Source organism: Lepidochelys olivacea, assembly GCF_965140295.1.
Source record: "Lepidochelys olivacea isolate rLepOli2 genome assembly, chromosome: 6".
NCBI classification, from domain to species: domain Eukaryota; kingdom Metazoa; phylum Chordata; order Testudines; family Cheloniidae; genus Lepidochelys; species Lepidochelys olivacea.
In genome coordinates, this window is record NC_140416.1 from 8,393,500 (window position 1) to 8,531,462 (window position 137,963).

The window sequence follows — 137,963 nt, forward strand, 5'->3', positions numbered from 1 at the left end:
CTGGGCAGGCCTTTGTGCATCTGGCAACTGCTGGTTTGTGTAAATAGTGCCCTCACACTGGGCTGAGCAGAGCGGGGCCATCCCTGCCATGCCATGCCCTATTGCCCTAGCTGACCCCTCGCTCTGGGAACTGACCCCCCCTCCCCCTGCACCATGCTCCATTGCTCTCATGGGGCCCCACAAAAGCTTATTCCGGCCCTGGAAGCCCCTGGCCACAGCCTCCTCCACAAGCTGCAGGTCGGGTCACACAGCCCCAACAGCAGTCCCCAGCCCCACCTCAAGCCAGTCCAAGATGCATGGGCTGTAAGTTTGTCAGAGGTGCATGGCCCTGGCCCTGGCCCCTGCCACAAGCTGGTTGGGGCTTCGCAGCCCCGGCTCCGACCCCGCCACATGCCGCAAGTGAGTTGGGGATGCAGGGCCCCAGCTCCAGCCCCACTGCAAGGGGGGGGCGTGTCTCAGGGCTGGAGCAGGAGGTTGGTCCGCAGGGGGATTCAGGGTGCTGACTCTGGGGGGGAGTTTGGGTGTGGAAGGGAGTGCGGGCTGGCGCTTACCTTAGTGGTGACATCTCCCACTGGGTCCTAGGGGGAGGCACGGCCAGGCGACTCTGCATGCTGCCTTATCCGCAGGCGCTGCCCTTGCAACTTCCACTGGCTGTGGTTCCCAACCAATAGGAGCTGCAAAGCAGGTGCTCATGGCAGGAGCAGCATGCAGAGCCCTCCTGGCCATCCCTGCACCTAGGAGCCGGAGGGAGATGTCACCACTTCCAGGGAGCTGCTCAGAGCCAGGTGGGGAGCCTGCCAGCCCTGCGCTAACCAGACACCTGGCAACTTCACAATATCGGGACAAATGGCGTCCCGATCATACATGGGTCGGGATGTGGGACAAAAAGTTAAATATTGGGACAGTCCCGATTTTATCAGGACATCTGGTCACCCTACCTGCAGAAAACATGCTCCCAAACTGGTTTCTGTCTGCTCCATGGTGCAGTTGATCCAGCTTCTATCCGATCAGTCAAGAGGACCAGACTGAAGTGTTGCTCCAGCTTTTCACAAATCATCTCAGTTGGCTCTTTCTAAGACTCTTTTCTCCCCCCCCTTAAATGCTGTGCAGGCAGGTGTGGCTGTGGCCATTGGATACCACCATTTCTCATGTTGTTCTGCTACTTTGATGAAGCGTACACTGTTTTGTACAAAGGATTTTTATTTTACATTTGGAAAACAACTGTTAGTGGTTGCTGTGTTGCTGAGAACTGCAGTGAGTCCTGGCTGCGCATTGTCCTCTGTTCCTGTAAGATGTCTGACTATCACATTCCAGATTTCTGATCGTTCCCAGGCATATGCATTAATTCATTAGCATATGCAGCACACCCTTCCTTTACAAAAAAAACCAAAAAAACACCAAACAAACTAAACGATACAGCGGTGAGACATGATGCCCCTGCTGCTCAGCAGCTGTCACAGGGGTTGGCAACCTTTCAGAAGTGGTGTGCCGAGTCTTCATTTATTCACTCTAATTTAAGGTTCTGCGTGCCAGTCATACATCTTAACATTTTTTTAGAAGGTCTCTTTCTATAAGTCTATAATATATAACTAAACGATTGTTGTATGTAAAGTAAATAAGGTTTTTAAAATGTTTAAGAAGCTTCATTTAAATGAAATTAAAAGGCAGAGCCCCCCGGACAGGTGGCCAGGACCCTGGCAGTGTGAGTGCCACTGAACATCAGCTCGTGTGCCGCCTTTGCTGCGCGGGCCATAGGTTGCCTCCCCTGAGCTTTCAGTTCGCCTCTGGTTTTTTGACCATTTTGCTACAAAGTGTTCTCATCTCCGCTGAGCCCAGTCTGATGTGCAGATGGTTTTACTCGCAAATCCTGTGCAACATGTGGCAGTAGCTCATCTGGGACATTTATCATGAGAGACACTTACGGTTCCATCTCAGCAAAATTCCCTTTTCTGTTATGATCTTGGAGCAACCTGCCAAATCACCTCAGCCTTATCTCTCTAAGAACCATTATTCCAAATCTGAACAGCTTTTCCAGGGTATATTTCCTTCCGGTGCACTGCGGTTTTGTCATAGTGGGACTTTTTTATGCCTTTATGTCTTCCCTTTCCTTCTGCACCCATTTATGCATTTGTTCCTGAGCTGCACCCTATTTGATCTTCAGCTGATGAAGTTTAGTTCATATCCCTTATCCCTGGCAAGCTGCAGAACTTTCACCAGCCTCAGTGTGGTCCTGCTCTGTAGTGCCCCAGAGGAGACTCTCATCTATGCACACCATGACACCTTCAATGCCATCCAATCAGTGTTGCATGGTTCTGTGGAATACTTCAGGTGCAGAGCAAAAAGGTAGGGGTCTGAAGCAGCATCCGCCAAAAGGAAAGTTAAAAGTACACAGCCGTGAGCTCTTAGAGGTTCAGGGAATTTGCCAAAATGGTGAAAATTTGGCACCCACCATCCCTCCCAAGATTTCTTTTCTGATCATGCTCCCTTATTATGTTAGCATTTAATTAACTGGGATTGAGACACAAGCACAAAGATCCAGATTTCTTTTGGACTATCACCAGTGAGTGCCCCCCCTCTTTAGGTTCCTCAACTCTTTAGTTCCATGGCTAGGAGACGTTGCAGTGCTCACTGGAGTCTGCCTCTCAGGGCCACAAGTACCTTCCTGGCTGTGTGAATAACAGGGTTTGCACCCTTCTTCAAAGTGACTTTGTGCATGACTGGCAGTTTTCCCAAGCCTTTGAACACAGCTGTATGCTTCTTTTCTAAGGTTCTGATGCCCTGCAACAAGTTGTGTTCTATATTAAACTGTTTGCATGTTGGTCCTAATTTTTGACTTGCTTCCCAGCCCAATACAGGCGTTCCTGTAACAATAACAAAGCTGTCCTTAGTCTTCTCTTTCTTATGTGTCAGACTGAGCCGGCATCTGCCCACCACAGGAATAGGGAGCCCATTGCAAGCTGTCAAGACATTTGCCTGTTTCTCCTGCAGGGACTTAGATTGCAATGTTTGCCACAATTGTGCTGGGGGTACATTGGTATCAGCACCTGTATCTACTTTATATGTGATTTGTTAGCCATAAGTGATAACCAGTTCTTGTCTACTGGCAGCCATTGCTGTATGGCATCAACATATGTTGGCTTCTCCCTGGAGCTCTCACCATATTCCTGCATTGCATCCACAGCTTTCTGTTGTCTGCAGTGGTTAAAAAAAAGGTTGTACTTGAAACATACTCTGCACATTGTCCAAATGCTGGGCATTGTCTGTATGCATACTTAGGTCCACACTTCCCACACGTTTGTTTGGCATGGCCGTTCCAGAGAATTTTTTTCCCACCCTCCCTTATATAGACTGTTGTCAGTGTATTGCTTTTTTGTGGGTTTCCTTCTTGCCTTACTGAGCAGCGAGCTGTGTTTCTGTGATCCTCTTTGCTTAAATTCTGCACTTGCAGTTTTGCCTGGCCCACTGATTTGCAGATCTTTATGGCTTGTTCCAAAGCTAAGTCACTGTGTTGCAGTAGATGCTCCTATAGAATCATAGAGCCATAGGGTTAGAAGGGACCACCAGGGTCATCTCATCCAGTGGTGCATGTATCCCTGGGGGTATGTAATGGTCTTCCAGGGGGTATCATAGAATCATAGAATATCAGGGTTGGAAGGGACCCCGAAGGTCATCTAGTCCAACCCCCTGCTCGAAGAAGGACCAATTCCCAGTTAAATCATCCCAGCCAGGGCTTTGTCAAGCCTGACCTTAAAAACCTCTAAGGAAGGAGATTCTACCACCTCCCTAGGTAACGCATTCCAGTGTTTCACCACCCTCTTAGTGAAAAAGTTTTTCCTAATATCCAATCTAAACCTCCCCCACTGCAACTTGAGACCATTACTCCTCGTTCTGTCATCTGCTACCATTGAGAACAGTCTAGAGCCATCCTCTTTGGAACCCTCTTTCAGGTAGTTGAAAGCAGCTATCAAATCCCCCCTCATTCTTCTCTTCTGCAGGCTAAACAATCCCAGCTCCCTCAGCCTCTCCTCATAACTCATGTGTTCCAGTCCCCTAATCATTTTTCAGAGTAGCAGCCGTGTTAGTCTGTATTCGCAAAAAGAAAAGGAGGACTTGTGGCACCTTAGAGACTAACCAATTTATTAGAGCATAAGCTTTCGTGAGCTACAGCTCACTTCCTCAGATGCATATCGTGGAAACTGCAGCAGGCTTTATATATACACAGAGAATATGAAACAATACCTATTCCCACCCCACTGTCCTGCTGGTAATAGCTTATCTAAAGTGATTTCCAGCACAAATCCAGGTTTTCTCACCCTCCACCCCCCCACACAAATTCACTCTCCTGCTGGTGATAGCCCATCCAAAGTGACAACTCTTTACACAATGTGCATGACAATCAAGCTGGGCTATTTCCTGCATAAATCCAGGTTCTCACATCCCCCCCACCCCCATACACACACAAACTCACTCTCCTGCTGGTAATAGCTCATCCAAACTGACCACTCTTCAAGTTAAAATCCAAGTTAAACCAGAACATCTGGGGGGGGGGGGGTAGGAAAAAACAAGAGGAAACAGGCTACCTTGCATAATGACTTAGCCACTCCAAGTCTCTATTTAAGCCTAAATTAATAGTATCCAATTTGCAAATGAATTCCAATTCAGCAGTTTCTCGCTGGAGTCTGGATTTGAAGTTTTTTTGTTTTAAGATAGCGACCTTCATGTCTGTGATCGCGTGACCAGAGAGATTGAAGTGTTCTCCGACTGGTTTATGAATGTTACAATTCTTGACATCTGATTTGTGTCCATTTATTCTTTTACGTAGAGACTGTCCAGTTTGACCAATGTACATGGCAGAGGGGCATTGCTGGCACATGATGGCATATATCACATTGGTGGATGTGCAGGTGAACGAGCCTCTGATAGTGTGGCTGATGTTATTAGGCCCTGTGATGGTGTCCCCTGAATAGATATGTGGGCACAGTTGGCAACGGGCTTTGTTGCAAGGATAAGTTCCTGGGTTAGTGGTTCTGTTGTGTGGTATGTGGTTGTTGGTGAGTATTTGCTTCAGGTTGCGGGGCTGTCTGTAGGCAAGGACTGGCCTGTCTCCCAAGATTTGTGAGAGTGTTGGGTCATCCTTTAGGATAGGTTGTAGATCCTTAATAATGCGTTGGAGGGGTTTTAGTTGGGGGCTGAAGGTGACGGCTAGTGGCGTTCTGTTATTTTCTTTGTTAGGCCTGTCCTGTAGTAGGTAACTTCTGGGAACTCTTCTGGCTCTATCAATCTGTTTCTTTACTTCTGCAGGTGGGTATTGTAGTTGTAAGAAAGCTTGACAGAGATCTTGTAGGTGTTTGTCTCTGTCTGAGGGGTTGGAGCAAATGCGGTTGTATCGCAGAGCTTGGCTGTAGACGATGGATCGTGTGGTGTGGTCAGGGTGAAAGCTGGAGGCATGCAGGTAGGAATAGCGGTCAGTAGGTTTCCGGTATAGGGTGGTGTTTATGTGACCATTGTTTATTAGCACTGTAGTGTCCAGGAAGTGGATCTCTTGTGTGGACTGGACCAGGCTGAGGTTGGTGGTGGGATGGAAATTGTTGAAATCATGGTGGAATTCCTCAAGGGCTTCTTTTCCATGGGTCCAGATGATGAAGATGTCATCAATATAGCGCAAGTAGAGTAGGGGCTTTAGGGGACGAGAGCTGAGGAAGCGTTGTTCTAAATCAGCCATAAAAATGTTGGCATACTGTGGGGCCATGCGGGTACCCATAGCAGTGCCGCTGATCTGAAGGTATACATTGTCCCCAAATGTGAAGTAGTTATGGGTAAGGACAAAGTCACAAAGTTCAGCCACCAGGTTAGCCGTGACATTATCGGGGATAGTGTTCTTGACGGCTTGTAGTCCATCTTTGTGTGGAATGTTGGTGTAGAGGGCTTCTACATCCATAGTGGCCAGGATGGTGTTATCAGGAAGATCACCGATGGATTGTAGTTTCCTCAGGAAGTCAGTGGTGTCTCGAAGGTAGCTGGGAGTGCTGGTAGCGTAGGGCCTGAGGAGGGAGTCTACATAGCCAGACAATCCTGCTGTCAGGGTGCCAATGCCTGAGATGATGGGGCGCCCAGGATTTCCAGGTTTATGGATCTTGGGTAGTAGATAGAATATCCCAGGTCGGGGTTCCAGGGGTGTGTCTGTGCGGATTTGATCTTGTGCTTTTTCAAAGCCCGTTGCCAACTGTGCCCACATATCTATTCAGGGGACACCATCACAGGGCCTAATAACATCAGCCACACTATCAGAGGCTCGTTCACCTGCACATCCACCAATGTGATATATGCCATCATGTGCCAGCAATGCCCCTCTGCCATGTACATTGGTCAAACTGGACAGTCTCTACGTAAAAGAATAAATGGACACAAATCAGATGTCAAGAATTGTAACATTCATAAACCAGTCGGAGAACACTTCAATCTCTCTGGTCACGCGATCACAGACATGAAGGTCGCTATCTTAAAACAAAAAAACTTCAAATCCAGACTCCAGCGAGAAACTGCTGAATTGGAATTCATTTGCAAATTGGATACTATTAATTTAGGCTTAAATAGAGACTTGGAGTGGCTAAGTCATTATGCAAGGTAGCCTGTTTCCTCTTGTTTTTTCCTACCCCCCCCCCCCAGATGTTCTGGTTTAACTTGGATTTTAACTTGAAGAGTGGTCAGTTTGGATGAGCTATTACCAGCAGGAGAGTGAGTTTGTGTGTGTATGGGGGTGGGGGGGATGTGAGAACCTGGATTTATGCAGGAAATAGCCCAGCTTGATTGTCATGCACATTGTGTAAAGAGTTGTCACTTTGGATGGGCTATCACCAGCAGGAGAGTGAATTTGTGTGGGGGGGTGGAGGGTGAGAAAACCTGGATTTGTGCTGGAAATCACTTTAGATAAGCTATTACCAGCAGGACAGTGGGGTGGGAATAGGTATTGTTTCATATTCTCTGTGTATATATAAAGCCTGCTGCAGTTTCCACGATATGCATCTGAGGAAGTGAGCTGTAGCTCACGAAAGCTTATGCTCTAATAAATTGGTTAGTCTCTAAGGTGCCACAAGTCCTCCTTTTCTTTTTGCTAATCATTTTTGTTGCCCTTCGCTGGACTCTCTCCAATTTATCCACATCCTTCTTGTAGTGTGGGGCCCAAAACTGGACACAGTACTCCAGATGAGGCCTCACCAATGTCGAATAGAGGGGAACGATCATGTCCCTCGATCTGCTCGCTATGCCCCTACTTATACATCCCAAAATGCCATTGGCCTTCTTGGCAACAAGGGCACACTGCTGACTCATATCCAGCTTCTCGTCCACTGTCACCCCTAGGTCCTTTTCCGCAGAACTGCTGCCTAGCCATTCGATCCCTAGTCTGTAGCGGTTCATTGGATTCTTCCATCCTAAGTGCAGGACCCTGCACTTATCCTTATTGAACCTCATCAGATTTCTTTTGGCCCAATCCTCCAATTTGTCTAGGTCCTTCTGTATCCTATCCCTCCCCTCCAGCGTATCTACCACTCCTCCCAGTTTAGTATCATCCGCAAATTTGCTGAGAGTGCAATCCACACCATCCTCCAGATCATTTATGAAGATATTGAACAAAACCGGCCCCAGGACCGACCCTTGGGGCACTCCACTTGATACCGGCTGCCAACTAGACACGGAGCCATTGATCACTACCCGTTGAGCCCGACAATCTAGCCAGCTTTCTACCCACCTTATAGTGCATTCATCCAGCCCATACTTTCTTAACTTGCTGACAAGAATACTGTGAGAGACCGTGTCAAAAGCTTTGCTAAAGTCAAGAAACAATACATCCACTGCTTTCCCTTCATCCACAGAACCAGTAATCTCATCATAAAAGGCGATTAGATTAGTCAGTCATGAGCTTCCCTTGGTGAATCCATGCTGGCTGTTCCTGATCACCTTCCTCTCATGCAAGTGCTTCAGGATTGATTCTTTGAGGACCTGCTCCATGATTTTTCCAGGGACTGAGGTGAGGCTGACTGGCCTGTAGTTCCCAGGATCCTTCTTCTTCCCTTTTTTAAAGATTGGCACTACATTAGCCTTTTTCCAGTCATCCGGGACTTCCCCGGTTCGCCACGAGTTTTCAAAGATAATGGCCAATGGCTCTGCAATCACAGCCGCCAATTCCTTCAGCACTCTTGGATGCAACTCGTCCGGCCCCATGGACTTGTGCACGTCCAGCTTTTCTAAATAGTCCCTAACCACCTCTATCTCCACAGAGGGCTGGCCATCTCTTCCCCATTTTGTGATGCCCAGCGCAGCAGTCTGGGAGCTGACCTTATTAGTGAAAACAGAGGCAAAAAAAGCATTGAGTACATTAGCTTTTTCCACATCCTCTGTCACTAGGTTGCCTCCCTCATTCAGTAAGGGGCCCACACTTTCCTTGGCTTTCTTCTTGTTGCCAACATACCTGAAGAAACTCTTCTTGTTACTCTTAACATCTCTTGCTAGCTGCAGCTCCAGGTGCGATTTGGCCCTCCTGATATCATTCCTACATGCCCGAGAAATATTTTTATACTCTTCCCTGGTCATATGTCCAACCTTACACTTCTTGTAAGCTTCTTTTTTATGTTTAAGATCCGCTAGGATTTCACTATTAAACCAAGCTGGTCGCCTGCCATATTTACTATTCTTTCGACTCATCGGGATGGTTTGTCCCTGTAACCTCAACAGGAATTCCTTGAAATACAGCCAGCTCTCCTGGACTCCTTTCCCCTTCAAGTTAGTCCCCCAGGGGATCCTGGCCATCCGTTCCCTGAGGGAGTCGAAGTCTGCTTTCCTGAAGTCCAGGGTCCGTATCCTGCTGCTTACCTTTCTTCCCTGCGTCAGGATCCTGAACTCAACCAACTCATGGTCCCTGCCTCCCAGATTCCCATCCACTTTTGCTTCCCCCACTAATTCTTCCCGGTTTGTGAGCAGCAGGTCAAGAAAAGTGCCCCTCCTAGTTGGCTCCTCTAGCACTTGCGCCAGGAAATTATCCCCTACGCTTTCCAAAAACTTCCTGGATTGTCTATGCACTGCTGTATTGCTCTCCCAGCAGATATCAGGAAAATTAAAGTCACCCATGAGAATCAGGGCATGCGATCTAGTAGCTTCCGTGAGTTGCCGGAAGAAAGCCTCATCTACCTCATCCCCCTGGTCCGGTGGTCTATAGCAGACTCCCACCACTACATCACTCTTGTTGCTCACACTTCTAAACTTAATCCAGAGACACTCAGGTTTTTCTACAGTTTCGTACCGGAGCTCTGAGCAGTCATACTGATCCCTTACATACAGTGCTACTCCCCCACCTTTTCTGCCCTGCCTGTCCTTCCTGAACAGTTTATAACCATCCATGACAGTACTCCAGTCATGTGAGTTATCCCACCAAGTCTCTGTTATTCCAATCACGTCATAGTTCCTTGACATCACCAGGACCTCCAGTTCTCCCTGCTTGTTTCCAAGGCTTTGTGCATTTGTATATAATCAAGTACATCAAGTCATCTAGATATTTGCCTAGATTTACAACAGGCTACATAAAAAGCACTAGCAAAGTCAGTACAAACTAAAATTGCATACAGACAACGACTTGTTTATAGGGCTCTATGTACTATAGTCTGAAATGCAGGTATAATATATTCCAATTGATTTATTTTATAATTATATGGTTAAAAATTAGAAAGTAAATTTTTGAGTAATAGTGTGGCTATGACACTTTTGTATTTTTATGTCTGATTTTGTAAGCAAGAGGTGAAACTTTGGGTATGGAAGACAAATGAGACTCCTGAAAGGGGTACAGTAGTCTGAAAAGGTTGAGCCACTAATCTAGTCGAACCCCCTGCCAAGATGCAGGATTTATTGTGTCTGTTTGCATTACTGGAGCCTGACACCTACCTACCTCTAATCAAGGAATCTCTTACAGGCCCAAAGTTGCAAGACTGGCTTTTATGTTTCAAGTCTGTGATGTCATCCTCAATGCCTTTGCGTTCCTTGTATGTGGAAAAGGAATCTTTCACAAGTTTCATTCTCTTGAGGAATGCAACGAGTCTCAGATTGTGTTAAGACCTTATTAAAATCTTCATTGTCCTCAGGGAGAGCTGGAAGCTGTTAAAAAGATCTAGCCCTGGTCTACACTATGGGGTTAGGTCGAATTTAGCCACGTTAGGTCAATTTTATAATGAATGCATCTACACAAGTAACCCCATTCCGTCGACCTAAAGGGCTCTTAAAATCCACTTCTGTACTCCTCCCCGACGAGGGGAGTCGTGCTAAAATCGACCTTGCTGGGTCAAATTTGGGGTAGTGTGGACGCAAATCAACGTTATTGGCCTCCGGGAGCTATCCCAGAGAGCTCCAATGTGACCACTCTGGACAGAACTTTTAACTCTGATGCACTAGCCAGGTACAAGCCCCAGGAAATTTTGAATTTTATTTCCTGGTTGGTCAGCGTGGCAAGCTCAGCAGCACAGGTGACCATGCAGTCCCCACAGAATCGCAAACAGGCTCCAGCATGGAGCAAACAGAAGACACTGGATCTGATTGCTGTATGAGGAGAAAAATCTGTGAAGGCAGAACTCTGATCAAAAAGAAGAAATGCTAACATATATATATGCCAGAATCGCACAGGGCATGGTGGAGGGAGGCTACAACAGGGACACACAGCAGTGCCGCATGAAAGTCAAGGAGCTCAGGCAAGCCTACCAAAAGACAAAGGAGGCAAATGATCACTCCAGGTCAGACCCCCATACATGCCGCTTCTATGATCAGCTGCATGGCATTCTAGGGGGGGACCCTACCACTATCCCACCACTGTCCATGGACACCTGCAAGGAGGGAGTCTCATGCAACAGGGAGGAGGATTTTGTGGATGAGGAAGAGGAGGAGGAGGACAATGCGCAGCAGGCAAGTGATGAATCCGTTCTCCCCGGCAGCCAGGACCTTTTCATCACCCTGGAGCCAATACCCTCCCAAGGCGGGATTCCTGACCCTGAAGGCGGAGAAGGCACCTCTGGTGAGTGCACATTTGTAACTACAGTACAGAGTTTAAAAGCAATGGTGTTTAATGTTTGATTTGCCCTGAAGATTTGGGATGCATTTGCGGCCAGTACAGCAACTGGAAAAGTCTGTTAACATGTCTGGGGATGGAGCGGGAATCCTCCAGGGACATCTCCATGCAGCTCTCCTGGAGGTACTCTGAAAGCCTTTGCTGAAGGTTTCTGGGGAGGGCTGCCTTATTTCGTCCTCCACAGTAGGACACTTTACCACGCCAAGCTAGTAGGAAGTAGCAGCACAAAGCATGGCAGCGAATGGTCCTGGGTTTTGGTCACATTCAAGCAACATTTGGTCTATATCTTTCTGTGTCATTCATAGAATATCAGGGTTGGAAGGGAACTCAGGAGGTCATCTAGTCCAACCTCCTGCTCAAAGCAGTACCAATCCCCAACTAAATCATCCCAGCCAGGGCTTTGTCAAGCCTGATCTTAAAAACTTCAAAGGATGGAGATTCAACCACCTCCCTAGGTAACCCATTCCTGTGCTTCACCACCCTCCTAGTGAAAAAGTTTTTCCTAATATCCAACCTAAACCTCCCCCACTGCAACTTGAGACCATTACTCCTCGTTCTGTCATCTGCTACCACTGAGAACAGTCTAGATTCATGGTCACTTGGTTGAAAAAGGGGAATTTTTCTGAGGGAACAGTAAAAGGACCCCATTCATGCTGAGCTGTTTGTGCTTGGCTAAAAGGGATCATCCCCGAGAATAGCCACGCGGCATGGGGAGGGGTGAAGGGATCATCCCAAATAGCCATGCGGAGGGGTGGTGGAAGGTGTGTGCTGCATATCCACCTGAAAACCGCAGCCCCTCCTTTTAAATGGCAAACCCAACCGGCATTGTTTGCTATGGGAAAGGAGGGTGCTGCAATTTGAAAACATTCGCACATGTTATGAAGGTGTTAGAAGCTAAATCCGCGTACCCTTTGGCTTACCATGGCTTCCTGGAAACCGAATTCTGTTGCCCAGCCATGTGTGATGTGTCACCATATTGGCATGAACTCAATATAAAAGGCAAAATGCAACCTTGTACCTAAAGAACATGTGCTGTCTTCTGTGAATTGCTTGATTCACTGTGAAAGAGTCTCCCTTTTGTTCTCAGATATGTATCATCTTAAATTTTACTCTCCCTTTTTATCCGTCTGCAGGTGCAAATGTTTCCATGCTCCCCCTATCATCTCTGTCCCTGAGGTTATCGCAGATTAGAAGGTGAAAAAAAAGCACTCGCACTGACATGTTTTCCAAGCTCATGCAGTCCTGCCACACTGATAGGGCACAGCTGAATGCATGGAGGCATTCAGTGGCAGAGGCCAGGAAAGCATTCAGTGAGCGCGATGAGAAGAGGCAGGATGCAATGCTGAGGCTAATAGTGGAGCAAACGGACATGCTCAGGTGTCTGGTGGAGTTGCAGGAAAGCCAACAAGAGCACAGACTGCCACTGCATCCACTGTGCAACCGCCTGCCCTCCTCCCCAAGTTCCATATCTTCCTCATCCAGATGCCCAAGAACTGCGGGGGGGTGGGGGAGAAGAGGCTCCAGGCACCCAGCCACTCCACTCCAGAGGATGGTCCAAGCAACAGAAGGCTGTCATTCAAACAGTTTTGATTTGTACTGTGGCTACAATAAGCAATGTGCCCTTGTCCTGCCCTCCTCCCCCACCCCACCCTACTCGGGCTACCTTATCAGTTATCTCCCTTTTTTTTAATTAATAAAGAAAGAATGTATGGTTTCAAAACAATAGTGACTTTATTTCCTTTGCCAGCTGTGATCGTAGGAGGGAGGGTGGTTGGCTTAGAGGGAATTAAAATCAACAAAGGGGGTGGGTTTGCAGCAAGGAGAAATACACACAACTGTCACACCGTAGCCTGGCCAGTCATGAAACTGGTTTTCAAAGCTTCTCTGATGTGCAGTGCACCTAGCTGTGCTCTTCTAATCGCCCTGGTGTGTGGCTGCTCAAAATTGGCAGCCAGGTGATTTGCCTCAATCTCCCACCCTGCCATAAATGTCTCCCCCTTACTCTCACAGATATTATGGAGCACACAGCAAGCAGCAATAACAATGGAAATATTGGTTGCGCTGAGGTCTAACCTAGTCAGCAAACAGCAACAGCGAGCTTTTAAACGTCCAAAGGCACATTCTACCACCATTCTGCACTTGCTCTGCCTATAGTTGAACTGCTCCTTACTACGTCCAGGCTTCATGAGCCATGGCATTAAGGGGTAGTCTGCGTCCCCAAGGATAACTATAGGCATTTCAACATCCCCAATAGTAATTTTCTGGTCTGGGAAGTAAGTCCCTTTTTCCAGCTGCTCAAACAGGCGGGAGTTCCTAAAGATGCGAGTGTCATGCACCTTCCCTGGCCATCCCACGCTGATGTTGGTGAAACGTCCCTTGTGATCCACCAGTGCTTGCAGCACCATTGAGAAGTACCCCTTGCAGTTTATATACTGGTTGGCAAGGTGGTCCGGTGTCAAGATAGGGATATGGGTTCCGTCCATCACTCCACCACAGTTAGGGAAACCCATAGCAGCAAAGCCATCCACTGTGACCTGCACATTTCCCAGAATCACTACCCTTGATAGCAGAACATCAGTGACTGCATTGGCTACTTGGATCACAGCAGTCCCCACAGTAGCTTTGCCCTGTTCCCTGGGCAGTGAGTTATATTCTCTCATGGTGCCCAGGCTCCAGGAATATTTAATGCTGGGGGCCCTGCTCCACCAATATTTGGATCTGGGACTCTCCCCCAGCCCTGCCTTGAGCGGACCCCAGCTCTCCTGCCACCCCCAGCCCCAGAGCACCCTGAGCCCCTCCCCGCCCCAGAGCGTCCCTGCCTGAATGAAAGCGGCAGCGCAGGGCTCCCCCTTGTCTGCCTGCACTGCCAGGCGCTGCTGCTGTCAAGGTTCCTTCCCCACTCTGAACTCTAGGGTACAGATGTGGGGACCTGCATGAAAACCTCCTAAGCTTACTTTTACTAGCTTAGGTTAAAACTTCCACAAGGTACAAACTATTTTACCCTTTGCCCTTAGACTTCCACTGCCACCACCAAATGTCTAACCAGTATTATTAGGAAAGAGTCTGTTTGGAAAAGTCTTTCCCCCCAAAATCCTCCCAAATCTGACACCCCCTTTCTTGGGGAAGGTTTGATAAAAATCCTCACCAATTTGCATAGGTGACCACAGACCCAAACCCTTGGATCTTAAGAACAATGAAAAAGCATTCAGTTTCTTAAAAGAAGAATTTTAATAGAAGAAAAAGTAAAAGAATCACCCTCTGTAAAATCAGGATGGTAAATACCTTACAGGGTAATCAGATTCAAAACATAGAGAATCCCTCTAGGCAAAACCTTAAGTTACAAAAAGACACAAAGATAGGAATATACATTCCATTCGGCACAGCTTATTTTCTCAGCCATTTAAAGAAAACAGAATCTAATGCATATTTAGCTACATTACTTACTAAGTTCTAAGACTCCATTCCTGTTCTGTCTCCGGCAAAAGCATCACACAGACAGACCCAGACCCTTTGTTTCTCCCCCCTCCAGCTTTGAAAGTATCTTGTCTCCTCATTGGTCATTTTGGTCAGGTGCCAGCGAGGTTACCTTTAGCTTCTTAACCCTTTACAGGTAAAAGGGTTTTTCCTCTGGGCAGGAGGGATTTTAAAGGTGTTTACCCTTCCCTTTATATTTATGACAGTGCCTATGGCAACAGCACAATAGATGCCTCTGGGGCAGCTGGCTGCTGCACCTCAGGAGGGGGAGGGGGCAGGGGCACAGGCACACACATGCTTGCCAGCCCTCCCCTCCCCGCCCCAGCACCCACCAGGAGGAGATGCAGAGGGGGCTTCTGGGACACATGATCTTCTGGAGTATACCTCACTCACCTGAGCAGCTGTTGGGGCTTCGGTGAGTGTTTGACCCCGTGATCCACAGCCACCACTCCTGCCCCACGCTGGGCAAGGGGCAGCCCTATCCCGCACCCCCAGTGAGGTTATGGTGATGGGCAATAGGGGAGGAAGGAAGCCACATGTGATGGCAGTCCCCTTCCCCCCAGCACCCACTCACCCACTGCAGGGGAGACGGGGTGGGGGGCTTCCTGGACCTGAGCAGCTGGGATTTGGGTGAATTTTGTGACACCCTGCCCTCCCCCCCAGCCACCACTCCTGCCCCATGCTGGGCAAGGGGCAGCCCCATCCTCACCCCCAGTGAGACTACAGTGAGGGGCAGCAGGGGAAAGGAGGGGTCCCTCACCCAGAGCTCGCTGCTGCCAGCAGGGAGGTGAAGGGTGGGGGGGCTCTCTGACCCTAGCCCTGGGGCACCCTGTCTGCACCCCAAGCTCCTCATCCCCAGCTCTCCTCCACCCCAGAGCCTGCACCCCCAGCACTCCAGCCCCATCCCTGAGCCCCCTCCTGCACTGTGAACCACTCATCCCCAGCCCCACCCCAGAGCCCTCACCTGAGGGGGAAAACATGCAACTTAAATTTGGCTGTCAGTTTGGGGTATGATCGTGTTTAGCACAATACTTGATTATTTTACAACCTTCAAAGTATATAATAGGTTGTATACAGGTGTTACAAAGTGGGAACGTTCTTAATTTTTTCTCTGAATACTGTGTGGGTGCCTCAGTTTCCCCTACGCATTTCTTAAGGATCTAGGTAGTGGGATAAGTGTGTGTGATTGTTGTAGAGCCCTAGAGGGCCAGTGTGATGCTGTCTGCATAGAGAATGGCCAACACCCTGTTTCCTGGCAACTGATGGCCTGGGCTCCTCCCCTGCAAGGTGCCAACTGAAGGTGTTGGAAAACAAAGAGATCAGGTGGCCTCCTCGTCCTGAAAAGAGACAAAGGCCAGAGGAGAGGCTGAAGGGAGTGTCAGTTTGGAGCTGACTGGGGATACTAAACTGCTCAAGATAGTTAAGACCAAAGCAGACTGTGAAGAACTTCAAAAAGTTCTCACAAAACTAAGTGACTGGGCAACAAAATGGCAAATGAAATGTAATGTAGATAAATGTAAAGTAACGCACATTGGAAAAAATAACCCCAACTATACATATAATATGATGGGAGCTAATTTAGCTACAATTAATCAGGAAAAAGATCTTGGTGTCATCGTGGATAGTTCTCTGAAGACATCCACACAGTGTGCAGCAGCAGTCAAAAAAGCGAACGGGATGTTAGGAATCATTAAAAAAGGGATAGAGAATAAGACGGAGAATATCTTACTGCCCTTATATAAATCCATGGTACGCCCACATCCTGAATACTGCTTACAGACGTGGTCTCCTTGTCTCAAAAAAGGTATACTGGCATTAGAAAAGGTTCAGAAAAGGGCAACTAAAATTATTAGGGTTTGGATCAGGTCCCATATGAGGAGAGATTAAAGAGGCTAGGACTTTTCAGCTTGGAAAAGAGGAGACTAAGGGGGATATGACAGAGGTATATAAAATCATGAGTGGTGTGGAGAAAGTGAATAAGGAAAAGGTATTTACTTGTTCCCATAATATAAGAACTAGGGGCTACCAAATGAAATTAATGGGCAGCAGGCTTAACACAAATAAAAGGAAGTTCTTCACACAGCGCACAGTCAACCTGTGGAACTCCTTGCCTGAAGAGGTTGTGAAGGCCAGGACTATAACAGGGTTTAAAAGACAACTGGATAAATTCATTAACTCAGTTAAGTCCATTAATGTTAAGGTTAAGTCCATTAATGGCTATTAGCCAGGATTGGTAAGAAATGGTGTCCCTAGCCTCCGATTGTCAGAGGGTGGAGATGGATGGCAGGAGAGAGATCACTTGATCGTTATCTGTTAAGTTCACTCACTCTGGGGCACTTGGCATTGGTCACTGTCGGTAGACAGGATACTGGGCTGGATGGACCTTTGGTCTGACCCAGTATGGCCGTTCTTATGAAACAGGGAGAGGCCCAGAACTTGGGTCTGGGCTCCCCACCCCCCAAGATGGACCTGACTGAGGGGTCCTGTTTTCTGTACCTACAAGCTCTGTTTTAGACTGTGTTCCTTCTGTTTTACCAGCTGGCTGAGAGTCACGTCTGACTGTGGAGTTGGAGTGCAGGGCTCTCTAGCTTCCCCAGGAGCCCCACCCAGGCAGACTTGCTGCGGGAAGCACACGGTGTGGCAGATAGCATCACACTGACCCTCTAGGGCTCTACAACAATCACAAACCCTTATCCTACCACCTAGATCCTTAAGAAATGCATAGGGGAAACTGAGGCACCCACACAGTATTCAGAGAAAACATTAAGAACATTCCCACTTCGTCACAACAGGTACAATAAAATATAATATATTGTGTGCTGTGTGCTTGATTGGTTGTTTGAAAAGGGCGGGAACTGGGTGTGCTTTGTTCCAGGTGAGCCTTAAGTGGGCCTGACTGCATACAAAGCCAGCCAGTTGCGAACCAGCTGAGCAGCGAACAGCAGAGCAGCTACCAAAAGGAGTTTGCCTGGGAGTTTGCCTAGGGAGAGCCCACTGAGGCTTATATCTTGCCAGATTCTCTGAGTAATTACTACAACTCCTGAGGAAGCTCGTAGAAAGAAGGTAATATGGAGGGGGGCGTTCAGCTGTTGTGACCTGCACTGGATGTGCTGTGTTTGTCTTTCTTCCACAGGACAGATGTGACTTTATCTGTACAAAGTGCAAGCTGGTCTCCATACTGGAAGAGAAGGTTCAAGGTCTGGGGCAACAGGTATCAACCCTGCGTTACATAAGAGTGAAACTGAAGATTTCCTGGACGGATGTCAGGATAGGCTTCTACAGGCACAAGGTTCTGAAGATTCAGAGCAGGCTGCGCAGCGGGGACAGGAGGATGGTGAAGAAATTTGGCATCATGTGACATCCAGAAGAAAAAAGGGGAACATCCATGTACCAGCAGGGCAGATACAGGTAAGAAACCGTTTTCATGTTCTCTCCACAGGTACTAAGGCGGAGAGTGGACCAGATGATACATCTGAAGGAAGGGAACAGAAGGAGACTCCGCTGACTGGAAGGCATGGGATGCACTGTCCTAGGGTTGGGGGTTCCACGACCACCGCTCCCAAGAAAAGGAGGCGGGTGGTGGGGGTCGGGGACTCTCTCCTCAGGGGGACTGAGTCATCGATCTGCCGCCCCGACCGGGAAAACCAAGAAGTCTGCTGCTTGCCAGGAGCTAAGATTCGCGATGTGACGGAGAGACTGCCGAGACTCATCAAGCCCTCGAATCGCTACCCCTTCCTGCTTCTCCACGTGGGCACCAATGATACTGCGAAGAATGACCTTGAGCGATCACTGCGGACTACGTGGCTCTGGGAAGAAGGATAAAGGAGTTTGAGGCGCAAGTGGTGTTCTTGTTCATCCTCCCCATGGAAGGAAAAGACCGGGGTAGAGACCATTGAATCGTGGAAGTCAACGAATGGCTACTCAGGTGGTGTCGGAGAGAAGGCTTTGGATCCTTTGACCATGAGATGGTGTTCCAAGAAGAAGTGCTAGGCAGAGACGGCTCCTCCTAACGAAGAGAGGGAAGAGCATCTTCGCAAGCAGGCTGGCTAACCTAGTGAGGAGGGCTTTAAACTAGGTTGACCAGGGAAAGGAGACGAAAGCCCTGAGGTAAGTGGGGAAGTAGGATACCGGGAGGAGGAACAAGCAGGAGCGCGTGAGAGGGGAGGGCTCCTGCCTCATACTGAGAAAGAGGGGAGATCAACAGGTTACCTCAAGTGCCTATATACAAATGCACAAAGCCTGGGAAACAAGCAGGGAGAACTGGAAGTCCTGGCACACTCAAGGAATTATGATGTGATTGGAATAACAGAGACTTGGTGGGATAACTCACATGACTGAAGTACTGTCATGGATGGATATAAGCTGTTCAGAAAGGACAGGAAGGGCAGAAAAGGTGGGGGAGTTGCACTGTATGTAAGAGAGCAGTATGACTGCTCAGAGCTCAAGTATGAAACTGCAGAAAAACTTGAGAGTCTCTGGATTAAGTTTAGAAGTGTGAGCAACAAGAGTGATGTCGTGGTGGGAGTCTGCTATAGACCACCAGACCAGGGGGATGAGGTGGACAAGGCTTTCTTCCGGCAACTAACAGAAGTTACTAGATCACAGGCCCTGGTTCTCTTAGGAGACTTCAAACACCCTGATATCTGCTGGGAGAGCAATACAGCTGTGCACAGGCAATCCAGGAAGTTTTAGGAAAATTTCCTGGTGCAAGTGCTGGAGGAACCAACTAGGGGCAAAGCTCTACTTGACCTGCTGCTCACAAACTGGGAAGAATTAGTAGGGGAAGCAAAAGTGGATGGGAACCTGGGAGGCAATGACCATGAAATGGTCGAGTTCAGGATCCTAACACAAGGAGGAAAGGAGAGCAACAGAATACAAACCCTTCAGAAAAGCAGACTTTGACTCCCTCAGGGAACTGATGGGCAAGATCCCCTGGGAGAATAACATGAGGGGGAAAGGAGTCCAGGAGAGCTGGCTGTATTTTAAAGAATCCTTATTAAGGTTACAGGGACAAACCATCCCGATGTGTAGAAAGAATAGTAAATATGGCAGGCGACCAGCTTGGCTTAACAGTGAAATCCTTGCTGATCTTAAACACAAAAGAAGCTTATAAGAAGTGGAAGATTGGACAAATGACCAGGGATGAGTATAAAAATATTGCTCGGGCAAGCAGGAGTGAAATCAGGAAGGCCAAATCACACCTGGAGTTTCAGCTAGCAAGAGATGTCAAGAGTAACAAGAAGGGTTTCTTCAGGTATGTTAGCAACAAGAAGAAAATCAAGGAAAGCGTTGGCCCCTTACTGAATGAGGGAGGCAACCTCGTGACAGGATGTGGAAAAAGCTAATGTACTCAATGCTTTGTTTTGCCTCTGTCTTCACGAACAAGGTCAGCTCCCAGACTACTGCACTGGGCAGCAGAGCATGGGGAGGAGGTGACCAGCCCTCTGTGGAGAAAGAAGTGGTTCGGGACTATTTAGAAAAGCTGGATGAGCACAAGTCCATGGGGCTGGATGCGTTGCATCCGAGAGTGCTGAAGGAGTTGGCGGATGTGATTGCAGAGCCATTGGCCATTATCTTTGAAAACTCATGGCGATCGGGGGAGGTCCCAGATGACTGGAAAAAGGCTAATGTAGTGCCAATCTTTAAAAAAGGGAGGGAGGAGGATCCTGGGAACTACAGGCCAGTCAGCCTCACCTCAGTCCCTGGAAAAATCATGGAGCAGGTCCTCAAGGAATCAATTCTGAAGCACTTAGAGGAGAGGAAAGTGAACAGGAACAGTCAGCATGGATTCACAAGGGCAAGTCATGCCTGACTAATCTAATTGCCTTCTATGACGAGATAACTGGTTCTGTGGATGAAGGGAAAGCAGTGGATGTGTTATTCCTTGACTTTAGCAAAGCTTTTGACACGGTCTCCCACAGTATTCTTGCCAGCAAGTTAAAGAAGTATGGGCTGGATGAATGGACTATAAGGTGGGTAGAAAGCTGTCTAGATTGTCGAACTCAACGGGTAGTGATCATGGCTCCATGTCTAGTTGGTAGCCGGTATCAAGTGGAGTGCCCCAAGGGTCAGTTCTGGGGCCGGTTTTGTTCAATATCTTCATAAATGCTCTGGAGGATGGTGTAGATTGCACCCTCAGCAAGTTTGCAGATGACACTAAACTGGGAGGAGAGGTAGATACGTTGGAGGGTAGGGATAGGATAAGGAGGGACCTAGACAAATTGGAGGATTGGGCCAAAAGAAATCTGATGAGGTTCAACAAGGACAAGTGCAGAGTCCTGCACTTAGGACGGAAGAATCCAATGCACCGCTACAGACTAGGGACCGAATGGCTAGGCAGCAGTTCTGCAGAAAAGGACCTAGGGGTTACAGTGGACAAGAAGCTGGATATAAGTCAACAGTGTGCCCTTGTTGCTAAGAAGGCCAATGGCATTTTGGGATGTATAAGTAGAGGCATTGCCTGCAGATTGAGGGAAGTGATCGTTCCCCTCTATTCGACATTGGTGAGGCCTCATCTGGAGTACTGTGTCCAGTTTTGGGCCCCACACTACAAGAAGGATGTGGAAAAATTGGAAAGAGTCCAGCGGAGGGCAACAAAAATGATTAGGGACTGGAACACATGACTTATGAGGAGAGGCTGAGGGAACTGGGATTATTTAGTCTGCAGAAGAGAAGAATGAGGGGGGATTTGATAGCTGCTTTCAACTACCTGAAAGGGGGTTCCAAAGAGGATGGCTCTAGACTGTTCTCAGTGGTAGCAGATGACAGAACAAGGAGTAATGGTCTCAAGTTGCAGTGGGGGCGATTTAGGTTGGATATTAGGAAAAACTTTTTCACCTCAAGTGTGGTGAAACACTGAAATGCGTTACCTCGGGAGGTGGTGGAATCTCCTTCCCTAGGAGTTTTTAAGGTCAGGCTTGACAAAGCCCTAGCTGGGATGATTTAGTTTATGTTGGTCCTGCTTTGAGCAGGGGGTTGGACTAGATGACCTCCTGCGGTCCCTTCCAAACCTGTTATTCTATGATTCTATAGATTAGGCCCTATGATAGTGTCCCCTAAATAGATATGTGGACACAGTTGGCAATGGGCTTTGTTGCAAGGATAGGTTCCTGGATTAGTGTTTTTGTTGTGTGGTGTGTGGTTGCTGGTGGGTATTTGCTTCAGGTTGGGGGGCTGTCTGTAAGCGAGGACTGGCCTGTCTCCCAAGATCTGTGAGAGTGATGGGTCGTCCTTCATGATAGGTTGTAGATCCTTGATGATGCATTGGAGAGGTTTTAGCTGGGGACTGAAGGTGACGGCTAGTGGAGTTCTATTATTTTCTTTACTGGGCCTGTCCTATAGTAGGTGACTTCTGGGTACTCTTCTGGCTCTCTCAATCTGTTTCTTCACTTCAGCAGGTGGGTACTGTAGTTGTAAGAACGCCTGATAGAGATCTTGTAGGGGTTTGTCTCTGTCTGAGGGGTTGGAGCAAATGCGGTTGTATCGTAGAGCTTGGCTGTAGACAATGGATCGTGTGGTGTGGTCTGGATGAAAGCTGGAGGTATGTAGGTAGGCATAGCAGTCAGTAGGTTTCCAGTATAGGGTGGTGTTTATGTGACCATCGCTTATTAGCACCGTAGTGTCCAGGAAGTGGATCTCCTGTGTGGACTGGTCCAGGCTGAGCTTGATGGTGGTATGGAAATTGTTGAAATCATGGTGGAATTCCTCGAGGGCTTCTTTTCCATGGGTCCAGATGATGATGATGTCATCAATGTAGTGCAATTAGAGTAGGGGCATTAGGGGACAAGAGCTGAGGAAGCGTTGTAACTGTTGTGCTTCAAGATGTGCTGTTCACATCCATTCCAATCGGGTGTGCACGACGCGTTCACAGTCATCGGAATCTTTTCCCTTAGCTGCTCCCGTCAGGTCAGCTAGGGAGCCCCTTGGAGTGGCGCCTTCCTGGCACTCAATATATGACCCTGCCCCTCCCCAGTTCCTTCTTCCCAGCAACTCTGACAGAAGGGAAGGAGGGTGGGTATTGGAATGAACATAAACAACATCTTTAAGCCCTGGTCTACACAAGGAGTTGAGGTCGAATTTAGCAGCGTTAAATCGATTTAACCCTGCACCCGTCCACACGACGAAGCCCTTTTTTCAACTTAAAGGGTTCTTAAAATCGATTTTCCTTACTCCCCCCTGTGCTGAAATCGGCCTTGCTGGGTCGAATTTGGGGTACTGTGGATGCAATTAGACAGTATTGGCCTCCGTGAGCTATCCCAGAGTGCTCCATTGTGACTGCTCTGGACAACACTCTCAACTCAGATGCACTGGCCAGGTAGACAGGAAAAGGCCCCCAAACTTTTGAATTTCAATTTCCTGTTTGGCCAGCATGGCAAGCTGCCGGTGAGTGCAGAGCTCATCAGCAGCGGTGACCATGATGGAGTCCCAGAATTGCAAAAGAGCTCCAGCATGGACCGAACGGGAGGTACAGGATCTGATCACTGTATGGGGAGAGGAATCCGTGGTATCAGAATTCCATTCCAGTTTTCGAAATGCCAAAACATTTGTCAAAATCTCCCAGGGCGTGAAGGACAGAGGCCATAACAGGGACCCGAAGCAGTGCCACATGAAACTTAAGGAGCTGAGGCAAGCCTACCAGAAAACCAGAGAGGCGAACGGCTGCTCTGGGTCAGAGCCCCAAACATGTCACTTCTATGATGAGCTGCATGCCATTTTAGGGGGTTCAACCACCACTACCCCAGCCGTGTTGTTTGACTTCTTCAGTGGAGATGGAGGCAACACGGAAGCAAGTTTTGGGGATGAGGAAGATGATGAGGTTGTAGATAGCTCACAGCAAGCAAGCAGAGAAACCAGTTTTCCCAACAGCCAGGAACTGTTTCTCACCCTGGACCTGGAGCCAGTACCCCCCGAATTCACCCAAGGCTGCCTCCCAGACCCGCCATGTGGAGAAGGGACCTCTGGTGAGTGTACCTTTTAAAATACTATACATGATTTAAAAGCAAGCACGTTTAATGATTAATTTGCCCTCGCATTTGCGGCTCTCCTGGATGTACTCCCAAAACCTTTGCAAAAGGTTTCTGGGGAGGGCAGCCTTATTCTGTCCACCATGGTAGGACACTTTACCACTCCAGGCCAGTAGCACATACTCTGGAATCATTGTAGAACAAAGTATGTTTGCTGGCATTCAAACAACATCCGTTCTTTATCTCTCTGTGTTATCCTCAGGAGAGTGATATCAGTCATGGTCACCTGGTTGAAATAGGGTGCTTTTCTTAAGGGGACATTCAGAGGTGCCTGTTCCTGCTGGGCTGTTTGCCTGTGGCTGAACAGAAATGTTCCCCACTGTTAGCTACGGGGAGGGTGGAGGGGCTAGCCACGTGCTGGGGGGAAGCAAAATGCGACCTTGGAACAAAAGCAAATGTGCTATTTATGTAATGTTAACAGCAAGGTTTACCATGAAAGAGTGTACCCACTGTTCTAGAAAATGTCTTTTTAAATACCACTGTCTCCACCAGCTGCATGTGTTTCCAGGATCACAGGATCTTCTCCTTCCCAGAGGCTAGCGAAGATCTGAAGGCGAAAAAAACCACACTGAGCTCATGCTGTCCTCCCACACTGACAGAGCACAGACGAATGCGTGGAGGCAGACAATATCAGAGTGCAGGAAAGCACAAAATGTCCGGGAGGAGAGGTGGCGGGCTGAAGAGAGTAAGTGGCAGGCTGAAGCGAGGGCTGAAGCTGAAAAGTGGCGGCAGCATGATGAAAGGAGGCAGGACTCAATGCTGAGGCTGCTGGAGGATCAAAGTAATATGCTCCAGCGTATGGTTGAGCTGTAGGAAAGGCAGCAGGAGCACAGACCGCTGCTACAGCCCCTGTGTAACCAACCGCCCTCCTCCCCAAGTTCCATAGCCTCCTCACCCAGACACCCAAGAACGCGGTGGGGGGGCCTCCGGCCACCTAGCCACTCCACCCCAGAGGACTGCCCAAGCAACAGAAGGCTGGCATTCAATAAGTTTTAAACCTTTAAAGTGCTGTGTGGCCTTCTCCTTCCCTCCTCCACCACCCCTCCTGGGCTACCTTGCTAGTTATCCCCCTATTTGTGTGATGAATTAATAAAGAATGCATGAATGTGAAGCAACAATGACTTTATTGCCTCTGCAAGTGGTGATCGAAGGGAGGAGGGGAGGGGAGGGTGGTTAGCTTACAGGGAAGTAGAGTGAACCAAGGGGCAGGGGGTTTCATCAAGGAGAAACAAACAGAACTTTCACAGCGTAGCCTGGCCAGTCATGAAACTGGTTTTCAAAGCTTCTCTCATGCGCACCACGCTCTCCTGTGCTCTTCTAACCGCCCTGGTGTCTGGCTGTGCATAACCAGCAGCCAGGCAATTTGCCTCAACCTCCCATCCCACCATAAACGTCTCCCCCTTACTCTCACAGATATTACTGCTTGCTGTGTGCTCCACAATAACAGTGGGAATATTGTTTTCGCTGAGGTCTAACCGAGTCAGTAAACTGCGCCAGCGTGCTTTTAAACATCCAAATGCACATTCTACCACCATTCTGCACTTGCTCAGCCTGTAGTTGAACAGCTCCTGACTACTGTCCAGGCTGCCTGTGTATGGCTTCATAAGCCGTGGCATTAAGGGGTAGGCTGGGTCCCCAAGGAGAACTATAGGCATTTCAACATCCCCAACGGTTATTTTCTGGTCTGGGAAGAAAGTCCCTTCCTACAGCTTTTGAAACAGACCAGAGTTCCTGAAGATGCGAGGGTCATATACCTTTCCTGGCCATCCCACGTTGATGTTGGTGAAACGTCCCTTGTGATCCACCAGTGCTTGCAGCGCTATTGAAAAGTACCCCAGGCAGTTTATGTACTCGCCGGCTTGATGCTCCGGTGCCAAGATAGGGATATAGGTTCCATCTATGGCCACACCACAGTTAGGAAATCCCATTGCAGCAAAGCCATCCACTACGACCTGCACATTTCCCAGGGTCACTACCCTTGATATCAGCAGATCTTTGATTGCGTTGGCTACTTGCATCACAGCAGCCCCCACAGTAGATTTGCCCACTCCAAATTGATTCCTGACTGACCAGTAGCTGTCTGGCGTTGCAAGCTTCCACAGGGTTATTGCCACTCGCTTCTCAACTCTGAGGACTGCTCTCATCTTGATATTATTGCACTTCAGGGCAGGGGAAAGCAAGTCACAAAGTTCCATGAAAGTGCCCTTATGCATGCAAAAGTTTCGCAGCCCCTGGGAATCGTGCAACACCTGCAACACTATGCGATCCCACCAGTCTGTGCTTGTTTCCCGAGCCCGGAATCGGTATTCCACCACATGAACCTGCCCCATTAGCACCATGATGCCCACATTGCCAGGGCCCGTGCTTTGAGAGAAGTCTGTGTCCATGTCCTCATCACTCTCGTCACCACGCTGCCGTCGCCTACTCACCCGGTTTCACTTTGCCAGGTTCTGGCGCTGCATATACTGCTGGATAATGCGCGTGGTGTTTAATGTGCTCCTAATTGCCAAAGTGAGCTGAGCGGACTCCATGCTTGCCTTAGTATGGTGTCCTCACAGAAAAAAGGCACGGAACGATTGGCTGCCATTGCCCTGACGGAGGGAGGGTCAACTGACGACATGGCTTACAGGGTTGGCTTACAGGGAATTAAAATCAAGAAAGGGAGTGGCTTTGCGAGGAACTGAATGGCCCCCTCAAGGTTAGAACTCAAAACTGGATTTAGCAGGCCATTGGTTTCACAGAGGGAGGGAGGAGAAAATGAATACAAAACAAATCTGGTCTATTTCTTGTTTTGAGCTACTTCATCTATCTTTATACATCTTGCTGGCAGCAGACTGTGCAGTACGACCGCTAGCCATCATCGTCTCCTGGGTGCTCAGCAGAAGACGGTGCAGTATGACTACTGCCCATCGTCTTCTGCTGGCTACTGATTAAAAGACTGTGCACTGCCAGTAGGACTCAATCACGATGAGACAAAACTTAAAAGGGAAATGACCTTTTAAGTCACTCCCATGTTTGCCCAGGCGCCCTTGACCTCATTGAGGTCGGTTAAAAGAGCACCCAGGACTATGTCGATGATGGCTACCAGTCATACTGCACTGTCTGGTGCCAAAAGGCAATAAACTGCTGCTGTGTAGCAATGCAGTACCGCGTCTGCCAGCACCCAGGAGACATACGGTGACGGTTAGCTGAGTGGGCTCCATGCTTGCCGTGGTATGGCGTCTGAACAGGTAACTCAAGAAAAAAAGACGCAAAACAATGGTCTGCCCTTGCTTTCATGGAAGGAGGGAGGGAAGGGGGGCCTGACGATATGTACCCAGAACCACCCACGACAATGTTTTAGCCCCATCAGGCACTGGGATTTCTACCCAGAATTCAAATGGGCAGTGGAGACTGCGGGAACTGTGAGATAGCTACCCACAGTGCAATGCTCTGGAAGTCGATGGTTACCTCGGTACTGTGGAACACTCCACCGACTACATGCACTTAGAGCATTTGTGTGGGGACACACACAATTGACTGTATAAAAACGCTTTCTACAAAACTGACTTCTATAAATTCAACTTAATTTCATAGTGTAGACATACCCAAAGAACAAACAGCTACAAGAAGGTGAGTAACCATTTTTCTTCGAGTGCTTGTTCACGTCAATTCCAATCAGGTGACTCCCAAGCTCTCCCCTGGAGGTGGGGTCGGAGTTAAGGAACCACTGATTGGAGAACTTCCCTGCCAAAAGCTGCGTCCTCTCTGGCATGCTATGTGATGGCATGGTGAGTAGTAAATGTGTGTATGGATGACCAGGTCACTGCTCTGCAGATCTCCTGGATGAGCACTTGGTCCAGGAAAGCAGAGGATGAGGCTTGAGCCCTCACCGAGTAGGCCATAATAGGCAGAGATGGAACCTTGGGGAGGTCGTAGCAAGTACGAATGCAGTCTGTGATCCACGACAAAATGTGCTGTGAGGAGCCCTGAAGCCCTTTCATCTGGTCTGCCACCACTATGAACAGTTGGGTCAATTTCCTAAAAGGTTTAGTGCGTGCAATGTAGAACGCTAGCGCTCTCCAGCCATCTAGCAGAGCCTTTATTCACAACACCTCCTTCCCTGAATCCAAGCATTGGAGCTCCATTGGGTTTAACCATGAAGCTTCCAAGCCATCAGATGAAGGGATTGGAGGTCTGGGTGAAAGAGGCGACCATGGTCCTCTGTGATCAGATCTGGGTAAAGTGGTGTCCACTGACATCTCCAGAAGCATGGAGTACCAATGTTCTTGTGCCCACTCTGGGGCCAGCATGATCACGTCGGCTCTGTCTTGGCAGATCTTGAGCAGCACCTTGTGGATGAGTGGGACCAGTGGGAAGGCATACACGAGGTGGTCCCTCCAAGGTAGCCGGAACACATCCGAGATGGAGCCCGGACTGTGTTTCTGGAAGGAGCAGAATGCTAGACACTTCCTGTTGCTCCTGGTGGTGAATAGGTCCACCTGGGGAAAGCCCCACCTTTGGAGTACGGAATGTAAGATGTCCTGATGGACTGACTACTCGTGGTTGAGAAACGACCTTCTGAGATGGTCTGCAATCTCATTCTGCAGGCCTGGAAGATAGGATGTCTCCAGGTGAATAGAGTGGGCTATACAGAGATCCCAAAGCTGGAGAGCTTCCTGACAGAGAGGGGAGGAGCTGGCTCTGCCCTGTTTATATAAAACATGGCAGTGGTATTTGTCAGTCAACACGGCCATGCAGTGACCTTGAAGTCTGTCCTTGAAGGTCTCCAGGCTAGTCTCACCACTCTGAGTTCTTTTATATTGATGTGGAGTGGGATCTCGGACTGCATCTGTAGATCTCCTAGGTGGGCCTCCCAACCCATGTCTGATGCATCCATGACCAAGGTCATGGACAGCTGAGGAGTGCTGAATGAGACTCCTTCACAAACCATGCAAGGGTCCAGCCATGAGTGTAGGGTGTCCAGGACTCATCGCGACACTGTTACTACTGAGTCCAAACTGTGTCAGCCTGGATGATAAACTGAGGCAAGCCAAGCCTGGTGTGGCCTGAGTCTCAGACTGGCATGTCTAACCACATAGGTGCATGCTGCCATGTGTCCGAGGAGACTTGGGCATACCCTTGTAGTCGTGGTGGGGTATTGCTTGAGAGTCTGAATGATTTCTGTTAGTGCTTGGAATCTGGACCCTGGTAGTATCACTCTTGCATGAACCAAGTCTAGCACCGCCCCAATGAATTCTATTCTTTGGATCAGTGATAGGGTCCATTCTTGTCCATTTTGAGGAGGAGACCCAGTCTCTGGAAAGTATTTGTGCATGGAGCTGCAGCTAGCAAGAGATGTCAAGAGTAACAAGAAGGGTTACTTCAGGTATGTTGGCAACAAGAAGAAAGCCAAGGAAAGTGTGGGCCCCTTACTGAATAAGGGAGGCAACCTAGTGACAGAGGATGTGGAAAAAGCTAATGTACTCTATGCTTTTTTTGCCTCTGTTTTCACTAACAAGGTCAGCTCCCAGACTGCTGCGCTGGGCATCACAAAATGGGGAAGAGATGGCCAGCCCTCTGTGGAGATAGAGGTGGTTAGGGACTATTTAGAAAAGCTGGACGTGCACAAGTCCATGGGGCCGGACGAGTTGCATCCAAGAGTGCTGAAGGAATTGGCGGCTGTGATTGCAGAGCCATTGGCCATTATCTTTGAAAACTCGTGGTGAACCGGGAAGTCCCGGATGACTGGAAAAAGGCTAATGTAGTGCCAATCTTTAAAAAAGGGAAGAAGGAGGATCCTGGGAACTACAGGCCAGTCAGCCTCACCTCAGTCCCTGGAAAAATCATGGAGCAGGTCCTCAAAGAATCAATCCTGATGCACTTGCATGAGAGGAAAGTGATCAGGAACAGCCAGCATGGATTCACCAAGGGAAGGTCATACCTGACTAATCTAATCGCCTTCTATGATAAGATTACTGGTTCTGTGGATGAAGAGAAAGCAGTGGATGTATTGTTTCTTGACTTTAGCAAAGCTTTTGACACCGTCTCCCACAGTATTCTTGTCAGCAAGTTAAGGAAGTATGGGCTGGATGAATGCACTATAAGGTGGGTAGAAAGCTGGCTAGATTGTCGGGCTCAAGGGTAGTGATCAATGGCTCCGTGTCTAGTTGGCAGCCGGTATCAAGTGGAGTGCCCCAAGGGTCGGTCCTGGGGCCGGTTTTGTTCAATATCTTCATAAATGATCTGGAGGATGGTGTGGATTGCACTCTCAGCAAATTTGCGGATGATACTAAACTGGGAGGAGTGGTAGATACGCTGGAGGGGAGGGATAGGATACAGAAGGACCTAGACAAATTGGAGGATTGGGCCAAAAGAAATCTGATGAGGTTCAATAAGGATAAGTGCAGGGTCCTGCACTTAGGATGGAAGAATCCAATGCACCGCTACAGACTAGGGACCGAATGGCTAGGCAGCAGTTCTGCGGAAAAGGACCTAGGGGTGACAGTGGACGAGAAGCTGGATATGAGTCAGCAGTGTGCCCTTGTTGCCAAGAAGGCCAATGGCATTTTGGGATGTATAAGTAGGGGCATAGCGAGCAGATCGAGGGACGTGATCGTTCCCCTCTATTCGACATTGGTGAGGCCTCATCTGGAGTACTGTGTCCAGTTTTGGGCCCCACACTACAAGAAGGATGTGGATAAATTGGAAAGAGTCCAGCGAAGGGCAACAAAAATGATTAGGGGTCTAGAACACATGAGTTATGAGGAGAGGCTGAGGGAGCTGGGATTGTTTAGCCTGCAGAAGAGAAGAATGAGGGGGGATTTGATAGCTGCTTTCAACTACCTGAAAGGGGGTTCCAAAGAGGATGGCTCTAGACTGTTCTCAATGGTAGCAGATGATAGAACGAGGAGTAATGGTCTCAAGTTGCAGTGGGGGAGGTTTAGATTGGATATTAGGAAAAACTTTTTCACTAAGAGGGTGGTGAAACACTGGAATGCATTACCTAGGGAGGTGGTAGAATCTCCTTCCTTAGAGGTTTTTAAGGTCAGGCTTGACAAAGCCCTGGCTGGGATGATTTAACTGGGAATTGGTCCTTCTTCGAGCAGAGGGTTGGACTAGATGACCTTCAGGGGTCCCTTCCAACCCTGATATTCTATGATTCTATGATTCTAACCGGACTTGGGACTCCACCTGCTCCCTTGAGCGTCCCCGCAGCAGCCAGTCGTCAAGGTAGGCATACACCTGTACCTGCCTCTTGCACAGAAAGGCCACGATATGCACTTGGTGAACGCTCAGGGGACAGTCGATAAACTGAAGGGGAGCACCGTGAACTGGTAGTGCTTGTGATCAACCACAAATCTCAGGAAACTTCTGTAGGCCGGACAAATGGCTATGCGGAAGTATACATCTTTCATGTCCAGGGCAGCATACCAGTCCCCTAGACCCAGGAAAGGAAAGAACGAGCTCAGGGAGATCATGTGGAACTTCAACTTTACCATAAACTGGTTGAGTCCTCGCAGATCTAAGATGGGTCTGAGACTCCCCTTTGCCTTGGGGATGAGGAAGTAACGGGAGTAGACCCCTTCCCCCTTCGTTCCTGAGGAACCTCCTCCACTGCCCCTAACGGGAGAAGTGATTGCACCTCCTGTACAAGGAGTTGCTTGTGAGAAGGGTCCCTGAAGAGGGATGGGGAAGGGGGCTGAAAGGGAAGGGAGGAGCAGAATTGGAGAGAATATCCCACCTCTACAATGCGAAGGACCCAACAGTCTAATGTTATAAAGGGACCACACACAGTAGAAGTGGGATAAATGGTTCAGAAAACAGGGGGAAGAATCCAGTACAGAGTCTGGCATGCCGTCCTTGGGTGTCCCTTCAAAACCCTTGTTTGGATCCCGACTGTGGCTTAGTCTGGCCCTAGCCCGACGACTGGTTAGATGGCTTATGCCAATTAGCAGTGGACATGTTATTCCTTGACTTTAGCAAAGATTTTGATATGGTCTCCCACAGTATTCTTGCCAGCAAGTTAAAGAAGTATGGGCTGGATGAATGGACTATAAGGTGGATAGAAAGCTGGCTAGATTGTCAAACTCAATGGGTAGTGATCAATGGCTCCATGTCTAGTTGGCAGCTGGTATCAAGCGGAGCGCCCCAAGGGTCAGTCCTGGGGCCGGTTTTGTTCAATATCTTCATTAATGATCTGGAGGATGGCGTGGATTGCACCCTCAGCAAGTTTGCAGATGACACTAAACTGGGAGGAGTGGTAAAATATGCTGGAGGGTAGGGGTAGAATACAGAGGGACCTAGACAAATTAGAGGATTGGGCCAAAAGAAAACAAGCACAAGTATAGAGTCCTGCACTTAGGACAGAAGAATCCCATGCACCGCTACAGACTAGGGACCGAATGGCTCGGCAGTTCTGCAGAAAAGGACCTAGGGGTTACAGTGGACAAGAAGCTGGATATGAGTCAACAGTGTGCCCTTGTTGCCAAGAAGGCCAATAGCATTTTGGGATGTATAAGTAGGGGCATTGCCAGCAGATCGAGGGACGTGATCGTTCACTTCTGTTCGACATTGGTGAGGCCTCATCTGGAGTACTGTGTCCAGTTTTGGGTCCCACACTACAAGAAGGATGTGGAAAAATTGGAAAACTTCCAGCGGAGGGCAACAAAAATGATTCGGGGGCTGGAACACATGACTTATGAGGAGAGGCTGAGGGAACTGGGATTATTTAGTCTGAAGAAGAGAAGGAGAGGGGGAGTTGATAGCTGCTTTTAACTATCTGAAAGGGGGTTCCAAAGAGGATGGATCTAGACTGTTCTCAGTGGTACCAGATGACAGAACAAGGAGTAATGGTCTCAAGTTGCAATGGGGGAGGTTTAGGTTGAATATGAGAAAAAGCTTTTTCACTAGGAGGGTGGTGAAGCACCGGAATGGGTTACCTAGAGAGGTGGTAGAATCTCCTTCCGAACCCAGGGTTGTGAGTTCAATCCTTGAGGGGCCATTTAGGGATGTGGGGCAAAAATTGGGGATTGGTCCTGCTTTGAGCAGAGGGTTGGACTAGATGGCCTCCTGAGGACCCTTACACGCCTAATATTCTACGATTCCAGGCTATTGTTCCTGGCCCTACAGCGCTAAGGGCCCTGCCTTGAGCGGGGTGGAGGCTTGAAAGGTTTTCTCGGGGTAGCAGGTATGTGCATCCCCAGAGACTTCATTGTTGCCCTTGAATCTTTGAAGCTATGGAGCCTCGAGTCTGTCTGGTCTGAAAAAGGCCTTGCAGTCTCAAAGAGAAGGGCCTGCCAGGTCTGTTGGACCTCTGGGGGAAGACCTGAAACCAGGAGGTTCTCCTCATGACCACCTCTGAGGAGATGGTTCATGCCGCTAAGTAAGCCATGTCAAGGGGGGCCTGAAGGGATGTCCTGGCAACCACCTTCCCCTCCTCAACCAGAGCTAAGAACTCCCTCTTGATTCTGCAGGAAGCATCTCTTTGTATTTGGACATAGTGTCCCAAGAGTTAAAGTTATGCTTGCTGGTTGACTATCTTCAGCTGTAGGGCCCCAGCAGCATACACTTCCCTGCCAAAGAGGTCCATATGTTTGGCCTCCTTAGCCTTAAGAGCCAGCGCCTGTTGCCCCTGGCGTTCCTTCTCATTTATCGCCTAGACCACCAGGGAGCAAGGGTGTGGGTAGGAGAATAAGAACTCATATCCCTTGGAGACAAGTTGGATTATGCAATAGGCAGACGAAGCACGTGCTTAGGGCACCAGCAAAGCAGGGGGCACCAAAAAAAATAAATATTTTTTTTATTTGATATTTAAAAAAAAAAAAAAGCAGCATCGAAGGAGTCATTAGGGGAAAAATCAGAACTTTGTTAGACTTCCTTACACTCCACTACACACTCTTCCCCCATTTTTCCTGTACTCTTTTTATTACTTATCCCTACCTAAACCAGGGGGGGGCGTCCTACTAACGTAGATCAAAATAATGCAAGGAAATCAGATCCTGTCATGTATTGCAATAAATGTATGTTTTATTAATATATTCTTCAGAGTTATACGTACTTGGTTAGTTTTTTTCTTTATATATAAAGAAAATATATATAAAAAAACACACACAAATAGTGTACATTGTGTAATTTTTTTTTTTTTTTTAGTTCAGATAACTGAGATAAGGGGTAGGATGAAACGTAACCAAGTGGAGCACAGAAATGTAAAACCAGTGGAAGAAAAGAAACAAAAAACTAGTGAAATTTTCCAAAATCTTCCAAAGCTGACATTTTTCCTAAGCAAATCCATCAGAAGCAACATCTTCTCTCAGTAGCGCAGGCATCGTTCCAAAACCTGTAGGTGTTTGAGACTGACCCTTCTATTGGTGAAACAAACACCATTCTAGAATATGTGGATGTGTCAGAGACTAACTGATCATCCTACTCCTGGTGGTAAAACAGACATTGTTCTAGAAGGTGTGGGTGTGTCAAATACTGAATCTGCTCATGCTATAAATAATAGGAGAAATGATCCTGGTATGTGGGTTGCTTTCAGAACCAATGTAGCTTACTGGATAGATCGTGGACCAAATGACTCAACACCACACTGGGCCATTTGAGAAATAACGTCAGACTTTTACCAATGGCAAAAAAAACAAGATATTGTCCACAAAAAATATTTTTTGGCATGAAAACAAATGGTAAGAAATACACTCGAGAATGGCTACTGTATTCACCATCAACAGGGTCTGTGTACTGTTTTGTTTGGAAACTTTTTGCATATAAATCTTCCACATCCCAGTTTGCTGCAGATGGATTTAGTGACTGGCGGAATACTGTTTTAATTGAACAACATGAAAATAGCACTACTCACAGAGATTCCATGTTGACATATTTCAATCAAAGACAGGGCTTTAGATTGACACAAAAATTGGAAGAACAAATTAAAGGGGAGCATGAATACTGGCAACATGGTCTTACAGCATGTTATAGCTGTTATTCAAACATGAGCTGAATGTGGTCTGCCTTTCCGGGGATCAAATGACACATTTGGATCATTGCAGAACGGACATTTCTTGGGATTGTTGGTGCTTGTGGCTCAGTCTGACCCCTTTTTAGCATGCCATATCTCAAAATATGGGAATGCTGGCAAAGGTAACCCATCATACTTATCTAAGACAATATGTGATGAACTCATTGGTCTAAGGAGTGACAAGTTCGTTCAGCTATTGTGTATGAAATAAGTACTGCTGGGTACTTCAGTTTATCTGTCGACTCTACACCTGATCTTTCACATATTGATCAATTGAGTATTGTACTAAGATATGCGTCTCCCACAGATGGAAAACCAGTTGAACGATTTATAACGTTTCTCAATTTGAAAAGCCACACTGGTGAAGAAATGGCAAAGTACTGCATTATCTGTGCCAAGTTTGCAAAATAGATTTCTCAAAGTGCAGAGGTCAGTCTTACTGCCAACATGTCAGGGCGTTATCAAGGAATGCAGAAGCAGCTTTTAGAACAGAACAAATGTGCCATATTCATACCATGTGCTGCACACACTCTCAGTGTTGTTGGCCGCAGTGCTGTTGATTGTTGTCTGGTGGCAGTGAGTTTTTTCTCAACAGTCCATTTACTTTATACATTTTTCTCTGCCTCAACACACTGATGGGCAGTTCATAGAATCATAGAATACCAGGGCTGGAAGGGACCTCAGGAGGTCATCTAGTCCAACCCCCTGCTCAAAGTAGGGCCAAGCCCAAATTTTTGCCCCAGATCCCAAATGGCCCCCTCAAGGATTGAGCTCACAACCCTGAGTTTAGCAGGCCAGTGCTCAAACCACTGAGCTATCCCGCCCCCCAGTTCTTAAAACATATTTGGGCAATGATCGTGTGTTGAAATCTCTTTCTAATACTCGCTGGGAGGCACAAGTGCAATTCTGGAGTCGTACTCAAAGATTGTGAATGTATTAGAAAGTAGAGCTGAAGACCAATCACAAAAGGGAGAAACTAGAAGAGAGGCAGAAAACATTGCAAACAAGATGCAAGAACTAGAGTTTGTATTCATGTTGACCATGTGGAAAGAAATTTTACAACACTTTTACCACACAAGTCGAGCTCTCCAAGAAAAGGAATTGGATTTGAAAACATGTGCAGACCTCCGTCAATCATTAGCAGACCACTTACACACTTTGAGGAATGATTTCGAAAGATTTGAAGACATCTCAAAAGATATCTTGCCTGATACTAACTACAAAGAAGCCCAGTCCTGCAAGCAAATCAGGAAAAAACAAGCAAATGAGAGCAGTGCAACAGAAACAGCTTTGAAACCTAGAGAGAAATTTCACATATCTACTTTACCACACTATAATTGATACACTTGAAGCTCATATGAAAAGGAGACGTGAAGTGTACAAAGTAGTATCAAGTAGATTTTCTTTTCTAAACAATATGGACTTATCTGACAACCAATATTCACAAAGTTCCCAAAAGCTAGTTGACTCATACCCTGTTGACTTGAACATGACTCTCTGTGGAGAAGTACAGCAGTTCCATGGTTATATGGTTATATATATGGTTGGTTGAGTTCAGGATCCTGATGCAGGGAAGAAAGGTAAGCAGCAGGATACGGACCCTGGACTTCAGGAAAGCAGACTTCGACTCCCTCAGGGAACGGATGGCCAGGATCCCCTGGGGGACTAACTTGAAGGGGAAAGGAGTCCAGGAGAGCTGGCTGTATTTCAAGGAATCCCTGTTGAGGTTACAGGGACAAACCATCCCGATGAGTCGAAAGAATAGTAAATATGGCAGGCGACCAGCTTGGCTTAATGGTGAAATCCTAGCGGATCTTAAACATAAAAAAGACGCTTACAAGAAGTGGAAGGTGGACTTATGACCAGGGAAGAGTATAAAAATATTGCTCGGGCATGTAGGAATGATATCAGGAGGGCCAAATCGCACCTGGAGCTGCAGCTAGCAAGAGATGTCAAGAGTAACAAGAAGGGTTTCTTCAGGTATGTTGGCAACAAGAAGAAAACCAAGGAATGTGTGGGCCCCTTACTGAATGAGGGAGGCAACCTAGTGACAGAGGATGTGGAAAAAGCTAATGTACTCTATGCTTTTTTTGCCTCTGTTTTCACTAATAAGGTCAGCTCCCAGACTGCTGCGCTGGGCATCACAAAATGGGGAAGAGATGGTCAGCCCTCTGTGGAGATAGAGGTGGTTTGGGACTATTTAGAAAAGCTGGACATGCACAAGTCCATGGGGCCGGACGAGTTGCATCCGAGAGTGCTGAAGGAATTGGCAGCTGTGATTGCAGAGCCATTAGCCATTATCTTTGAAAACTCGTGGCGAACCGGGGAAGTCCCGGATGACTGGAAAAAGGCTAATGTAGTGCCAATCTTTAAAAAAGGGAAGAAGGAGGATCCTGGGAACTACAGGCCAGTCAGCCTCACCTCAGTCCCTGGAAAAATCATGGAGCAGGTCCTCAAACAATCAATCCTGAAGCACTTACATGAGAGGAAAGTGATCAGGAACAGCCAGCATGGATTCACCAAGGGAAGGTCATGCCTGACTAATCTAATCGCCTTTTATGATGAGATTACTGGTTCTGTGGATGAAGGGAAAGCAGTGGATGTATTGTTTCTTGACTTTAGCAAAGCTTTTGACACGGTCTCCCACAGTATTCTTGTCAGCAAGTTAAGGAAGTATGGGCTGGATGAATGCACTATAAGGTGGGTAGAAAGCTGGCTAGATTGTCGGGCTCAACGGGTAGTGATCAATGGCTCCGTGTCTAGTTGGCAGCCGGTATCAAGTGGAGTGCCCCAAGTGACAAATCATCATAGAAGGCGATTAGATTAGTCAGGCATGACCTTCCCTTGGTGAATCCATGCTGACTGTTCCTGATCACTTTCCTCTCATGTAAGTGCTTCAGGATTGATTCCTTGAGGACCTGCTCCATGGTTTTTCCGGGGACTGAGGTGAGGCTGACTGGCCTGTAGTTCCCAGGATCCTCCTTCTTCCCTTTTTTAAAGATTGGCACTACATTAGCCTTTTTCCAGTCATCCGGGACTTCCCCGGTTCGCCACGAGTTTTCAAAGATAATGGCCAATGGCTCTGCAATCACAGCGTCCAATTCCTTTAGCACTCTCGGATGCAACGCGTCCGGCCCCATAGACTTGTGCATGTCCAGCTTTTCTAAATAGTCCCTAACCACTTCTTTCTCCACAGAGGGCTGGTCACCTCCTCCCCATGCTGTGATGCCCAGCGCAGCAGTCTGGGAGCTGACCTTGTTCGTGAAGACAGAGGCAAAAAAAGCATTGAGTACATTAGCTTTTCCCACATCCTCTCTCACGAGGTTGCCTCCCTCATTCAGTAAGGGGCCAACACTTTCCTTGCCCTTCCTGTTGCTAACATACCTGAAGAAACCCTTCTTGTTATTCTTAACATCTCTTGCTAGCTGCAACTCCAGGTGTGATTTGGCCTTCCTGATTTCATTCCTACGTGCCCGAGCAATAATAATATACTCTTCCCTGGTCAGTTGTCCTATCTTCCACTTCTTGTAAGCTTCTTTTTTATGTTTAAGATCCGCAAGGATTTCACCGTTAAGCTAAGCTGGTCGCCTGCCATATTTACTATTCTTTCGACACATCAGGATGGTTTGTCCCTGTAACCTCAACAGGGATTCCTTGAAATACAGCCAGCTCTCCTGAACTCCTTTCCCTTTCATGTTAGTCCCCCAGGGGATCCTACCCATCCGTTCCCTGAGTGAGTCGAAGTCTGCTTTCCTGAAGTCCAGGGTCCATATTCTGCTGCTTACCTTTCTTTCCTGTGTCAGGATCCTGAATTCAACCAACTCATGATCACTGCCTCCCAGATTCCCATCCACTTTTGCTTCCCCCACTAATTCTTCCCGGTTTGTGAGCAGCAGGTCAAGAAAAGCTCCCCCCAGTCGGTTCCTCTAGCACTTGCACCAGGAAATTGTCCCCTACATTATCCAAAAACTTCCTGGATTGTCTATGCACTGCTGTAGTGCTCTCCCAGCAGATATCAGGAAGATTAAAGTCACCCATGAGAACCAGGCCGTGCGATCTAGTAGCTTTTGCGAGTTGCCGGTAGAAAGCCTCATCCACCTCATCCCCCTGGTCCGGTGGTCTATAGCAGACTCCCACCACTACATCACTCTTGTTGCTCACACTTCTAAACTTAATCCAGAGACTCTCAGGTTTTTCTGCAGTTTCATACCAGAGCTCTGAGCAGTCATACTGCTCCCTTACATACAGTGCTACTCCCCCACCTTTTCTGCCCTGCCTGTCCTTCCTGAACAGTTTATAACCATCCATGACAGTACTCCAGTCATGTGAGTTATCCCACCAAGTCTCTGTTATTCCAATCACGTCATAATTCCTTGACATCACCAGGACCTCCAGTTCTCCCTGCTTGTTTCCCAGGCTTTGTGCATTTGTATATAGGCACTTGAGATAACCTGCTGATCACCCCTCCCTCTCAGTATGAGGTAGGAGCCCTCCCCTCACAGACGTTCCTGCCTGTGCTTCCTCCCGGTATCCCGCTTTCCCACTTACCTCAGGGCTTTGGTCTCCTTCCCCCGGTGAACCTAGTTATCCAGAATTTTGCAATCAGAAAAATCTAGAAAGAAGCTATTTTAATTTCAGCATACATGTAAGTTTTGTGTCATTTCAAAAAATAAAATTTTATTTTACTGTATATATATTAGAGTTTTTATTTTGAATTACATATGGGGGGGCACCACAATCTTTTCAGTTCTTAGGGCCTCTAAAAGTCTTAATCTGGCCCTGTTTGGAGGGGACAAAGTACTTTCTCTCCACACCCCTGGCAGTGGGCAGAATGGAGGCTGGAGTCTGCCACAGGGTCGTCTTCTTATTCTGGATCGTTTTAATTATTGGCAGTGCCACTCTGGAAGGACCCTCTGGAGCGAGGATGTTCATCATTGGGTCCTCTGATTCAGTTACCTCCTCTGCCTGTAGACCCATATTAAGGCCAATGCAGCAGAGTAGGTCCTGGTGAGCCCTGTGGCCAATGGGCAGAGGATCTGAGGCTTACACTCCTGCCATTGCTCATCAGGCGAGGATGATGGAGGTGGCAAGCAGGAGAACAGGCAGATAGAGGGCCATGAAGCCCTAGCTGTTCCTGGGCTGTGCTAGGCTCCCATGTTGTTCCAGGCCGGTCGGGAGTGTCCTGGGATACCCGTGGCACTGGAGCTGCATCCCCTGACTGTTCTGCAGTTTGAGGGGGCAGTCTGGCAAAGGTCACTTCTGTCACCCGGGGGGCAGGTCTAGCCATTTGTGAGTGGGAGGAGTGACATCCCGAGGACACAGACCTGGAAGCTCTCAAAGGGCCATTTGGACATCTCTCCAGCGCTTCCCTGACCTATGCCTACTGTGCCTTGAATGCAACAATTCAGCCTTGGAGTCCGAGGAACCAGAGGGTGCCGACCAAGGTGGTGCCGACAACCCGTGTGCCTGCGGTCGGTGCCACGAAGAAGAAGTTGGGGGATCGTGTCGCGACGACCGAGTCAAGGATTGGTGACAGCTGTCCCTTGATTGAGACCGGTGCCGCATATATGGTGCCAGGGAGTGGTGGTTGTGCTCCGGTGCTGATCCTCTGAGGGTGTCCTAGGTCGGTGCCGACCCCTCAGTGCTGGAGATGTAAGTCCCCTCTCCCCCAGTGCTGTGAAAACATGTACTGTGGGCAGTGCTAGGGAGTGGTTTTGTGGGGATGCAGACTGGGAACAGTACCAGGAACCAGCGGTCCAGTGTCAAGGAGCACCGCATCATCGCGGGCTTGCCTCTACATGGTACCAGTCTAGGCGGTGCCAGAGGCTTCTCTCAGACAGTCGAGGGCTGAAGCGCTGTAATTTCAAAAAGGGCCTTAGAGCCTCAGAAGTGTCCGGGGTGGAGGGTGGCTCCAGCACCTCCACCAGGCACTGCCCCATAAGTTGACCAGACAGCAAGTGTGAAAAATTGGGACAGCGGGTGAGGGTTTATAGAAGCCTATATAAGAAAAGACCCAAAAATCTGGACTGTCCCTATAAAATCAGGACATCTGGTCACCCTACTGCCTGGCCAGAGAGTCACTAAGTGCCAGACTCAATGGTGCCTGGGGCACCAGAGTCAAAGGCACAGGCTCATGCTGCTTGGTGTCCAAGTCTTTCCTTTGGAGCCACACAGCATCCCCGAAGATCTCACAGCCCTCTGAAGAAAGCGCCCCCTATCTGTTTTCTTATGCCACTTGTTTGGCAGCGGGTACGTGGAGCAGTGCCAGGGCACTGCTCCTTAGAATCACAGAATATCAGGGTTGGAAGGGGCCTCAGAAGATCATCTAGTCCAACCCCCTGCTCAAAGCAGGACCAATCCCCAACCAAATTATCCCAGCTAGTGCTTTGTCAAGCCTGACCTTAAAAACCTCTAAGGAAGGAGATTCCACCACCTCCCTAGGTCACCCATTCCAGTGCTTTTTCACTAGGAGGGTGGAGAAATTTTTCCTAATATCTAATATCCTTGCTGCAGTGCCGGGGATTTTCAGTGCCAAGGGTCTCTCCCACTGGGGTCCTTCTTCAGCACCGAGTCGCGGACCAATGCTTGGGTACTCTGCATTGACAAACTCAGGCCCGGGGCTAGGTGGTCCTATGCCATGGGATGGAGTACAGCTTCCATCAATAGTTGTTTAAACTGAAGTCCCACTCCTTCTTGGTTCTAGGCTTGAAAGCCTTGCAAATCTTACTGCGCTCCGACTAATGCGCCTCCCCAAAGCACCTAAAAGGCACAAGTCGTGGGGGACAGTACTGGGGATAGGCTTCTGGCAAACATTGCAAGACTTAAACCCTGGGGCTTGCGGCATGCCCCACATCCCAAGACAGCGTGAAGGGATAAAAATGATCCTGGTCACCAATCACTACTACTAACTAAACTAAAACTAAGAAGAACTAGACAGGAGGCTAAGGGAGCACGTGCAAGCAAGTGAACGCAGTTCAACGGCTGCCACGGATGGTAAGAAGGAACTGAAGGGGCTGGGGGGGGGGGGTTGGTCGGCAGGGTCATATATTGAGCGCCATGAAGACGCCACTCCAGGCGTCTCCTTAGCCAAACTAATGTAATGGTGTCCAGTTTTCAAATTAATTCCAATTCAGCAGTCTCTCGTTGGAGTCCGTTTTTGAAGTTTTTTTGTTGAAGTATTGCCACTTTTAGGTCTGTAATTGAGTGACCAGAGAGATTGAAGTGTTCTCCGACTGGTTTATGAATGTTATAATTCTTGACGTCTGACTTGTGTCCATTTATTCTTTTACATAAAGACTGTCCAGTTTGGCCAATGTACATGGCAGAGGGGCATTGCTGGCACATGATGGCATATATCACATTGGTAGATGTGCAGGTGAATGAGCCTCTGATAGCGTGGCTGATGTGATTAGGCCCAATGACAGTGTCCCTGAATAGATATGTGGACACAGTTGGCAACGGGCTTTGTTGCAAGGATAGGTTCCTGGGTTAGTGGTTCTGTTGTGTGGTTGCTGGTGAGTATTTGCTTCAGGTTGGGGGGCTGTCTGTAAGCGAGGACTGGTCTGTCTCCCAAGATCTGTGAGAGTGATGGGTCGTCCTTCAGGATAGGTTGTAGATCCTTGATAATGCGTTGGAGAGGTTTTAGTTGGGGGCTGGAGGTGATGGCTAGTGGCGTTCTGTTATTTTCTTTGTTGGGCCTGTCCTGTAGTAGGTGACTTCTGGGTACTCTTCTGGCTCTGTCAGTCTGTTTCTTCACTTCAGCAGGTGGGTATTGTAGTTGTAAGAACGCTTGATAGAGATCTTGTAGGGGTTGGTCTCTGTCTGAGGGGTTGGAGCAAATGCAGTTGTATCTTAGAGCTTGGCTGTAGATGATGGATCGTGTGGTGTGGTCTAGATGAAAGCTGGAGGCATGTAAGTAAGTATAGCGGTCAGTAGGTTTCTGGTATAGGGTGGTGTTCATGTGACCATCGCTTATTAGCACTACTGTGTCCAGGAAGTGGATCTCTTGTGTGGACTGGTCCAGGCTGAGGTTGATGGTGGGATGGAAATTGTTGAAATCATGGTGGAATTCCTCAAGGGCTTCTTTTCCATGGGTCCAGATGATGATGATGTCATCAGTGTAGCACAAGTAGAGTAGGGGCATTAGGGGAAGAGAGCTGAGGAAACGTTGTTTTAAGTTAGCCATAAAAATGTTGGCATACTGTGGGGCCATGCGGGTACCCATAATAGTGCTGCTGATTTGAAGGTATACATTGTCCCCAAATGTGAAATAGTTGTGGGTGAGGACAAAGTCAAAGTTAAGGTCAGGCTTGACAAAGCCCTGGCTGGGATGATTTAGTTGGGGATTGGTCCTGCTTTGAGCAGGGGGTTGGACTAGATGACCTCCTGAGGTCCCTTCCAACCCTGATATTCTATGAAAAAGTTCAGCCACCGGGTTTGCCATGACATTAATCGGGGATACTGTTCCTGACGGCTTGTAGTCCATCTTTGTGTGGAATGTTGGTGTAGAGGGCTTCTACATCCATAGTGGCCAGGATGTTCTTTTCAGGAAGATCACCGATGGATTGTAGTTTCCTCAGGAAGTCAGTGGTGTCTCGAAGCTAGCTGGGAGTGATGGTAGTGTAGGGCCTGAGGAGGGAGTCTACATAGCCAGACAATCCTGCTGTCAGGGTGCCAATGCCTGAGATGATAGGGCGTCCAGGATTTCCAGGTTTATGGATCTTGGGTAGCAGATAGAATACCCCTAGTTGGAGTTCTAGGGGTGTGTCTGTGCAGATTTGTTCTAGTGCGTTTTCAGGGAGTTTCTTGAGCAGATGCTGTAGTTTCTTTTGGTAACCCTCAGTGGGATCAGAGGGTAATGGCTTGTAGAAGGTGGTGTTGGAGAGCTGCCTAGCAGCCTCTTGTTCATATTCTGACCTATTCATGACGACTACAGCACCTCCTTTGTCAGCCTTTTTGATTATGATGCCAGAGTTGTTTCTGAGGCAGTGGATGGCACTGTGTTCTGCACAGCTGAGTTTATGGGGCAAGTGATGCTGCTTTTCCACAATTTCAGCCTGTGCACATCGGCGGAAGCACTCTACGTAGAAGTCCACTCTGTTGTTTTGACCTTCAGGAGGAGTCCACCCAGAATCCTTCTTTTTGTAATGTTGGTAGAAAGGTCTCTGTGGGTTAATATGCTGTTCAGAGGTGTGTTGGAAATGTTCCTTGAGTTGGAGGCATCAAAAATACGATTCTAGGTCACCACAGAACTGTATCATGCTGAATTGGAATTAATTTGCAAACTGGACACCATTACATTAGGCTTGAATAAAGACTGGGAGTGGATGTGTCATTACACAAAGTAAAACTATTTCTCCATGTTTATTTTCCCCTGCTACTGTTCCTCACACGTTCTTGTCAACTGCTGGAAATGGCCCACCTTGATTATCACTACAAAAGGTTTTTTGTTCCCTCTCTCCTGCTGGTAATAGCTCATCTTACCTGATCACTCTCGTTACAGTGTGTATGGTAACACCCATTGTTTCATGTTCTTTGTATATTTAAAATCTCCCCACTGTATTTTCTACTGCATGCATCCGATGAAGTGAGCTGTAGCTCACGAAAGCTTATGCTCAAATAAATTTGTTAGTCTCTAAGGTGCTGCAACTACTCCTTTTCTTTAGACAAGTTAGATGCCTTCAAGTCACCAGGGCCTGATGAAATGCATCCTAGAATATTCAAGGAGCTGACTGAGAAGATATCGGAGTCATTAGCGATTATATTTGAAAAGTCATGGAAGACTGGAAAAGGGCAAATATAGTGCCCATCTATAAAAAGGGAAATAAAGACAAACCCAGGGAATTACAGACCAGTCAGCTTTACTTCTGTACCTGGTAAGTTAATGGACCAAATAATTAAGGACTCCATTTACAAACATCTAGAATAAGGTGATAAGTAATGATCAGCATGGATTTGTCAAGAACAAATCATGTCAAACCAACCTGATAGCTTTCTCTGACAGGGTAACAAGCCTTTTGGATGGGATGGGGTGGAGAAAAAGCAGTAGACTTGGTGTATCTTGACTTTAGTAACGCTTTTTATACGGTCTCATGACTTTCTCATAAACTAGGGAAATGCACCCTAGATGGAGCTACGACAAGGTAGGTGCATAACTGGGTTGGAAACCCATTTCCAGAGAGAATTTATCAGTGGTTCACAGTATGCTGGAAGGGCATAACAAGTACGGTCCCTCAGAGATCAGTTCTGGGTCTGGTTCTTCTGGGTCTGTTCAATATCTTCATCAATGACTTAGATCAATGGTTCTCAACCCAGGGTCCAGGCCTCCATATGGGCCACGAGGAGGTTTCAGGGGGTCCACCAAGCACAGCCAGCATTAGACTCGCTGGGGCACATGTCAGAAAGCTGAAGCCCCACCACCTGGGGCTGAAGCCAAAGCCTGAGCAGCTTAGCTTCATGGGGGCCTCTGGGCATGGGGTCCCAGGGAATTGCCCTGCTTGCTACCCTGACACCGGCCCTGGCTTTTATATATAGAAAACAGGGTGAGCCGTGGAGCTTTAAATAGCATGTGAGGGGGGACTCAAAGAAAAAGGTTGAGAACCCCTGGTTTAGATCATGGCCTCACAGCGAGGACACTTACAAAGTCTGCGGACGGTACCAAGCTGGGAGGGGTTGCCAGTGCTGGGGAGGATAGGATGAAAATTCAAAATGATCTGGGCAAACTGGAGAAATGGTCTGAGGTAAATAGGATGAAATTCAGTAAGGACAATGCAAAGGACTCCACTTGGGAAGGAACAAATCAGTCGCACACATACAAAATGGGAAATGACTGCCGAGGAAGGAGCACTGCGGAAAGGGATCTGGGGGTCAGTGGATCACAAGCCAAATATGAGTCAACAATAACGCTGTTGCAAAAAAAAGCGAACATCATTCTGGGATGTATTAGCAGGAGTATTGTAAGCAAGATACGACAAGTAATTATTCCACTCTACTCCACTCTGATTAGGCCTCAACTGAGTGTATGGTGTCCAGTTCTGGGCACCACATTTCAGGAAAGATGTGGACAAATTGGAGAAAGTCCAGAGAAGAGTAACAAAAATGATTAAAGGTCTAGAAAACATGACCTATGAAGGAAGATTGAAAAAATTGAGTTTGTTTAGTCTGGAAAAAAGAGAAGACTTAGAGGGGACATGATCACCTTGTAACCTTTTATGTATTTGAAAATGGTTGAGGGGAAAAAATTATTGTTCTTAACCTCTGAGGATAGGACAAGAAGAAATGGGGCTTAAATTGCAGCAAGGGAGTTTAGGTTGGATATTTCTGTCAGGGTAGTTAAGCACTGGAATAAGACTGCCTATGGAGGTTTTGGAAAAGACTTACCTTTTCCGTAACTGGTGTTCTTCGAGATGTGTTGCTCATGTCTATTCCACAATAGGTGTGCGTGCTCGCCACGTGCACAGGTGTCAGAAGTTTTTCCCCGTAGCAATGCCCTTAGGGGAGCACCCCTAGCAAACTGTGGAGTGGCGCTTCTATGGCGTGGTATAAGGGGCCCTGTGCACTCCCCCCACCCTCAGTTCCTTCTTGCCAGACAACTCGAACAGAGGGGAAGGAGGGCGGGATGTGGAATAGACCATGAGCAACACATCTCGAAGAACACCAGTTATGAAAAAGGTAACTGTCTTTTCTTCGAGTGATTGCTCATGTGTATTCCAGAATAAGTGATTCTAAGCTATATCCATTGGAGGTGGGTAGGAGCTCACAATCTCTCGGTGGGGAGCACAGCCCTGCCAAACCCAGCGTCTTCTCTGGTCTGGGAGACAATCACGTAATGCAAAGCGAACGTGTGAACCAAAGACCATGTGGCAGCCCTTTAAATGTCCTGAATGGGGACATGGGCTGAAAAGGCAGCCGACAAGGCCTGCGCCCTAGTCCAGTGTGTCCTCATAATTGGCGGTGGACGGATTCCCGCCAGGTCATAACAGGTACAGATGCACAAGGTGATCCAGTTGGAGAGCCACTGAGTGGAGATCGGCCGATCCCTCGTGCTTGCAGCTGAGGCGATGAATAGCTGCAAAGACTTCCTGAATGGCTTAGTCCATTCCAGGTAAAAAGCCAGAGCCCGTCTCACATCCAATGTGTGGAGACGGTGCTCCTCGCTGGAGGCATGGGGCTTGGGGCAGAGGACCAGCAGGAAGATGTCCTGACCCATGTGGTAGGTGGAGACTTTGGGAGGAATGAGGGGTGTGAGCGGAGCTGGGCCTTACCCTTATGGAACACCATGTATGGGAGCTCAGACCCCTGAGTTCTGAGACCCGTCTAGCCGACATGATTGCCACCAGGAAGGCCACCTTCCATGAGAGGTGTGACCAGGAGCACATAGCTAGCGGCTTGAATGGGGGCCCCCCCCCCCGTCAGCCAGGCCAGCACCAAGTTCAGGTCCCACTGCAGTATAGGGGGCCTTGCGTACGGGAAGAGACAATCCAACCCCTTCAGGAATCAGCCAGTCATGGCATGGGAGAATACCGTGTGCCCCTGCACCAGCAGGTGGAAGGCCAATATGGCCACCAGGTGCACCTTAATGGACAAGGGCTCTAAGGTGAAGGAGGTAGTCCAAAATGAGCTGGATTGGGGCAGCCACGGGGGAAACATCCCATTCATCCGCCCATTGGGAAAACCGAAACCACGTAGCCAAGTAGGCTCGGAGCGTGGAGGGTCGCCTGCTTTCCAAGAGGATGCGCTGAACCCCTTCTGAGCACATCCATTCCTCCCGGCCTAACCGTTGAGCAGCCACGCCATGAGGTGAAGCACTGCTAGGTTGGGGTGGAGGAGGTGGCCCTGGTCCTGAGAGAGCAGGTCCGGGTTGGACAGCAACAGCCACGGCAAGGCGAGTGCCAGGCTCATGAGGGTCCCGTGCTAATGCTGCCTGGGCCACGCAGGGGCAATCAGGAGGACCTGGGCCCTGTCCGTCTTTATTTTCTCCAGGACCTTGCCTATCAGCAGGAATTGGGGGGAAGGCATAGAGGAACTGGCCTGACCAGGACAGGAGGAAGGCATCGAGATGGCGCCCTGTCCCAGCCTCCACCCCACCCCCTGGAGCAGAACCGGGGACAGTGACGGTTCTGATGAGTCACGAACAGGTCCACCTGGGGAATTCCCTACTCTTGGAAAAGTCTATGTACCACCTCTGGGTGAAGAGGCCACTTGTCTCTGAGAGGAGAAGTCCCTGCTCAAGCGATCCACCTGCAAGTTCTATGCGCCTAGTAGGTGGTAGGCCTGTAGGCAAGTATGAGGACTATACAGAAGTGACACAGCCTGAGGGCTTCCTGGCAGAGGGCCAGGCCCACCTTGCCTGTTGATGTAAAATATTGAGGCCATGTTGTCAGTGAGAACCCTGACCACACAGCCCTTCAGGTGCGAGCGGAAGGCCATGCATGCCAGCCAGACAGCCCTGAGCTCCTTTACGTTTATGTGGAGGGCCAGGTCCTGCACAGACAACAGACCTTGGGTGGGCTCCCCCCCCACCACGTCCAATACATCAGATACCAGCTCCATCAACGGGGGCCTGCCTCTGAACGGGACCCCATGGAGCAAGTTCTCTAGGGAGGACCACCATTTTAGGGAGGTGGTCAGTGGTTCAGGCACAATGAGGACTTTGTCCATCCTGTCTCTGGCCTGGGAGAACACCAAGGCCAACCATAGCTGGAGGGGCCTCATCTGAGCCTGACGTGGCAGACCACATACGTGCACACCAACATGTGACCCAATAGCTGGAGACACGCTCTGGCTGTTGTCACCAGAAACCTTGTGAGCACGTCTATGAGCCCTTTCAGGGTCTCAAACCTGTCTGGTGGGAGGGAGGCTCTGGCCAACGTGGTGTCCAGGATTGCCCCAATAAACTCTATGTGTTGCACTGGGACTAATGTGGAATTGGTGTAATTTACCAACAGGCCCAGAGTGGTGCACTTGGACAGGAGGAGCTCCACGTGATCCTGCACCAGCAACCAGAAGCTGCCCTTGACCAGCCAGTTGTCCAGATAGGGGAAGATCTGGACCCCACGGCGCCTGAGGTAGGCTGCCACCACCAACATACACTTTGTAAATACCTTGGGGCACTGGACAGGCCAAACAGGAGGACCATAAATTGGTAGTGCTCCTGCCCAACCCGGCCCAGACGCACTAGCTAAAACTAAAACTACTAACTGCAGGGAGTACACACAATGAACAAGAGTTCTGCGGAGAAATCATCTGTGCCCCTCGAGTATGTGAACATGGAAGTAAGTGTCCTGCAGATCGAGGGTGGTGTACCAATCCCCGGGATCCAGGGAGAGGACGATGGAGGCCAGGGAGACCATGCAGAACTTGAGCTTGACCATGTACGGATTCAGGCCTCACAGGTCCAGAATGGACCTGAGCCGCCCCACAGTCTTTGGGATAAGGAAATAGTGGGAGTAGTACTCCTTGCGTTCAAACTCCACTGGCACCGTTTCCACTGCTCTTAGTCCAAGGAGCTGCCTCATCTCCTGCTTGAGCAGAGCCTCGTGAGAGGGGTCCCAAAGGAGGGTGGTTGGGCGGGGTGGAGGTAAACTGTAGGGTGTAACCCTAGGAGATGGTGTTGAGGATCCATCGGTCCGAGGTCAGCCGCAAACCATTCCAGGAGGAAAGCACACAACCAGTTGGAGAAGGGAAGCTTTACTGATGGTGGATCCCTGATGAGAATTGGTAGGTCACCCCCAGGCATCCAGTCAAAATCGCCGTTTCCCTGCCTGTTTGCCCTTGGAGGACCCAGGCTGGGGGGCAGGCCGAGACTGCCTCTGCAGGTGCTTCTTATAGTCCTGTGACTTTTTATAAGGGGGCTCATATTTAGAGTGGGTGGCCTGGGCAGGAGCCTGCTGCAACTTAAACTTAGGTTTAGCCGGAGCCAGAACATAGAGGCCTAGAGTCTGAAGAGTGGTGCAGGAGTCCTTCAGGCAATGAAGTTTTATATTGTTCCGCAAACAGAGTCTTGCTGTCAAACGGGAGGTCCTGCAAGGAGGTCTGCGCCTCACTGGACAGCCCAGAGATCAGCAGCCACAACGCCCTTCTCATGGACACTGCGGAGGCCATAGACCATGCGGCCTTGTTCACAGCATCCGACACGGCCTGCAGGGTAGCCCTGGCAGCTGCTGTACCCTCCTCCACCAGCGCTTTGAACTCCTTCCTGTCATGCTCCTGGAGGGAGGCCTCAAACTTGGGCAGAGTGCCCCACAGATTGAACTCATACGGGCCCAGGAGAGCCTGATGGTTTGCCACCCATAACTGGAAGCTCGAGGATGAATACATTTTCCTGCCAAATGAATCCAGCCTCCTTGAATCCTTATTTTTCAGAGTAGGAGCTGGTTGGCCCTGCCATTCCCTGTGGTTGACCACCTCGACCACCAGGGAGTTAGGAGCAGGGTGTTTGTATATGTATTCATGCCCTCTGGTGGGCACAAAATACGTGCGTTCCACTCTCTTAGAGATGGGGGCCCAATGAGGCAGGGGTTTGCCACAGGGCATTTGAAATTTTTGCCGCCCCTTCATGGAGAGACAAGGCCACCCTGCCCGGTACTGAGGCAGACAGGACGTTAAAAAGGGAGCCCAAGGGCTCCTCCACCTCCTCTGCCTGAAGGAGGAGGTTTGATGCCACCCTTTTCAATAGCTCTTGGTGGGCTTTACAGTCCTCCTGCAGAACGGAGGAAGGAGAGGCCGTAATCGCCTCATCGGGGGGGCGAGGAGGCAGGCATGGTACTTTGAGTGTCCACCGGCACTGGGGGATCCATCACCTGCTCGGTCTCTGGGCACAGCACCAAGGATGTACGTCCCACCGGCTCCTCCCTTGGAGGTTGGGAGAGGGAGGCCGACGGCTGTTCCAAGGCTCCGGCTACCAAGTGACCCCCACCAGGGGCTGCATCAGGGGCCACAGCGCCCACTGGCACCATTGGGCCAGCCACGGGGCTTGGTGCCACTGCACCTGCTGGGGCACCAGCTGAGCAGGCAGTTCGGCCTGGCTGGCCTCACCCACCGATGGACAGTTATGAAGGGAGGCCAGGCTCATGTACGACCTGGACCGGGAGGATCGGCAGTGCCGGGAGCGATGCCGATCCCAAGACTGTGACGCTGACATGGAGGAATGGGGTCTGATCAGGCTCAACTGGACCCTGACCGAACCAGTCAGCTTCAGGTGTGGGAGTACAGCATGGGTGTGGGCCAGCTGTACTGTCTGGTGATCAAGCCCTTCCTCTGTCTCCTCTGCTGGAAGCTGAAGGGGTTGATGCTGCTAGAGCTGGAGCTGCGGCTGGTCCTGTTCGCGTACGCCGACGACATGCTCCTCGTGGTCCAGGACCCGGGTGACTTGGTGTGGGTGGAGGCTTGCCAGACCATCTACTTGCCAGCCTCCTCTGCCCGGGTCAGCTGGGTCAAGAGCTCTGGCCTGGTGGTCAGGAACAGGTGGCAGGTGAACTCCCTCCCACCCACGCTTCAGGCCATCCGGTGGAGCGTGGGTCCGCTGCTCTCTCTCAGCGTTTACCTTTCTGCCACGCATCCATCTCCGCCAGAGAACTGGCAAGGTTTAGAGGGGAGGGTGACAGAGCGGCTCCGGAGATGGACAGGACTACTCCAGTGCCTCTCCCTCAGAGGTTGGGTACTGGTGCTGAACCAGCTAGTCCTGTCCATGCTCTGGCACTGGCTCAACACTCTGGTCCTGGTCCCGGCCCCGGGTTTCCTGGCCAAACTTCGGATGTCGATTCTGGAGTTATTCTGGCCAGAACTGCACTGGGTCTCTGCAGGGGTCCTCCACCTGCCCCTGGAGGAGGGAAGGCAGGGCTTGAAGTGCCTACGCACTCAGGTCCAGGTCTTCCACCTCCAGGCCCTGCAGAGGCTCCTTTATGGTGCAGGTAGTCCGGTGTGGAGCACACTGGCGCACGCCTTCCTGCACCACTTCCTAGGGCTCCGATACGACTGGCAGCTCCTTCATCTCCATCCAAGAGGTCTTCCGCAAGACTACTCCAGGCTGCCGGTCTTCTACCAGGACCTCCTCCGGCCCTGGAAACTGCTCTCGGTGACCAGGTCCATGGCAGCCACCAAGGGGGCGGATCTCCTCTTGGAGCCCCTGCTACACAATCCCCAACTCCGTGTGCAGGTGGTGGAGACCCCCGCGGTGCACCAGAGGTTGGTCCCGGTGAAAGTCACCAGAGTCGGAGACCTCTTGGACTGTGACCGAGAAAACTGGCTGGATCCCCTGACACTCGCTCGGCGCATGGGGCTCTCCAGGCCTCGTACTCCTTGGCGCGTACTTCAGGAGGTGAGGGCCGCTTTACTGCCTACTGCTCGGGCCTACCTCAACTGGGTCCTGCGAGAGGGCACACCCCGCTCACCCTCCATCTCAGGCCCTCCGGACCTTTTCATTGGGTCCCTGCCCCGCGGACCTACCCAGCCATCCCACCCCTTTACCACAAGCCAGCTGCATAACTTGCAGCCGGTTCGATTCCAGACCGCACCAAGGAAACATCTGTACACGCTCATGCTCCACACTTTTCACGTCCTCACCCTCTTGTCCTGCCCAGACACGAAGCGGCGGGACCTCCTGCCACCTCTGAAGGGTGAGGAGCCCTGGTGGGCCAGCCTATATTCCATCCTGGTCTCGAGGCCCACCAGGGCCATCAGCTGGTGGCTCCTTCACCGAGCCGTACGCATGGGCATATACTTGGCCCAGTTCACCCCCGTCCCAGACACCTGCCCCTTCTATGGCGTGAGGGAGACCCTGGTGCACATTTACCTGGACTGCGCCAGGTTGCAGCCCCCACTCCAGCTCCTCTTGAACATCATATTATATTTTTGATTGCACTTTTCCCCCTCACCTTCTCATCTATGCACTCCCTATCCGTGGCCCCATGAAGTCACGGGACCTCCTTGTCAACCTCCTCCTAGCCCTGGCCAAAATGGCCATTTACAAAACCAGGGAGAGGAGGTTGGCCGATGCGGTCTCTCGTGACTGTGGGGCCTATTTCTGATCCTCCGTCTGCTCACACATCCAGGCAGAGTTCCTCTGCCTGGGGTCCGCTGGCTCCCTTGACATCTGCGAGAAAGAGTGGGTGCTGTCCGAGGTTCTCTGCTCGGTATCCCAGTCAGGTTCCCCTCATTCAGCTCTCTGACCTCACTCTTGTCCCTGTTTTATCTTTAGTTGTCCCCCATACTTGCTTGGTATCCTGGTCCTGTGGATACTCCCCTTAGGCTGAGGGGGAGAGTGTCTTTCTGGATCCCAATAGGATCAGTCTCCTGTAGCCATCTGGCCTGACCCTGCCACTAGCTTCAAAAAGATCTCACAAAACTAAGTGATTGGGCAACAAAATGGCAAATAAAATTTAATGTGGATAAATGTAAAGCAATGCACATTGGAAAAAATAACCCCAACTATACATACAATATGATGTGGGCTACAACTAATCAGGAAAGAGATCTTGGAGTCATTGTGGATAGTTCTCTGAAGACATCCACGCAGTGTGCAGTGGCAGTCAAAAAAAAGCAAACAGGATGTTAGGAATAATTTAGAAAGGGATAGAGAATCTCTTATTGCCCTTATATAAATCCATGGTACGCCCACATCTTGAATACTGCATACAGATGTGGTCTCCTCATCTCAAAAAAGATACACGGGTGTTAGACAAGGTTCAGAGAAGGGCAACTAAAACGATTAGGGGGTTGGAATGGGTCCCATGAGGAGAGATTAAAGAGGCTAGGACTTTTCAGCTCGTAAAAAAGGAGATTAAGGGGGGGATATGACAGAGGCATATAAAATCATGAGTGGTGTGGAGAAAGTGAATAAGGAAAAGTTATTTACTTGTTCCCATAATATAAGAACTAGAGGCCACCCAATGAAATTAATGGACAGCAGGCTTAACACAAATAAAAGGAAGTTCTTCACACAGTGCACAGTCAACCTGTCGAACTCCTTGCCTGAGGAGGTTGTGAAGGCTAGGACTATAACAGGGTTTAAAAGAGAACTAGATAAATTCATGGAGGTTAAGTCCATTAATGGCTATTAGCCAGGATGGGTAAGGAATGGTGTCCCTAGCCTCCGATTGTCAGAGGGTGGAGATGGATGGCAGGAGAGAGATCACTTGATCATTACCTGTTAGGTTCACTCACTCTGGGGCACCTGGCATTGGGCCACTGTCGGCAGACACGATACTGGGCTGGACCAACCTTTGGTCTGACCCAGTATGGCCATTCTTATGAGGGTAGGGGGAGCACACAGTGCCCCTTATACCGCACCATAGAGGTCCACTCAAAGGGTCACTCGGGTGCTCCCCTATGGGTACTGTTAGGGGAAAACTTCTGACACCAGTGCACGTGGCGAGCACGCACACCTATTGTGGAATACACATGAGCAATCACTCGAAGAAGAAACTCCATCACTGGAGATTTTTAAGAACAGGTTGAACAAAAAACCTGTCAGGGACGGTCGAGACAATAGTTAGTCCTGCCAAAAGTGCAGGGGACTGGACTAAATGGCCTCGAGGTCCCTTCCAGTCTTATGATTCTAACATCTAGACTTAAAAATTGAAGACGTTTCAGCATTGTCAAAATGCCTCCATTTAATATTTTCAAAGCAAACAAAAAGTTTTCCGATTTAAAATGACTTTAAAAAATTAAGCAGAGTAAAAATTTCAAAAGCCATGGTCAATCATTTCAGAAAAATCAAACAATGTTTTGGTTGATACAAAACCAAGTATTTTGGGGGGGGGGGGGTATTTTGTTTTTTAAAGACTGTCCTAATATGGGATGGGAGGGGGAACTTTTTCACACCCAGCCTTATTACAAACGAACTGGAAAGTAGTTCATTATCCTTACTTGTGATGAAGACAACTTTCTTTCCACATACAGACAAAAAATATATAGTGATGCAGAAAATGCAGATGTGTTAAACAACCATTTACTGTCTCCATCTGTTAATAGACATTTAAAAGGACCACTAAGATTCCCATTGTTCCCCACCCCCAATATTTTAGCCCCCTCCAATTATCAATTGTCTACACTTTAACTTCTAGTTTGTAGTGATTGCCATCCACATCACTTTCCTCCCAGATCCCAATTTGTTATGTAGAAATTAAAATTCTAATTGTGATCTTCAGTTCTCAATGTGGATGGGCTTTTAACCAGGGTTGTTCTCTGGCTATTGTGACTTTTTGGGCATCTAGTAAATTCTTAACTCCCAATTTTGATTCACATTTTTCTATCTGAATTTTTGTTCACAAAGCCAATAGTCTTCTGCTTTGGGAAGCTGGCTCTTTGGCAGCACCAAGTACATTAGCGGTTGGAACTGTCTGCAGTCCACCGATAGTGAATGTAATCAGGTCACAATCACGCCTGTAGGCCAGTGGTCTCCAAAGTGGGGTTTGCGCACCTCAGGGGGTGAGCAAGACCATGCCTGGGGGTGCACAGCAGGAGCGGTGCCGCCGAAGGAGCGCCACTGCCATGGCAGCTCCGTCTTCGGCAGCCCACCAGCGGCCGCTCGGCTCTCCCTGCTCCGTCTTCGGCAGTTTTTTTTTTTTTTTTTTTTGCACGCTTCGCTAGAGCTGGCCCTGGGGTGGGCGATCAAAAAAGTTTGGAGACCACTGCTGTAGGTAACCACCATCTTTCAGGCCAGTGAGCGAGGCCTGTGTTTGAGCGTGGAGTCTGGACGTGTGCCACCACCTTTTGTGCTCCCTAACATGCAGTCAGACAAGGAGGAACCGTAACTGCTCAGGCCAAACCTCGAGTTCTGCAGTGGTACCTTCCATACTCAGCATGTCACTGCTCTCCAAGGTATTCCAATGCAGCTGCAAAGATAGACCTTGCTTTTAGCTCCCCAACCCTATTGGTGCAATAACAGCTTAACCACTGAAGCAGCTCTAAGTTAAATATTTTACCATGCAAGTTGATAATGGAGCCAGCTAAGAGAGACTGCAGGTCTGGCTCCCTGTCAGCTCACATCAGAGTAGAGGCCAGCACAGTTGCTACAGGGCAGCAAGGTCAGGAGCCCCTGAACTGGATTTAAAATAGTGTTTTCCATAATGCTGGTTTTCCAACAGAGGCCGTCGCAGAAGCCTATTGCATGTTAACAGCACTGTGACTGCAAATGACATTTTTGTAATATATTTGTTTAAACAACCCACTGGGGGCAGTTGCCTACTATTCAGAGACTCGGGGGATTAAGAGCAACTGAGTTGTGCTGTTCAGAACTCCAGTTACTATATTGTTCCTGTGCATGGAAGCGTTCGCCCCATCTAGGGGCAACCTGTGGAAATTGGAGAGCAGAAGGGTTGTGGATGGAGGAAGAGGCATGGTGAGCCAAGAATTGGGACTGGCCTTATTGGGATCCAGGAAGCGGGCGGGCGAATTACAAGGGCCAGCTCACGGTCAAGACTGCTGGCACCAAAGGCCTCAGATCACGGGCACTGCTGCTATTGGCGAGGGGAGCCACCCCAGCCAACTAGATTACAGGGTTTAGGGTGAAACAAGGAGCAGTGTAAGGGGGATGTAGTGGAATGGTCGGCTGCTATGGGAATCTGGGATAAAAAACAACCCATACTACTGGGCTGGGCTGACAAGTGCTTCTTCTGTAGCCAAGAGGGAGTGTTCTTATGAAGTGTCTCACTATGAGCCAGTGGTGCTCAATGTAGTGGCCTACAACCCCAGTAATGGCCACAAGCCAACCTATGCTGGGCTCATATACCCTAGAAAGCAACATGAATTCACCCTCTACAGTAGCAGATACAAGCAAAGGGTAGGCCCAGTGCTTAGGGCACTACCCTAGGACTTAGAGACCCCAGTTCAATTCCCTTATCTGCCACATTCTCCTCATGTGATCTTAGGCAAGTCCCTTAGTCCATTCCTCAGTTCTCTCACCTGTACAATGGGATAAACAGTATTGCCCTACCTCGCAGAGGTGCATGAGGATAAAATACTGTAGCATCTGAGCTTCTCAGTCAAATGTAATTAGGAGTCAGAATACTGGATAAACCCCTTCCATAGTCCTACCAGAGGACCAGCTCCACACTGGTTTGCCTTACTCTGGCACATGGCTCCAGCCTGTTCTGAAGGAGCAACTCCACTTTCCCCAGATTCACACTTTAAAAACTTTATTTATATAAAAAATCATTTTGTTTTAAAAGCATTACAAGAGAGCGCGCAGGAATCAGACGAAGAACAGGTTCCCGGCACCCCAGAACAAGGGGTACAGAAGAGAGCAAAATAGTTAGTTATTGGTTCCCCACTGCAGACGCTAAAGCAGTCTGTGGGGGAAAGGAGGAGTTTTTGGTTCATCTGGAATTAAAAAAGGAATTAGTGTTTTACATACATAAGAGTTAGACCCCAGAAAGACAGCTTGGATTTGTACTTCAGTCTCTTCCAAGGGAAAGAGGCTGGAAGCAACAGAGGTGGGGTTAGAGAGGCACAGAGATCTCCCAGCCCAGACCCTTCCCCCTTGTGTAGTGCATGCACAGTGGGGGGGGGGGGGGGGGGCAAAATGAGAATCCCATTTGAGCATGCAAGACTAGAGCAATCCAGGTCCAGTTTGTGGCCTTAAGGGGAGGCTTCCAGTTGCACTGTATGCAGAAGAGGGGCTAGGAATGTCTTCCATGGGGAGGCAAAGACACCCCCTTCATCAGAGCACCCATGGTTTCCTCTTCCACCTGGCTGAATGGTGTGAGAAGGCCAAGACCACTTGGTGTTCCCACCTAAGTCCATGAAGCTTCCCAGTCACAGGTTGACAATGCTCTCCCTTCCCCACCTCACTCCAATGAGGATTTAGGTAGGACAGAGAAGCCCTTATTTATCCCCACAACCCAAACATTCCAGGAATCCAGCTACCCCTTGTGTCAAGGGGAGGTATCAACACAGTAAGACTAGAGCCCCAAGTGGGGAGGAGAGCAGAAGCTAGTCTATGCCAGAGATCCCCAACCCCTTGAATCCAAAACACACTCCTCCTCTACCAGGCAAGAGAGCCTACGAGTTGGAAGAAACTGTTTCACAGTGGCAAAGAAAGGCACATGTCGAGAGACCGACAGACACTGCTGCATTCACCCAAGGTGTATGGGATGGGGATAGTAGTTACAAGTCAGTTTTTGCTTCCTATCACCATCCCTCCCAATCCATCACCCCCTCCTCCCGGTATACCCTAAGCCATGGCACTCTCAGACTTAAGACAGTTAACGAAACAGTGCACCTCTTAAAAAACTTGACATCTGAGAGCCAGCCCTGCCCTTGCTACATACCAGGATCTTCTCCCTCACATCCCTCGCCACTTTCTTCCAAGCTGGCTCCTCTCTCAAATACCTGCCCCGAACAACCCATCCGGATGAACGCTCACCCAGGCCCCACTAGAGAGTGGGAAGTGAAGTGTTCCAATCCCCACCCTTGCACGTCCATTTACACACCTCTCCTCCCCCATATAAGAGGCGATAGGCCAACTAAACAGAACTCAGCTCAGGACAGACTTTCCCCCAAACAATTATCTGGCATCCAAATGCAATCAATCATGAGACAGGAGTATTGTGATTTCCCCCTCCCCACAATTGCCAGTCCCTACCCCTCCCATCACCACTGCCTGGAATGTTCCCGTATTCCCAGCATCCTTTGTTGCAAAGTGATCACACACAAAAATATATTCTATAGGCTAAGAGGAGGCAGTGGGCTTTAACCCCTGCCTCCACGAGCAGAGCTGATGTCTCTTAAAGGAAAAGCAGACCCAGTACAACAGGGCTCCACTGAGATCCACCTTGCGCCGAGAGTGCAGCAGGAGATTGTGGCGTCAGGGGAAGAGTTCCTTGAAGAGCCTGCCTTAGTCGCTCCAGTGAGATCCATCGGAAGTATTTGGTCTGCAGGAGTTGCTCTTGGAAGGAAAGATAAAAGGCGTCCAAGGATCGAGGGGCAGCCGTCTACAGAAGGGAGTGGAGGGCCCCATCCGGATGTCCCCCACCCCCAGGCAGAATCATTTGGCTGGGTAGTTGGCACAAAGAGTCCAGCAAAAGTAAGGTAAAAATCAGTCCATTCCACCACAAAGAGTTGTATATAACATACTATAAGCCCAAACTGAGCGGAGGCAGGGAGGAGACTAGATCTTCTGCTGTGGAGAGAGAGAAATGAGAACTGGTTAGCACCAGGGGGGAGGAGTTGTCATCAAGCAGGAGCACAATGCACACCAAGCAAAACAAATCAAGGTAGATTATGGTCACAGATCAGCAAGTGATTGGGATCTGGAATAGAGTATGATTTGACTGGCCAAGCACCACCAGATTGCCCAAGAAGGTTATCCTCCAGCTTCCTGGTGTACATGAGCAGGAGACTCAAAAGTCTGGGACATACCATAGGGGGATAAGCCAACAAGTCGTCATCCTCCTCATGCAGGGATTCCTGCCCTTCATCCTCCTGCAGACACATATTGTTAGTGGGGTGTGGGGAAGGACGCAAGACAAAGGAAAGGGAAAAGAGAGGCTGAGCTTGATGGGTTGAGAGGGAAGACGGGGACTGTCCAGGCAGCAGATAGGGCAGAGCAGAAAAGCAGAGTCACCTGACGAAGCCTGGATCCTCTCCTTGGCTCCTTCCAACACAGAGGCCAACAAGTATCCTTCTTCCAGTTTGCCTGTCCTGGTGACCTAGGTCCAGAGCCCTTCCCTCCCCACCTGCCCCAGGTTTCTGGGATTCAGTAGAGCAGAAGTAGCAGGGGACTAAAGAGACTCGAGAGGGGTAGCAGGTCTTACCATCAGTGGTGCTCCCTTCAGTGGCTCCACATCGCCCAGGTCTCCAGACCGGTCTAGGGTTCTGTTGTGGTCTCTCTCGTCCAGCGTGGAGTAGTTGTTGTCTGGATTAGAAGGACACATGGCAAGTGAGACAGACCCCTCCAACCAGCAACTGGGAGCTTAGGCCGCAAGAAGCTGGTAGTGCCAGTCAAGAGTTATTTACAGTGACTTTCCTGACCCTTTACATATTCCCTCCCTCTCCAGTGTTGGCTCTGATCTAAGCAGCAGGACATGTTCTAGGCAGATCCCCACATACTCTAGTCTGCGTGTCTGTGCCGTAAGCCAGCTGCCCATTTCTTACCTGGTCCCATGTTGCTCATCTGGATCTCCTCTCGGGAGGATTTCTTATCTAGAGAAAGAGGATGGGAGTTTCAGACTCCAGACCTCAAGGGTACTCACCCAGCCAGGCAAACTCTCAGACAGCAGATAAGCTGGTTCATTGTTTGGGCTCACTCAGGTAAGCAAGAATTACCTAAACCTGCAGTGAAGTCAGATGGCTCACAAACTCAATGCAAGATGCTGTACGGCCTTTATAAACACCAGCTACATTCTCAGTCTAACCCATGGACTGTTAAGTTTGGAGCATAGACACTGTCAGAGGTGCTGAGCAAACAGCTCCTAGTGAAACCACCAAGAGTGAGGTGTAGAGGCAGCTCTTAGAACATGGAGCCCACTAACTGCACTGGACAACAGTCTGGGTTTTGCAGAAAGAGCAACTGAAGCAATCTGAACGTAGGGGGTCAGTAGGTATGACTGGACTTGTGAGGGCTGCATGGCTGTCTACAGGGAGTGGCGTGACATACCTGCTTTTTGGTTCCTGTCAATGAGGGGCAAGGTGCTGTCATCAAACGAGTTACCTCCCTGGCTCCGAGAGGCATTGTTTAGATTCACCTGAAACAGGAGGGGGGCCTGTAACATCCATGACCCACACATCCCAGTTTCTAGATCACACAGAAATAGGTCCCTTAGCCTGCCACACCAAGATACCCAGGCCTCTACAGCTGGAGCTCAGCAATGGCAGAATCCAGACTGATCCAAGCGTGCTGCCCTCTAGTGTCTGAAGAGAGGTCAAGCCCATTCCAGGGAAGGCTAGGAACCGCTGACACGAGAGGTTCAATATGCAGTGGAAGACACGATTTGGCCTGGTGAATAAGCTTCTTTGCATTTTGACTCTTCTGCAAGGAGTTGTGAGAATAGTGGTCTATCAAGGGGGAAGTTTAGTGACAGGGATTCAAGCCAGAATTCTAAGATCTGTTCCTAGATCTAAGATCTGTTCCTAGAGAAGTAGCCAGATTGTCTGGAGTTCTCAGCACCCAACAGTATCTATTCAAAACAAGCTGAGAATTCTGCACTGAGAATGGGAGCTGCTGGCTTCCGAGTATCTGGCCCCACGTGACTTGCCCAAGGTCACACAGGGGGAGCTGGGAACTGAACCCAGACGTCCAGAGTCCCAGGCCAGCACCTTAGCCACAGGATGGCCTTCCTCCCCAGGATTTCATATAAACACAGCTGGGATTTTAGCCCACCATGAGGCAGCAGGGCTACTGGCCAGCTTGTGTCAGAAGGCTGGCCATTGCTCTTCAGCAACAGGGAAGGAGTCTAAACATGAAGCATTATTAGAAACATGCTAGAAGGTCCAGTGGAGTTCCCCTCCCCAAATACAAACCTTTTCTCTCCTCTGAAAGCCAATGACCCCACACCAACAACCTCCCAGTCACCTCAGGTACCTGGAAGTCAGATTTCTTCCATCCTTCCTTCTCCAGTGGCTTCCGCAGTTCCTTATACCCCCAGATTGTCTGCAAGACTAGGGCAGCAGCTCGGACTTCCCTCTCTGATCTGTTCCTGGAAAGAGCAAGACATGAATGTGAAGATGCAGTACGGGGTAATATCCAGCCCCCTCTGAGTCATGCATGGAAAGACAGAGGGTGGGGAAAAAGGGGGCAGGAAGTCTCAGGCAAGATTCCAGCATACCCTTCCCCTGGGACACACCTACCCAGATTTGTTGATCAGCACCAGCTTCTCGATGCCCTGAGTCTCACGCAATTTTTTTGCAGCCTCCAGGTTGTCCACAATGACCTCATTGATAGTGTTGAGGATCGACACCACTGTGTCCTCAGACAGGTTCTTGGCTGGGGTCTGCTGCCCACCTGGCAGGTTCTTCACTAGGTTGGGGATGGCATGTTTACCTGGAGCAGGTGGGAGAATTAACAACTGGATCAGAAGGCATGAGGAACACTAAGCAGCCAGATGAATTGGGGGAAGCCATGCAGGAGGGAAGATGAGTCAAGAGGATCATCATGGATGGACAGAAGTGTTTGGCCATGCTTAGTTCTGATGCCTTTCCCCCTCCCTCCACAAAGCCTACTGGAGGCATTCTGGAAGATAGCACAGCACCCATGTTAGACATGATTGGGGTCAGACGAATGGAACAGAAGTCAGCAGTTCCCAGAGGAATGAGGGGCATCACAGTACCCTTGAGGTGGCAAGGGCAGCAAGCAAGAACCACGACAGCTCCTGGCTGATGCAGAGAAAAGACATGCCCTCTTGGTTGAGTGGAGTGTAACGGGGCGGGGGAAGCAGCTACAGAGCAGACATTGCCTCCACAGCTCTTACCTATCAGTTCTTTGTTGCGGGAATCCACTGCCAGGTTACGCAAGGCTCCAGATGCTGCTTTCACCACCCGCTCACTGTCATGGGTCAGGAGGTCGGCGACAGCAGAAAGCCCCTTCTCCTGGCGCAGCGCTGAACGGATGTACCGGCCATACTGCAGGAGGATGAGAGCAGGGTGCCATGGGGTTACAAGGGAAGGCAGGTAATGGGTCCTCACTGACAGCATTGTGCCTTCCCCCCACTTCCATCTCTAGGGCTGGCACCCAGCCCCATACATGAATTGGGGGGGTGGGGTGGTTCAGTGGAAGCAAGGAGGGTCCTGCCCAGGACGACTACAGGAATCATCCCACTCCAGCAGGCTGGTATTGAACAGCTAACACTACATGCTACCAAGGTGGGCAATGCCCCCTAACAGCCTAATCAATGCAATACTACAGCAGAACAGAAGTGGGAAGGTTTCCCTGACCCCAGCTAGTGAACAGTTTCTGGCAGGTCTGTGCACCTCAGGCAGTCCATGGTAGTATTTGAACTAGGAAGCTGTGGTCGTTCAGGGAATGAATGAGGTACTCAAATAATGGCTGAATCACCACAGTAGAGAGACTTGGGTAACCTTGTCTGGAAACTAGCAGTACATGAGTCCCTTAGATTAAACAGCACAGGAGAGACCAGGTTCTGCTTTGATGGACTTAAATAGTGCAAATTAACCACGTGTTCAGCCACAACACAGGAACCAGAGCTGTGCTGCAAGTACCACTAAGACAGAAGGTTAAGTGGTCATACATCAGAGCATGAGCCATGGACTTACTGCCCAGGGTCAGGAAGAAACTGCATATGGGACCAGTCATTAACAGTTGTCCATTAAAGTCTCACACCTTCATCTGACAGCTGGCCTGACCACATCAGAGACAGGATACACTGCTGGAGAGACCATTGCCTGACATTTGCAGGAGCATGGGTAGAGGTCTCAACCAACTCAGGAGTCCATTGTGCTAGAAGTGGCAAGGGACAGTTCCCATCCCAGAGAGTTTGAACCAAAAATACAATTCACTATGCAGTTATGGGCAACTCAACCATTGACTAAAGAAGTTGCATTTAATGCAGGGTCAGTCTGAAAAAGGAAAGCAGAGGCTCCCCAAGAAGCTAGGCCCCATAATAAGCATGTTATTCAGACAGCTTGCACAGCACATGCAAGACGCCGCTTCAAAGGCACAGATGACAACTAGTTTAGCTGGACTTCGGCATCTGACTCACAGCTGTGGGACTCAAGACACTAAGCACCCCTTTGTGGGACACAGAAGTAGTTGTGGATGCTCCACTTTAGGTGCAAGTCTGTGCGTCCCTACGCTGCAGATCGGAGATTTTAGGTAGCAGTGCGCGGTTGGGGCATGCGCACACAGCAGCTGTCTCAGTGTCACTGGCGCCTCTTGTAGCACGCGCACAACCCGAGCCCCTCCGTTCCTTCACCACCGCGGAGTCAGATAGCAAAAACTCCAAAGCAGAGGGGAGGAGGGCGGGTAGTGGAGCACCCACAAGGGGACACATCTTGAAGAACCATCGTTACTGCACAAGGTGAGTGACTACTTTGAGTAGTGTCCCTGTGGGTGCTCCACTTTAGCTGTCTGTAGAATACTGCCCCCCTGTGGATGGTAGGGGCTTCGGCGCGTCCGTCTCTCTCTCACACACCATTAAAGGGACATTGTTTAGGAAGGCTATTGATGTAGCCATAGCACATTTCTAGTGGTAGATCGTCTGCTGTTTAGTAATCTCTGTTTCACTCTTTCTGAACAGTCTAGTTCTCCATTTTGAAACCATGTAGGAGCCATGCTTTGAGGTGGAACTTCTCCAGATGGGGATGGAGTGTTTGGCCCTTGTTCTGTGACAGAAGATCCGCCCATAAGGAAAGGGTGTGTGGAGCACACACTGCCAGGTGTAAAAGGTAGGGGAACCAAGTCTGTCTGAGCCAGGTGGGGACAATCAGAATGGTGTGCACTCTGTCAGTCCATATCTTGTGAATCAGTCGTGAGATTAAAGGTATCGGCAGGAACGCATACAGGAGTGATGTGTTCCACAATATAATAAAGGCACCCTTGTCAATTAATATAGAATATACATGTGATGTTGTCCGTTAGTATGCAAATTGATTTGTTCTGTATTATTGGCAGGAAGTGATGACATGCATTGTGTACTGCTCTGAGCTCTAAGAGGTTGATGTGAAGTTGAGTTTCCATCACCAACCACTTGCCCTATATGATGTGGCGGTCCAAATGAGCGCCCCAACCCATCAGGGACGCGTCTGTCGTGATAGTGAGCGATGGAGGGTCCTGTTGAAAGGGGATGCCCATACGAACATTTTCTGGTTTCATCCACCAGTGTAAAGATGTGAGGGCCTTTGGAGGCCATGTGACTCTTTTGCTTAGGCTGTTTGCACTGGGCATATACACAGCGCTCAGCCAGCCCTGAAGACAGCGCTTGTGGAATCTTCTGTACTTTACGATGAAGTTCATGCCCGCCATATGTCCCAGGAGCTGAAGGCAAGTCCTCACAGAGGTTTGTGGATTCATGGTGATAGTCGAAATGAGTGTGTTCATTGTCATGAACCTGTGGTTTGATAGTATTGCCTTGGTTTGTACAGAGTCGAGGTAGGTGCCTATGAACTCCAGGCGTTGTGTCGGGGTTAGAATTGGTTTCTTTGAATTTATCTGAAACCCTAGCTTATGGAACAGCTCTATGGTTATTTGTACCATGTGTGTCGCCTCCTCCCGGGTCATACGTTTCAATAGGCAGTCGTCCAAGTACGGGAAGATCAGCACCCCTCTGGGTTGTAAGTGTGCAGCTATTACCGAGAGAGTTTTTTTTTAAAAAACACTTGAGGGGCAGTGGAGAGGCCAAAGGGTAGGACTCAATATTGGTTGGATCCTACTGTGAACCTCAAGAATTGTCTGTGGGCCGGATGTATGGCGATATGAAAATATGCACCTTGAAGGTTGAGGGCTGAAAACCAGTTCCTCCTCCCCATCTAGTGCTGGTATGATTATGGCTAATGTAACCATTTTGAACTATGGCTGTGGACAAATTTGTTTACCTTCCGGAGATTTAAGATGGGTCTCCATCCACCACTTTTCTTTTTGGTGAGGAAGTAGTTTGAGTAGAAATCCTTCCCTTCGTATTGATTTGGAACTCGTTCCACAGCACCCAGATCCAGGAGGTGGTCCACCTCCTATTGTAGGAGGTGCTCGTGAGAGGGGGTCTTTGAAGAGGGATGGGGAAAGGGGAAGAGTGGGTGGTATGGAGAGGAAGGGGATAGCATAACCAGATCTTATGATTTCCAGTACCCACTGGTCCTTTGTTTTTGCTGCCCAAGTGTGGTAAAATGGGCATAAGCGGTGGCGAAAAATGTGCATAAGTGTCTGATAGTGCTATAATCTGGGGGAGGTCATTCAGACCCTTGACCTAGACTTCAAAATTGAGGCTTGGTTGTGGATGGTTGAGAAGACTAGGCCTGATGTTGCAGGGCTCTACGTCTTTGAGGATGTTGTTTATTCCGATTATGGTCAAAATGCCGCTGTTGTTGGGGGTGGAAAGATGTGTCTTGTTCTTTGATATGGTGTGAAACGACATCATTTGTTAGGCAGGGTGTATGTGCTTACGGTACGTAATGTGGCCTGAGAGTGCTTCATAGTATGTAAGACCTCATCTGTTTTAGACTAAAAGCTTTTCACGGTCAAAAGGAAGGTCTTCACCTTTAGCTGTAGTTCTTTCGGGATTCCCGACACCTGCAACCAGGATGCTCTGTGCATCACCACTGCTGTGGCAGTTGTTCATGCGGCTGTGTCTGCCATATCCATTGAGGCCTGTAGAGCTGTGCGGGCTATTATCTGTCCTTCGGTCATGATGGCCTTGAGCTGGGGATGTTTGTCTTCAGGAAGATCCTCTAAGAATTCCTGCAGTTTGCCATAATTAAAGAAGTCATAATTTGCCAAGAGGGCAGAATAGTTCACCACCCTGAATTGGAGTGGGGCTGAGGAGTATATTTTACAACCAAAGAGGTCTAGTCTATGTTCCTTGTTCTGTGTAGAATGGAACTGGGGTTGCTTGTTGCTTGCTGCTGTGATTGACAGCTTCCACCACTAGGGAGTTGGGCTGTGTCCCATTCTCTGGCTCGGAGATTGCACTGTGTCAAATAGGAGCAATTGCGGTGCTGAGGAGTCAGTTATGTCCCTCTGGTGTAAAAACAGCACCGGTTCTGCTGTGGCCAGTGACACGTTGGTATTGCGGTCAGCTTTCGTGGAGGTAGTTGGTGCTGTTGAAGGTCGATCTGTCAGTGCCTACAAATGAGTCAGTGCTGGTAGCAGCAGCATGGGAGTCAAAGGAGCTTTCGGCACCAGCTTCTGCACCAGGGTAGTCAGTGCTATGGAGGAGACTTGGTGCCTCTATTCCGAGCCGGTGCATCAGACTTGGCAGAGGTCCGCGAGGGGACAGTGCCGGAGGTGCCTGGGGTCTCATAGGAGCTCTCTTTGGATAAGCTCGGCACTGAGGGCAAGGACCTCACTGGGGAACTCCTCTTTAAGTAAGTGTCCTGTTTCAGGAGGTCAAATCTCACTTCCTTGACGTTTTGGAAGGCTGAGTATTGCCCTTGTCAGAAGTTTTGCTGGTCTGTGACTGAGTTGTTGGTGTCTATGATGGAAAAGTCCCTGCAGCCATCTCAGGAATCATTTTAATGCAGAGATCTTTGTCTTGCCATGCCCTCGCTTTTAGACTTGTACAGTGAATACATTTCTGGGGGATACGAGTTTCCCCCGGGCAGCAGACAGAAGATGCGTGGCTGTCAGAGACGGGTACTGCCTTGGGGCAGGAGTCGCATCTCTGAAAACCAGGTGAGCCAGGCATATTGTGTCCTATGCTTTTTCCCTGCAACTGGGTCAGGAAATGTGAAGAAAAATGTAGAAATGGCTAAACAAAAAACTATTTCTACTGCTAATCTAAGAAACTAAAACTAAAGGGAAAGAAAAAGAAAAAGAAAATTCCACCCCTCCCCCCAAATAACTGCCTAAGTCAAGTCTAATCAAACTAAGCTAGAACTATGATGTAAATGATTTTTTTCCTAAAGATTTTTGAAGAGGCAGCACTGCCATTGAGCTCCGTCTGCAGCAGAGGATGATAGAGAAGGAACGGAGGGGGTCAGTTTGCATGCACGCTACAAGAGGCGCCAATGACACCGCGAGACAGCTGCTGCGCACGCCCCGAACGAGCACTGCTACCTAAAATCTCTGATTTCCAGCGCAGGGACGCACCAACACCTAAAGCGGAGCACCCACAGGGACATACTTGAAGAAGAAATAAGAGCTCCTGATTGGTCTTCCCTGCAACATCACCCTCTGTCATTTCTCCTGTCTCTCTCCTCCTACAGCAGGATCTGCTCAGCACTCCTGCATGAGGCTTAACCTCAGAGACAACCCACCACCAGCTTGTGCAACCAATTATATTGCACACTAATACAGAGTCGATGCCCAGGGCACAGATGGCTGAAGATGTTGGGCAGATGTTGGCATTTATACTGAAGGAGTGCCCACGCATGGCTCTGGAGGGAGGGGTATGTGCTAGAATTAGAGTTAGTATCTCTCCACGAGATTACCCGTGTCTTTGACTTCGGGTTGGTCCCAGTAATGAGTCTGGGAGTGGGACATGGCTCCTACAGCAGCTTTGATGTCATGGTAATGCTGGAAATCAGTTACACCAATGCCCAGGGGACCAAGACAGACCACCCCCCTCACAGCGGAAATCTGTTGCAGAAGGGGAAGCTCCAGCAGCAGCGCCCACCCCTGGTCCCCAGCAGCCTGGGGGCAGCCCCCAGAGCCCCTCCCCCCACCCGACAAGCCCCCACATCCCCCACCCATGCCTCGTCCTGGGCAGAAGCTTTGGGGTGCCAAGGGAAACCCCAGTGCTCCCCACCCCCTGCACTGCCCACCCATGCCCTGTCCCAGGAAGAAGCCTTGGGGCAGCAGGGGAAGCCTGATCGCCCTACATACCCCCACACCATCCCTGGCAGAAGCGCAGGGGTTGCAGGGGGAAGCCCCTGCACCTGGACACCCCCTGCAGCCCTGGAGGAGCTCTCTCACCACTGCAGCCCTAGGGCCAAGACACAAGGATAGAGCTTCTTGGGGCTGCAGTCAGGGGTGGATCCTGGGTGGAACAGGGGTTGGCCCCAATAAGGGGCAGAAAGGAGGGCTCACTTGTTCTGGCCCAGGAACCCAGGAAACCTTAATCTGCCTCTGGGTGCCTGGACCCCCTATGCCAGTACTGGATGGGTGATCCCTCCTTTCTGATGTGCCCCAGCCCCACCCAGCTCCAAGGCTTCATTCTCTCCTCATTTTTAAGATCAGGTTCCCAGTCTGTCTCTCCTTGGAAGTGACTCACCGTCCAGCGACCAGCACACAGGTTCTGGATGGCTCCTGCTGAGGCCTCTAGGATGGCAGGGGTCTTGCTCTCCTTCAGCAAGGAGATATATATCCGGACTACTTCTGGTTGGAAGAGGAGCTCATACCCTAGAAAGTGAGACAGGGAGTAACAGGTAGGGCTTATCCGAGAGGTTCATTAAGTAGCAGAGTAAGCAATGGCCTATCCAGTAGGTTAGACAATTGACACAAGGTGCATTTTTGCTTCTCCCCTTCCCAAGTGACTAGAAGTATAAGAACTAGATCAAAACAATTTAGTTTTTAAAACATTGCTCCATAGCACTGGAAACCCGGATAGCACAGCACTGTGGCCAGCACTCCTGCACTAGCCCAGACAGTTACTTCAGTCAATGAAGCAGCAGAGCACTCAGACAGGTGCTAGAATAATTTTTAAAATCTAAGGTGTTACTAAGAAAGGGTAAGGTTTAGCTATTTGATGCGGCATGCCCCTTTGTGCCATTCTTCTTACACCAGGCCAGATTTAGGGGAGGTAATGGTCACAGCAGCCAACCACAGCAGTGTCCAAAAGCTTGATACAGGGAGAAGAGGGAGGACTCAAGCCTCATCGCCAGTAGATACTCTTGGCACCTACAGAACTAGTTCAAGCAACTGTAATGTTTACAGAAGCCTTTCCCGCCAACACATGAGCACAGCAGGAACACTTCAACAGTGTTCACAGCCACAACTGCACAGAACAGGTCTTCAAACCAGATCAGCTGGAAGTGCTGGGGTTGCAGTGACATACAGGTGACATTAGGCAGAGGGGTTGGTCTCCGGTCCTGCGAAGTGCTTTACTGAAAAAGACTAGTCTACATACTGATTAGGGTGCAAAGTCTCATGAGCACCTGTTCCTTTGTTTGGACTAGGGCCGGTAAAGTTTCATTTGAAATTTTCATTTTTAAAACCCATGTTTCTGCAAGAGTTTTCTAAATTTTCTCATTTTGTCAAAAATTGAGTTTTTAGGTTTATTTCTTCTCCACGCCTCATTTTCCAGTGGAGAAACAGAGAGAGAGAGAGAGACAAAAATTCACAGATGTTTGAAGAGAGCCCTTTGAATTTCAAACCCTGTACCTTTCCCAACCAGTTCTAGTTCTGAATGCCTGCAGCTCCTGGAGTTTAACACTCACTCTTTGTTTTACCAAAAGGTGTAATGTGCACAGTCTCGTCCTGGTTTCAAAAGAATCCAGGACATTTGCCAATACCACTGCTGCACTTGTTCTGCACAGCAGGAAAGTTAAAGTCAACAGTAGCTACTAGACACTTGCCATGACAATGGTATACCTGTTATTGCCCTTACCTTGGTCATGTGTAGCTCCAGTCACCCATGGTGCTTATCTGCTCTCCCCCACACACACCCCAAATCACTGTAGTATCTGAGTACCTCATAATCTTTAATGTATTTATACTCGACACCCCTTGGGAGGCAGGGTAGTGTTGTTATCCCTGTACAGATTGGGGACTGAGGCTAAGTTATTTTCCCAAGGTCACAGTATGGCATAGCAAGAAATTGACCCCAAGTCCTAGGCTAGTGCCCTGACCACTGCACCATCCTCCTCCTTATAAGCCAAGCAGGAGTGGCTCTTCCCAAAACTCCTGTGTGTCATGGATTTATTACACTAGGCAGCATTTATTTTCATGTAATTTAGTTGTCTGTATCTCCACCCCTTCTAAAACCGGTCTTTGTTTAACTGGCTTCTATTTAATGGAGTTTGAGATAGTATCACCAGGAGCTGGGGGAGGAGAAGGGTAGAGCAAATGCACTGGGGAGTATACCTTTTGCAGGGCTTGTTCTTTTGGGAAAGTCCACTGTATCGGCACCAGGCTCTTCTAGAGGCTTTTTGCCTTCAGAAGGAATGAAAGTAGTGAGTACAAGGTATTAGCATAGCTTATTCCACCACCTCCCAGCCATATCCCTTATTTCTCTCACTAATTGGAGCAAGTGTATCAGAATAAATCTTCAGGTGCTGTTGGGATAGCGTGGGCATCTCCTACAGAGAGCATTCCTTAGCCAGCGTTGTGAACATCCACCCCACATGCACTCACTGGGAAGTGGACAGAGGAGAGAACCCAAACTAACATGAGGGAAAAAGACAAGAGAGTACTCACCTCTGGTGAACCACTCGTCTATTGAAGCGGAGAGGAGGACAGGAGAGAGAGGAAACAGGAGAGGATAGGTACCAACAGGATCACAGGGTGGTTTGGCAGGAAAGCAAGAAGGGAGAGGGGAAAAAAGGAGATGGGAAAGGCCTGAAGTTAGTGGAGATCCTTCTGTCATTTCCCTGACAACACAGCACATCAACCCACCACAGGGCCCTGAACACCAAGGGCTAGAGATGCAGGCAGGGGCAGTCTCACTGTTGTTACAAGAGGTCTTGGGGAAAACAGTGATTTAGCCTTTTTGCTAGAGATTGTTAGCGCATGATGGTAAGAAGCCTCATTTTCCTCCCCACTAAGACAGGCATTACCTTTGCCTTTCTTGGCACCAAAGCAGCTGGCAGCGTGGGGCCCAGCATTGTTGACGGGGTTAAGGGGCGTCTCCTGGTAGCGCTCAGCGTGCGGGATCTCACGATGGACTTGGTATGATAGGTTCCGCAGCAGGCAGACACAATTCTCCACCAGCTGAAGGGGGGGGGGAGAGGGAGGGCGGGAGTGTCATTCACAATGAGACACAGCTGGCTTACCGGTCACCTGATACTTCACAGTCATAAGGGATAGTGTGAAGGTTCAGAGGTCACAGGGAGGAAGGGGCAACTGTTACTTGGCTTAGGGCAGTAGCTCTCCAGCACTTCCATGCTTCAGGCTACTGCTTAAGATGATAATTCCATCATTACCTCTCCTTCCCAGCCTCAGATCCCCCAGCCTGGTGCTTGATCCTCAGATCATGCTCTGCTCTGTGGGCACCAAGGCTTGGTCACCTGCTGGTGATCAACCCATGGACCAACGTTTGGATACCATTAATTCAGAGCAGCCTCTACTTCCAAGCACAGAAAGATCACCCAGGCTGCAAACCATTCTGAAAAACTCAGTCCTGTCCCGTCCCCACCTTTAAAACGTCAGGTGGGTCCAGAATCTCTTCCCCTCCTGGCCCTAGAAGGGAACTGATGCTGAAAAGGAGGAAGGAGAGTCACAGGAAGGAAAGGCAGTGACTGAAGAGAGGTCAGTACTACATCTCTTCCTACAGGCACTGTCGGAATCAAAAGCAGAGCCAGATGCCAAAACAGTCACTGGTTTGGCCCCCGCAACATGCTCCCATCTACTGGGGATGGAAAGTGTTGCTCCATTACCTTGCTGTTGCAGTCTTTCTGGCCAATCTCTGACTGGACAACGTATATCAAGGCATCCACCAACCCATCGCACTCACGCAGTTTCCGACGAGCCTCGCTGCGCTCAGAGCTCACATTTCTAGAGGGGAATAGAGATTGGAGGGTGAGACGGCCGTAGTGGCAGCACCTCGGAACATATGAAGGACTAGATTGCTCTCATGTTCCTGCTCCCCACCAAGCTGAACGACCCAAGTCTCTCCCTGACCTAGAGAAGGACTGAGCTAGACAAGCCATAAAAGGCACGCCAGGGACTGATCATGCATTGGAGAGGCAATTAATATCTTCCCATCACCAGCACTACCACTGCCATGCAGTGCCTCTAGTCATCCAGATACCAAGTCTAGAAATCTCCCCTTCCCCAAAGAGCTATGATGAAGAAAAAGCCACCAGCCTCCCGAAGGTGGGAGGGGAATTCCAGTTACAGCACAAGCTCAGCCTGAGGTGCCACAGGCTCAGATGCCACCCTCCTGTCACCTCTCCAGCATATACCTAAGGCAGCCAGCGGTGTTGGTGAGCACCGACCCCCACTCTATGTGGCGTGGCTTGGAGTCCTCGTTGGGCTCTCTTTCCCAGCCGGAGCGTGGGATGATGACCTCGTCAGTGAGGGCATGCAGCGCGTGGTCCACAATGGCCATCTTTATAGAGTCATGAGAGGAGAGATTCCACAATGTCCCTGAGACAGAGCACATGCAGCCAGTGAGACCAAGGCACTACACAGGTCCCCCTCCCCAGCAACCACTCCCAGACCACCCATTACCTGTGATGACCTCAGTGAGGTCCATGTCACGGGCCTTGCGCAGCAGCCGCACCAGGGCAGGGACACCATCACAGTTCTTGATGGCAATCTTGTTGTCCTGGTCTCGGCCAAAGGAGATATTCTTGAGGGCCCCACAAGCCCCATAGTGTACCTCCTTCTTGGGGTGGTCCAGCAGCCCCACCAGCACTGGGATGCCCTTCAGCTTTCGCACCTCCGTCTTCACCTTGTCATTGCGGTAGCACAGGTGCTGCAGGTAAGCGGCCGCGTTGGATTTAACCGCGTCCAGACGGAAGTTCAGCATGGCAATCACCTCAGGCAGCTCTGGCTGGCGCCAATTGGCTGGTAGGGTCCCTCCCTTCCGCAGGCTGTCCAGGCTTGCCAGGCTGCCCCGCTCATGCTGGGCCAGTGGGGCCCAGTAGTACTGATCAGGGACCACCTCATCCACCAGCATATCCTCATAACTCCTGCAGAGGAGAGAGGAATGGAGTTAGAAAGGGAAACAGAGCTTGAGCTCCATGAAGGGGAGTGGACTTCAGTCTCCATCCCCTAGCGCTGGGAAACAGCAGAACCAGAGAGGCTAACAGAAGTTCCATTGTGAGACTGGGACTCTGAGAACACTAGAAACCACGCGCCTCTGCACAGGTAGTATCAGCATCCCTTCATACAGGCCCCCAGGACTAGAGAGCTCTTTCCCTCTACAGAAGGGTAATTCTGTCTTTATGGTTCTTGGAGACTATTCATTGTAGAAGCCATTGGCAATTGCGGTGAAGGGGGCCAGATGTGGGTTTCTGTCTGATTGGAGCTGGACTGTGGCCAGCCAGGTCTACACCCTCTTCCCCTCAGCCCTTCAACCTAAGCCATGTAATGGTTAGCAGCTTCCTTTGCCTGGACAGATAAATGTACAATAGCAGGACCATGCCCAGGGCAATGGCAGCTACTCTTTCCTGTCTGCCCTTTGGGGCAGCATCTTACTAGGCTTAGAGCACCTGACAACAGTAAGTCAGGGCACCTGGGTGTTACATCAGCATGTCGTGATTATCCCCAGAGACCCTAAAACCACAGAAGCAGCAGCTCTACTTTCTTAAGACAGAACGGTCTGTGAAACAGTTCCACCTTCTGGCCGCTAGAGGGCAAGCTGATGCCACCAGTGTAAATCCAGATAAGTCAGAGACGGAAACAACCTATTAGGTCATCAAGCCTGCTCTCCCCACCCTAGCGAAGGATCATTCCTATTTAGTGTTCTCCAGAGCCTCTGCCAGGCTGGTTCCAAATGTTTCATGCAAAGAGGACGATTACAGAGTCATTAAGTGGGTACAGCCTCCTGTTAGGTAGCTGGATCAGATTTCAAGAATACCCAATTCCTATGGGATACAATAAAATGTCAATACTGCTGCTGCTGCATCAAGACAGTCAATTCCTCCCTTTGCCAGGAGTCGTCATGTAATGACGTTGAAGATACCAAAACACACACAGTTTAAGTGCAAAATTGCTTTTCACAAAATGCTTTGAGAAGCCAAATATGGACAGAGTTGTTTTCACATAACTAATTTTGAAGTCAAATATCAGAGGGGTTCGCCCTGGCGGAGGGGGTGGGGATGGGGGGGGAGAGAAGAAAGAAAAGGTTTCAGAGTAGCAGCCGTGATAGTCTGTATCTGCAAAAAAGAAAAGGAAGACTTGTGGCACCTTAGAGACTAACGCATTTATTTGAGCATAAGCTTTCGTGAGCTACATACAGCTCACTTCATCAGATGTAAGTGAGTTGTAGCTCACAAAAGCTTATGCTCAAATAAATGCGTTAGTCTCTAAGGTGCCACAAGTCTTCCTTTTCTTTTTTGCAGATACAGACTAACGCATTTATTTGAGCATAAGCTTTTGTGAGCTACAACTCACTTACATCTGATGAAGTGAGCTGTATGTAGCTCACGAAAGCTTATGCTCAAATAAAATTGTTAGCCTCTAACGTGCCACAAGTACTCCTTTTCTTTTTGGAGAGAGAGCGAGAGAGAGAGACACACACTTAAAAAGCAAAACAAAACAAAAAAAATTCTCCCTGAACAGAATGTGGTGCTGATCCTGGCCTAGGGGCTAATGCAATACAAACAAAATTACTGTCTTCCTACATGGAGACTAGCAAGGGAAAAGCCTATACGAATGTCAGCTTGTGGTTACAGCACTGGAGTGTGACTCTGGAGATTTCACGTCAGTTCCCAGTCCTGACACAGACACTGTCACCCTGGCCAAGTCTCTACATCTTGGCTACCCCTCTTCTGCAGAGTGGAGAAACAATACTTCTCCCTCATACTTTGACTGGTCTATTCAGGGCTGTATGCTCTTTGAGGCAGGGGCTATCTCCATTGTACATGTGGTGCCTAGCACAATGGGGCCCTAGGTAACCAGGAGCAATACTGACTAAGTCTAATGTCACTTTTTGCTGGACGCAGACAGAGTAAAAAATAGCACACATGCTGACGAGTCCGTTCTGTTAACCTTCTCAACTGCGTTAGGTTTGTTTTAGGACTGTCAATCGCAGTTAACTCACGTGATTAACTGAAAAAAAATTAATCTGGATTAATCAACTGCAATTAACAGTGCAATTAAAACTGAAATTAAAAATTTTGGCAGTTTTTCTACATTTTTATATATTGTATTCTGTGTTATAATTGAAATCAAAGTGTTTATTTATTATAACTATTTGCACTGTAAAAATAGTATTTTTCAATTCACCTCATACAAGAACTGTAGTATAATTTGTTGTGAAAGTGTGACTTACAAATGGAGATTTGTTACATAACCGCACTCAAAAAACAATGTAAAAACTTCAGAGCCTACAAGTCCACACAGTCCTACTTCTTGTTCAGCCAATCGCTAAAACAAAACAAGTTTGTTTACATTTACAGGAGATAATGCTGTCCTCTTCTTATTTACATCACCAGAAAGTGATAACAGGTATTTCTATGGCACTGTTGCCGGTGTCACAAGATATTTACATGCCAGATGTGCTAAACATTCGTATGCCCCTTCATGCTTCAGCCACCATTCTGGAGGACATGCTTCCATGCTGATGGCGCTCATTTTAAAAAAAAAAAATGAAAAAAAGCGTTAATTAAATTTGTGACTGAACTCCTTGGGGGAGAACTGTATGTCCCCTGCTGTTTTACCCACATTGTGCTATATATTTCATGTTATACAAGATTTCACAAAACACAAAGAAGGTACCAATGTGAGACTTCTAAAGATAACTACAGCACATGACCCAAAATTTAAGAATCTGACATGCCTTCCAAAATCGGAGAGGGATAAGGTGTGGAGCATGCTTTCAGAAGTCTTAAAAGAGCAACACTCCAATGCGGAAACTACAGAACCCAAACCACCAAAAAAGAAAATCAACTTTCTGCTAGTGGCATCTGACTCATATTATGAAAATGAACATGCATCAGTCCACATGCCTTTAGATAGCTATCGAGCAGAACCCATCATCAGAATGGATGCATGGCCCCTGGAATGGTGGTTGAAGCGACATATGAATCTTTAGCACATCTGGCACGTAAATATCTTGCGACACCGGCAACAACAGTGCCATAAGAACACCTATTCTCACTTTCAACAAGAAGCAGGCAGCATTATCTCCTGCAAATGTAAACAAACTTGTTTGTCTGAGCGATTGGCTGAACAAGTAGGAGGACTGAGTGGACTTGCCCGGCTCTAAAATTTTACACTGTTTTATTTTATAACACAGTTTTGTCTTGTTTTTTCCACACACAATTCTACATTTGTAAGTTCAATTTTCATGATAAAGAAAATCTAATACAAGTACTATAGTGCCACTGAAAATTTTTACAGTGCAAATACTTGTAATCAAAAATATAAAGTGAGCACTGTACATATTGTATTCTGTGTTGTAATTGAAATCAATATATTTGAAAAAGTAGAAAACACGCAAAAATATTTAAATAAATGGTATTCTATTCTGTTTAATCGCACGACAGCCCTGGTTTGTTTCAATCCCTACAATGATGAAATTAAATCTATCATCCCAGGCACAAAAATATCCTCCTACTTGCCTGCCCTTATTAGGAGAACAGAAAAGGTATTTGTCAAAAAAAAAAAAAAAAAAAAAAGATTTGCCCTTTTGTACTTTGAATTGCAGATCTAAGCAGCCTAATTTAAAAGTAAAGCCAGTCTTAAGAAAGAGGCATTGCAGTAAGAGGCTGCTTAAAAAGCCTTGCATGTGCAAAACTCATACAATGCAGTGTTCACACAGGTGTTGACCAGGCCTGGAACATGCCAGCAGAGTTATATCAGTGTAAGCACTAGTACAGATATACCTATACTGACAAGAACTTTTATGCCAATATACTTTGTCAGAGAACTAGTGTAAATTATGCCAGTAGATTATTCCAGTAGTGTAAATTATGCCAACCACTTTATGCCAGGCTGTACAAGCTGCATCTACACTAGGAGGGCTTGCTAGTATAGCTACGCCTGCAAAAACTTTTCTAGTATGGACAAGACCCCAGCTAGGTCCTGTACCTTGGATCAGCTTTGCCTACAGGAGTTTTTGACTGATCGTACAGTTGTCTCTTTGCATCGGATCAAGCGTAGGACATGCCCACTCTTACATTACAACCATGGATTATCTGAAGGGTTTCTGATTCCACTCACTGGTGAGCATGCTGGATATGTATTAGACAAAAGGAGTAACGGTCTGATCAGTGGTACAGCTTCAGGTCAGACCAGTTACTCCTGTTGGGGTGGCAATTCTGTTTGAGTCACCCTCGGAAGCCATTTTGATTGGCAAGTTCTGGGGCAATGGAGATTTTGCTGCTTCGCCACCATCAGTGGTTACCCTGCAATCCAGTGCCCCACAGCCATGTGACAGGGTGTACAGACTGACTGCCATGTCACCCTCTGCAGTCTGTGACAAAAGGCTGAAGCTCTAGCTCCACAAGACCTGATCTCAGTAACACGCCACACTGAAGACAGTTGGTTCCTATGCCATGGCTGTGGTCAAGACGGAGTACTCCTTAACTGTTACATCTAACTCCAGTTCAGCTCAGTATTAAGCATCCACACTAAGCTGGGCTGCATCAGGACACTGGCAGTTCTGAATGCCTCTTGCTACAGTGAAAGGTCAACTTGTTTCTATTGACTCAGGACAGTCCAAGTGTTTCCATGGGAAAGCGAAGGACAAAAGAATTCATCTACAGTGCTTTGATCTCATTCAGTTTCATGTCCTGAGGTTTTGTGCATGCTTAACAAGTTGCAACTAGACATGCAAGATGGACCCGTGTCCGTCATGGCTGATTATAGCCAGTAGAGACACTAGGCACACCGGGGGTGGGAGAAAGATGGATTGTTAATTACTTCCTTCAGGACGGCAATTTGCCAAGCACGCTTCAAAGTAAGTAATGTTTAGGACCTTGCTCAAAAAAACATCTTGGGGTTGTTAATCTTGCCAGGTACCATCCCCAAAACCAGGAGATTCAAGACAAAAAGGTAATTGAGATAGTGGTGATGAGCCAACTCCAACAACGCTTGGATTCCATGGATTTCTGTGATCTTTATCAGCCAGTCTGCGGATAAAAAACAGAGCCTGTTCCACAGCTGGGGAGCTGGAGGACAAGGGCATGACAGCCACACAGATTCTGCAGTTTGTGACACCAGTGATGACAGAGTACTGCTAGCTGCCAGGTGCAAGGATGCTGACGTGGCGTGACCCTTCAGTGAGTTCAGTTCTTCCCAGATGAGAGCCCATGGGGCTATGCTAGGACACTGCTTCTTCTCCCCAGATCAGGCCCCACAGAGTTCATCTAGTGCCCCTTCCTGTTTGGTGTCTGCATAAAGCCACCAGGGAGCTTGAGAGCCCTTTGCAAGTGCTGCAGCAACCCCAGAACACTTGTCTGTATCATTCCTTTCACTGAGTATGGATCTTACAGCCTTCCACTCCTCCCAGACTGACAGAGTGGGGGACCTGGATGGAAGAGGGGCTGTTGCTCAGCCTAGATAAGAAGGCATCAAGATGCCAGAGTCCAGAATGGCTGCAGAGCAGGTTACTCAGAAAAGATTTCTCATCCCTAGTCCAGACTCAGGACTCGCAAATTTGATCTCTCTATGGCGCTGAGTGGCAGGGCTTCTAGCCTTTGGAATCTGTTCCCCTTGGCAGCCCAGAGCCAGAACTAAGTGACCTTCAGGACTCAGAGAGATGCGAGTGGGGTTAGCTGGATGCTGAACCAGGCCTTTATAGTTTCATTCTCTACAATCAAAGACTAGCTCTACAGCAACATGCATGCTAGGAATTTTACTGAGCATTCAGCTTCGGGGCTCAGACCCCCTCAGACACAGCAGCACCAAGGCAGTGAGTAAACCTAGAGCTTCTCAGCTAAAAGGAGCCAAGTCCCTTGCACAAAGCCAAAGTCTTTCCACAGATTTTTTATTTTATTTTTTTTAAAACCACACATGCTGGAGCAGGTTGGAGCATCAAATACTTTGATAGCATCGAAGTGCAGGCAACAACTTCCTGTGGGGATGTTCCTATCTGGTTCCCTTCCTCACATTGGCTCCTCAGTTTATTCTGTGTAAATAGTACATTAGCAGCACTCCTAGGACAATACAGTGTCACAGAAGCAGCAATGCCAGACTTTTATAGGACCCCAGAGTGCAGTCATCCCGTCAAAGCTGCACTTGGCTAATCAGCTAGGGAAGTGACTGATTTGCACAAGGCACAGAGGATCCAATTGCTATTGTTAGATTTGATCACTTCTCCTCCCCAGTGTGTTCCTTCAAGGCGCTGTGCACCCCAAGTCAGCCACCTGCCCAGGAATCAATCCTCCTCCAGCCTGACCCCTCACACCCTAGAATCCCAGTTCAGCAGTAGCTGCAAGTTTAAGTCAACACTCTGCGGAGACGTTCATGTCTTTGCATCAATGTGCAACAACAACAGATTTGATGCTGCTGTGCAGTGGCATTAACCAAAATGCAGCCTTTGACAGCAAACTTATTTTGTCCAACCCAAGCAGACTCAGGCTATAGGGCACAGGTGGGCAAATTACAGCCCGTGAACCACATCCGGCCCACGGGACTGCTCTGCCCAGCCCCTGATCTCCTGGCCCAGGAGGCTAGCCCCCAGCCCCTCCCCCGCTGTCCCCCCTCTCCCACAGCCAGCACTCTGGGCGGCAGGGCTGCCTGCTCATACAGGGCAGCGCAGTAGTGTGTCTGGCTCCAGCCAGGCAGCGCAGCGGCCAGATATGCTGCTCTGAGCAGCATGGTAAGGGGGCCGGGGCATCGTATAAGGGGCAGTCAGGAGACGGGGTGGTTGGATGGGGTGGAGGCGGTCAGGGGGCAGTAGCCAAGCTGTTTGGGGAGGCACAGCCTTCCCTACCTGGCCCTCCATACAGTTTCGCACTCTGATGTGGCTCTCGGGCCAAAAATTTGCCCACCCCTGCTATAAAGCCAGGCTTACAGGAACAGAAACCCCTGCCAAACTGGCAGGGCACATCTTGACACAATGCAAAGGGGGGCTGAGGAAGGAGAGAGAGATCAAGGCATCTTAGGACTCACAATCGGTCCCTGTCTCCCTCATTAAACTTTGCCGAACATCAAAACCATGGGGCATGCGATCAAGAGACAGTATGTCCAGAACAAAAGCCTCCAGACAGTGCACGATAACTCTAGTACTCATTGCTGCAGGGAGGTTAAATGCCGCAGCTGCATAATTTGAGAGTCAACTAGACTCCACAGCTATGACAATTAGGCTCAGACATTCAGGAGTAATCACCACAGCCCCAACACATACACAAGCTATTAATAGTTGCCTTATGGAGGTCCACACCTTTGTTGGAATCACCCACTGCTGGGCATTGGGGGTGGGGGGGAGGAGAGAGAGAAGAGGGGAATAATACTCAGAGGAAAAGTGTTCAGCTACAGTGTGTAAAGCCTGCTGTTCCTACCTGAGTCGCCGCCTGGGGTCTGAGGGAGTCCCCGCCCGCCTGGCCGTGCCATAGTCCGGCATCATCCCATAGTCCAGGTCTTCGTAGCCAATGCTGCGCTGGTCGTCCTCCAGCCCATACGGTTCTGGGTGAAAGCGGTTCAGGTCCACGTTGCTCCCCCCTACCCGCACCTGTGGCTGGGGACCATAGATATCCTGACGGCTGGGGGCCCGGTAGCCATCCATGGTGGGACGATAACGTTCATCGATACGGGTCACACGGGACAGGCTGCCATAGCTGTGGTCGCTGCCAGGGTAGCCGTCCTCATAGGGGCGACCGTAGCCATCTGAATAGTGATAGTTGCGGGGGAGCGTGGCAGTACCAGGCTGGCTCATGTAGCTGCCAGGCCCCCCATTACCATTTTTACGGAAGTTTCTGTCCACTGTCTGGATGTAGTTATTGGAGACAGGAGAACCCTCCACAGGTAACCCATCTGGCCCAACGGGGACCTGCTGTACTGTCCGCGTGGTCACAGTCTTCACCACCTTCTTCACCTGAAGAGATGGGGAGAAGGATATGCTCTCAGATCACAAATGCAAGGGCTGTTGATGTCCCCTAATCATCCAAACCCCATGTCGTCTCAGGCCTGAACTCCCCCAGCTCTGCTTGTGCCCCTCCATCTTGACCAGTAGCCCTCATCCCCAGCTTCAGTTAACAGTGCTACAGAAACACGTAGGATAGAGAGTTTAGTGTACAGGCCATCTCACCAACCCCGGGGGAGGGCAGGCCAGATCAACACTACTGAAGACAAGACAGTCCCCTTTCTTTTACTGTCCCTCACCGTGGTCTCTGTGCGCCGGGTGGTCCCATCATCAGATGTCTCCACTGAGACAACCGACATGGCACCCTCTGGGTCCTCCTCCATGGTATACGTCTCCTCCACAATCTGGCCTGGGTCCTGCATCCTGGGGATCGTGCTGTAGAGGAGGTGGCTGCGGTCCTGGGATGAGGGAAGAGCACACCAAGTCAGCCCAGATTGTGAACAGTGCCAGATCCCACCCACAGGAGACAGCATTTCCACGACCTTAGCTCTCTATCTGTACCATCTAGGCAAGGATGCACTGAGCCATCTCCTGGCTAGAGCAGCATTTCCAAAACAGTGGGTTCCAACCCACCAGTGGGTTGGGGGAAGGATCTAGGTGGGTCACCTGTCATTGCCCCCACACCCTCACAGGCCCCAGATGCTCCCCCGACCCAATTCTCACTGTGCTAGGCTGGCACAGTAGGCAGTAGCATCTGGGGAGCAGCAGCCTGGCAGCAATGGTGGCCAGACCGGGGAGGGGGGGAAGCCAAGCAGGGTGCTCTCCTCAGCTTGATGCAGGAGGAAGACAGATTGCATGGTCCCCTTGTTGGGAGGGAGATCGGTGTCATTTGGGAGGTGGTGCATAAAGGAAATAAGAGGATCTCAGAGCCTGGAGGACTGTTCTGTGTTTCCTGTTGGATCCTGTCTTCCATTCTCATTTAAAGGAGTGATAACTGAAACTACCTGGGTGTAGCAGGAGCCCTTTATTAGAGTTTTCTACCCACACCACTCTCCCCCCCACACACACTTTAAATGGAAACCACTAGCTACAAGAGGAGACTGGCCCTATGCTGACACTGCCCCTCACGTATGTGGTTGCCTGCAGAGCCCAGTTCTCCACCACACAGGCCAAGCCTCATCCCTCCAGCTTCTACTACAGGGCATATGCCCTAGCAGTGAAATGGGAGGAGTGCCCAGGATGAAGGGATTTGTGGTAGGGCTTTCTGCCGAAAGCCAGAAAACATCTACCCAAAGGAGAGAGGCTTCCCTGGCATCACTGTTGTTTGCTGGTGGCTGCAGAGAATGCACTATGGCACAGATAAGGGTGGGGAAGCCTTGCCAGCAACACCTAAGAAGATGGGTCCCTTCCATAAGGAAGAAAAACCAGCCACTGTGCCCCTGAACTCAGGCCTTGCCCCCAACAAGAGATCCCAGCTCCTCCCAGAAGTCCTTTACCGGTGGTCCGTTGAGTTTCAGATCTGGAAATTTCTGCCTCTCCAAGTCAGCATCGCCCAGGAAACGGCCGTTCTGAAACAAGCCACATCAGCTCATTATAATGCTTCCTAGTCCATCGCCTAGAATGCATCGTCCTGTTGCCTCCAAGCAAGAAAGGCCAGGCCTCATGCCCTTGGGATTAGTGCCCCACTCCACCTTGTAAGGACAGTACTGACAGACTCACACCCTAGTCTCAGTTCCAGACTCAGCAGCATCCAATTCCAGTGCCCCAGAGGTTAGCAGCAGGTAGAGGTGGTAAAGAGCAGCCAGGGCGATTCCATGCCCTGAGATCTCAATCTCTTAGGTGAAGGGCATGGTGCTGCAGAGATTGTGCTACACAGCCAAGCAGGAGACCGATGCTATTCCCCAGTGCAGTCTAGGGAGTCCCCAGGAGGGGTTAAAAAGCAGCCATTTCTAGTGCTCCACCCTCCAGACATCCCAGTGCTCCACATGGTGGGCCAGACTCTTCAGAACTCCATGTACCTCCTACCAGAAGGGCTAAGGCCCCCTTCTGGGTACACACACCCCAACTCCATCAGAGAGAGAGAGAGAGAGAGAGACACACACAAGACATTTCACATCTTCTTTTGATGTGGAAGCCACAGGCCACCAGATGAGACATACCAGCATTTCAGGGAAATTAGAGGGAACAGCGTGGAGAGTCAAAAGCAGACCACAGAGCATAATGGCTTTTCACTGCCTATAATATTCATATACGTTCACTTCTCCTCCCACTTACAGCCCAGAGAACTGTTCTCCTCCCCCACCCCGCCACTTTGAAGAATAAAAATCCACTTGTCTAACTCCAATGTGGCCTGGGAAGTTTCTCAGTAGCACCAAGAAAAGGAGTTGTGGCACCTTAGAGACTAACCAATTTATTTGAGCATGAGCTTTCGTGAGCTACAGCTCACTTCATCGGATGCATACCGTGGAAACGGCAGTATAATGTCTACTGCCGTTTCCACGGTATGCATCCGATGAAGTGAGCTGTAGCTCACGAAAGCTCATGCTCAAATAAATTGGTTAGTCTCTAAGGTGCCACAAGTACTCCTTTTCTTTTTGCAAAGACAGACTAACACGGCTGTTACTCTGAAACCTGTCAGTAGCACCAGTATCCTCAGCTAGACAACCAAACCCTCTGTGCATTGCCAGTGCAGCTGTCCTCTGGCCCTTTAAAACAGGGCACAGAAGGTCTTGACTTCTACCCCTTAACAAAACCCCAACAGTACAGAGCGTAAAATAGCCACAAGAAGAGAAAGGAGATCAAGCCAGATAAACTGCCTGCTGCAGTGTAAGTTAAGAGCCCTGGAGACTCAGGCAGACTCTTCCCTCATCCCCTCCTGGCACTTGGCCTGTCCCATCTGACTACTCAGTGTTTAAAGGTGCTAGCCTGGGACTTCAGAGTAGGGTATTGAACCCAGGTCTCTGCCACACTACACTTGCGGGAGCCTGGGAAAGTAATTTGATCTTTTTGTCTCAGTTCCCAATCTGGAGTTATGGGGATAACAGCAGCTCTGCCTGCCACACCAAACACTAGGGGGTGAATAAGTACATTGAAGATTATGAGGTACTCAGATACTGAGCCCGTGGGGGCCACAAATACAACATGGCCTCTAGATTGGTGCAGCAGCAGATTTCTTTTTTTCCGGGGGGGGGGGGGGGAGGAGAGGAGAGAAGTGGCACTTAGCTAGAGCCCAGAGTGCCACTCAAAGCCACCTGTGAGAGTTCCTGGGCTCTGCCTGCCACGTCCCCAGGGTGGGCACTTTGTACAACAGGCGTCACGTCATCAGGTTATAGAGGGTACCAGGCAAGCACCCCAGAAGAGCAGAGACGCCAGTACCTCTGGCCTCACAACTAGTTATAGGGCTTCTGGGGCAAGGGAGCCAGAGGCCCCTGGTTTTCTGGGCAGGGCTGCATCTGTCATGGAGTCCCAATCCACAAGTCTACAGCACTATGGAGGCTGGCCCATGCAGCTGTTCCCCAGCACACTAATCCTACACTCAGATGTATGGAGGGCCCTCTGTGCATCAGTGAGAGGTCAAGCAATGCCACCTCACGCCCCCAGACCTGCAGTTCATCTGACAAGTTCTTACAGCAGTTACTCAAATCTATTAGGTGCAGAGACAGCTCCTCTGTGAGCCAGTTGGGAGGGGGCAGGGCAACTCTGATAGGAGCCAGACTGCCAAATACTCCTCCCGCGTCCACCACAGTTCATGCAGGAGCAGCCAAAGGGGCTCTGCCGAGCCCACCTCTCCCCCAAGGGGGTTTACCTGGTGCCGGCGGGTGAGGGTGCCGTTGGCCATCGTCTGGCTGGCATCCTGCGGGGAGACCCGGACGCGCTCCAGCTGCGCCGAGACGTGGCGCCGCTCCTCCTCCAGCGCCCGGGTCAGCTTCTCAAACTGTGCCTCCTGCTCCTTGACGGAGGCCAGGATGCTGGCAGTTGACTCCACTTCCGAGTCGTCCATGGTGACGAGGGCCCCACACAGGGGGTGGGGAGGAGGGAGGGTGTAGGGCACGGGGCGTGTGAGAAAACCAGCGTCAGACGGGTTGGAGGGGAAGAAAGAGGGGAAGGAGCCCCTCACTTCACGACATACAGTTGAGGGAAGGAAGGAGAGAAGAGATCAGAGGAGACAGATGAAATATCAATCCCAAGGCCAGGTTCTCTCAGCACTCAAAGAAAGAGCAAGTGTCAATTCTGCCACCCTTCCCATGGGACAATAGCAGCGGCTGGCCAGGGCAACTGTCCTGCCATACATGGTAGTAGTGTCACCTCTACTACAGGAAACCCTGATCTGTACTCTCAGCAGCTCCCGCCTTCAAGTCTAGGAATTAGACTTTTCAGTCTCCCTTCTCACAAAGGCCTCACCAGGATAGGATCTGTACAGGCAAGGCAGTTCTATACCCCCTTGCCCGAGCCAATCTTCTCTCATCTGAAAGGATCCCCTGATGGATAGGAAGGGAGCCAACCCTGACCAGGAGAGAAGCATGAGTAAGTAGCCCAGAGGGAAATCTCTAAAGCCAGTAGTGCTTAAAACACTCCCATTTTATTTGAGGGGCATCTAACACTCCCCTCTCACGACCTGGTGGAAGGAAGGGTGAGTGAGACAGTCATAGGACAGGTGGTGATAAGTCTGGCTGGAAGGGAGAGAGGAATCATAGGCTCCTTCACCAGCTCCAGGTGAGAAGAGGCCCTCTAGGGAGCTGTTTTGACTAGAGTTTTGGTGGGTATGTGCTCTGGTAAGGGGAGAGGCTTCTTGCCACCCCATTCATTGATGGAGGCAGAGTGCTGCAGTTTAGAGGATTACCTACTTGACCTGTGAGACCCAACCCAGTCCATGCTAATTCAGTCCAGAGTTTCACAAACCCCATTAGACACTGCTCCCCTAATGGGTCCCTGCCCCATGAGGAACATTCAGCTTCCACATTAACTTTATGAATCTCAACCCAGTGAGGCCTATGACAGTCAGACAACCTGTGAGGAACATCTGTGACCCTAAGTCCTAAAGGGGCAGGAGTTGCACTGCCCTCTGACCCACCTTCTGTATTTGCAGAGAATTACATTACATATAGTGAAAAAAGGAAGAAATCAAAGAGTTTAATTAAATATTTAAATAGTTTTCCATACACACCTGTAAGGAAGGAAGGTCGGATTTGATTGGCTAAGGCACAGCACAGCCAGGTCTAGATGCAAAAAATCATGGGAGAAGCAGCCCAGCCACCACCAGTGAGGAAGCAGGAGGTAAGAGAGCTGTAGAGACAGTCAGGGAAAACCAGAGTGAACGTAACGCAGGGAGGGAGGCAACAGACGGCAGGCTAGAACTGAACAGTAGTGAAGGGGATTATGGGAGGGACATGGAATTGCTCAACGTGACCTCAAGTACCATTTCCAACCCCTTCTGCAAGGGATGGGGATGGTCATGGGAGAAGAGAATGCCTCTCATCAGTAGGGGCTCCTCGGGGTCAGCTGTACACATCTTGTGCAGCATCCAACACAGCAGATCTTTACTTCCTGCTGCAAACTGGTGCTAACCAAACCTGCCCCAGTGCTGCCTACCCGATTCCAAAGGTTGCTGGTCCCCACTACTTCATACGGTCATCCAGATGCATTCCCACTAGTTTACCAGGGCAAGGTAGCCTTTCACTGGCACCCTCAGCACTCACTCTCCTGAGAAACCTACACTGATGTAGAGGGGTGGGCCCCTCCTTCACCCATCTCAGACCACGTCCCAGCATGTCTGCTAAGATATTTTAGCAACAGATACAGCCATGACAGGGCTAGTCTGGCCTCTGCACCAGCTGCTTTGGCTCACTTTCCCACTCTCCCCAGCAAGACACCAGTGTGTGGAGAGTGGGCTGTGCACCAAAGTTACAAGGAAGACATAGGCACTGTTTGAAAAACAGACACAGGGTGCAGGGACAGGAAGTCTGTGCTGTATTTCTTCCCCTCCAAAGCATGTCCTGCCCCATTCTTGCTGATGTCCCCCAGCCCACTGCACCCTGCTATTCCAACCCTGGGCTCCACCTATGCCCCTCAAACCTAATATACAGCAAACCCAGTTACTCCAACGCACGGATCTCTAAAGCAGAGGCCTTCCAGTCATTTTACTTGTAACAGTAAAACCAAACCAGGCTTGCCCCTTTTAGCAGGTCTTATTCCTTCATTGTCCAAGACCTCTTCAGACATACAATAGCCTTCTTGGCTTCAGTTCTTATCAGGCACTACAGCACAGAGAGGACTTTGAGCCCAGCAAGAGATTTTCAATTTGCTTTGGAGACAGTCTGAACTGCATTTTAACATCTGGTGGCCTCCGCCCTGTAATCTTCCTTCACCAATAAAAAAAATCCAGTTCTACTGCTGGGCACATACGAAGCATGAGCAGAAGAGACCCTGATAGGCACGCACACACCTATCCCCACCAGCACGTGCCTCTTCTCCCAACGCACAAATCAATTTGCTTTATCTTCCAGCACCATGGTTCTGGGGTGAGAAAGAAGGAAGTCTGTTCAGAGAGAAGTGATTGCAGGCTGCCTGCTAGCCCCAAATGGTTGGTGAGAGTGACTTTCTACTGCCACTCTAAGCAAGGGTGAGGGCTGGGCCCCAGGCTGCCCATGGGCTCCAGCATTTATGGGGTACTGGGGCACAGGGGAGGAGGACACAGACTTGTAGTTAGAGAGACTGTAAGCCAAAACTTTGAGACAGGGCAGCACTGCTGACTTGACAGACAGAAACCTCCTCCCCCTTCACTATCTATTAGCCAGTGAAACACAGACAACCAGCTCCTTCTCCAAGGATTGAGCATAAATCACACCCCTTGGGTCTCATCAGCAAAGGGGCTTCTGAAAGCCATTGCCAGAACCTTTGGCCTATTTTTCTCCAATGTTAGTTTTCAGAGCAGAATTTTGCCCTGTGCTCCACTCTGGAGAAAAGCCACCCCCTCCCCAAAGACTTTTTTTTTTTTATGGTGTCTGCCTCCCAATCCTAGCAGAGTCGTTATTAGACAGCTACTCTTGTCTCTTCATAGCACATTTGTGGTAACAGCTCCCAATCCTCTCCCCCTTGGTATCAGCTGCCCTGTTAGCCATGTGGAATAGGTAGTTTTCAAAGCAGAGAGAAGAGGACGAGCCTAGGACTTGGGAGCCCTGCGTTCGAGTCCCTACTCTGCCACAGACTTCCTGTACGGACCCTGGTGAGTCATTTATCTGTATTGTACAGGAGGGAATTGAGGCAGAGAGCAGCTAATAGCTCCATCCTGCCTCACAGAGATGTTGCAAGGATAAGTATTTAAAAGATTGTGAGGTGCTCATAATACTATGGTAAGAGGTACCTAAAAGATATTGCAACCTTCTGCCTAGCTGCCAGCTTAGGCCCAACTGAATGGGCATCTGTTGTCACTGGCACGGATCTGCACAAGAGAATACTTAGCAAGCCCATGCTCTTTGGGAATCTGGTTTTAACAGGTGTATTTAGCCAGTTCTTTAGTTCCTAACTTAATGCAATGAACAGAATGGTTAGGAGTATGATGTACAAGATATGGGAATGTAGCAGTAATGAGGCAGTTTCCTTCCTGTCTCCTTCACATTAGAGGCTGCGAGACACAAAGAGAAGGGGCAAGAATTCAGTTCCTTGCCCACTGTGTCCTTATTCCTGTGCTATACCCAGTCATGTTGGGCTTCTCCAAGACTCAGCCAGGCGCCCTTCTGACCAAAATTACAATCCCAGTGTTTTCCACGCAAGAGAAAAGGGACAGACTTGCCATTACATGAAGGGAAAGGGCTATGACACCCTGAAATCTATGCTCCCATCTCCCCTCAGGGGAAGGACCAGCATTGTAGAGAGATCAGTGTTCCCAGTCAGCCAGAGAGCACTTAAGATGGTGCCTTTGCTTCCCTCTACCCACGGTAGAACAAGTCTGTGTGAGCAGCACTCCAGACCAAGCAGACACCCACGTCAGTCTGGTTCACTTGTTCAGGCTCTGCCTTGAGGACCAAACTGCATCAAATACTCAAGTCCACCAGATCAGGCCTGTCAAGTATCCATGACTAATGGATACAAACAGCCCCACGCTGGCACAAGTACTCCCCAATCAGAAAAAAGGTACAATCTTCCTCCAGAGGAGTGTGTGTAACATGGAACCTTGGCAAACCAAGCGTTCGTGGTTATTACCCCTTTATCACAGTTGCACCTTGGAGTCCTGTTGTGCTAGGTGCTGTATATACGCCAAGTTGTATAAGCCCTTCAGGTCAAGAGCTATCTAAAAAAGGCAAGACAAAGGGCAGGGAGGTGAAACAGGCAAAGCAACATGTGAAAGGCTTCCCAGCAGGTCAGTGGGAGAGCTGGGGAAAAGACCCTCCTTCTTTTGATGTCTCCTTCTGTATAGGCTTCAAAGATCTAGGTTTTCATTAGCACTAAGCAGTAGCAGTTCTAGAATAGATTACATGCAGAACACCTTAATGCCAGACACCATTCACGCCACAGTATAGCAGCATCCTACCATATTCAGCACTCAGAGGTTGAAATTTTCAGACAGATGCCCTTAAACTTTGTTTGCATGCAAGGCTGAAGCAGCTCCTTCAGCCTTACATCTCTCCCACTTTTCAAACACCAAGAACACCCCACTCACCCTTCCCCACACCCACTCTCCAATACCCCTCGAGTGTATCTGAAGAGAGCAGTTTTCTGAGATGCACCCATGAATAGTAGTACCTCATTACCCTTAATTCATACAGTGAAGCAGCACCTCATGCAGTCTCTCCAATGGCTGCTAGTCTACACTGGGAATTCTCTCCCAACACTTTTTTTTTTTAAACAAACAAAAAAACACAAACCACCCACCCCACCTCCACAAGGGGCGCGACTCCCAGGGCTGGGGCACTGTCTATACTGGTGCTTTATGGCACTGAAACTTGCTGCACTCGCTCAGGGGTGTGAAAAAACACACCCCTGAGCAAGAAAGTTGCAACACTATAAATTGCCAGTGTAGACAAGCCCTCAGCTTCTGATGATAGTATGAAGACTTGGTCCTAATCTTCAAAGCAGTAGCAAAATCAAGCCTCAGCTCCATTGGACCAAATTTTGATCTATGAACCACTGACAGCTGTGCTCTTCCACAAAAATGTGGATGTGGATCACAAAGCATGGAAGAGCTATGGGGTCGAACTAACTTCCCGAGGAAACCAGGCAAACCCAGACTGAGTATTTTTAGGAAATGCAGCAACACCTTCCTCTTCCACAGCCTTGTGATCCCCTAAAAATGGCTTATGACACACTTGGACCCAAAACAAAACATTTACCTGGAAACACGTCAGCCTTAAAACACAAAACAAAAAACAACCAACCACGCACATTCTCCCCCTCCCCCCCCCCACACACACACACACTACCCCTCGCCCCCAAGGTACATCTCCACAATGGTTTATTTTGCACAGGTAGCAAGAATCTTCGGATTTATAAAAGCAAACTGAGTAAGATAAGGGCTTAGCATCTTTCAGGGCTAACATCAAGACCCCCTCTGCTCCATATATAATCCCTACTGAGAAGCTAAACACAGACTATATCTTCACTACCAATGTTGAAGTGCAGTGCTTTAATGCAGCTGCGTAGTCGCGGCACCAGCGCTAGGAGAGAGCTCTCCCAGTGTGTGGGTGTGGGGTGTGAAGCAAGCCACCCCCATGAGGGGAGCAGCTCTCAGCACTGTCTACACTGCCACTTTACAGCGCTGAAACTTTCTTGCTCAGGGGTGTGAAAAACACCCCTAAGAGATGCAAGTTTCAGCACTGTAAAGTGCCAGTGTAGACACGGCCTGAGTACTTTAGAGCAGAGTTTCTCAAATGCCGCTACCAGGGGCTTTTATTGTGGCCAAAGCCTCTCCCCTGGAGCCACAAATGCCAGAGAAGTAGGCAGCTGGGTGGAAGTTCCCCACCTTCCCGGGTTCAGTGAGTCTTGGGCTTCAGCCCTGGGGTGGTGGGCAGCAGGCTCCATCCCCCTGCTGCCTCCTATACATACCTCTGCTGCCTCCCTACCCACAGCCCCATCCAGAACTTAATTTGTCCCCCATCTTCCCAGAATTGAGTAAGTCTGCTGTGAAAACTGATACGTTTATATCACTTTTAACAACAGACTTAGTAGCTAGCAAGTCTTTTTTTTTAAAAAAAAAAAAAAAAAAGTGCAACAGGAACAACATGCAAAGCACCTTAATTGTGTTTCTATTCAGTTTTGGTCCAGTAAAGAATAGACACAAGTATACATTATTTTTATTGAGTCTGCAAAAAAACCAAAACCCTACATAAATGAGTTACAATTTGAGCATGTATGTGGGCATATTTGTTTTTCCTAGAGTTAAGTATTTTACGAAAAATTGTCAGAGCAGCCACCAGCAAGAGTTGGTGGCTGAAATTTGAGGCCACCAAAAAAAATGTGTGACAAAAAACAGTTATTCACCTTCTCGTAACTGTTGTCGTTAGAGAGGTGTTGTTCATGTCCATTCCAATCAGGTGCACATGTGTACAGTAGCCAGAAGATTTTTCCCTAGCAACAACCGTAGGGTCGGTCTGGGCACCCCCTGGAGTCGTGTCTTCATGGCATCCAGTATAGAGCCCTGCCGACCCCGCACAGTTACGAGAAGGTGAGTAAGAGTTTTCTGTTCGAGTGCTTGTCCATGTCAATTCCAACCAGATGACTCACAAGCCCAAGTTCAGGAGGTGGGGACAGAATCTTCCACTGATTGGAGCACTGCTCGTCAGAAGGCCACATGTCTCTAGCCTGCTGGGTAATGGTATAGTGCATGGTAAAGGTGTGGATGGAGGACCACCACATCGCTGCTCTGCAGATTTCCTGAGTAGGGATCTGGGCCAGGAAGGCTGTTGACGAAGCCTGCGCCCTGGTGGAGTGTGTGGTGATCGGGGGTGTGGGAACCCCTGCAAGGTTGGATCACGTTCTGCATACACGAGTGCTACAGGAGGAGATGCGTTGTGAGGACACAGGTAGGCCCTTCATTCCGTTTGCCACTGCCACGAAAAGCTGGACTGATTTTCTAAATGGCTTTGTTCTTTCGATGTAGAAAGGTAGCGCTTCGCGAACTTCTAGTGAGTGAAGCCTCTGCTCCCTGCCACTAGAATATGGATTAGGGTAGAATACCAGGAGAAAGATGTCCTGGTTGATGTGAAATTGCAAAATAACCTTCAGGAAGAAAGCAGGATGGGGCCTGAGCTGAACCTTGTCCTTACAGAACACGGTGTAAGGAGGCTCTGATGTTAGGGACCTGAGCTCAGACACTGTCCTGGCTGAGGTTATTGCTACCAGGAACGCCACCTTGTAAGAGGTAGAGCAGGAAGCATGTCACTAACGGTTCAAAGGTGGACCCCCACCTCCCATGAGTCTAGAGAGGGCCAAGTTGAGGTCCCAGGCAGGGATAGGCTGACAGACATTAGGGTATAGCCTGTCGAGTCCTTTTAAGAACTGGCTGACCATCTGGTTAGCAAACAGAGCGGCTCTCCTCACCCGGGTAAAAGGCCGAGATGACAGCTAAGTACACCCTTATTGATAATGAAAGCCCTGCTGCTTCAGATGGAGGAGGTAGTCCTGAATAAGTGGCACTGAGGCTAACGTCAGGGGCGAATGGTGCTGCACTGACCAGATTGAAAAGCTCTTCCACTTGGCAAGGTATGTGGCTCTTGTAGAGGGTTTTCTGCTGCCAAGGAGTACTTGCCTAACCTGGCCTGAACAGGAAAGCTCCATCAGGTTTAACCATGGAGCTTCCACACCATGAGGTGAAACAACTCGAGGTTTGGATGTTGAAGACAACTGTGATCTTGTGACAGAAGGTCCGGGCAGAGTGGCAGGGTGATCAGGGCTTCTACGGACATGTCTAGGAGAGAGGTGTACCAGTGCTGAGAGCACCAGCATGGCCCTATCAATATGACCTGAGCTCGTTCCCTCCAGATCTTGAGGAGTACCCTGTAAACGAACGGTATGGGTGGAAAGGCGTATAGGAGGCAACCTCCCCAATGGAGGAGGAACGCATCTGCACTGGAGCCCGGGCTGCAATTTTAGAAGCAGAACTGCTGGCACTTCCTGTTGTACTGAGTGGCAAATAGACCTATCTAGGGAAAGCCCCGCCTCTGGAAGATTGAAATCTCAACATCCAGGCAAAGGAACCACTCGTAGCTATGCCAGGGTTCCATGTTACACACTCCTCTGGAGGAAGATTGTACCTTTTTGCTGATTGGGGAGTACTTGTGCCAGCGTGAGGGTGTTTTTATCCATTAGTCATGGATACTTGATAGGCCTGATCTGGTGGACTGAGTGTTTGATGCAGTCTGGTCCTTGAGTCAGAGCCTGAACAAGTGAACCAGACTGACATGTGGGCGTCTGCATGGTCTGGAGTGCTGCTCACACAGATATGTTCCACTGTGGGTAGAGGGAAGCAAAGGCACCATCTTGTTAATTGCCCTCTGGCTGACTGGGGAACACTGATCTCTCTACAGTACTGGTTCTCCCCCTGAGGGGAGGTGGGATCATAGATTTCAGGGTGTCATAGCCCTTTCCCTCAATGTAATGGCAGGTCTGACCCTTTTCTCTTGTGTGGGCTACTATGTGGAAAACACTGGGATTGTAATTTTGGTCACAAGGGTGCCTGGCTGAGTCTTGGAGAAGCCCAACATGACTGGGTATAGCACAGGAATAAGGACACAGTGGGCTGAGGTGGTCCGCCAGCTCATTCTGTACTCCGGGGAGGTACAATGCCTGCAGGTGTACTGAATGTTCGACACAGACGTCCCACAGCATGAGAGCTTCCTGGCATAGGAGAGGAGCGTGCACCCCTCCCCCCAACCCCATTTGTTGATATAGAACATTGCCGGTCATGACCGATATACATTGTCCCACTAAGCATGCTCGGAAGGTCTGGCACGCCAGAAGCACCACTCTCAGCTCTCTGACACTGATGTGGAGAGCCAGATCTGCCTGAGGCCTCGAGTCCTGTGGTCTCCCAGATATGCACCCCAGCCCAAGTCTGATGTGTCCGTCACTAGTGACGGAGATGGCTGTGAACTGGTGAAGGAGATGCCGGAGCATACCTCCCGAGGGTCAAGCCACCACAGGAGGGAGTTGAGGACCAGGCGAGGCAGGGTCACTATCCTGTCCAGGCTGTCTCTGCCCAGGCAGTACACGGACGCAAGCCGCAACTGAAATGGTCGAAGCCCGAGCCTAGCATGCTGCACTACACAGGTACATGTAGCCATATGACCAAGATGCCTCAGGCAGTTTCTTGCTGTGGTGGTGGGAAACCATCTGAGGTCTCAAATCAGGGCCTGAAACCTTGCTTGCGGTAGGTATGCCCTGGCCTGGGTCAAGTCCAATATTGCCCCTATAAATTCCATCCTCTGGACTGGGGACAGAGTGGATTTCGATTTGTTTAGAAGACCCAGGTTGGCAAAGGTGGCTCTGATGAATCCGACTTGAGTTTCCACTTGAGTCTTGGAGCGGCCCTTGATCAGCCAGTCGTCGAGGTAAGGATACACCTGTACCCGGTGCCTGCGCAGAAATGCAGCGATGACTGCCATGCATTTGATGAAGACAAGAGGTACTGCTGACAGGCCCAACGGAAGGGCTGTAAATTGCTACCACACCACACCAGAGGTACTTCTTGTGGGGTTGGATGACCACGATATGAAAGTATGCATCCGTCAAGTTGAGGGCGACATACCAGTCTGCTGGATCCAATGAGGGAATGATGTCAGGCCAAAGAGACCATACGGAACTTCAGTTTCTTCAAACTTGTTGCGTTCTTGCGATCCACGATGGGTCTGAAGCCGCCTTTGGTATTAGGGAATACCAGAAATAGAAGCCTTTGCCCCAGTGTTCCTGAGGAACCTCCTCCACTACCCCTAAAGAGATCAAGGAGGTGCAGTTGCTCCTAAGGAGCTGCTTGTGAGAAGCATCCTTGAAGAGGGACGGGGAAAGGGGGGTGGAAGGGAGGAAGGGCACAGAATTTGATGGAGTATCCCCTCTACCATGCAGAGCACCCATCAGTCCAAGATGATACTATACCATGCACGGTAGAAAGGGGGTTTTGGGGATGAGAAGGTAAGATGGGGTGTATCCACTGTTAGGTGTGCTACACCGTCCTCAAGGAGGCCTTCAAAAGGCCAGCTTGGACCCTGAAGATGGCTAGAGTTGTCCTGAGCCCTGTCCAGAAGGTTGGCATGACCTTCCCCTGGCGTTAAGATTCCTCCTTCTGGACCTGTGTTGGCTGTTTTGTGACCAAACTGCTGCTGGGGCTGTGGGTGGAAATGTCTCCTTTGTGTTGAGCGAGTATAGAGGCCCAGGGATCTGAGGGTGGCTCTGGAATCTTTAAGACTGTTCAGACACTTGTCAGACTTTTCTGAGAAAAGAGAGAGTCTCACCCTCAAAGGGCAGGTCTTGAATAGTTTGCTGTACCTCATAGGGGAGGCCAGAAACCTGGAGACATGCGCCCCTTCTCATGGCCACACCAGTAGCCATAACCCTGGTTGCTGCATCTGCCCTGTCCAGTGCTGCCTGAAAGGAGGCTCTGGAGATCAGTCTCCCTTCTTCAACTAAAACTGAAAATTCAGTGCAGGAGTCCGAGGGGGAACAACTCCATAAATTTAGCCATCGCCAAGCAGGCATTGTAGGAGTATCTGCTGACGATGGTCTGTTGATTGGATATACGGAGTTGCAGTCCCCCTGTGCAGTAAACCTTTTGCCCAAAAAGTTCTAATTTTTTGGCGTCCCTATTCTTGGGCAAAGGGTCTTGAATGTCTCTCCTGCTGGTTAGCAGAGTCCACCTCCAGTGAAACAGGCTGGGCGTGGGCATCTGAGTCAGCAGTGTGCCCTTGTTGAGTCAGCAGTGTGCCCTTGTTGCCAAGAAGGCTAATGGCATTTTGGGATGTATAAGTAGGGGCATAGCGAGCAGATCGAGGGACGTGATCGTCCCCCTCTATTCGACATTGGTGAGGCCTCATCTGGAGTACTGTGTCCAGTTTTGGGCCCCACACTACAAGAAGGATGTGGATAAATTGGAGAGAGTCCAGTGAAGGGCAACAAAAATGATTAGGGGTCTGGAACACATGACTTATGAGGAGAGGCTGAGGGAACTGGGATTGTTTAGTCTGCAGAAGAGAAGAATGAGGGGGGATTTGATAGCTGCTTTCAACTACCTGAGAGGTGGTTCCAGAGAGGATGGTTCTAGACTATTCTCAGTGGTGGAAGAGGACAGGACAAGGAGTAATGGTCTCAAGTTGCAGTGGGGGAGGTTTAGGTTGGATATTAGGAAAAACTTTTTTCACTAGGAGGGTGGTGAAACACTGGAATGCGTTGCCTAGGGAGGTGGTGGAATCTCCTTCCTTAGAGGTTTTTAAGGTCAGGCTTGACAAAGCCCTGGCTGGGATGATTTAATTGGGGATGGGTCCTGCTTTTGAGCGTGGGGTTGGACTAGATGACCTCCTGAGGTCCCTTCCAACCCTGATATTCTATGATTCTATGATAAGAGAGATGTTCATAGCCCTTGAAGGGCACAAAGTACTAGTGCTCATTGCGCTTGGCCGTAGGTGGCAGTGAGGCTGGGGTCTGCCAAAGGGTCTTGTTCATGTCCGTTATTGTTTTTATTAGTGGTAAAGCGATATGGGTGGGGCCAGAGGGAGCCAGGATGTCCACCATAGGGTCCGCATCATCCACAACTTCCTCTGCCTTAATGCCCAGACCCTGGGCAACTTGGCGCAGCAGCTCCTGCAACACTCTAGTAGTCCCAGGTCTAGAAGGCTCCAATGTGCCTACTAGGCTCTCAACTGGTGAAGAGGAAGAGGAAACCACCAGGGTAGGTGGTTGTTCCCTATCGGACCCACCAGAGGGATCTCTTGACCCAGTGGGAAAAGCGGAAGGCTGGCCTGGTCCCGCAGGTGCAAGAGACATGCTGTGTCTGTGCTGGCATAGAGTCTGGTGCGGCATGAGCGCTGGGGTTCCTGTGGGCACCATGGCAGCTGGCACCAATGACGGAGGTGGTATCTGGTTCCGAGGGTGTGTCTTGCACCGAGGCTGCAATGGGGGCCGCTGATACCTCCAGTGCCGAAGCAGTTGGTTGTGGTGCCGCAGTCAGCACCAGTGCCAAGAACAGTGCTGCAGGTGCCGGCATTAACGCCTGAGGCACTGGTTCTGGGACGAATGTTATGGAGACCACTAACACTGCACCCGACCCTGGGCTTGATGGAAGGCTCACGGAGTACAAAAAGGCCACTGCTGTGGATTTTGCCACTGAAGGGCCCACTGGATTGGAAGAGACCGCCTACGGTGCTGCGAGGAGGATCTTCTGCTCTTCTGTACAAGTCCGACTCTGAAGACCAGGGTGGCACTGCTCCTCTTGAGATAGAGCATCAAGAAGCAGGGGACCAACTACACACTCTGGATGGGGGGAGGGATAGGTCAGTGGTTTGAGCATTGAACTCACAATCCTGGGTTTAGTAGGCCAATCTCTGAGAGGGCCATTTAGGGATCTGGGGCAAAAATTGGGGCTTGCTCCTGCTTTGAGCAGGGGGTTGGACTAGAGGACCTCCTGAGGTCCCTTCCAACCCTGATATTCTATGATTCTATGGTGGAGCTGGCCGAGGTGATGGGAATTGGCATGCTATCATTTCTGGCTTTCCCTTAGAGATGATGAGGGGGGGTCTAGATGAGACCTGCAGTGCCAGGACACTCTCCTGTCTTGTTGGAGAGAACGGTACTGTTAGCCTCAATAGGTCCCGTGCCGCCTCAGAGGTGGATGGGAGCAGTAGATGCTCCGATGGGTGTGGTGAGCAGGACGGGCCAGGACTAGACTGACTCCTGCCCAAGTGAGACAATGTGGCCCCACTTTGAGTCCTTGAGTTGTGGCCTGACTGAGGTGTCACTGGTGGATGGTCCCTCGGTTTTGCTGAAGGAGCTCGACCTCTCTCTGACCTTTCTTCTGTGACACCGATTGGGGACCAGTGCTGAAGGCTCAAATGACCCCGAAGAGGTTGCATAACAGTGCCTAGCTTCCCTGCCAGCATCTTTCTTTGGCGCCCGAGTGCTCCGCGGTGAAGACAACATGCTGGGATCCGTGGTGCCTGGGTCCGAATGAGATTGGAGAGCTGCCTCCATAACGCACTCTCCCTCTCCTTGATGGCTCTTGGTCAGAACTCCTGACAGATCTTGCAGTGGTCTTTCTGGTGACCCTCACCAACGCACCTTAAGCAGGAGGTGTAGGAATTATTTTTTGGCATGCGCTTAGCACAGATCTGGCAAGTCTTAAAGTCCGGGAATCATGGTATTCCCCAGCAACAAAATGGGGGAGGAAACCCCCCGTAACTAAAACGTCTAAGGAAGCTACTAAACTAACTATATTAACTAGTGGAAACTAATTATGCACAGCGTACAGAGTACTGCTAATCCACTTGCTGAAGCAAGAGAAGAGCAAGGGGAAATTCCAGCTACAATCACTGGCGGTAAGAAGAAACCGGGGGTGGGGGCGGTGTGTGTGTGCAGGGTTGGTAGGGTTCTATATTGGACATCATGAAGACACGACTCCAGGGGGTGCCCAGCCCAACCCTATGTTTGTTGCTAGGGGGAAAAAAATCTTCCTAGTACTGTGCACGTGCGCACACACCTGATTGGAATTGACATGAACAACCACTCGAGGAAGAACCTGGTGTTTTAGAGGAATAACTAAAGAGATATGCCTAGTCACTCAGACTCCAGTGTACATTGCTGGAAGGAGTGGGTTCCAGAACTCAGGCCTTCCACAGAATGCTACAGTGGAGAATGTAAACCCAAGAATTTACAGATTAACCTAGCAGATTGTGGCTTACACAACAAGTTAGGGAAAGGGTGAATTACAGAGATCTGTCAGATAACTAGGTGCCACAGCACACGAAAGGCTCTACATGTGAAAGCCTGCCCGCGTTCTAAAGCGGATCTGCAGTGCCCCTGCCACTTGTGCGTTCAGACCAGTTCATCCAACTCAAGATGGGCTGTTCACTGTGTTCTAGAGATGAAGCTTCTAGGTTCCCTGAGCGTAGGGGCTCCAAGCCTTGAAGCCCCAAATGCAGGGATCACTCTGACAAGGTCTGACTCAGAAGAAAATAGTCTAAAGCTGGCCAGAAAGCTGCAAGAGAACTACTGCACAACTGCTACCTGAGAACTGAGATGCAGCAATGGGGTCAGTGACCAAGAACCATAGTGGCAAGATGTCTGTCATACACAGCAGTGGGAGATGACCTCACCACCTCCCCTCCATGAACATCAACTTCCCCACTTCAGTACTGAGAGCACAGAAATAGCTCCATCCCAACTAAAGGAGACTGACACCTGGACAAGATGTTTGTCATCCAAATACCAGGACACCAGACACCCCTACAAAACCTCATGTCACAACCCCGGGGGTTTCTCCTTCCTTTGGAGAAACTCTCCTTCAAAGACCCCCAGGCAAGTTAGAAGAGCTTATTCTATGAGTGGCTTTCAATATCATAAGCAAGAATGGACACCTTACACACACAGCAATGAACTTCACAGATCAAGAAACATTTATGTTACATCTCAACAGCTGAAGCCAGGCTGGTGAGGCAGGAAACACTCATGACATCAACTTGGGACTGAGCTACTCCAAGAGCTCTTTCCAAATAACCTCCTCCAGTGGTTTGAGACATGGTGTTTATGGGTTGGGTGTTATCAAGCAATAGTTTTTAAAACAGCTGATACAAGGTCAATTACCATCCCATCTTCCCAAAAGAAAAGAGATAAACCTCAGGTCCGCAATAATGAACCCCAGAACTTCCCTTTAATAGCAGAGGCATCATGTTACCAAGACTCAAATCATATGCTATAGCACATTTTGTAAAAATTAAGCATAAATAAAACGGTATGTGTCCATAAATTGAGTACATGGTGGCACATTACTCTTGCTTACTTTGCACTGGTTCACCTCTGCTAATCCAGCAGAGCTTTTAAGTCATCAGTATGACTTGGATGTGGGGGGTAGGGGGTTGTTTCTTGTTTAACACCCCTCCCCACACACACACCCCCTTGGGACTTCTACCCATTTCCAAACAGAGGCGCTGAAGAGGTTTTTACAGGCATGAATCAACCATCACTCCCCTATGAGGGAAGTATTAACCCTAGCATACCACGGAGAAACTAGTATCAAGAGGCAAACTAACTTGTGCAAGTTAGAGAGCCTAGGAGTCCTGACCCAGTTCCAGCTGACAGAGTAATAGTAGATAGAGGGTAAAAAATTAACCTTATTTCCACACTCAGTTCACAGTAGCACATAAAGTCAGTGTGTTTTGCCCCTTCCCTCCTGAAAGATCTAGAGGCCCTCAATTCTAGTCCCCATTAATCTGGTCAAGATTGGGGGAGGGGTGCACAACAAAATGGCTGAGAAAACTCAAATTTTCACAAAAAATGTTTAACAGACGAAAATTCAGGTTAAGAAAAGTGTCAATTTCATAAGGGGAGGGGGACCAACTAGCAGCATAGCCCCAACCCAAAAGGCAGAACAGACCACAAGCACCACCAGATCAGAAGCTTTGATTCACCAAGACACACTCAAAGTCTGGAACCAGCCAAGTTGCTAGAAGAGGAATATTTTTTGGCTTGAAGTCTGACTGTTCAATCTAGAAATGACGCAGCACCCAGAGACCAAGTACCAATGAGGGAGTACACACCTCAGAACACTACCTGGCCTTTAGCTTTTCCTCTCCTAAAGGAGATTCTGGAATAGCCTGGAGGAAGAGAGAGGTAGATAGTTTCGTACTGACAGACATGCCATTACTATTACCACATTATACCATGGCTGTTTGGCGGTCTGAGTGAAGTGAGCTGGGGCTCCCAGCTCAGTTCTCAGTGGACAGATGCTGCCACCAACACCTTCTTGTTTGCACTGTCAGGAGACATGCCAGGGAGAGCCTGGGCCATGGAGATGTCAAGGATTTTGATCTTCATGGCTGCTGCTTTGACAGCCTTCAGATTCTCCAAGTGAACTTTGGTGCTTCTGAAGCTCATCTTTGCTTTGTTTCCATTCACTTGTTTCTCACTGTTGTGACCTCACATCCTCCCCTAGGAAAGTAAAAGGGACTTTCCTAGGAAAGCTGTTATGAAAAACCACAAGCATAGTTTTTAAATGTGGACTTTGCACTCCCTGATGCCCCCCAGTCAGCTGCTTCCCCACTGGGAGATCTGGATCAGGCATTTTAGACACCATGTACTCATGCAAACCCCACAGAGCCCAGCCTCCTTGGAATGAGTCACACTTCAGCAAGGAGGCTCTGGCTAGATTCAAGGTGTATCTCATGGTGAGCAGAGCACTGGCCTAGGACTGAAAGAAAAAGCTGCTCCCTAGTATGTGTCACACACACACACAGGACTGGTCTAACTAGTCACACTGATATCAAAATGGTCTGGCTACTTCCCTCTCCCCCACTCCCTGTCCCCTCCCAGAAATGAGGATTACATACCTAAATTAGGAAGGCTTCCTGTGAGAGAGTTACCTACATCCCTGCTTGCACCAACACCACAGCCTCACCTAACCTTATATGTGGAAGGCTCAGCAACTAGAAGAGGCTGATAAGGAGGTAGAGATAAGAAAGGCAGGGCACTTACAAACCAGATTTGGGGGGGGAGGGGGGCAATAGATGCAACGCCTCCTCCCCCAAGCAAGAGAGACTCAAGAATGGGACTTTACTCTCCTAAGTAGGTCTGGAGGATAAGTTTCTACACACAGGGGACTGAGCAGTCAGGAAAGGAATTGGAAGTAGAGATCACAAATGACTAGACCAGCAGAGAGCTCTGCTTCTCAGGGGAGACTGTGGAAAGTGGAATGGGAGAGTTTGAGCCAGATTGCTGCAGGTCCCTAAATCCATCTCTGTTGCAGAGGGGAAATCCCTTTCGATCAGTAGTTCTCAAACTTTTGTACTGGTGACCCCTTTCACATAGGAAGCCTCTGAGTGCAACCCCCCCCTTATAAATTAAAAGCACCTTTTATATATTTAAAACCATTATAAATGCTGGAAGCAAAGCAGGGTTTGGGATGGAGACTGACTGCTCACAACCCTTCCTCCCCCCACCATGTAATACCCTCACAACCTTCAGAGGGGTCCCGACCCCCAGTCTGAGAACCTTTGCTTTAGATACACAAGAGACCCACTGAGTAACAGTGGGGATTCCCCCACACTATTGGGGTACCCAGGAAATTCAACCTCTACATTCATTCCACATGAAGCTTTTACAAACCTCTCTTCTGCCCTCATTTCCCTATCCCTCCAGACCGAGGCAATTTAGCCACCCTGCTCAGAAACACCATTGCAACAGGAGCACAACATGAGCGCTGATCTGCCCAGGCTGTAACTCGGTTACACCGCCTCTCGACTTGCAGGGGGAAGAGAGAACCAAGTGGAGATGGCAGAAGGGAAGGAAGCTGGGCGGGCGGGTCGGCAGCAGAACAGAGGGAAAAGATTGTTCCACTGGTATGTCAGCAATCTGGCTCCAGGGCAGCTGTCCTCTCTGGCAGTCAAAGGCAGATTTGTATGCGTGTGTGTTCAAGGGCTGCCCTCCTTGGCAAGAGGCTGTGGGCTCAGCTACGCAAACGCCTGAGATGCCCCCATTCCCTGCACAGCTGGGGACCCATACAGAGTGGGAGAAAAAAATGCAGAATAAAAAAGTTATTTATTCCATTTCTGTCTAGACAGAGGTGAATTATCCCTGTGCAGGCACTTCCTGACTCCCCTCAGAGATCGGAGAGGAAACTCCTCTCCACATTCAGATTTGAGAGTAGGTATGCAGCAGCAAATTGGAGGGGGGCCCCACTGGCCATGGCAGGGCAGCCTGTCACAGGTTTCATGCTAACTGCTTCTTGTTTCTCCCTGTACCCTCCTCCCTAAGGGCTCAATGCAGCTTGGAGCAGAGTATCTTAAGAGCTCCCCACTTCGAGAGGAAAGAGTAGTACCATACCAAAAGTGGCTCTGAGCCGCCAAACCACTGCATTCTAGATGCTACAGCCACAGGAACTAGCCTCAGCTCTCCCCTTCCTGCAGTAAAGCCAGATCCAGCCCCAGCCCCTAGAGGGCATGTGGATCCCATTGCACAAGATCCACCCAGCCAGCTCCTCCTCTACTTAAACCACCGCAGAGGAATACACCTTCAAACCTGAGCCACATACCAGGACACTAATGCCAGGGTCCATGTCCCAGCAGGAGCCACACACTAGAGTGCTGGACTGATACCCCAGAGCTGCCTGCCCTCCCCACACCAGCAACCATTCACCCCAGCCTCTCTTCCAAGCATAGCAGGATCCACATAGCAGGCCATGGGCACCCATGTCAAGATTCACACTCCCAGCCCCCACCCCAGCACAGGAGTCACACATGTTGGAAACACTTTAGCAGCACAAAGGCAGCTCTCTTCTCTGTGGGAATTTGCAGCTGAGGCTGAGCTGCTCTCTGGGGACAAAGGGATTTCACAGGCACACAGGCAGACGTCTCCCCTCTCCCCCTCCCTCCCAGCTTTTCCACTTCCTGTCACAGTAGCACCAGACCTAGGGCTCAGAAACAAACAAACAGAAAGCACTGGATTCTGGGAAATGGGCCAGAGCATTCCAGAGTGGCCCATTCGCCAATCACCAGCCAGAACTCCCACTTCGCCCAGTGCAGCTCCCTGTCAAGGAAAACAGCCTTTCCCTCCCCACTGCACTGCCCCCCCACGCACACCCCTAGGGCCAGCCTGAGAGGAGGCCATTTCACAACAGGCATAGCAGGTAAAGAATCAGGGACTCTGGGGTTGGGGGCAGGGAGAAGGTTACAGATTTACAATTCAGCTCAACAGCTCCTGCCACTGTGCCTACAGGGACTCCCTATGAGACAGCAGAGAACATAAGCTAGTTAAAACCCCAGATCCCATGCTCAAACCCCTCCTCCTAGCACAGCTCTGGGTTAGAACCCTGTCCCTGAGGAGCCTTGAGGCTCTTCAGCCCTTTTCCTCCTACAGCCTTGAAAAAACATTTCCATCTCCCTACGGGTTAGGATGTCCCTTGCCTTCATTCCCTGCTCTCCCCACCCCTCAAAAGATGCTCAATGGGAAAGTCCACACAGCCTCTGTAGCACTGCTTTACAGCAAACAGAGGCCCCATAAGTTCGTACAGATAAGGCCTCTCCTATCAGCTGCAAGGGAGCAAAGTCCCTCAGGGTGAGGAGGGCTGATCCCTGGTGACAACACAACACCGTGCCAGTCAGGAGTGTGGCCTTCTCACACTGAGAGTAAGAGTGCAGCAGATGGGAAGGGCTAGCAGAGCCACAGCACCTAAGAGGGAATTTAGAGCAGACTCTTCTGCAGAGGACCCACAGCAGATGCTGCAATACTAGTAGCATATCACACTGGAAATACCAGTTAATGAGGACAGTCTAGTTTAAGGGACATCGCCGGTGGAGGGACTGCACCTGGACAGAATGTACCAAGATGTCCCCATGGCACCAACATCCCAAGACTATAGCTCTGCCAGTCACAACTGCTGCCTAGCACTGAGCCATAGGGACAATATGGGAAGTCTGAGCAAAGCAGCCAGAAGGAAAAGTGATTCAGCTGGTGGGCGGATGCCAAAGTTACATGGACTTCACTCCTGCCCCATTCACTTGCCACCATTGGTCTTCAACCCTCTGTGCTCCCCACATCCCACCTACTGGGCGCAGGCCATTTCCTCTTTGACAGCACAGCTGCAGACATAGGGGAATCCACACAGCTATGGAGGAGAATAAGGTGCTGCAGCACAAGAGAGATAATCTGACCAACTGTTGTACCCTGCATACAGAGGGCTACCCTGCATCTGGTATGATGAGGGATCAGAGAACACATGAAGGCACACAGGGAAATAGGATGAACTGGGAGTCAATTTGCAGGGGGCACTGCACAGCTTGCGATGCACTGGCAAACTGCCTTATACAGTAAAGCTTCCATAGCTCCTATCCGCCTTTAAGGTCCATATCAGACACCCAGAAGAGGGGTTTTGAATTTCTTTGATTTAGCTTAGGATCTTAAGTGAGATCCCAGAAGAACAGCAGTTGCAGGAATTGGAGCACGTTTCTGCCACCATCCTGACTGAAGGATGACTGATCCTCTCGGAAAGCCCTACAGTTTTACTTTCCATTTACAAAGTTCAGTCACAGAGGGACACCCTCCACTGCTGAACAGCTGGAAAAATAAGACATTTTCAAAATTGATTTCTACCCATTCCCTCACCCAGACATGCACCTCCTCCTCTGAGCCCCTCCCTCATCTCCTCAAATGAAACCCTACCAGTTAATTCATTGAGCTCCTGTTTCACCACTCTGAACAAACAGGCAGGTGGTTTAGAGAGGCTGAAGTCATGTTGTGTGTGGGAGTGGTGGGCAGGGAGTTGCTGAAATCAGTCTAATACAGCATTTCCAGGAAAGGGAAATCTGCACAGTGAGGTGGTAATTGCCTTCCACACAAACCATGCTGCTGTGCTTGATACAAGCAAGGATGTTCTGTGGGTTGCCAAATCTCCTCTCCCTCCCTACCCTCCCCCATTCAGGTACGCTCACAAGCTGACTCACAGCTCCAGTCACAAAGGGTATCAGAAGGAGATGGTACAAGAAACCTAGCTCAATTCAGCATGACCTCATCGGATGCCCCTTGTTCCAACTGAGCATGCGTACACACACAGAGACAGATTTAGAAATCCTGATGAAAGAAAGGACTGGGCAAGGAAAGCAATTGGAGGAGCAGGATATGAGAGCCAAAGACTGAATCACCCCTAAAGGGGAAGATTCACTTCACCAACTTGGAACAGTAGCCACCTTCCCCTGGGGGTGTGGAGCTGTAGTGGGCGCTCACAGCTCTTCACACCATGGATGTACTACCAGATATCACACCACGCTGGGGTCCTGCTGAGATCCACAACTGCTCCTATGCCCACACACCCCCTCCCATAGAGGGGAGGAAAAATAGAACTATCTTGGCAAATATATCATCTGGCACAGTATTTGAGACCAGAGCTCACAATTACATGTAACTGACTGTGAGCAAGGACGAGGACTGGAATAACAGGATGCCACACGTCAGGATTAAAGTGCATCAGCAAACTGAGATGAGGGCAGAGGGAAGGAGACCTGAACAGGACCTGTCTATCCTAGTCAAATAAGGACTGAATGGCATTATTATGAATGCTAGAGAACAAAAATACAGTGCAAACAGGGTAGAGAGCTTCCCATCCCTCCAACAGCATTGGCACTGCCCTACCTCTACCTGCCCCAGGGCACACAGCAAAGCTGGAGGACTTCCATTATCCATGGGCCGTTGCTCTAACACCTTTCTCCAGAACTGCATCTGTATATCCCCTCCCCCATCCATCCCCCACCCCCAACAGCTTTCTCTGCCCTCTGCAGAGGTAGAAGGGAAGGAAACCAATATTTCCTGATCAGACAGGAAGTGACATAGAACCTTGCGGGAAAGGAAAGGCACAAAATACAACGTCCTGCCAAGCGCTGCTCCCTGCATCCCCCAAAGTGCAGAGAGGAGACTCCCTGGAACCAATGGGAAGACAGACATTGAACTATAAACCAAGGCTGCAACACAGACAGTACCATCTCTGCCACAAGGTATCTGCACAAGGGGAGAAGGAGCGAGAGTGGTTTAATTCACCCACTACATCAGGTGCCAACAAAGAGGGTCATCTCTTCACTAAACTTACCCAACTCTCCACCCATGCCCTCAGAACAATGGGCAGCCAGACAAGGCCACCTCCCCTTACTGGAGAATGTCCCCTCTCCAAAGGGCACACTAAATAGCCACCTTGCATTGCTAGAGCAGTGCACTCACACCTGAAACAGGAGTATCCTCTCTGGCACCATGCCCCCACATGGTTTTAGTGCCACGATATGTCTCACTGGAGTTACTCACAAATGGGGAGTGTATGTCCCACTTCCACCTACTACTAGCCTCCTTAAACCTCTCACTTTATTGAAGTAAAAGCATCTGTCAGATGTGCAGCCCCTTATGTCCAACCTTCATTGGTGGATGACCCCAGTTTTGGTGTCACCTCCCACTTAACCTCACAAGCACCCGGGGGAGGCAGAGAAGGGAGGAGAAATCCCATACTAGGCATTGTAGGAAATGCTAGCGGTGAAGCACTAGGAGTTGTAACCTGGGATGCTGATCAGCTGCAAGAAGTGAATGCCTATGCTTGTTCCCGACAGCATAAATTTGGGGAGCAAGGGCACAATGAAGACCCTCCTCCTTCTACCCTCTCCCCACCTGGCTTGTAGCCACATCTCCTGTTTTGCACACAGAGGTGAGCCCTTCTCAGACTGGCCACAGAGCAGGTGTTTGTGGACCAGCAGAGTGGCCTTCCAGCCAGGCCATTTACTGGATACAGAAACAGGGTGAGGCTTCAGGGGAGGGAGAGAAGGTTTCCTGTTTGTTGTCAGTCTGATGTAATCTCCCAAGGACCACATCCAGTAACAGTACATTGGTAATTAAAGTCACAAGAGGGAGCATTCAAAGGAGGTGGGGCTTGGAGTCCAAGCCTGTTTCCACATCACAGAGGATCCCTCCAGGGAGTGGCCCCCTGATATGGGATTTTAGTTCATAAAAGGAAAGTGTCACTCGCTTCACCCTCCCCCTTACCCCGTAGACAAAAATCAACCTGTCTGACATCACATAGCTAGGTAGTAGCACCAGCTTTGCATGCAGCAACACGCTCTGAGGAATGTACTCCTCCTACAGGGCAGGGACATGCCAGAAACATGCAAACGAGATCAGTGAACTACTGATCTAGTGAAGGAAAGAGGCCTTTGCAGTTATGTATTTTCTCAGGTTGATATGACACACCCACCCGCAGAAGTTATCCATACACTGTCGTTCTGGCTGAGATAACCCACTTTTCTCTTAGAGCCCTCAGTTAAGAGAAAAGGAGTAGGGATAGCAGTGGAGGAGAGGATAGGGTGCAGAGGTTCCCCAGTTAAGGGTTCAAGATGAGACAAGAGTCTCATCAAGGAGCAACAAGATTTGTTTTGCTCCCTGCATTGATTAGAGAGACCCAAGGATTAGATGGAAAGCAGTGCGAAATGGAGGTTGGTGAAGAATCCTCCCAAGTTCTGGGGTTAGAGGCACTTTCCTGCTCCTATTCAGGATGGGAATTCAGCCTCCATGTTGTTAGTGTACTCCTGGGCCACCCACAGCTCCTCTACTATAGGCCACCTAAGCTCGGGGGGGGGGGTGTGGAGAGCCACACACCAGTTCCTGAAGCATGTGGTATCTGTTCACAATAACCCTTCTGCAGTTGCAACAGCCACAAGAAGAAGAGAAATCTGAAGGGAAGGAAGTGGGCAGAGAAGTGGTGTCCACACCATTTCTTCCCAACCCCCACTTTTATGAAATAGCTGCCTGCTGAAAGAGCATGCTAGGGAATGATATATGCCAGCAGACTTCAGTCAGACTTCCAGATTCCTACAGCCAGGATTTGCTGGTGGAGGGAAGCCAGTGAACTTTGAGCAGGGTTTGCCACAATGGGTATTACTTCTATTGGGGTAGAGCAGCCAGGGCTGGGAAAAAAGAGATGGAGATAAGTCTTGTCCAAACGTGTTTAGCCAATGGACTAACACCAACATCCCCCATTTCCCATCCCAACACGTGGACTTCCAAATTAAGTCAACTGGATACAGTTAAGCGTGAAGCCAGAAGTGGTTTTTCACCTGTCCTGGAACATTAACAGCCATTTTAAAAGAGGTGCAAAGACAGTCTCACTGCAGCTTTGGCAAATGCTGCTTGGTTTCCTAGTGCGCTACCTTCTAAGGGAAACCCCAGATATCCCTCTAATTCCCAAGTTTTGCCAGACTGCTCTAGTAGCAGGAGGAGAGGCTATTCTTTCCCTGCACTGGTATGCCCACCACACCATCTTCAAGGCTGTGCTACACCACCACTCCAGTCTTTGCAACACGAGCAGCAATAGTTTCTGCACCAAGGAGGGTCTGCCAACACAGGGCCCTCTACACCAGCCATCATGGTGGAGGATATGGTTAATAGTTGTTTTTAACAACATGAGGGGGACAGTGTTGGAGCCAGATCTGCCTACACTACTAAGACAACCGTAAGAGCAGGGAAGGGATACCTCCCATCATTCTTGCTCAGACAGATATACCCTTAGTTTGTAGGTCTACATAGAAGTGCTTATGATAGTACTGCTGTAGCACAAACACTTGCTACACCAGCGGAAGAGCCTCTTCCATCACTGTAGTAAATCCACCACCTCGAAAGGCTGTTCCTCCATCAACCTAGTGGTGTCTACACTGGGGTTCAGGTTGGCTTAGCTACGGTTTCTCAGGAGGGGTGAATTTTTACACACACACACACACACGTACGTACGTGACATAGCTAGGTCAGCCTAAGTTTTATGTTGAGACCAGGCCTAAGAGGTCAAGGACCAAGGTCACATTTGGCTTCCAGGGTTCACACCTAGAATTTCCACTGTGAGCATCAGGGTACAGACACCTGTCCATATTCCTTGCACAAGGGCAAGGGTGGGAGCACAGATGGCACCCCATTAAAAGCTCAGTGTCTCTTCCTCTCTCCTGGCACACTGCCTGATAATTAAGCAGCACAAGCAACCATTCTCTTCCTCTACAGCCACCCCCTCAGTTCCCTCCCTCTTCATTGTGTGGTTTGATACAGACCACTAAATAAGAAGTGATATCACCAATGGGGAAATTCATCTTCTCCTTTAAGAGGAACCGAAAGCTGTTGTCCAAGATTTGATGACCATGTGGTGTCAATAACCACATCTAACCCCAGGCCTTGTCCCCACCCAAGACACACAGTCACAAGGGAACACAAGAAACTTAGTAAATGCTTTGGTTAACAAGATCAACAATTCTACTCAGGACAAGTCTCCCTGGCAGCAAAATTCAATAGAAACATCAACCATCTTCACTAAACCACTACTGGCAAGTGAATCACTGTGGGAAGAGGCCAGAAAAGTCTGTTGGAGCTCTGGTTCCAATCTGGCAGTGGCTGAAAGTAGACATTGGTGGCCTGTGTGAAAGCAGGTGGGAGTCAGCCCATTTCCTAGTGAGACAGGTGTCCACACAAACTGGTCACCATTGCCCCAGTTGTTGTAGGTCTTCTAACCAAGGACTAGCTGGGCCAAGAGTTCCCCCTACATGTGAAGGGGGATTGTCCAATCTAAGCCCAGAATCGAGACACAAAGGCAGTAGCTTTTACTGCTATGCCAGGCCTGTGTCTGCCATGTGGATCCAGGAGACTTTGGTTATAAGGGGCTATAAATCCCGACCTTTTCAATAGCATTATGCTTACAGAAAACATTCTTGTCCTCCAAGCCATAGTTGAGTACCTCAGAGAGTCAAGCCCTATGAAAGGCACAGAGCAGTTTCACAGGACAACTGAGGCTACCCATTTTAGCCAACGGGTTTGAGTTTTATCATCTCATTAGCTAACATACCTGTACATTTAGAAACCCAAACTGTTGGCTGATTCCATCTATCACTGTTAGCAATTGAGGCTGTTAAAGAAATTATATGGGAAAGGATGTCATTTTCTTCCAGGATAAAGGCTCACTGAAGCCATCAAGCTTCACATCTACTGATGCAGCCACAAATGGTACTTGTTGTCCAAGGATCTTAAACTGCTATACTAACATTGAGTTAAACCTCACAACCCCCACAAAGTAGGGAGCTACTCCTCTTTTCCAGATTGTGCCTCAATTTCCCTTAGGGTAGACTGCACAAAGCCAGAAATAAAACTTGAATCTCATGACTGAGCCCTGTCCTCTAGATCAAGCTTCCTGAGCTCCACAGCAACTGCACAAGAGCATCCAGGCCTAGCATCAGAGCCAGAAGGGAGGCTGCTAGTCATATCATAGAAAACCTGCATGAATCAAGCAAAGTTGTCCAGCACACACCAAGCCAGTTGTTTTCCTCTTCCTACCCTTCCAGAAAGGCTCCTTGTAAGATTTCCGCAAGAATGCGCCACACAAGGAAAGGTCAGTCATCTGCATGCACAGGGTCCCAACCAAGTTCAATCAGACATTGACGACGACAAGCTTCAAAACTGCTTTTAAGCATGTGAGCAAAAGTATTTGTGACAGTCTCCTCTACTTTGCTATCTGCTTAGAACCAGCTCTGTATGCAGGGCATACAGCATGCTGGCTTCCCCACTCTTCCCTAAAGCACTCCTGTTATTCCAGTCCAGCTCCTATCTCACCCACCAACAGTTCTTTCAATGCACCTCAGTTCTGCCTTGCATTACCCTTTGCTATTCCAGACTTGTGCCTCTGAGCAGAAAGCTGGTTACACCAGGTTTTGTGGTTTGGCTATGTACACAACCATGTGCATTGGGGAGCAGGGGGTGAAATGAACAGGATGAGCCCCAAGTTCATCTTTGTGCCCAGTCTGAATTTGAAAGTGGACCTGAAAACTAGAGTCTGCATCCGTTCTAATCCCCAGCTCCACCATAAACAGGAAAGCAGCAATTTCTTTGGGGAGCTGAAGGAAAGGACAATACAGAAAATGTATATTCCTATAGTTAGAAGGGATTGGAATTCAAGACTCACAGAACCTGTTCCCAGTTCTGCCACCACCTCACCATGTGACCTTGGTGAAATCACTGTACTTCAAGTTTCTCCATCAGTAAATTTGGGACAATCATGTTTTCTTGCCACTGAGGAGGGGCTGAGACTAAGTTTAGTGTCTCTAAAATGCTTTGAGTGCCTCAGATGGAAGACACTAGGGAAAGGCTAAGTATTATTACAGCCATATCTAGTCCTGTTCCAAGTGATGAATTGGAAGCACAGAAAGGATCCAAGAATCCCGCTTCCGGTTGGGCTCAGTGAGGTGCCCAGTGATGCTCTATCCTATCAACAGCCAAAAACTACAAGCAAAGCAAGAGAGGGGGATGGAAGAAGCGTTCAAGGCCTCTATCCTACTATTAAGGAACCCATGGAATTCAAGGTATTCAGACATTATCGAGCCTGAATGCTGAATCCTGGCTCCTCAAGGGACCGACAGACTCCTTTCTGGAGGGGAAGGATGGTCCTGTGGGTAGAGCATAAGCCTGAGATTTTGAAGACCAGGATTCAAGTCCCTGCTCTGCCATAGACTTAGGAAGCTGAGGCACAGAGAGACTCTGTAAAACAGGGAGAACAGCACTGCCATACCTCACTGGGGGGTTGGGAGTGAGGAAAAAAAAAATACATTGAAAATTGTAAGAGGTTCAGATATATGGTGATGTGGGCCATATAAATACCTAAAACAGAATCCCTTCAAGACTACTTCCCCCCCACACACCAAAAAAAAAAAAAAAAAAAAATATGACAGCCCCAATTCTATAAGAGGGCTTTGTACGATAAATGGCAACAGTCCCTCAGAACAAGAGGCACAGAAGGGGCAGGGTGGGGAGGGAAGAGATATACTGCTATTTGACGAGAGCTGCCAATGAAAGCAGGAAAAAAACAACTAGGAGTCCGGTGGCACCTTAAAGACTGTTTGTTAGTTTAACAGTTTAACTGTCTTTAAGGTGCCACCGGACTCGTTATTTTTGTGGATACAGACTAACACAGCTACCCCTCTGATACAAGGGAAAAAAATAGCCAGCTGCACCCAGCACGCTTGGGAGTGGGCTGCTGTGGGATTTTTCCTTTACTGGAGACATTTCAATGTCGCTGGTTAGACTGAGCCAGAGAAAAAGGTTTTTTTTTATTATTAAATTATAATAAATAAATTGCCACATTACCAGGAGTCTGTGGGGTTGTGGGGTTTTTTTTTGGGGGGGGGGGGGGCGCATGCTAGATGGGCTCCACCTAGCAGTTTTGACCCTCCCTAGAGGCACAGTCCCTTCCCTGCAAGAACAAAGGAGGAGGCAAATTAGATAACAGGAGAGTCTAGGAAGAGGTAACAGTTTGAGATCTGCCCTGGCCAGCTTTAGTCTAGTCTGCATAGGGTTCCTCACACACACCTAATCCCAATTCCCAACTCTTTCTCCCCTTCCACAGGCCAAAATCTTAGGGAGACATCACAGCATATAACCTTGGGCCCGGATACCCCCCAGCCCCCAGGAAAGGCCTCCGCACCCAAAATACTCCCTGCTTCTAACACACATAAGCAACTTCCCTTACTTTAACAAAGGGAACTATGTTGCAGGGGGAAAGAGCAGGATACCATTTGCAATGCTAGCCGCCCCTTACTCCAACATTAAATGCCTGTCCAAAGAGAGATGCATTCTCTCTCCTGCTCAGAATTAGGAGATTGGCACAGAAAGATTACTTTTTTTCTTTTTCTTTCTTTTTTTTGGGGGGGAGGGGGTTGGGACGAGAGGTCAAGGTTACATGCTTCACTCAAATCTCAGACACCCCAGAAACCAGCCAACATAACTCCTAGCATGAGAGGAGAAGGATGAGGGGGTTAGACAATGCTGTAAGGCAATAAGTGAGCCCAAGGCCACACTCCAGGCCCTACAGATAGGCCACAAGACTGAACATAGGAACAGGGTATTGCAATCAGTTTTGGGGGTGGGAAGTACCAGCAAAGAGTCGCACCACTCACAGCCACCCAGCAGAGACATCAAGTCATTCTGAATCTACTTTCAGAAGTGCCCGTGTTCTTTTGCCAGCTGTCAGAGCACTTCGTCTGGGCTCCCTGGCTGTGAAAGGCTACTACAGCCAAAACCATGAGTTGTTCACAGCAGCTACCCTCTTACACCAACCCTTTATAATCCAGATAGGGAAGGAGTGGGGAGAGAAGAATTATGAGGGGTACTAAATAGAACATGAGTCACCACTGAAACCCACAGACCATTTCCAAACCTGTCCTCTAGCCACTCTCTAAATAGAACACCCTCTTTTCTTGCTCTGATGCACCCAAGACCAAAACCTCAGGTGAGGGGAGAAGAGATACAGGTGCTTAGATGCAGGGCATGGGTCTTAACAAGTTTCCAGAAACTAGACTGCTTGCTGCTTTTTTCCCCCACCTGGAATATTCCCCCAGGATCTCTGGCCACAAGAGCCTTAAATATAACAAGACATCACAATCTGTGCACAGCAAAGTGAGAGAAAGAGAAGAGAAAGTATGTTTTTAAAAATATGCTTAGGAGACAAATTAAACTTCCTATAATAATTTTTAACAGTAGCACAGACTGTTTCTCCGCCCCAGTTTGTTGCAATTAGTGTCATATCGAATTCCAGGCTTTTGTTTTGTTTTGAATGGAGGAGTTAAGCTTACAGATGACGACTCTCGGGACTAGAAACTAGCCCAACGTCCTAGTTCCCAGTGAGCTGGCTACATAAGCACTTTCTTAGTAGTATCTAGAAACCCCAATCCTCACTCAACACGCTTCCAAGAGACTAAACATAGGAGTCTAAGGAAAGTTACAGGGAAACAACTTTTTTTTTTTTTTTAAAAAAAAAAGTACATTAGACTACAAAAAAGTCTATTAGACTAGGAGTTCCTAAAGTACTGCTTCAAAATAAGTTTGCCTAAAGCTTTTTTTTAATTTTGCTTTCTTCCAGTAAGTTTTAACATAAGCAAAGTCTCGGGCGTAGAATGTGAACCGGGTTTAGATTTCCACACTTAATAGAGGCTTTAAGACGAAGTCATTCCTCACCCGCCTCAACTTGTTGATTAGAATTTATAATCTGTGAAAAATATCCCCTTTTTCCAAATCTTTTAACCCACTCCCCCCCCCCATATTCAGCATTAAAAAGAGGTTCTAGCTCAACGTGGATTCTTTTTAGAAGACTAAAAGGTGAAAGGTCCCCACCCAACTGCACCTGGGGGAAAAAATGGGATCCACCCAAGCAGAAAGTGTGGATCTGAGACATAGAGAATAGACCGCAACACTCCCAACCAGAATACAGCTTAATACAAATACTTTATCAACTGCAAAACCTCCCTACAACTCAGTTTCCCAAAGTTTTAAAATTAATATCTTAAAGGGAGCAAATAAAACCAAAAACCCACTTTCCAACCCCAATCACATTCTTCCCCCAGCCTGCACAGAAGACACCACAAAAAACAACAGCTTCCCAGCAACTCAGCCCAGGAGAAGTTGTTAGTTTGTAGTACAAAAGGAACAAAAAACCAAAGTGAACAACAAGCGTTAAAACAAGAGATGAGATGAATTTACAAAAAAAACAAGAAACAAAAAAACCACACGATTCTTACCCTGGCTTTCTCCCTTCTCAGGAGCTGCAGTGGCGAGATCTATAAGTTTGCTTCTCCTCCTTGTGGGATTTTTTTTTAAGTACCGGGGGAAGAAATAAAAGCAAAAATAAATAAAAGTTGTCAGTGCGGCTGTTCCTCTGCCCTATAACTTCCCTTCTAATCTCTCAGGATGACAATGTCAGTCTCCAGCAAAAATTTCCCTACGTGAGACTCTTTTTTACGGTCTCTTTGCAAACACACACGCCCAAAACTCTAACGTGGACTTTTCCAACAAATCTCTAAAGGAAATGTAAGAGGCAAAACATGTGGCAAAACCCTGCCAAAATGTGGTGTTGGTTTAAAAAAAAAAAAAAAAAGCAAAGCAGCCAACGTAGTGATTTTTTTCCTCCACCTCTTTCTCCTCTGGGATCTGCTGCTATTTCTTCCTTTCTGGCTTTTTTTTCCCCCTCGCCTCCTCTTTCAGATCCAACACCTAAAATGGAAGTTGCACCCGACCCAGCCAAAGACAAGCTGGCGGGGTTGATGGTAATAAACTAAGCTTTCCAACCAAGCCCAACGCCCAACCCCTCTTTCCCTAAGTGATGTCAGCTTCTGCGAAGCTCCAATGGGAAGCAGACATCAATGCGGGAACCGGCAGTATCCAATAGAAAACTTTATTGTAGAATATTAAAAAAAGAAAGAACGAAAAAAAAGAAAAAAGGGGGAAAAACCAACAAAAGGAAGAGGGCAGAAAATAACTTTTTTGGGGGGGAAGGGAACAAAATAAATAAAAATATATTACAAATATCAATTGCAAGAAAGAAGATTAAAACAGGCTTGGCAGAATGATAAATGTATTGATGTGATATGCAATTCACAGTCCAATTTCTTTTGATCGGTATGTTTCTTTCTCCCACTCACCTCCTCTGCCTGTTTGCAAATGAGAATAAAAATCTTCATTTTTATTTGTCTCCTGTGCTTTTTATTTATATGTTTTCCATCTTTGCAAGAATCACGTGAAAAGGAGGAAAGACGATGGTACAAAAGATGTGTGGGGAAATGTTTGGATCTAGGGAGAATTTGGGATTTGAAATTCAACCTTGATTCTGCTGTTTTTGTTTTAATTATATGAGCCCAGATTGGGGGATTTGCAATCAGCTCTTGTTTTCTTTCAGTCAGTGGCTTTTGCTAGCAATTAAGCAACTGATTTAAAAGTCTAGAGTGGGTAAGGAATTTACTTTCCTCCTTCTCAAATCACTGAAGAAAATAGCTCTTTTGCTTTGTATTACTAATTTAATCCAATTTACAGTTTGTAAATTCCAAACCACCAATCAGGAGAGAGACAAAAGCTTCAACAAGTTTTCCTTCATCAGGGCCCTAAAGGTTGTTTACTCTGATTACATTTGCAAAAGAGTGTTAACCTGGAAGATATCTAATGCTATCTAATGCACCAGGAAAGTTAGGTGCCTAAATACTTTTGAGAAAGATCAGGCCATATATCTGAATCAATGGGCAGATCGTACACATTTGTCATTTTAAAGCAAATTCTTTTATTCTGTTTTTTAAACCAAGGGAGTTCTCCACATTCCCTTCTGAGCACTGCTTTCTGCCAGAAATCCCCCATCAGTGCCAACTGGGATTCCAGAAGCAAGGACTTCCTTGTAGCAGTACCATATCAACACCCAGGGACCTGATACTCCTCTCATTTTACCTCATCTTCACTGCAGTAGTTGTATACAATTGGTATTAGTGAGAGGAGACTCAGGTCCCAGCAATGTGAGTTTCCTCATAGCAGTGACCTGTCCGTACCAGCTACCACTCCTACCATGTGATCTTTTTCCTGTTAGCCGGGCTAAGGAACACCAATCTCATGGACTGCCTTTACACTGAGGATTTCCTGAAATTCTCCCACCAAGGCTAGCAACAGTGGGTGCAGAACAATGAATGGAAGTGAAAAAAGAGGGTCAGGTTTCAGGAGTAACTTTTAGTTTGGTGTAAACACAACGCGAAGTACTTGTAGCACCTTAGAGACTAAAAATTTATTTGGTATGACACCAGGGGCTCAGGCATGCAAGCTGGGCCAATCTGCTACCAGACAAACATAGGCCTTTTAGCACCTAACCCTGGCCACTGTGCATGCTCAATAAAGATCTCTTTCCTACAAGCTCTGGCTGCCTGCTGCAACATATATCAGTGGTTCTCAACCAGGAGTCCGGGGGCCCCTGGGGGGCCGTAAGCAGGTTTCAGGGGGGTGCCAAGTGGGGCCAGCATTAGATTTGCTGGGGCCCAGGGCAGAAAGATGAAACCCCACTACATGAGGCTGAAGCCAAGGGCCCTGAGCCCCGCCACTCAGAGCTGAACCTGAAGCCTGAGCAACTTAGCTTTGTGGGTTCCTCAGTGGCATGGGGCCCGGGCAGTTGCCCTGCTTGCTACCCCCTAATGCCAGCCTTGGGTTTTATATGCAGAAAAACAGGTGTTGTGGCAGAGGTGGGCCATGGAGTTTTTATAATATGTTGGGGGGGCCTCAGAGAGAAAAAGGTTGAGAACCTGACTTATATTGCTTATGTAATATCAAAGCACCAGTGTAGACTGGCCATCTGCTACATTTTCATCACTGTTCTGTCTAACGTTGCTCAGAGCAGGTCTAGAAGACACAGTGGTAAAATCACTGGTGGTTGACCTACACAGGCACGCCCACCCTGCCTAGTAGAGGTCCCCAGTACTAGGCACAATGGTGGAAGGATTTCAGAAAATCCCCACTATGACAAGACCATGTACACTGAAGAACTGTAAGCAAAGAAAATGATAAACAATTGAATATCAATTTCTGGGGAGGCATCTAATGGGATGCTGCAGGGATCTCTGTTATGCCCTGTGCGAATTATATCTTTCATGAAGATCTGGAAGGGGTCAGATGTAAATAGTATGCCAATTAAATCAACAGATGACACAAAGGGGTCTAATCCTGCTCCCATTGGCTTCAAGGGAAGTAGGACTAGGCACTAACTGGAGAATGTTTAAAACAGCACTGAGTGTAGAGAAATACTACAAAGGGATCTAGAGAGACAAGAGACATTGGCAGGAAAAAACAACAGGTTGGTTTGGAAAACTACAGCTAATCCATCTGAAGACACCTATTTCCAAAAAGACAATTACTCACCTTCTTGTAACTGTTGTTCTTCGAGATGTGGTGTTCACCTCCATTCCAATCTGGTGTGCGAGCGCCGCGTGCACGGTCGTCGGAAACTTTTTCCCTCAGCAGCCCCCGTTGGTTCGGCTAGGGAGCCCTCTGGAGTGGCACCCTCGTGGTGTTCAATACATGACCCTGCCAACCCGACCCCCCTTCAGTTCCTTCTTGCTGGCTACTCCAACAGAGGGGAAGGAGGGTGGGTAATGCAATGGACATGAACAACACATCTAGAAGAACAACAGTTACAAGAAGGTGAGTAACCGTCTTTTCTTCTTCGAGTGCATGTTCACATCAATTCCAATCAGGTGACTCCCAGGCTCTCCCACAGGGGTGGGGTCGGAGTTAAGGAATCACTGATTGGAGAACCGCTCTGCCGAAAGCTGTGTCCTCTCTAGCATGTTGGGTGATGGCATAGTCCGTGGTAAACGTGTGCACTGAGGACCAGGTTGCCACTCTGCAGATCTCCTGGATGGGCACCTAGGCCAGGAAAGCGGAGGACGAGGCTTGAGCTTGTGTCGAGTGGGCTGTAATAGCGGGGGCTGGGACCTTGGCCAGGTCATAGCAGGTATGGATGCTGTCTGTGATCCAGGAAGAAATGCGTTGTGAGGAGACCGGAAGCCCCTTCATCAGGTCTGCCACAGCTACAAACAGTTGGTTCAACTTCCTGAAAGGCTTCTTGCGCTCACTGTAGAATGCAGGCGTGCTCCGAAGCCCAAGGCAGGGTGAGGGGAGAAACAATCCCACCCACCAAGTCTATACTAACTACAGATAACAATAAACTGACTACTAAAACAAAAACTGGGTAGGACTAGGTAATAGGCTAAGGGAACACTTGCAAGCAAGCAAAACGCAGTTCCAACACCGCCACGGACGGTAAAAAGGAACTAAAGAGGGGTTGGGTCGGCAGGGTCATATATTGAGCGCCATGAGGGCTCCGCTCCAGGGGGCTCCCTAGCTAACCCAACATGGCTGCTAAAGGAAAAAGTTTCCAATGACCTTGCACGTGGCGCGCACACACCTGATTGGAATAGACATGAACAAGCACTTGAAGAAGTCTAATACTCCATGAAGGGGAGAAACTGAGGAAGCATTACGGCTTCCAGAGACTTAGGAGCAATAGCTATCACTGAAGGTAGACATGAGCTGGAAGCAAAAGAAGCTGTAGTGATTTGGGGCTGAGTACATTACCTCACAAGACAGGAAGGTGACAGCCTTATCTGTGGATGTGGGTGTAACCACATCTGGAATATTGGAGTTGATTCTTGGGTCCACAGCACAAAGGGGTTGTAATACCAGATTAAAAAACTGCCTAGGAATTCCCCAAGCCTAGGGGGGAATCCCAAGCCTACATAGGTCAATCTTACACCCTGCCTGACTGGCCTCAGAATCTAGACATAAAGGTGACATAAAGCTACTTTGACCCCCACCCTCTGGTTCCAAGTCTGCCAGATTCCAAGAATCAGGGGTGAATGTATTCTGTTCTGGGCACCATGTTACTAGAAAGATATTGACAAGCTGGAGGAGCTGAGGAATGAAGAGGAGACTGATTTATGGGGAAAGATTAAAAGAGATGAATATGTATAGCTTGGTTAAGCAAGGAGCAAGTGATAACAATAACAGCTTGCAAACATTTGAAGAGAAAAGGAGGACTTGTGGCACCTTAGAGACTAACCAATTTATTAGAGCATAAGCTTTCGTGAGCTACAGCTCACTTCCTCAGATGCTCTAATAAATTGGTTAGTCTCTAAGGTGCCACAAGTCCTCCTTTTCTTTTTGCGAATACAGACTAACACGGCTGCTACTCTGAAACCTGTCATTTGAAGAGAGTAATTCCCAATGAGGGTAAGAAAGAGAGTGGTACACAGGGGGATAGCAATGGGGAATGGGATGACATTAAAAAGGGAAGCATTTAGGATAATTATCTGGAAAAACTTCCCTACAGTGAGATTTTGAAATCAACACTCCAATCTGCTGCAGATTCACAAACTTCCATGAGGATCTGGGCCTTTGAGCCTGTGAATTCCTCCCCATCCCACTATGGAGGAGAACTAAGAACACCCTTCTCCTCCTCCTTTTCTTCCAGCACCAAATCAAAGGGCTACCAAGAGGGGAGTGCAGCAGGCCATTGTTAGCTCTGCAGCAGCAAGGAGCTGGGCATCACTGCCCTTCACATCAAGCTGCAAGCTACAGGTGGAAATAGAACCAAGACTCCTGGACCTGGTGCCGACTCAGCCCTCAGAGCTCTCGCTCATTCTGGAATGAAGATTGGGTGCATTGCGGATGCCACCCCCATCCCCTCTGACAGTACTCGCAGAAAGGGTGTTCGCTGGGGTTGTGGTCTGTAAACACTGGCTGGCTTTTGTTTCATCATTACTCCTCTCACAGAAAAAAAGCCAAGAGGGAGAGTGCAGGGAACAACACATCAGGGATTGGTTTAGTGCAGCCCTCCCATGCAGTGCTGTCCACCCGGTCCATTTTTCTTGGCAGGAGGCTTCTTCACCTCACTTCCAATTTCTTATGTGGGGGATAACAAATGCTCCTCCGTCCCCGCACCTCAATTTGTGGGTCCCATTCAGAAGGGAGGGATATTTCTCCCCGTGCTCCCCCAGTTTACTCTACATCCCTTGGTGGTGGGGGAGGATAGGTGCTCCTGGCCACTCACACCTCTGCCCCCATGTCTTTCCTTAGAAGAGGGAGGTGTGCCCTCATTTCTCCCCACCTCCAGTGTATTAGGACCGCTGCACAGGAGCGGTTCCTCCTCTAATTGGCCCCAGCAACCTGTGATGATGTAAGATTCTATCTGGGTGGAGTTTCTGCCTGAACAAGATAGAGCAGGGGTTCTCAACCCTTTTCCTTCTGAGGCCACCCCAACGTTCTACACAAACGCCATGGCCCACCTGTGCCACAACTGTTTTTCTGCATATCCAGTAGATTAAAAGCCAGGGGCAACATTGGGGGTAGCAAAGCAGAGCAATTGCCCAAGGCCCCAACCCACAAGGTGCCTGCAAAGCTAAGTTGCTTGGGCTTCAGCCCTGCATGGCAGGGCTTGGGCTTTGGCTTTCTGCCCTGAGTTCCAGCAAGTCTAACGCCAGCATTGCTCTCTGGTTTATTTTGGAGGACCCCCTAAATCCTGCTTGTGGCCCCCCAGGGGGCTTTGGGCCCCTGGTTGAGAATCTCTGAGGTAGAGAAACGAGAGGGTCAGTCAGGGGTCCGTAACATGCAAAATTAACATAAAAGTAAGCTCCTGTTATGGCGGGCATCACCAGATGGCACTGTTACCCAGAACCTTACAAGTTCATTTTCTTTGTGTGGGAGCAGTGTACAGTCTGAAGAAATGCTGTAATTTTGTTCATTTTGTGATGCTCTTTTCTTTTCAGGTGAACTGTTGCAAACACAGTGTTTCCTCTCTGCCTTATAACTAGAGTCAATCCTGGGAGCAGAGTGGCTGCCTAAGATATGGGCATTGGTGTTTCTGCTAAGATCTCTGAAAGAGGAGTTTGCCTACATGCCATTTGTGGCTACATCTGATTCACGACTTGTTATATAGCGTAAATAAACAAGCTACACTAAGATACATATCCAGACTCTGCATTACTGATTTCTCCTTCACAGGAAGCCAACCTTCAGGACCCTGACATCTACATCACTGAAGTTTAAAAAAACCAGGCCATTTACTCACCCTGATGGTCATTTTTAAGAAAAGTGACATCAGTGTTGAGACCTACCCTTTGAGCACTTAACACACTTTGGAGGTGCTATATAAATAAATACAGGAATATATAACTAATTAGAATAATTTGCAATCCTACTATTTTAAAAGTCTTTGGGCCAGCTCCTCAGTGTGTCTAAATCAACTTAATTTAAGTTAGATCCACATTGGTTTGCACCAGCTGCGATTCTGGCCCTTTGGTGTTTGTTTGTTGTTGTTGACACATGTAATTCAAACACCAAACAAACAGTTGGGAGAACATATTTCCTTCTGACAGTTTTGGCATACCTCTACCCCATCCATTTCTACCAAGCTGAGGAAGCTTGCACTCCAATTCTCTTCCAAGGAGTCCTCCAGCAAAAATAGGGAAGAGAAGTCTTGGTGTTTTAAGAATTTCTAAGGTAAAGAAAAAGCAGATCCCTCTTTTTTTTTTTTAAATGCCTTCTTTATAGAACATTAGCAAAAGATGGCACAATCTTAATTTATTTATCCTTTAAAGCAACAGTGGACAGAATGAAACCCTACAAAATGTACTATAGAGAACAATCCTATACTGGCTGTGAGATGGAGCCTGATCTAAAAGTAATTTACTTCAGTAGGAATAAATTCAATGATGGCCTTTAATCAGGCCCATGGATTGGACAGGACCTACTAGGTTTTTCCATTTCTACCTTCTATAATTTCATAGTGTTCTGTCACTGCCCAAATGGGATTCTGAGCAGTTCAAGCTTACTTTCAAGAGTCAGATAGATCATAGCACTGTAACCCTTTCTGTCCCCGGTTCTTACAGCCGTAGATCATGCCTCCATTTAAAGCATATTAAGAGCATAAGAATGGCCACACTGGGTCAGACAAAGGGTCTATCTAGCCTACTATCCTGTCTTCCGACAGTGGCCCATACCAGATGCTTCAGAGAGAATGAACAGAACGGGACAATTTCAATTGATCTATCCCCATCTGGTCTCAGTTTCCAGTAGTCAAAGATTTAGGGACACCCAGAGCATGGGCTCGCATTCCTAATCATCTTTGTTAATAGCTGTTGGTGGGGATCTGTCCTCCATTAACTTATCTAATTCTTTTTTGAATCCAGTTATACTTTTGGCCTTCACAACATCCCCTGGTAACGAGTTCCACAGGTTGACTGTGTGTTGTGTGAAGTACTTCCTTATGACTGTTTTAAACTTGCTGCCTGCTATTGGGTAACCAAGGGGTGGGCAAACTTTTTGGCTCGAGGGCCATATCTGGGTGGGGAAATTGCATGCAAGGCCATGAATGTAGAGCTGGGGGAGGGGGTTGGGGTGTGGGAAGGAGTGCAGGTGTGGGAGCGGGTGTGGTGAGCGAGAAGGGGCTCAGGGCAAGGGGTTGGGACAGAGGAGGGGTGCAGGGTGTACGAGGGTGCTCAGGGAAAGGGGTTGGGGTGCAGGAGGGGGTGTGGAGTGTGGGAGGGGATGCAGGAGGGGTGCGGGGTGTGGCAGGGGTTTGGGGTGCAGGTAGGGGGCTCAGGGCAGGGGGTTGGGGTGCGGGGTGCAGGAGGGGTTCGGGGTGCAGGTGGCTCCTGGAGCAGCTCCTGGGTGGCAGCGGCGCACAGTGGGGCTAAAACAGGCTCCCTGCCTGCCCTGGCCCCGCGCCGCTCCCGGAAGCGGCCGGCACCACATCCCTGCAGCCCCTGAGGGAGAGGGGGCAGAGGGCTCCGCCTGCTGCCCTCTCCTGTGGGTACCTCCCTCGAAGCTCCCACTGGCCATGGTTCCCTGTGCCCAGCCAATGGGAGCTGCGGGGGGTGGTGCCTCCAGGCAAGGGCAGCGTGCGGGGGCCGCAGGGACATGGTGCCGGCTGCTTCCAGGAACGGCGCGGGGCCCATGGCGCCACAGGGGGTGGCAATCCCGCAGGCCGGATCCAAAGTCCTGATGGGCCAGATCCGGCCCGTGGGCTATAGTTTGCCCAGCCCTGGGATAGCCCCTAGTTCTTATGTTACGTGAAGGGGAAACTAACACTTCCCTATCCACTTTTTCCATACCTTTCATAACTATACAGCCCTCTAACATATCCCCCCTTAGTTTTCTCTTTTCTAGGCTGAACAGTCCCAGTCTTTTAATCTGTTTTCACGGGGAAGCTGTTCCATATCCCTAACCATTTTCATTGCCTTTCTCTATACCATTTTCAATTCTAATATGTCTTTATTTTTGGGATGAGGTGACCAAAACTGCATGCAGTATTCAAGGTGTGGGTGTACCATGAATTTATATAGTGGCATTATGATATTTTCTGTCTTATTATCTAGTGGTTCCTAATATTCTGTTAGCTTTTTTGGCTGTCACAACACATTGAGCATATGTTTTCAGAGAACTATCAGCATGGCAGACAAATACCATCCCACTGCAGTCTGGAAATGTTGGAAGAAATGTAGTTAGTATCATGGGGAGATTTTACAACTTTTTGTAGTAATACTATTTAATAACAATTTATAAAAATTTACATTTACATAGCATTATTCATCACCACTGAAATGCAGCCACCTCTGGAAGGGAGCAAGGCAACTGTTTATAGAACAGAGCAATACTGTATAACAGTTTAGGATAGGAAGTGAAGAAGAATACTGTATCCCCTCAAGAGGGCAGGGGGGATTTAGGAAGATGAAAGTACTAATAAATAATAAATAAATAATAATAATAACTTTGCACTTCTGTAGCACCTTTCAAGGTGATGTACGGTATGTAATATTATTTTCATTTTGCAGATAGAGAAACTGTTGCACAGAGAGGTTAAAAGACCTGTCCAGCAGCATCACAAAAGTCAGTGCTAGACTAAGGAATAGAATCCAGGTTACCTGACTTCCAGTCCTCTGTGCTAAACTCTAGACCAACATTGCCACTCTGAGCTGGAATTTTGCTAGGACACCAAAGTCAACACCACTACCTTGTCAAGTACCAGAGGGGTAGCCGTGTTCTGTATCCACAAAAACAAAAACCACTACCTTGATGTCTTACCTGAAAGACCACACTTCCTGCAGCTCAGCAGCCCCAATCCCTTTACTGAGGCATAGGGGCCAATACCAACTCAGTCTCAGAGGGAAGAGTGCCACCTACAGAACTACCAGTGCCACCTCCTGCTGTACCTCGGTTTAGTTCGTACACAGACTTGTCTGTACTAACCCTCTGAAATCTGACAATCAGCTTGCAGTAGCCATTTATATGGGGCCTCAAGTTTCTATTAAACTTTCACACACCTTTAGCTCAAATGCCTAACTGACTGCAGGACTGACAGAAATCTCTTCCCCTTTCTGTTCCACTCTACTATAATGCATCCCCTTTTTCATTCAACTCTTCTCCCCCTTTTCAGGTCCTCCTACCCATGGGTCTGATTCCCATCCCCCTCCTTCTCCCCAACCCTCAATCTTCCCTTTGCAACAGAGGAAGGGAGGCTGCAAAATAAAAAACTGAAATATTCCAAGAATGGAGAGGCTGAGGAACCCCCTCCTTCTGCGATCTCCTTCCTTCTCCAGCAGCAGGATGGGGGCGTCTAGTGAGAAAGAACAAAGAGACCGTTGCTGGAAAAATCAAGGTTCTAAGAGAGAGCAAAGACAACGGTTTAAACAATAACAAAAGAACAGGAAGTGTCTTGTCTCCAGACAAGCCATTGTCTTTCAGGCTGCATAATAATGTTAATAACCCCTCTAGGCCTGCAAGCTAGCACAATAGAAGAGGCAGAGGGGAGCTGTAGTTCACACCTTGACTATTGCTTCTGTTGTTCAGCAGGCATTATCCCCAGGGCTTTGGGGTAAGGAGAATTAGAACTGCATATTGTTGGAAATATCAAAGACCCCTTCAACCAAAGGGTCCACCATTTGTTTTGCACCCAGGATTTTCAGTGGAGGTTGTTGTCACCTAGAAGGGGACATGTGAAACTGACATGTTAAGAGGCTGCTCTAAGTCATTTTCCAGCAGGGGACAAAGATCATAATGAAACTGATTCCAAAGAGGCCCACTCTGCCAGCCTTCCCAGAAGGGATTCCAGGGAGGATTTTTGACTTGGGAATAGAGTGACCACCTTTTCAAAATTCAAAAACGGGACACATACAGGAGCCTCGCCCCACTCTGTGGCCCCACACCCTCACCAGGCCGGAAGTGAGAGCTGGGCAGTGGTAAGAGCAACCCAGGGAGACCAGTCCACTGTGGAGAGCCCTGGACCCTTCACCTGCCCTGGGCGGGGTGCCCAAGAGCAGCCCCTGGCCCTGCCCCCCATGGCATGCCATCCATGGCAGGTGGAGGGTCTGGGGCTCCCCATGTGTCCCGGGCTCCCTAAGTGCCCGACTCCGGCTTCTGGCCTGGCCAAGGGCAAGGCCTTGGGAGAAAGAAGAGGAGCAGGGGGTGAGGCCTGGTGGTGAGGGGAGCTAAGGCCCACCTCAGAGCTCCTCACCCCCTACTGGGAAGAGGCTGGCACCGCCCCTGAGCCTTGGGCAGATGTGGAGTGGCGCCACAGAGAATCCAGGACAAATGCCATCCCAGAGTCATTCAGCCCAGGACCAGGACTTGAAATGTACATTTTGGGACTGTCCTGCCCAATTAGGGATGAGTGGTCACCCTACTTTAGAGCCCTGACCACTTCACAAACAGAGTCACATGAGATGTACTCCTACTCTCTCTTTGAGCCTGTTTCTCCACAGCAGCTGATGGACTTCCTGTTTTAGTAACCATCATAAGATATGTAGAACATTTCATGCGATACAGTTATCTTCATGATGCCATGTCCAACACAATATCTGGACAATATAACTCAAAACCTCTGCTAAGAATACACTCATTGCCTTTCATCTTTACACGGCCACAGAATATCTAAGCAGAGGAAAAGGAATGTTTATGAACTGTGCCACATAGGAGGTGCATTTCCCAAGATGTGGCCCTGTAGGCTATGAGGAGCTAATGCAATGAGAACAGTCTGCTAACTCTAGGTTCCACTCTTTAACCCTGGCCTTCGGGTTCACTGGCCTACAGGACCATGAAGATGAGCAATAGCATGAATGAGAGGAAATGCAGAGCATGGTATCTGCTTTGGTAATTATGTCCTCTACATTTTTGGCTCTGAGAGACTTCAACCTCCATATGTGGACAACAGCACATCTTTGTCATCACATGAGTCTACAGAGCCTCTGGCCTCCAAAACATTTGTGCCAAGTGGCTACAGGGAGCACACAGAAAGATGCATGTATGCTTTTAATCTCTATTTTGATTGAGAATTAAACCCTCCCGATGATTGTGATGATCTGTCTGATTATGATCTGATCACTACATTATGCAGACAAAAATCAGAGAACTCCAGCTGCTTGGAGGTGGAGGACAAATTGTAAGGGTGTGCCCTAGCAAATAGATGGTGTCAGATCAATTCCATTGGGCTTTTAGCCATCCCTTTCCTGACTAACCATATTATTCATTACTATTATTACGACTTCTAGTACTACTGCTTGAGTGGCAACAGTGTGCAGCTCTGTGCTATATAAAACAAAGCAGAAAAATGAGCCATGCCTCACCCTGGGACCACTCCCAAGATGGGTGAATGCAGCGATATAACTGGTTTGCTGTCTATCACCATTGACAAAATAGTTTCTTAGCGTGGCACTGGGCTAGGTGGCATAGAGTATCTAGCAGCCCTCAGCAGTTACACTGGAACAGAACTTCTTAAAGCTAGACACATGAAAAAGGAGTGGTGAGAAAAGATTTCATAGAGTGGTGAGAAAAGATTCAGGGGAATCTTAATTACAGCCATTGTATAATAATAATAAAAACAATAATAATAAATTATTATTATTGCAGTAATGCCTCATTGTGCTAGACCCTGCACAGACAAATAACAAAGAAAAGAACCCCTCTTCCAAAGAGTTCTCATTTTACCTGTCAGACAGAATGCAATAGATCTGGGGTTCTCAAACTGGTGGCTGGGACCCCTCAGGGGGTCGCGAGGTTATTACCTGGGGGGTTGTGAGCTGTCAACCTCCACCCCAAACCCTGCTTTGCCTCTATCATTTATAATGGTGTTAAATATATAAAAAAGTGTTTTTAATTTATTGGGGGGGGTCGCACTCAGAGGCTTGCTATATGAAAGGGGTCACCAGTACAAAAGTTTGAGAATCACTGCAATAGATGGACAAACCAGACAAATGGAGGTGTGGAAAGTTGAGTTAATAATATTTCCCTACAGCAGCCCCTGCTGGAAATACATGAATATGTTCTGCACAGGTGTTTACTCATAGGGACAATTCTATTACATGTGGTTCAGTCTTAAAGCAAGGAAGGCAAATCAATTGTCCTCCCAGCAAGGGAAACATAACTAGGGTTCATACTTTTCCAGTGAGTGATATCACCGCACCTGCCAATCAGTCACCTGGTCTCAGGGGGCTGCCATGTGATATCAGGGCTTTGCAACCATTTACCTTAACATACAACTAACTTGTTCAATTTCTCTTTTGACTTTTCCTTCCAGCTCAGCTGTACCATTTCAACAATTATTTCCACGGTCACTGCCCCCATGATTCCAAGTTCCTTACTAAACATTAATTGGCAAGGCAGGACTGGGATTTCCTTTCAGCGTCTCTTCTGTCCCCCATTATATAAGTACCCCCTCTGCCTGCCAATTGGTCTGGAGACTCACCTTAGTTTGTGGATAAGCCTAATGGACTATGAATAGCTAGGAAGAAGACTGGAGCGCCAATGAAGGATCAGTCACCGCAAGCTCAATCATATTATCTGTCGAGAGTCATGAAGAGGCCAACAACCTTTATTTGACCTCCTCAAAAGGATAGTGAGGAGTTGTTTAGTGGAATTGTTCTAAGTTACCAGAGCCCTGGGAAATCTTCCCAGACTGCATCCAGTGACACAATCCAGAATTTTATATGGAGAGTTTTATAGAAAGGAAGTGGGTGGTTTCATAAGGAGTGTATTCTGTGGTTAGAGCAGGGGACTGTGAGTAAGGAGACTTGGGCTGGGATTTTTAAAAATAGTAACCTGCAGATAGTTTCCTAAATCCACATTTAGTCACCTAAATAAGTAGCCTGTTTTTCAGAAGTGCTGAGTACCCAACAGCTCCCAGTGAAGTCCAGTGTTAGAAGTAATGCCTAGGATTACTATAACTGAAAGAGATTACGGGGTGAAAATATTGTTTTCTCTCTTTTTTTCCCAGACTGCTTATTTTGTGCATATGGCAGCACTTTGTGTATAGTGAGGTCTGGTCTGCACTAGAACATTAGGTTGGTTTAACGACATCTGTCAGAAGTGTGAAAAGTCTACACCCCTGAAGGGCACAGTTAAGCTCACATACTTCCCTGTTTAGACAGAGCTAATTAAGAATTCTTCTGTTGACCTAGCTACTGCCCCCCAGGGAGGTGGGTTACCTATGTAACCCACACACCTCATGGGTGTGGTGTTGTGTCCCATCTAGGGGCACCGAGACCACTTAGAGAGAGAGTTAATGAGTCTGCTTAACAGCCAGCCAGTTTTTAGCTCATGCAGTAGAGGCTCATGCACTAAGTTTCAGATGTCCCAGGTTCAATCCCGCCTGCCAACAGACCAGTGGTACATGTAGGCCACAGGGAAAATCCCTCCCGTTAGCATCAGTGTAGTTATTGTCTACACTGCAGTGTCGCAATTGCAGCATTTTAAGTGTAAACAAGCCCTGAGTTTCACAGCTTCCCCTATGTACTTAGTTAGGGCCTGATCCAAAACCCGTTGAGGACAACAGAAAGTCTCTCTCTGGCCTTTGCTTCAACCCCACAGTCAGTCAGTGAGGGGCATGGATTAACATTCACATCCACTCCCCATCAGTACTTGGCCCAGGCTAGGGAAGCTAATGATCCAACCAGTGAACCAAATTTGGTGATGAATCCTGGTCACATGCCACCTGAGGCACATTGCGCATATGCTAAGACAAAGAAGTCAGTCAGTTTCCCCTTTTGATTATAGGTGTTTCTCACACAGCAAAAAGTGTAAAATGTGTAAAAACATGAAAATGCCACAAAAAATGGGAGGGAAGCTGAAGGGCATGAAATTACTTTCAACTATTTTTTGGAAACTTAATAGATTTCAAATTTACAGTGTCACTTGAACTTCCACACTTTGGTTGTTTGTAAAAACAGCTACTATCTTCAGACAATTGGGCTGGAATTATTATAATTGTTGATCGCATGCACAGAGTGACTGATGCAGATATTTTTACAATGGAAGTTTTATAAAATGGTGAAATAAATGTTAAAGTGCATGAGTAGGCTGCAGGCTGCACCAAGGCTGTAATGAAAAACACCACCTTCACTTGCCTCTGACTATTGGTTTTCTTCTTCTTCCTCCTTCCTCTATTTTTTTCATAGTGGCATCAGTTAACCATGAAACTCCCAGTTTTCACTCCCAAGACCCAAATGGATTTAAGGTCTAGCAACAAACACCAAGCAAGACTGTGTGGTGAAGAACACAACATTGCATCATGCTGTTGTCATGCTTAAGAACACCAATGACTTTTGGAATATACAAATTTACATCTATCCCTGAAAAGTCTGGCCTTTTCCCAATTATTTTTCTTTTTACTCTATGCATTTAATAATAAAAAAAATCCTTTAGTGCGGGTGATTGTTCCTAGACCAGCAGCCCTGAAATCTAAAGTTGTTTATTTGTTCCCAGAATAGATATTGTAAAGGAAATAGCAGTTCAAGTTTCACCTATACATATATTTATACACAAGAGCACACATTATTACTTCTCAGGCAATGTGCTTCAACCCTTCTCTGAGTTTCCATGGCCCATTCAATCTTTGTCCTCTTTAGAGTGTCAGCCAGGGGTACAATTAATTATATGATTGTGGTGTTTGTGACATGATCACACCTCTGCTAAGAATTAGACAAATACAAATTAAATCATAGTTTTTTGGCCTGATACAAGGTTTACCAATGTGTAAAAGAGACAGATCTCTTAGGTGTGTGTCAGAAGCAAGCACGTTCTTTCGAGGAGGGACTGAGACCCCACAATTCATTTGCTGCATGGCCCCTACCTAGGGTCTATCTAGACAGGGAATAGTCTAGGAAAAAAGGTGCTTATAAATTGAGTTTGAATTAGCTAACATGATTGGAAACACCTCTTGGCATGTAGGGTTAAGTCTACAAAAAGTGCTTTTTTCAGTCAAACTAGGTCAATCAAGTTAGCTTAAAACAATCAGAAAGGTGTAGAAACAAGTTAACACCTTTAAAATTGTGTCATCTGGTTCATTTGTAATCTATGCCATGTCTATACTACTGGGACTACAGCGAGTAGCTACTGTAGTGTATGTAAATGCAGCCTACAATGATGGGTGGTGTTTTTCCATTGCTGTAGCAACACCAACTTCCTGAGTGATGGTAGCTAGGTCAACAGAAGCATTCTTCCCTCGATCTAGATTCATCTACACCAGGGGTTAGATCAGTATAGCCATGATGCTCAGAGGTATGGATTTTTCACACCCGAGTGCAGTAGTTTTGTCAACCTAAGTTTTAATTTAGACCAGGCCTTAGGCTTCCCCCAGTTTACAGCATGAATGGTATTTCAAATCAGGATAACTAATGTGAATTAGGGCTTGTCCAGACACAGAATTGCATAGGTTTGTAGTAGTTTTGTTTAGAAATTATTTGTATCAATTTAGCTTACATCGGTAAGTTATTGATTTAAGATAAATAGTACGGCTGTCGATTAATCACAGTTAACTCACACGATTAACTCAAAAAAATTAATTGTGATTAAAAAAATTAATCACGCTGTTAAACAATAGAATACCAATTGAAATTTATTAAATATTTTGGATTTTTTCTACATTTTCATATATATTGTATTCTGTGCTGTAATTGAAATCAAAGTGTATATTTTTATTACAAATATTTGCACTATAAAAATGATAAATAAAATAAATACTATTTTTCAATTCACCTCATACAAGTACTGTAGTGCAATCTCTTTGCCATGAAAGTGCAATTTACAAATGTAGACTTTTTTTGTTACATAACTGCACTCAAAAACACAAGTCCACAAGTCCACTCAGTCCTACTTCTTGTTCAGCCAATCGCTAAGACAAACAAGTTTGTTTACATTTACAGGAGATAATGCTGCCCTCTTCTTATTTACAATGTCACCAGAAAGTGAGAACAGGCATTTACATCGCTCTTTTGTAGCTGACATTGCAAGGTATTTATGTGCCAGATATGCTAAACATTTGTATGCCCCTTCATGCTTTAGCCACCATTCCAGAGGACATGCTTCCATGCTGATGACGCTCGTTAAAAAAAAATGTGTTAATTAAATTTGTGACTGAACTCCTTGGGGGAGAATTGTATGTCTCCTGCTTAGTTTTACTCACATACTGCCATATATTGCATGTTATAGAAGTCTTGGATGATAACCCAGCACATGTTGTTCATTTTAAGAACGCTTTCACTGCAGATTTCACAAAACCCAAAGAAGGTACCAGTGTGAGATTTCTAAAGATAGCTGCAGCACTTGACCCCCAAGGTTTAAGAATCTGAGAGGGATGAAGTGTGGAGCATGCTTTCAGAAGCCTTAAAAGAGCAACATTCCAATGCAGAAACTACAGAAAGCGAACGACCAAAAAATAAAATCAACTTTCTGCTGGTGGCATCTGACTCAGATAAAGAAAATGAACATGCATCGGTCTGCACTGCTTTGGATTGTTATCAAGCAGAACTTGTCATCAGCATGAACGCATAGCCCCTGGAATTGTAGTTGAAGTATGAAGGGACATATGAATCTTTAGCGCATCTGGCACATAACTATTTTGCAACGCCGGCTACAACAGTGCCATGAGAACGCCTATTCTCACTTTCAGGTGATATTGTAAACAAGAAGTGGTCAGTATTATCTCATGCAAATGTAAACAAACTTTTTTCTCTGAGCGATTGGCTGAACAAGAAGTAGGACTGAGTGGACTTGCAGGCTCTAAAATGTTATATTGTTTTATTTTTGAATGCAGTTTTTTTGTATGTAATTCTACATTTGTAAATTCAACTTTCATGATAAACAGATCACACTAGAGTACTTGTATTAGGTGAATTGAAAAATACTATTTCTTTTGGGGGTTTTTACAATGCAAATACTTTTAACAAAAAATAAATATAAAGTGAGCATTGTACACTTTGTATTCTGTGTTGTAATTGAAATCAATATATTTGAAAAATGTAGAAATAAAATATTTAAATAAATGGTATTCTATTAGTGTTGAACAGTGCGATTAATCGTGTGATTAATCACGATTTAATTTTTTAATTGCACGATTGTGATTAATTTTTTAATAGCTTGACAGCCCTAATAAATAGACATAACTAAACCTGTGAAAGTTCATTGTGTAAACAGGTCCTTAGCTAACTCAGTTTTAAAAAGCACCTTTTTCCAAAGTCCGTTCCAGGTCTAGACAGGGGCCTTGGCTAGAAACACTCTGGATCCCATTATCTGAAAAAAGGGGGACCATGTGTTTAGAATAACAAACCAGGTTACCCCTGTGCCCTTTTCCTCTCTGTTCCATACTGACTCCTTTGTAACCCCTTTCACAGTCCCAGCGTGTTACCATATTTTTACCCTGTCCCATGCAGTCACTACTCTTTTGTGACAGGTTTCAGAGTAACAGCCGTGTTAGTTTGTATTCGCAGAAAGAAAAGGAGTACTTGTGGCACCTTAGAGACTAACCAATTTATTTGAGCATGAGCTTTCGTGAGCTACAGCTCACTTCATCGGATGCATACCATGGAAACTGCAGCAGATATTATATACACACAGAGTGTATATAATATCTGCTGCAGTTTCCACGGTATGCATCCGATGAAGTGTATATAATATCTGCTCCAGTTTCCACGGTATGCATCCGATGAAGTGAGCTGTAGCTCACGAAAGCTCATGCTCAAATAAATTGGTTAGTCTCTAAGGTGCCACAAGTACTCCTTTTCTTTTTACTCTTTTGTGGTTCCTTATCTCCGTACTCCAAGTCCTTACTTTTTTCTTGCTTCTCTCCTGTTCTCTAGGCTCTGTCCTCCTCCCCCTCCTTGTGGGTTTTCTGTCTTCTTTTCTTGTTAATTTGTTTCCTTCACTCTTAATCTCCTCTGTTATTCTTGCCAATTTTTTACAAAGCAAATGAAGGATTTGTGTAGGTGTAATATCCCAGGCACTTTACCTCCAGATTCTTACTTTGGAACAGCCAGAAAAGGCCCTGGTCTCCTACCCAAGAGTCTCCACCCCAGCCTTTACACTGACATCAGAGCATCTGGGGACAGGACTTTGGGAGTTTAGACAAGGCCTTAGGGTAACATCTTCTAAGGTGCCTAAGTGACTTAGGAGCCTAATTCCTACTTCCTACTATCAAAAGCTCTTGAAGTCACACAGGAGGCTAAATCCGGATGAAAGTCAATCTTGGACAGACTGGAACTAGAAGTGAAATAATAACAATTAATACCTAGCTCTTCTGTAGTGCTTGTCATGAGTAGATCTCAAAGTGGTTTACAAAGAAGGGCAATATTTTTATTCCCATTTTGCAGATGGGGAAACTGAGGCACATAGAGGGGAAGTGATTTGCCCATAGTTACCCAGCAGGGCAATGCCAGAGCCAGAAATAGGGCCAAGGTCTTCAGAGTCTTAGTCTGGTGCTATAACCACTAGGTCACCTTTAACACTACTCTGACCTCCCCTCCCTCAGAACTAACCAATCTCACTTAATTTGGCGCTACATTATAATTGTTACCTTATAGGTGAAAATAACACCAGTGTAAGGGATTGGTATATAGCTTGTGGAATGGCTTTATTCCAGAAAATACAGGCTATGTACTGGTTCATGTCTCATTATTCTCAGCTGTTCACAGTCCCTAGGAGACCATGGGCAGGTTGACTGTGAATCACAGCAGCCCTGAGGCAACTCTAATTTATATTGGGGTGCTGGAGAGGCCCAGAATACTGGAAGGTGCAAATGTGGTTTAAATCTTAAAGCCAAGTTTCCTCTCCTCTCCCCCCCACCTGGAGTGAGAAATGGGCCCAGAGTCAGGGAGTGGGAGGACCCAAGTCGAGATTCCTGACCCACAGGGTTGCCAACTTTCTAATTGCACAAAACCAAACACCCTTGCCCTGCCCTGCCCGAACGCCCCGACCTGCCCCTTCTCTGAGGCCCTGCCCCCACTCACTCCAGCCCCCCCTCCTCCTGGTGCTTGCTCTCCCCACCCTCACTCACTTTCACTGGGCTGGGGCAGAGGTTTGGAGAGTGGGAGGCGGTGAGGGCTCCAGCTGGGGGTATGGGCTCTGGGATGAGGCCAGAAATGAGGGGTTCAGGGTGCAGGAGGGGGCTCTGGGCTGGGGCAGAGGGTTGGGGTGCAGGAAGAGGTGCAGGCTCTGGAAGGGAGTTTGGGTGCAGGAGGAGGCTCAGGGTACAGGCTCCAGCTGGGTGGCGCTTACCTCAGGCAACTCCCAGTCAGTGGTGCAATTGGGCCAAGGCAGGCTTCCTACCTGCCCTGGCTCTGCACTGCTCCCGGAAGCGGCTAGCGGAGGGGTCAGAGGGCTCAGCGTGGTGCACACTTCATGTGTCTACAGGTGCCACCCTCACAGCTCCCATTGGCTGTAGTTCCTGGCCAATGGGAGCTGTGGAGCTGATGCTCCAGATGGGAGCAGTGCACGGAGCTTCCCTGGCCACCCCTGTGCCGAGGGGCCAGACATGCTGGCTGCTTCTAGGAGCTGCGCTGGAGTCAGGGTAGGCAGGGATCCTGCCTTAGCCCTGCTACACTACTGACCGGACTTTTAACAGCCCAGTCAGCAGTGCTGACCAGAGCTGCCAGGGTCCCTTTTCAACTGGGTGTTCCAGTCAAAAATCAGATGCCTGGCAACTCAGTGACCCATCCTGTCAGAGTCACAAATAGAGCCATGCTCAGCTAGTGGTGGCGGCTGCGGGTCTGTAAGGGGGAATGTTGTGCTCCTTGTGTATGGGCACTGATGTTTTATCTTTGAAAACTCGTGGCGAACGGGGGGAGTCCCGGATGACTGGAAAAAGGCTAATGTAGTGCCAATCTTTAAAAAAGGGAAGAAGGAGGATCCTGGGAACTACAGGCCAGTCAGCCTCACCTCAGTCCCTGGAAAAATCATGGAGCAGGTCCTCAAAAAATCAATCCTGAAGCACTTGCATGAGAGGAAAGTGATCAGGAACAGCCAGCATGGATTCACCAAGGGAAGGTCATGCCTGACTAATCTAATCGCCTTTTATGATGAGATTACTGGTTCTGTGGATGAAGGAAAAGCAATGGATGTATTGTTTCTTGACTTTAGCAAAGCTTTTGACACGGTCTCCCACAGTATTCTTGTCAGCAAGTTAAGGAAGTATGGGCTGGATGAATGCACTATAAGGTGGGTAGAAAGCTGGCTAGATTGTCGGGCTCAAGGGTAGTGATCAATGGCTCCATGTCTAGTTGGCAACCGGTGTCAAGTGGAGTGCCCCAGGGGTCGGTCCTGCGGCCGGTTTTGTTCAATATCTTCATAAATGATCTGGAGGATGGTGTGGATTGCACTCTCAGCAAATTTGCGGATGATACTAAACTGGGAGGAGTGGTAGATACGCTGGAGGGGAGGGATAGGATACAGAAGGACCTAGACAAATTGGAGGATTGGGCCAAAAGAAATCTGATGAGGTTCAATAAGGATAAGTGCAGGGTCCTGCTCCTAGGATGGAAGAATCCCATGCACCGCTACAGACTAGGGGCCGAATGGCTAGGCAGCAGTTCTGCGGAAAAGGACCTAGGGGTGACAGTGGATGAGAAGCTGGATATGAGTCAGCAGTGTGCCCTTGTTGCCAAGAAGGCCAATGGCATTTTGGGATGTATAAGTAGGGGCATAGCGAACAGATCGAGGGACGTGATCGTTCCCCTCTATTCGACATTGGTGAGGCCTCATTTGGAGTACTGTGTCCAGTTTTGGGCCCCACACTACAAGAAGGATGTGGATAAATTGGAGAGAGTCCAGCGAAGGGCAACAAAAATGATTAGGGGTCTAGAACACATGACTTATGAGGAGAGGCTGAGGGAGCTGGGATTGTTTAGTCTGCAGAAGAGAAGAATGAGGGGGGATTTGATAGCTGCTTTCAACTACCTGAAAGGGGGTTCCAAAGAGGATGGCTCTAGACTGTTCTCAATGGTAGCAGATGACAGAACGAGGAGTAATGGTCTCAAGTTGCAGTGGGGGAGGTTTAGATTGGATATTAGGAAAAACTTTTTCACTATGAGGGTGGTGAAACACTGGAATGCGTTACCTAGGGTGGTGGTAGAATCTCCTTCCTTAGAAGTTTTTAAGGTCAGGCTTGACAAAGCCCTGGCTGGGATGATTTAACTGGGAATTGGTCCTGCTTCGAGCAGGGGGTTGGACTAGATGACCTTCTGGGGTCCCTTCCAACCCTGATATTCTATGATTCTATGATGGGCCAGGTCCAGAGATTAAGTTTTGGGACAGGGGCAAGGAATTCCCCATGTGCTTAACTGTGCTATTGACATGGTGGTGATGGCCAGGGTGGGTGCTGCCAGACAGGCCAAGTGACTGGGATGGGTCAGGGATCCCCCTGGTGCTATTGACATGGCGGTGATGGCCAGGGTGGGTACTGACTGACCAGGACCCGTGTCTGGGCTCTGGGTCTGCAGCATCATAAGCCCCAAGTGTTCAGATGCCATGAGTCAGGGTCTCCAAAATCATAAGACTGGCCAAAAAATCCTGAACTGTTGATTTTAAATCCACCCAGTTTGGATTCATTTTCTCTGCTTTCAGGTGTCTGAGCCCTTGCAAGGGGGTGTCACATTTTGGAGCATTTGTGCATAATGGTAAGGCAAAGGGAG

The 137,963-nt window shown here is 48.5% G+C and overlaps 1 protein-coding gene across 5 annotated transcripts; it reads right to left on the reverse strand.

Moving 5' to 3' along the window:
• Nucleotides 1–56,713: 56,713 nt before the first annotated feature.
• Nucleotides 56,714–115,775, reverse strand: CTNND1 (catenin delta 1). Of its 5 annotated transcripts, XM_084631567.1 has the most exons (21): nt 115,627–115,772; nt 115,236–115,294; nt 86,162–86,280; nt 84,803–85,113; nt 82,494–82,565; nt 81,297–81,455; nt 80,477–81,009; nt 72,531–72,994; nt 72,263–72,446; nt 71,735–71,852; nt 70,916–71,069; nt 70,224–70,292; nt 68,413–68,540; nt 62,002–62,152; nt 61,382–61,574; nt 61,116–61,230; nt 60,192–60,279; nt 59,690–59,737; nt 59,350–59,450; nt 58,955–59,017; nt 56,714–58,715 (listed from the first exon to the last, which is right to left on the reverse strand). In XM_084631567.1, the coding sequence occupies exons 4-21, from the start codon at nt 84,995–84,997 to the stop codon at nt 58,704–58,706; spliced, it is 2,847 nt and encodes a 948-aa protein (XP_084487693.1). In that variant the 5' UTR covers nt 84,998–85,113; nt 86,162–86,280; nt 115,236–115,294; nt 115,627–115,772; the 3' UTR covers nt 56,714–58,703. The 5 variants fall into 5 exon arrangements, with proteins under 5 accessions (XP_084487693.1, XP_084487694.1, XP_084487696.1 ...); XM_084631568.1 differs by having other exon boundaries at nt 56,714–58,712; nt 115,236–115,775; XM_084631570.1 differs by lacking the exon at nt 58,955–59,017 and having other exon boundaries at nt 56,714–58,712; nt 115,236–115,774.
• Between the last annotated feature and the right edge of the window lie 22,188 nt (nt 115,776–137,963).

What these genes read in the sequence shown, in the direction of transcription:
- CTNND1 (XM_084631567.1), bottom strand. Translation starts at nt 84,997, where the DNA reads ATGGACGACTCGGAAGTGGAGTCAACTGCCAGCATCCTGGCCTCCGTC. An exon ending in TGAAACTCAACGGACCACCG is followed by an intron (nt 81,456 to 82,493) that starts GTAAAGGACTTC and finishes CCCTCATCCCAG; the next exon opens with GACCGCAGCCACCTCCTCTA. An exon ending in CCGCAACAAAGAACTGATAG is followed by an intron (nt 61,575 to 62,001) that starts GTAAGAGCTGTG and finishes CACCTGCTCCAG; the next exon opens with GTAAACATGCCATCCCCAAC.